The sequence below is a fragment of the Monodon monoceros genome, unplaced genomic scaffold (genome assembly GCF_005190385.1).
Source record: "Monodon monoceros isolate NGI ecotype Baffin Bay Population unplaced genomic scaffold, NGI_Narwhal_1 Super_Scaffold_3, whole genome shotgun sequence".
NCBI lineage: Eukaryota > Metazoa > Chordata > Mammalia > Artiodactyla > Monodontidae > Monodon > Monodon monoceros.
In genome coordinates, this window is record NW_021703780.1 from 66,081,271 (window position 1) to 66,203,349 (window position 122,079).

At 53.1% G+C, this 122,079-nt stretch overlaps 9 protein-coding genes and 1 long non-coding RNA gene across 21 annotated transcripts; 5 read left to right on the forward strand and 5 right to left on the reverse strand.

The window, feature by feature from the left end:
• Positions 1 to 7,785: 7,785 nt before the first annotated feature.
• LOC114907601 (IQ domain-containing protein F1-like) lies at positions 7,786 to 10,343 on the reverse strand. Its single transcript, XM_029243319.1, has 4 exons — positions 10,335 to 10,343; positions 9,153 to 9,290; positions 8,979 to 9,041; positions 7,786 to 8,232 (listed from the first exon to the last, which is right to left on the reverse strand). The coding sequence occupies exons 1-4, from the start codon at positions 10,341 to 10,343 to the stop codon at positions 7,786 to 7,788; spliced, it is 657 nt and encodes a 218-aa protein (XP_029099152.1).
• A 3,507-nt stretch (positions 10,344 to 13,850) lies between these two features.
• RRP9 (ribosomal RNA processing 9, U3 small nucleolar RNA binding protein) lies at positions 13,851 to 21,379 on the reverse strand. The gene is made up of 15 exons (XM_029244023.1): positions 21,227 to 21,379; positions 20,874 to 20,956; positions 18,212 to 18,321; positions 17,751 to 17,818; positions 17,626 to 17,667; positions 17,233 to 17,359; positions 16,474 to 16,598; positions 16,286 to 16,378; positions 15,790 to 15,890; positions 15,571 to 15,705; positions 15,416 to 15,478; positions 15,047 to 15,192; positions 14,886 to 14,965; positions 14,144 to 14,217; positions 13,851 to 14,020 (listed from the first exon to the last, which is right to left on the reverse strand). Exons 1-15 carry the CDS (start codon positions 21,311 to 21,313, stop codon positions 13,927 to 13,929), a joined length of 1,428 nt encoding a protein of 475 aa, XP_029099856.1. The 5' UTR covers positions 21,314 to 21,379; the 3' UTR covers positions 13,851 to 13,926.
• On the forward strand, positions 21,312 to 29,042 carry PARP3 (poly(ADP-ribose) polymerase family member 3). Its single transcript, XM_029243321.1, is given in 15 exon segments — positions 21,312 to 21,453; positions 21,624 to 21,739; positions 22,747 to 22,858; positions 22,861 to 22,928; positions 23,305 to 23,434; positions 23,674 to 23,811; positions 23,814 to 23,857; positions 24,031 to 24,063; positions 24,065 to 24,179; positions 24,480 to 24,706; positions 24,945 to 25,094; positions 25,304 to 25,390; positions 25,637 to 25,814; positions 27,008 to 27,163; positions 27,605 to 29,042. Coding segments are annotated over 15 exon segments (1,866 nt in total). The 3' UTR covers positions 27,775 to 29,042.
• Positions 29,043 to 30,904: 1,862 nt separating this feature from the next.
• GPR62 (G protein-coupled receptor 62) lies at positions 30,905 to 35,871 on the forward strand. The gene is made up of 2 exons (XM_029244026.1): positions 30,905 to 32,214; positions 34,045 to 35,871. The coding sequence occupies exon 2, from the start codon at positions 34,065 to 34,067 to the stop codon at positions 35,154 to 35,156; it is 1,092 nt and encodes a 363-aa protein (XP_029099859.1). The 5' UTR covers positions 30,905 to 32,214; positions 34,045 to 34,064; the 3' UTR covers positions 35,157 to 35,871.
• Positions 35,872 to 35,878: 7 nt separating this feature from the next.
• Positions 35,879 to 46,023, reverse strand: PCBP4 (poly(rC) binding protein 4). Of its 8 annotated transcripts, none has more exons than XM_029244019.1 (13): positions 45,867 to 46,023; positions 39,658 to 39,802; positions 39,440 to 39,463; positions 39,285 to 39,317; positions 38,940 to 39,056; positions 38,580 to 38,711; positions 38,297 to 38,425; positions 37,975 to 38,049; positions 37,781 to 37,825; positions 37,642 to 37,705; positions 37,465 to 37,517; positions 37,206 to 37,375; positions 35,879 to 36,771 (listed from the first exon to the last, which is right to left on the reverse strand). In XM_029244019.1, exons 2-13 carry the CDS (start codon positions 39,736 to 39,738, stop codon positions 36,483 to 36,485), a joined length of 1,212 nt encoding a protein of 403 aa, XP_029099852.1. In that variant the 5' UTR covers positions 39,739 to 39,802; positions 45,867 to 46,023; the 3' UTR covers positions 35,879 to 36,482. The 8 variants fall into 8 exon arrangements, with proteins under 8 accessions (XP_029099852.1, XP_029099855.1, XP_029099851.1 ...); XM_029244022.1 differs by having other exon boundaries at positions 35,884 to 36,574; XM_029244018.1 differs by having other exon boundaries at positions 35,884 to 36,771; positions 37,465 to 37,520.
• Positions 38,432 to 39,442, forward strand: LOC114907923. The gene is made up of 3 exons (XR_003796801.1): positions 38,432 to 38,543; positions 38,865 to 39,215; positions 39,324 to 39,442. It is a non-coding gene; the product is annotated as an uncharacterized LOC114907923 (long non-coding RNA).
• A 997-nt stretch (positions 46,024 to 47,020) lies between the features above and the next one.
• ABHD14B (abhydrolase domain containing 14B) lies at positions 47,021 to 51,537 on the reverse strand. 2 transcript variants are annotated; one of them, XM_029244028.1, is made up of 4 exons: positions 51,187 to 51,537; positions 50,027 to 50,262; positions 48,546 to 48,787; positions 47,021 to 48,189 (listed from the first exon to the last, which is right to left on the reverse strand). In XM_029244028.1, the coding sequence occupies exons 1-4, from the start codon at positions 51,468 to 51,470 to the stop codon at positions 48,010 to 48,012; spliced, it is 942 nt and encodes a 313-aa protein (XP_029099861.1). In that variant the 5' UTR covers positions 51,471 to 51,537; the 3' UTR covers positions 47,021 to 48,009. The 2 variants fall into 2 exon arrangements, with proteins under 2 accessions (XP_029099861.1, XP_029099860.1); XM_029244027.1 differs by having other exon boundaries at positions 47,998 to 48,787.
• A 1,986-nt stretch (positions 51,538 to 53,523) lies between these two features.
• On the forward strand, positions 53,524 to 57,160 carry ABHD14A (abhydrolase domain containing 14A). Of its 2 annotated transcripts, XM_029244031.1 has the most exons (5): positions 53,524 to 54,550; positions 54,743 to 54,954; positions 55,115 to 55,230; positions 56,356 to 56,591; positions 56,803 to 57,160. In XM_029244031.1, the coding sequence occupies exons 1-5, from the start codon at positions 54,512 to 54,514 to the stop codon at positions 56,983 to 56,985; spliced, it is 786 nt and encodes a 261-aa protein (XP_029099864.1). In that variant the 5' UTR covers positions 53,524 to 54,511; the 3' UTR covers positions 56,986 to 57,160. The 2 variants fall into 2 exon arrangements, with proteins under 2 accessions (XP_029099864.1, XP_029099863.1); XM_029244030.1 differs by having other exon boundaries at positions 53,524 to 54,954.
• On the forward strand, positions 56,368 to 64,145 carry ACY1 (aminoacylase 1). 2 transcript variants are annotated; one of them, XM_029244025.1, is made up of 15 exons: positions 56,368 to 56,591; positions 59,763 to 59,878; positions 60,550 to 60,614; positions 60,705 to 60,809; positions 61,158 to 61,252; positions 61,524 to 61,600; positions 61,686 to 61,775; positions 61,883 to 61,939; positions 62,283 to 62,356; positions 62,438 to 62,487; positions 62,608 to 62,752; positions 62,855 to 62,923; positions 63,531 to 63,610; positions 63,732 to 63,792; positions 63,875 to 64,145. In XM_029244025.1, the coding sequence occupies exons 2-15, from the start codon at positions 59,785 to 59,787 to the stop codon at positions 64,037 to 64,039; spliced, it is 1,227 nt and encodes a 408-aa protein (XP_029099858.1). In that variant the 5' UTR covers positions 56,368 to 56,591; positions 59,763 to 59,784; the 3' UTR covers positions 64,040 to 64,145. The 2 variants fall into 2 exon arrangements, with proteins under 2 accessions (XP_029099858.1, XP_029099857.1); XM_029244024.1 differs by lacking the exon at positions 56,368 to 56,591 and adding an exon at positions 57,409 to 59,352.
• Positions 64,146 to 64,783: 638 nt separating this feature from the next.
• Positions 64,784 to 66,974, reverse strand: RPL29 (ribosomal protein L29). 2 transcript variants are annotated; one of them, XM_029241632.1, is made up of 4 exons: positions 66,942 to 66,974; positions 66,479 to 66,523; positions 66,096 to 66,160; positions 64,784 to 65,290 (listed from the first exon to the last, which is right to left on the reverse strand). In XM_029241632.1, exons 2-4 carry the CDS (start codon positions 66,513 to 66,515, stop codon positions 64,907 to 64,909), a joined length of 486 nt encoding a protein of 161 aa, XP_029097465.1. In that variant the 5' UTR covers positions 66,516 to 66,523; positions 66,942 to 66,974; the 3' UTR covers positions 64,784 to 64,906. The 2 variants fall into 2 exon arrangements, with proteins under 2 accessions (XP_029097465.1, XP_029097463.1); XM_029241630.1 differs by having other exon boundaries at positions 66,479 to 66,589; positions 66,942 to 66,969.
• Positions 66,975 to 122,079: the final 55,105 nt, after the last annotated feature.

Consider the following 122,079-nt stretch of genomic DNA (forward strand, 5'->3'; position numbering starts at 1 on the left):
GGGGAAATAGTAGAGTACAATGCATGGGACAGTGAAGGTACAAGAAGCACCTGTTTGAAGATAAAGGTGTTTGGCCATGCCCCTGGGAGACCCACATCTGTTTAATGCCCCCATTAGTCTGGCTCCAGAGTCTAGTCCCTAGTCACCATTGTCCCTGCTGTCCCTGGTAATAATCATGGAGCGATGACATTCATCCCACTTCACAGATGAGGAAACTGAGGTGCAGAGATCTTACTTGGCTTAGTCTGGTCTCACAACAGATTAGGGAAGTTGCCAGGGACTGGCGTGTTGGTGGATGTGGTGACCCTAGGGGCAGGGAGGGTGCTGAGGCTTTGAATGTCACCAGGACCTGCTCGGACTGAAGCCAGTGGGAAGGGAGGAACCTCCCTGGGGGCTAAGGAACAGAGGGGTGACACCATCCAAGGGAATTTTTTGTGGGTATGCTGGCCAAGGAGCCTGAGGCGAGCATGATGGGGGTGCATCTCCTGGGGCTAGAATAAGGGACACAGGGAACAAAATACAAGCACCCCTCATGACCACTGTGGGTGACCCACAGAAGTACCAGCATTCTGGGGTCTCCCTATTCTTCCACCCCACCCCCACCATTCTCTGCCACCTCTACCAGAATTTCCCCCTAGAGGTTCTCAGTAGACCCCTTCAGGGAGGGGCGGAAAGAAGAAAGGAGGGGTCAGTGAGGGTGTCAATGGGATCAGCCCTCTGAATATGCTCCCAGCCCCAGAGCCTGCAGGGGAAGGAAAGCAGGTCTGCTGGGAGTGGCCTGTGCTAAGAGAGCCCTTCCCTATCAGCCCCTGCCTGGGTCATTTCTTTGGCCTCCACCCCCACACTACAGCTAGGTTACCCTTGAATGCAGGCCCCACCACAGCTGTCTTCCTGGCAGCCCCTAATGGAGTGACTTCGTAGGTCTGCACCCTGAGAAATCCCAAACCCCCTTATAGATCTCCACTATGGTCCTCATTGGATCCTACTGTAGTCACCTGTTCACTGATCAGCCTCTTCACTCACTGGTTCCTAGAGGACAGAGCCTGAGCCGCTTTCACATTTGTGACCCCAGAGGCTGCACAATATCAGGACATAGTAGGTTAAAAATAATTGTTCATTGAATGTGTAATAAATGGATGAATGAATGGACTCCACCCCTAGCCCACTCCTCTGGAGACCCAAAGGCCTCAGGGCCTGCAACCCTTCTCTCCATGACTAGGGACAGATCCTGCCATGCCCTGCCTTGTCCGCTCTGCTTGGGGTGCGCTGAAAATCCCCAGGTCTGAGATGAGGAGTCTAGAGCATTTTGGGGCTAGGAGAGAAGGGTAACACTGGGAAAACCTGGAAGAGAGAAAGGGAGAAAACTGGAGGCGGGCAGGGGGCACATGGGGACTTGGAGTCTGAGAGAGAAATGTAGAGAGAAGGGCAGAAGAAAGTGAGACAGAATGTCACTTTTCAGGTGATACCCAGTGGCAGCCCTGAATCCTCAGGCTCTCCCCACTAAACAGTCTTGTTGCTGCTCTCTTCTGTCCACGAATGTCCACTGTCCCTGTGAGGAGGTCCTGACAGGTGGATTCTGAGAATGAATACAAGACCCCTTAGTGGCCCAGCTTGGATTCTTGCTCCAGGGCTGTGGGTGGGATGGTTGCCCACAAAAGACTCTTCTTCTTCCTAGTGGTCCCCAGCCCAACTCTGACCTCACCATGGGCATTTAAGACCTGGAGCCACAACAGAACCCCTGGGTGTACCTCAATGAGAGAGAAGCCCTGGCCCAAGAGACACATTTGCTTTCACCCTGGGCCTCAGATCTGGGAGTTCTGTAGGGTCTCCATATTGCTTGTTTAGGGTATTGTGGGGTTGGGGAAGTTCAAGACTGGATAATCCTGTGTGGCTGGCATAATTCAACTCATAACACCAATGATAAGTCACTAGCTACAGGCTTCCCCTTAGGAAAGGACATGCCTTGGTCAAATCCCTTCCCTATGGCCAAAGGCAATTCCTAGTACGGGACATAGCAGTGACCCAGCAGTAGCCAGTATTCCCAGTAGCTGTGGGATGAGTCATCAGCTAAGAAGAGTGGATGTACTACGTCCACATATTCACTACAGCCCACCCCTTCACATCACTCACATATACTTGCTTCCCATAGCAAGTTTTTACCATTTAAAAATAGCTTCTTCAGGATTCATGTAGGTCTTTTCTCCTGGGAAAACTTAGAAGGGTCAGAGAGACAAACTTCAGTCCCTACTGCTACAGTTTATTTTGAGGCCATTACTCACACTCCTCTACCCCTTCGTCTACCACCCTTTCTAAATTCCTTTCACCTTTGACTAGCATTTCTGCTGGTCTAGGCAGTTTGCCTGAAGGGAAGCAGCAGTTCAGACCCTCATCCTTGAGGCACCTGGTTCTCTGGTTAGCATGTACTTCTCAAGCCATGTTTGTGTTCATCTACCATTATACCTGGGCAGCAAAGCAACAAAACATCTTCCAATGACTCACCCAAGCAGCACTCATAGTCTTCCCTGCTCCCATAGTGTAGCAGCAGGCCCTTCACCTTCTTCTCATGATATCAGGGTTAATTATCCCTGCCAGAGTGGTGACACCTTTCATCGCCTGCTTAACTCTTGGCAAAAGGAGTCTGAAGTGACCAGGTCACAGCTGTAGCTTTAAGTTTAATGGGACTCTTACAGTGATCCCTGATGTGTGCCTTCCAACTCTAGAAACTAGAACCTCCAGTGACATGGAGCCTGAAGGTGCAGGGACAGAAAGCACAAACACCCAAGCATATAACTAGAAGGGGTGGTCACAGGTGCAGTACCACTTCCACACATTGGTTCTGAGACACGTACATTGTACCTACTGGGGACTCAGAACCATGTAATGGACATTGATTTAGGGCTTGGGTTGGCAAACTACAGCCTGTGGGCTACACCCAGCCCACTGTTTTTGTACATCCTGTAAAGAATGGTTTTTACATTTTTCAGTGGTTGAAAAAACTCAAAATAATAATATTTCATGACACATGAAAATTATATAAAATTCAAATTTCAGTGTTCATAAATAAAATTTTATTGGAACACAGCCATGTTTATTTGTTGATATGTTGGCTATAGCCACATGTACACTACAATGACAGATTTGAATAGTTGTGACAGACTATATGTGGCACTCATCACTTCCCACTGCTGCTCAGCACACAATAAATTGCAGTGGTACAGTTATAACTGAATAGTGTTTTGGGTACCACACATATTGCTGTGCTGTGACTTATTTTTTATTACCAGTACATATCCATCATGTCAAAACAATGGAAAAAAGTGGACTTTAAGTATCGCACTTTTAAGAAAATGGCAAAGCATTGTGCTCATTATGCAATGACGCTATATAGCTGTGCTAAAAGAATACAATATTGGGACTTCCCTGGTGGTGCAGTGGTTAAGAATCTGCCTGCCAATGCAGGGGACATTTAAATTTAAAAAGGTTTAAATGGAGTATCTCATCACAGCAGAATTTCTCCACAAAAATAAGAAAAGTGAAAATGAGGCTGCAAGCAAAGTATGTTTCCAACTTGCTCATTTGTTAGCCAAGCAAGAAAAGATGTTTACTAATGATGAATTAATTAAATCAAGTTTAATTGCAGCTTCTGAAAAAAATGTGTCCAGAGAAAATAAATTTAACTGTTAGCCTTTCAATGAGAATAGCTGCTCCAAGAGTTGAAGACATTGGGGACAAAATCAAAAGTCAATTAAAGACAGGGCAAATGACTTCAAGTGGATTTCCTTGGCTCTTAATGAGTTGACAGATGTTACCAATACAGTTCAACTGTTGTTCATTGAAGGGGTAAATGCCAAGTTTGAAGACTGAAGAATTGAGTTCTATGAATAGTCTGCATGAAACAAATACAGTTGAGAGTATTTTTTAAAGTTGAGAAAACATTAATTCAGTACAACCTGAAGTGGAATCTGCTAAGATGTGATAAAAATGATAGTGGTGAAAATATGTGTGGAGCAGGGGGAAAAAAGGCTTAGTTGAACAAACTTACAAAGTTTATGAAAATATAAAGTGCTTAAAGCCTGTGTTTATTCATTGTATTATTCATCACTAGGTACTCTGTGGAAAATATTTTAATCTATCGTGTTACTGAACCAGTAATGTCAATGATAAATTTCACTTGCCACTTATTGACAACCATCATTGGTTCCATGAATTTTGATCAGAAATAGAAGCTGGGGCTTCCCTGGTGGTGCAGTGGTTGAGAGTCTGCTTGCCAATGCAGGGGACATGGGTTCGTGCCCCAGTCCAGGAAGATCCCACATGCCGCGGAGTGGCTGGGCCCGTGAGCCACGGCCGCTGAGCCTGCGCGTCCGGAGCCTATGCTCCGCAACGCCACAGCAGTGAGAGGCCTGCGTACAGCAAAAAAATAAAAAATAAATTAAGAAAAAGAAATAGAAGCTGAATATTCTGACTTATCAACCACACAGCAGTTCTATGTCTTAGCAGTGATAAAGTTTTATTGAGGACTTTTAAGCTCAGGGTCAAGATTGAAATTTTTCTGAGCAAGAAAAACTGCCTTAAACTACTATAATCAAACACTGAATGGCAGGGACTTCCCTGGTGGCGCAGTGGTTAGGAATCCGCCCGCCAATGCAGGGGAAACGGGTTCGAGCCCTGGTCTGGGAAGGTCCCACATGCCATGGAGCAGCTCAGCCCGTGCACCACAACTACTGAGCCCACGTGCCACAACTGCTGAAGCCTGCGCGCCTAGAGCCCGTGCTCCACAACAAGAGAAGCCACCGCAGTGAGAAGGCCGTGCACCACAACAAAGAGTAGCCCCCTGCTCGCCGCAATTAGAGAAAGCCCACGTGCAGCAACGAAGAACTAATGCAGCCAAAAATAAATAAAATTAAAAAAAAAAAACTGAATGGCATTGGAAATAAGCTTTTGCTGCAGTCTTCATGTTTTTTAATGAATTAAACCTGAAATTAATGAGCAAAGCAATGTTTTATGTGAAACTTATACTGAAGTAGAGTCATTTTGGCAAATTATTTTTTTAAGATTTTTTTTTATTAAAAAATTTTTAAATTTATTTATTTTTGGCTGCATTGGGTCTTCATTGCTGTGCTCGGGCTTTCTCTAGTTGCGGCGAGCAGGGGGCTACTCTTTGTTGCAGTGCACGGGCTTCTCACTGCAGTGTCTTCTCTTGTGGAGCACAGGGTTTGGGCGTGCAGGCTTCAGCAGTTGTGGCACGCGGGCTCAGCAGTTGTGGCGCACGGGCTGAGCTGCTCCACAGCATGTTAGATCTTCCCAGACCAGGGCTTGAACCCGTTTCCCCTGCATTGGCAGGCGGATTCCTAACTACTGCACCACCAAGGAAGCCCCTTGACAAATAATTTTAAATAAGTAATGTCAAGCTGCTTTATGCACTTCCTGAGCTGTCAAAAGTTAAAACAAGAAGCAAGATAACCATTCTCATGCAAATTTTCAGTGGATATATTCTCTGAGTTCAAACTAGAGTTCCAGCAGCAAGCAGTTTTCAGACTTCCATGTAAGTACAAGAGGAGTTTCCATATTTCTAAACTTTTTTATCTAAGCAATTGAGGAACAACCACCTGAACTTCAATTGGAAGTAATTGATCTGCAATGTAATGACATGCTTAAAGGCAAATATCAAGAAAAGAATCTCATAGGAGTCTACAAATATCTTCCAAGTGATGACTAGTCTCGATTATAATCTTATGCTCAGGAATTTATATCACTATTTGGCGGTGCCAGATATTTCACTTCATACCTATGTGAATGAAAAGACATTTTCAGAGATGACATATGTAAATTTTCATTACAGACAAGCATTAACAGATAAACATTTGCAATTGATTTTGATGGTAGGGAACACTAACTTTTGGTCTTCTTAATTGGGCTAAACATTATTTCCCTCCCACCCTGACGGCCAGTTTTTAAGGTTTGTGGGTGCGACCCCTCTTTCCTTGTTTTGTTGCTGAGGCTGAATTTTTATGCTACTTGACATTCACACTGAAAGATGATCATTAGCCCCACTTCACAGCTCAGGAAACTGGGGCTCTGAGAGGGAAAATGACATGTCTGCAGCCACAGAGCAGTGAGTGGGGAAGCCAGGGTTGGTGTGACCTAGCTTGGTCTGGCTGCAAAGTCCTTGCTCTTTACTCTGAGACACTGAACACAGTAGAGCGAAGCAAGGAGAGAGGAGATAGAAGTCCTTCAGAGCAAGAGCGAGAGACTAGGACCTGAGTGAGACAGGGCAGGACACAGAAGGACAAAGCAAGAAAGACAGAGCTCAAGCCCTAGAGCAAGACAGAGAGCTGGAGCATGAGATTTCTGGGCAATGTGACCTGAAGGACCAACTTGCCAGGGCAGAGGAGATGGAGCTGGGCTGGACATAGGGCTTCTGAGTTTGCAGGTTTAATGGCGAATAACCCAAGACCTTAGACCCCTCCCTCTGCAGGAAACCACGGAACAGCAGTGCCCAGATGGGCAAAAGGACAGCCTAACCTTGACCTCTTAACTGGCCCTTTATCATCACTTAGGCGCCAGTCTCACCCCAGGTGGCAGCTTTTCACAAGAAGGGACTGTCAGAGGTCTCAGCTCCACCTGGATCAATTCTTGCAGAGACTGGGGAGAGGGAGAGGCAGACACAACTGATGGCTTCTCAGCTCTAGGTCTGTGATAGCCTAGGGGATGACACTCACCAGAAGGTTTGGCTAGAAGTGGGTTGCCTTCTTTCCCCACCTCCACACCTGTGGAACTTCCCACACCAACCAGGTCTGGAGGGGAATGAGTCCTAGCCTGCATTCGGGATCAGAGATTGAGGGACAGAGTTTGAGGTAGGAGTGAGGACAGGGGCTATGCAGTCTAACCATTTTCAGTTTGGAGCTCAGACTCTGACTTGGAGGTCAAGTATGAAGATACAGCAGGGAGCTATTGGAGGTCACTGAAAGGATGTGACCGCCAGCTGTACTCACAAGCTAGACCCAGGCAATTAGATGCCCCTCACCCCCTCCCCTGTCCTTGGAATGTATGTTCTGCCTGCCATTCCCACAGTGGGAGGCATTTTCAGGGATTCAGCCTTGAGAGAGTAATGTGTTCTCGAGAACATCTGGGTGGTATATGTGGCTGAACCTCATTAAGGCCTCTATATAAACTTGCAAGCGTCTGGCAAGCAAGTACGGAGATCTACTTGTCTGTGGCCGCCCAAAACAAGTCTTGTAAATAAGTTCCCTTGCTTACTAAACCTGCCTCCTACTAATCTGGGGTAATCTGCCTCTTTCTTCGGTCTTTTCTTGCCCTCCATGTACAGGGGCCAGTTTACGAACCAAAAGGAGCCAGGATCAAGAGCTTGGGGTGGGTGTGCTCCTCTCAGCCATGGGGGTGGCTGGGAGATCACACCCAGAGCAACTAGACCTGGTGAGTGAATTCCTGGCAAAAGTGCTGCTGTGCGCAACAACCCCACCCCTGCCCCAGGCTTCCATTATACACAGCCTTAGGGAGAGGCACCATTTCCATAGACTGAACATGAGTGATGCTCCCTGAGTTGGCAGCATGGCAGATCTGTACCCCCAACTTTCCTACCTATGTCAGACGTTGCTAATCAATCACAGTCTCTGCTCAGTCTGGACAGTGGCTCAAAATCCTCCTCCTCAGACAACCCCTGCCATTTCCTCAGAGCTAGCATATGAGATGCTAACTATTTGCCATCATTGGCCCTGACCTCCTGGAGCTTATCAAGCAGAGAGAAGCTGGGGAAAGACCGCTTCACTGCTTTATTGGAAGGGGAATACACTCCGTCACAATGCAAGGCCCTGAGCCCAGCAAGATCTCGAGTTCGAGATGCAGCTGGTTAGCCGTGACTCTGTAGTGGCCCTTGATGAAACCCTGGGAAGCGCAGGAGTGGCATCTCCAGTAGGCCTGGATGATGCGGGCAGCGTTGAGCAAATGGCAGTAGCGCCAACAGATGCGCCACATGCGGACCCAGGACTGCAGCCTGACTGCCACCCACTCCTTCCGTGTAAAGTTCTCCAGAGCTGTCCGCTGCCTGTTCTCATGCAGCTTCACCAGCTTATGCCTCCACCAGCCCTGAATGATCCACACTCTGAGAGCCACGTGCAGCAGTGTGCTGCACACCAGGGTGCCCCGCCACCAGGCCTGGATCTTTACTACTTCTGGATTACTGATGGGAGGCCTGTTTTGGGTTCTTGGGATCTAACAAGAAAAAAGACGAGACATTTGGAGGATATTCCCCACCCACTTCAGCCCCAGGGTGTGCCAGGAAGGGATCCTGATGCCCTATCAACAATCACCCCTTCTTCTGAACCTCAAGAGCACTGGACAAGGCACTGGCTGGAACCAGAAGACCAGGTAGGTAGGTGTCCTTTCTTTGCCCCACTCTGGTTAATGGACATGGATACATCACATTGACCTCTGAATCTCAGAGCTCCCATCTGTAAAATGGTAGTATATCTGTCCTGGCTACCCAGTTTTACATGGGTCAAGTTGGCCAGCCTAGAGCAAGAATACCATGATCAAAGGGTTATCATAGTCCACCTGAGCCTGACCAGGATCCATGATCCGTCCCTTCAGACCCCACTCACCTACTGGAGAAGTGGCTTCCTCTTCTAATCCTGCTCTTTCATCCTTGACTGCAGCTCCAATCCACAACCTGCTCTCTTCCTCTGTGATAACATAGTATTAAAAGTTCCCACATCCCATAAAATTCTACCTCTCTTATCTCTTCCCCATCTTCACTTCTCTTGACTTTCAAACTTTAAATCTTAATTAGCAAGCAAACATACATGCACACGCTCAAACACACATACACACACACACACACACACACACACACACCATTGATTAAGCCCAGCTTCCCATATGTTGGCCATTCCATTCCACAAACACAACTGCCACATTCCCACCCCCAGCCCCGTGTCACCTGGGTGGGGGGATCATACTGCTCTGAGTCTCTTATTAGCATCATCTACTCCCTTTGTTGCAGCTATATTCTCTTGTTTAGCCTAGAAAAATATGGGGAAAGAGGACAGACAAGAATGAGTTTATTCCTGTTCTTAACTCTGGAACATACAAAAGACACTAGCCACAAGCATTAGGACACAAAGACCAGAGACATCCAAGTCCAGGCTCCTCCTGCCTCTGCCTTCTCTTAAGTTCGGTGATGGTGCTGGTGGTAAAGATTTCAAGATCAGCTCATTCTGCTGAGGCTCATTTTTGGTGTGTTCATGAATTGTTTTGGGCTGGTCCTTCTCCTGCAATCAGCAATTAGGGGAAAGGCAAGAGGGAGGCTGCTCTCCCTCCCTCTCCATTAAGTAACCCACACATCCCAGCGTACAGGGCTTCCCAGAGTATTCAGATGTCAGGGAGATCCCCTCATCCCGAGAGATTTATGGGGCCATCCCTAAAAAAGCCTAGTGTGTCAGTCTCTCTCTTACTCACCATTGGTCCCACATGGATTGGGTGTAGATGGTTCAAATCCCCTCAGGTCTGTGTTCCTCTAGTCATGGCATGGAGAGAAAGTGGGGGAGGGAGACCTATGATGTCATAAGGGCAGTTATGACTCAAGCACCAGGCTGGCTCCCGACAGTTAAGCCCCCTGCAAAGAAAAGACAGAAGTGCTGTCCATTCTTTTCTGCTGGAAATGGCCAAAGCCCTAGCTACAAAAGCAAGACACCAAAAATAGTGGCCCATTGATGTAAAGGTGTATAAAGGTAGTCATTGGTGATATCCCCAATTGGTAAAATTGGGCGTTGATTTAATGGTTTATAGTCCATTCAAACTATAGAATACAACATAACTGTTGAAAAATAATGAATTTGATCTATGTGTACTGATGAGAAGGTATACCCAAGATGTATTTGTAAGTGAAAAAGCTGAACATCATTATGATCCCATTGGATGGGATATAAAACCATCATTGGATGGGATGGTAAAAAACTGTCAATGTATATAATTATACACGTATGCTATAAACGCAGATAAAGAGGGAGAAAGGTATATAGACCAAACTGCTACCAATGATTACCTTAGAAGAGTTGAATTGCTGACCCATTCATACAATACCAGGGAAATCTGTGAGGCCCCCAGGACGAGCAGTACTGCTTTCCTTCCCCAGCAGGCTCTGGGGCTGGGAGCATATTCAGAGGGCTGATCCCATTGACACCCTCACTGACCCCTCCTTTCTTCTCTCCTTCCCACTCTTCCCTGAGGGGGTCTACTGAGAGCCTCTGGGGTGAAACTCTGGTAGAGGGTGAGAAGAATGGTGGAGAAGAACGGGGTTGGAGAAGGAGGCTCACCCCCATCATGCTCACCCCAGGCCACTTGCCCAGCACACCCTCAAAACCTTCGCTTGGATGATGTCACCCCTCTGCTCCTCAGCCCCTGGGGCAGCTCCTCCCTGCCCACTGGATTGAGTCTGAGCAGGTCCTGGTGGCATTCAAAGCCCCAGCACCCTCCCTGCCCCTAGGGTCACCACATTCACCAACACCCCAGTCTCTGGCCTCTTCCTGTCTGAGTCTGCCTCCATCTTGGGACCCAGCCCCCTCGTTTACCCAGGCTCCATATGTGGGATCTTTCCTGTGCCCTTAGAGCGCAGGGACTTTAATTTCTCCCTTCAGTCCTCAAATGCTCATGGATCCAATTATGAGGAGCATGTGTTTAGTGGCCATTCATATATCTTCTTTTATGAAGTATTGGTTTAAGCCTTTTGTCCACTTTTATTGGATTGTTTGTCTTTATTACTGAGTTCTAGAAGTTCTTATACTCGATATGAGTCCTTTGTCAGATACATGTATTGTAAATATTCTTTTCCTAGCCTGTGACTTTTTAAAATGCTGTCTTTTGATGAACAGATGGTTTTAATTTGGATGAAGTCCAGTCTATCAATATTTTATACTTAGCACTTTCTCTGTCCTAGGAAATCTTTGTCGACTCCAGGGTCACAAAATAATTCTCATGGGTTTTCTTCTAGAAGCTTTATATAGGTTTAGCCTTAGTTTTTGTTTAGGTCTGTGATCCATTTTGAATTAATTTTTTTTTTTTTTTGGCTATGATGTTAGATAGGGGTCAAGATTTTTTTTTCCAGTGAAAAATGTATTTCCTTTCTGCATTGAATTATCTTGGTACATTAAAAAAATCAATAGACTGTGTAAATGTGAGTCTATTTCTGGCTTCTCTATTCTGTATCATTGATCTGTTTGTCTGTTCTTACTCTAATACCACCTGTCCTGATTACTGTAACTTTATAGTTTTTCAAGACAGTAAGTCTTGAAATCAGATAATGTAAATCCTTCAACTTTGCACTTCTATATCAGGAATTCCCCAACTGCTCATACAGTTGATTTTTGTATATTGCCCTTGAATCTTTCAGTTTCGGGGGTGCTTTTTTTTTTTTTTTGGTACGTGGGCCTCTCACTGTTGTGGCCTCTCCCGTTGCGGAGCACAGGCTCTGGACGCTCAGGCTTAGCGGCCATGGGTCACGGGCCCAGCCGCTCCGCGGCATGTGGGATCTTCCCGGACCGGGGCACGAACCCGTGTCCCCTGCATCGGCAGGCGGACTCTCAACCACTGTGCCACCAGGGAAGCCCTCGGGGGTGCTTTTGATTTTTATTTATAAACAGCTTTGTTGGAATATAATTCACATGTCATACAATTCACCCCCTTAAAGTGCACAGTTCAATGTTTTTTAGTATATTCACAGATATTTGCACACAATACCATAGGTATCTTGCCTGCTTGCTAAATTTTCTTATTCCAGTAGTTTTCTCGGTAGATTGGGGGTGCCTGTATGCCAGTTGCGGGATCTGGAGGTGAGGTATCCTCAGTGGCTTGTGGTGGGCTTCCTGATGGGGTCCACAAAGTGGTTAGTAGGACCTGCATCCCTTTGATGTTTTGAACCCTACCTGCTGTTCTCTCAGTTCCTCCCCACCCCTCAGTCATGCTGCTCACCTCAGTGTTTTGAAAGGAGTAAGAAATGCACACCTCAGTGACCCCTGGGGCTGTGACTCTGAGAGGGTACCAAGGCCTCATGATGACCAGGGGGGTCTTCAGAGCACAGGAACAGGCAGAGATGGGGAGGGCCCCACCTAGTGTCTTTTGCGTGGTTCAGAGCTACGAACAGAGCTAAGAGCTTCTACAGTGGCTGCCCCTCACCCATCTAATTGTGGCCTTGAGTCCATCAGGAGAGAAGACAGGAGAGCACTTGAGACCACTGGAGTGTGAGGTGGGAGGTGTAATTCTGCACCTCAGAATCACATGGCTTCATATGTTATAAAACATATAGCAGTGAGCTCATTGCCTACTCAACTTCCCTACATCTACTAGACACTGCAAACTAAACTGCTGATCCTTCTCATCCTGCTTTCTCCACCTGGTCTTTCTCATCTTGGTAAATGTCACACTGTCTATGGTGCCACATTCATCTCATCCCACAATTAACAGATCAGCAAGATCTGTTGGCGTCACCTCCAAACACAACCCAACCATACCTCTGCCTCCCCACTTCTGCTGGCCCTCTCACACCACCATCACCTCTTACCTGCTATTTACTATAGCTTCCTAAGTGGATGCCCTTCTTCCCCCAAACATTTACTAATTAATTCTCCACAGAGCAGTGACTTGTTTTTTCTTTTTATTGTGAACCAGATCCTATTACTTTTCTGCTTTCAGCCCTCTCATGGCTTCCCATTGCTTGGGAGGAAGGAAGAGCCCAACTACAGCAGAAGTCTCAGCTGACCAAGGCTGAGACTAGAAGCCGTAAGAGGGATTATTTTCAGTTTCAATTCCAAAAGCATTTATTTTCAAACTTTCCTTTCTCCCTGGGAATGTGCTAATGGAAAAGGGGTTTGTGTATTAAGGGGCATTTCCGTGTTACTTGCAATATTATTCAAGAGGTATGTGTATGCTGTCGTTGAGCTCAATTTAAGGCGGGACAGAAGGAGTGAATTCTAGTAACATCCTCTGATCCACAACAGGGTTTTCAGGGGTTCAATCTGAACCTGACCCTTCTGGCCCCAGGAGAATGAAGGTAGGAGCAGGTCTGTCCAAGGGGGAGGCCTCATGAGCAGGGGAGCAGGAGGGAAGCCCTGTAGCTTCCTCCCCCAAGGGGACCACGCTGCCGCTTGAGAACCGTAGGCTCAGCTGTTGGGCCCAAGGCATTAAGGGAAAGTTCAGAGCCGATCCTTAACACACCTTGCTCATTTTCCATTGAAGAGGACACTTCCCTGCACTGCTGCCTCTCCAATCAGCCTCTCCACCTCCTCTTTACTTCACTCCATGGCAGAAGCTGAATTATCCAGTTGGTGGAATCAGGAGAACACATTAACCTGGCAGAGTCACTGCTGTGAGGAATCATGCAGCCTGGCTGTGACTTAGACCAAGGGCAGAGCTATTCCCACCTCTGACACTGTCCCCAAGCAGTGAGTAATGCAGGGTCCCACCTCCACCCGGACCCCCACCCCAAGGGCAGTCTAGCTCCTAAAGCTTCCTAACCTGGCCTGGGTGGTGCAGATCAGCCTGACTTGTAGGTCTGTCTTTCTTTCAGTCCTCAGACCCCACAGCCAGCCCTTACACACACTGAACAGCCACAGCTTCTTAGCTGAGGGATCAGCAGCTTCTGACCCCAACCAGCCCAGAGCAGTGGGTGGAAAGCTGGCCTAACAAAGTCGTAGAGGATACTCAGGGTCTAGGAGCCAGAAGCCAGCTGAGGGCTCCATCCCCAAATTCGCTGGAAAGGATAAAGCCCCCAGGCCTTTACTAAGCCATCCCCTGCCATCCCCCTGCCCTCCCCAGTCAAGAAGCTAGAGGAGACAAGGCCCAGAAGAGGAGGTTTTTAATACAAAGAAGGCAGGGGATGGCCTTGGAAGAACTTAAATACAGGGGATGAGAGAGTCAGGAGCCAGCAGTAGGGGGCCTGGGGGCCCTGTGGAGAGGGATGATGCAGACGGAGTTCCGGGCCTCTTTGATCCGCCACCACCGGCCAAGCCTGCAGGGGCGAGAGGAGCAGCTGAGGGCGGGCCCAGCCCCACCCGGTATCCACCCCATTCCCACCCAGCCACCCACCCTATGCCATTTGCCCCACCCGCACCCCTAGAGAAGTGCCTCATACCTGTGCTCCTGCCCTACCCCAGCCACCAGGAAGTCCCCAGCACTGGAGAACTTGAGGCTATTGATAAAGCCCACCTGAGAAGAGGGAGGGACAAGGCACTAAGATGTGAGAACAGATCCCTCACCACAGCCCCAGCATCACAGTCAAAAGGCCCAGCCTGGGTTAAATCCCTGCTCTGCGTCCTGCCACCTGGGCCAGCCCTCTACCCCTCAGGGCCTCAGCATCCACCTCTGTGAGATGGGGAAAGTAGAGCGCAGGCCTCGCAGAGAGTTTGTGGGGATGAAGGAGACGGTGTACACCAAGTAGGGCCTGGCTCCTGGTCCTGGCTCTGGAGACTCCATGACCATCACCATTGACCCAAGTCCTGAACTGTCACTAGAAGTCACTGACAGATCCTGCCACTCTGCCCTAGGTTGCACCAAGTCCACACACCCTAGCCTGGCATTCAGTCTGGCACCAGTCATGCAGAACCCATCACAGGGCCAGGCCCTCCATACCTTTGCCCACACTTCCCTACCTTGTACCCCAGTAACCAGGACAGGGCCTAGGACAAGGAGGGGAGTGGAGGCGGGGAAGGGAGAGGAAGAAGGGAGGGTTCCTGCAGGCCCTGTGCTAGGAGCTGGGGCTAGAAAGAGAAGTCATAGCTGGCCCTGCTCTGAGGAACCGCCGTTCTGGCAGGAAAACACTGTAACGGGCCTTGGGAGTGTGGTAAAGACAGGCTGGGTATTCAAGCCTCACTCACCAGGGGGATGTCGCAGAGAAGGTCAAGCTGCCGGAAGCCCTCCCCGCATTGCCAGAGCCGCACAGAGTTGCTGTGAGAGCCTGGGGGACAGGGAGACAGTGAGCACCCCCCTCACCAGCCCACCCTGAGATCCCCTCCTTTCTGCCACACAGGGCACCCACCTGTGGCCACGAGGTCTGTGTTGAGCAGGGCTGCCACCGATGACACCCAGAAGGGCTGCTCCAAGCCCAGCTCCCCCCGCAGCCCATGGGCCTCACGCTGCAGGGCAAGTGGCCGCTTCTTAGAGAGGCCCCACAAGGCTACAGAACTGTGGACAGGGAGCAGGGTCAGTGAGGGGGCCAGGGGCAGGGCAGAAGGGCCACACGGCAGGAAGGGACCAAGTGCACACCAGCCACAGGAAGCAGACAAGGTCCCCTGCACTCTTTGCCTCAATGTCCTCATCTATGGAAAGGGGTTACTACAGCTCCCGAGCAGGAGGATTCTACGTGGCAAGTCCAGGGGCAGTGGCAGTGGTAGAAGGCAGCTCTTACCCATCGTCTGCACCCGACACCATGTGCTCCTCGTTGATGAGCTGGATGCTGTCAATGGAGCCCCTGGAGAAAGGCACCATGAGGGGCGTGGCCCAACCTCACCCCCAGCCCATGCGGGTGGCCCCCTCAATGCCCGGTGCAGCAGGCCGCCTTACTGGTGGCCGTAGAAGACAAGCTGGGACTCCTCGGGGATCTTCCACACACGCACAGTCCCGTCCCGGCCCCCGGCAGTCACGCAGCACTCCCTGCTCAGAGCATCCAGTGCAGCCACAGCATCCTGGTGCCCGAAGCTGGAGAGGGGGACAGAGGGAGGATGGGGTCACCCGTGAACCTGCACGCACACATCCGCGTGCCCTCTGCCTACGCATACTCACAGCGTCTCCACATAGGAGTTCTCCGCCACATTCCACACCTTCACAGAGCGGTCGTGGGACGTGCTGTAGAGCTGGTGGGTGCCTCTGCGGAATGCCAGCCCCTAAGGGTGCATGGAAAGAGGGCAAAAGGAACCTGGACTACAGCAGGAGACAGAGGTCAGGCCCAGGGAGGACGTCCTGAAAAGCAGGTCACGTGGCACAGGAAGCCAGCCCCCATCAAGAGCGCTGTGGGGCTCTACGTGGAGCCAGGGGCACACTTGCCTGCCCTCAAGCAAGTACAGACTTCTCAGGCCTCCCTCTCCCTAGGCAAGCTCGACTCAGTCTCCCCCAGCTCTTCCCTGTTGCTTCACCCTGTTTCTGTCCTGTTCACCAAAGTGCAGGTTCCCTGAGGATGGGGACCCGCTGCCTCTTTCACACCATTCCCTGGATCCCAGTACCATGCCTGGCCCACTCGGGTGCTCGAGAAATGTCCACTAAAGGAGGCCCAGCTTCTCACCGACACGGCATCCCGGTGTCCCGTGAAGGTGTACAGGTGCTGGCAGCTCTGGGCCTCCCAAATGAGAATGAGCTTGCTGCGGTCACCCGAGGCCTATGGAGACAAGGGCAATGGCCATGGGCAATGGCCATGGGCACCCACCATGTGCCCACACCTCTCACCTACTCCCGGGGCCAATCCTGCCTTACCAGGTACTTGCCATCGGAGGAGATGGCCATGCAGAGGACGTGGCTACTATGGCCGGAGGGCTGCCCCTCAGCACCCTTCTTGGCTCGAGGGATCACATGAAGCTTCCGTCCACTTTCCACACTCCCTGACACCAAGGGGGAAGAGAGATGGTACTGGGACACAAGGCAGGACTGTCTGGCAACCCCCCTCAAGGGCAGCGTGGCACCATGGAAAAACTCCTGGCCTCAGGCCAGAAGATCTGGTTTAGCCACTGTGAGCCCCTGGACAAGTCACCTCAGTTTCCTCATCTGTTAAGTGGTGACAATAATCCCAAAGGGCAGCCATGAAGCCCGGAAGAAAAGGGACAGGGAAGTGCTTGGGACTGATGGTACGAGCTCTTCCTGTTACTACTATGGGTGGATGAGGACAGCCCTCAGTGGTCAAAGGCCAGGAACCCAGGAGGACCAGGAACTCAATCCCAGGACTGTGCAGAGCCTCAGCTGTCCTCTAGTCCAACTGCCCAACTGAAGCATCAACTCCCATTAAATCATCATCCTGCCTCCACTCCATCATCTCCAATGACATTGACAGGGAGCTCACAAGTCCCACTCCTGGGCAGAAGCTTCCACTGTCATCCAGAGAAAACCTCTTCGGAAGCAAACCTGTCTCCGGAAGCTTCCCCCGTCGGGTCTCAGTTTTCCCTGATTATTTCTTCCTCCCCAGACCAGCTGGCCCAGATGATCCCTCACGGCTGCACCCCCACCCAGGCACTCACTCACACTTAATAATGGTGCAGTCTTTGGCGGCAGAAAAGATGGCCAGGTCATCAGGGGTGATAACCAAACATGTGATGGACAGCTGGTGGCCCCGTAAGATTCGAATGTCAGCAGGGTCTGGGGCCTGGATCTAGGCAGGCAGGGACCGGGTCACTGCAACTGGGGGCAGGAAGGCCCCCCTCCACACACACACATGCCATCCTTTCCCACCACACTGCCCAGAAGGAAAACTGGACCCAGGGCTGCCAAGACCAGGCCATTACCTGACCCTGTCTGCCCAAGTGCCCACTATGTTCCAGAGCAAACACCCCACAGCCTGAGTCCCCAGTTGGGCCATCTGCCCACCAACCCAGGTGATTCCCTCCAATCTGACACCAAAGTACCCTGTCTGCTCACCTCCTTTGCCACTGACTTCTGCAGCCTGCCTCTCTGCTCGAGCTGCATGGAGAGGAGAGGGGTGAGATCCCAGGAGCAGGACCAGCCCCATCCCTTCCCTCCCACCACCCTCCCTCCACACTCACCACGTCCTCCTTCAGCCTCCCTGCTACCTGGTCCTCCTCAAATTCGCGGGCCTCAGCCTTCTCCTCCTCTGTGTAGGACAGACCAAGCCAAGTAAACCCAGGCCAACAACACCCCACTTTTCCCTTCCCATCCCCACCCACCACCTCAGTCCTGGGCCCTGAACATTTGGGCTGTGTCCCATGGAAGTTCAGGCCACCTCAGCCAAAGGGGAGGGAGGGCTGGATGGTCTCCTGCCCACCCCCTGCCTTTACTTATCAGATCAGTCTGAAGCCCCCTGAAGGCCTGGCCCACCCCAGAAGATCCATTAGAGCTCCTAGCCACCCTCCCACAGGGCCGCCAGCAGCAGCAGCCCCAGCAGCCCACCGGCTACCTGCATCAGTCACCCACCAGGTGGCTGGGGCCACAGCAGGCAGACTCAGGCATAGGCCCCGCCCCTCACCTGCCCAGTCCACAGGCTCACCTTGCTGCTTGAGCTGCTCAAGGTAGAGCTTGGCCAAGCGCAGCTTCTTCTCCTGTGCGGTCTCCTCCAGCTCCTCCGCCTCCTCCTCCTCATTCCTCCTGGGAACTAGGCTGTGAGCAGGAGGAACTAGGCTGTGAGCAGGAGGGCTCGGCCCGCTCCTCTGGCCACTAGGACTGCTCCTCGCTGCTTCCCCAGTCACTTGACACCCCCATCCCTGCCAGCCCTCATGGCCAATGGTCTCACACACAGAAAACTGAAAGATGTGACTTACGAAACTGAAAGGGCCCACTCAGGGCCCAACGTAAAGGTGAAAACAGACCCCAAACCCAAAGAGATCACTGGGAAATCTCTCAACTCTGGAGGGAAAGAGAAGGTTCTACAGGCTTCCAAGAAAAATCAGACCATATACAAAAGGTCAGGAATCAAAATGACTCCAGAAGCCTCAACAGCAACACTGAGAACAGAAAACAAAGGAGCTGCACGTACAAAATTCGGAATAAAACGCTAACCACTGGAATGGCATGCCAGTTAAACCATTAATGATAAATGAAGACATTATCAGATGTACAAGGTGCCACAAAAGTGGTCCTTTCTCCTTCTTTTAAGGATGGAGGATGTGCTCCCTGAACAAGAGAGTGAGCTAAGAATGGGGAAGGCACGGGAGACAGGAAACAGAAGATCCAACATGGAAAGCAGAAACGGTAGATCTCAGAACAACAACGACCCCCCAGACACAGGGGAGCAGCCAGCCCAGATCTGATGCAAGGAACCAAGAGGCAGACGTGTTGGGACTATCAACGCCCCATCCTCACTGCCAAGGCACCATCCTCTACCCTGAGGATGGAATTCCAGGTGAAGCTTAACTGGGCCTGGCTTGACCTTGTGCTAGTGAAGTCCCTGCTTTCCCCTCCATGCCCCTCACTCAAGATGAGTCCTACTTTGACTTGCTCCTGGGAGCTGGAGGTAAGTCATGGGAACTCAGAAGCAGAAAACCCAGGGCAGCCCGTTCCCTCTGATCAAGTGCCTGCAGATACCTAGTCCCTGTCAGGTAGCCCAGTTGTTTCCTAGACTCATCCATGACCTTGCCCACAACTTCCCCAGAAACGACCTTGGAAATTCTCAAGGAAGCCAAGGACTGACCATGCTCCTGAGACCGGTTAGTACCCAGTGCCCAGCAAGTCTTCAGCCAACAGGGTTGGTGCTGCCCTTCCCTCATACACCAGGGTCTTAACTTCTACTCAGTTTACCCAAAGAATCAATCTATTGTTTCGCGTTCACACATAGAAGACAGATCTCTAAAGAAAATCAAAGCAAGTATACAACCATTGTAATTCCACTCAAATAACATTCTGGAAAAGGCAAAATTCTAGGGACAGCAGTTACTGGTTGGAGGGGGGTGGGAATTGACTGCAAAGGAGCCATGGGGGATTTTGGTGGGTGGTAAAACCCTTCTATATCTTTACAGTGGTGGTAGTTACACGACTATATGCGACTGTCACAACTCACAGAACAGTACACTAAGAAAGGTAAAAACCTACTGTATGTAGGCTATACCTGAATCAGAAAAGGGAAAAGAAAAAAAAGAAGAAGAATAAGGAAGGAAACCAAAGAAATGATTAACTTAAGTCAGGAATGGCAGTTGGGGCTTCTAAGTTTCTACGAATGGTCTAGTTCTGGTGGGTGCACAGAGGTTCATCATTTCATCATTACTCTCTATGGTACAATTACATTTCATTAACTCTTCTGTAGCTAATACATTTCACAACACATTTTTAAAATATTTAAAAGTGCTTAGCACAGGGCCTGGCACACACCCACAGTAACCTTAAGACTACAAAAAGTATTATATTAAGTCTTTCTGTGAGCAGGTTAAGGCCAACATGTACTCAACTTTTAGAATTAGAATTTCTAAAGCCAACTCTTAAGGAAGGCACCGGGATTCTCTGATATGACAGCTTCCATGCCACAGGGTCAGGCCTGATACCTTGCTAGCCCCCTCTGAACTCTGCAACATACTCCACCCCCATCACCTGCAGAATGGAGGAGGTACGCAAAGCCCTCCACAGTCCAGATGCACCCACTGCCTACCCTCCCATCCTCTTCATCTCCCATCTAGCCCACTTAGCCCCCAGACTTTTCTCTGGTCCCTGAATGCCTTCCCTACCTCTCCATGAGGAACCCCTCCTCATCTCTCCAGGCCCCATTTAAACTCCCCTTCTCTGTTCCGACAACACGCAGCTCTAAGATACACATCCCACCACAACACATTCCGTCTTCACCTGCCTGCTCATCTCTGTTCTCTCAACAGTGAAACTAGTGCCCGGCACTCTCAATAACTGTGAAATTGTGGGAGAACAGAATGAAGAACTAGCAAGCATTTCTTGCATCCCTCTCCTCTTGCCTGGAGTTCAGCTCCCTGTCATGAAGGAAGGTCTCACTGGTCTCCCATTAGGACTGGGGGTCCACCCCACACAGAGACCCTGCCCCTGCAGCGAAGGAAATGATAGTTCTCAGGGTCAAAAAGTGGAGGAAAGAATCAAGATCTGAGGATCAAGGGCCAGAGTCCTGGGTTCTAGGCCCAGCTCTAGCCCCCGTCATTGAGTACTTCTATACACAATGGGCCCCAGTGTTCTTTTCTACTAGGTGGAAAAAAAGAGCTCACCTCTCAGTCTCCGAGTCGCTGGAGATCTCCTCATTCATTTTGCCGCCACCCTTGGACTTGCCCTTGTCCCCAGAAGAGTCGCCCTAGGAATTATATAATACTTTCTTTGGTCAGACGTCCCGACCACCCCGGCTCGACCAAGAGCCCCTTAGAGTCCCTCGAGAGTCACTGGGAAAGGCGGTAGCCCCCGGCTCAAGTGAAAGGCTTTTTCAGTATTTGGCGCGCGGAGAACGGGACGAAGCTGACTCCAGCTGGGGTCCCGGGGTCGAGGGGACCGGTGCCGGGGCCCCCGGATGGGGATAATGGTCCAGTAACATAGGATGGACCCCGGCCCGCCAAAGCGCCGTGCTCACCTTTCGCCGCAACTTGCCGGCCCCCGCACCAGCCCCGGCCCCCGAGGCCGGCTTTCCCCTTTTGCGAGCCGCCCCAGTCGCCGACATGTTGCCCACTGTGTGTGTTGCGGCGGCTCCTGGGGAACTCACGTGGCGGCTGAACCCGGGCCTTCCCACAAGACTCCAAGCCAAGATAGGCTCCCACCGCCCGGTGGGCCCCGCCTCCCACAGCTCCATTGGGCCCTTGGGTAGGTTCTGTCTCGCCCCCAAGCGCCCATAGGATAAATATCTGTGGCCCCGCCTCCTAGAACTCCTATAGGCTCCCGCGCCCGGCTCCAGTAGGAAGCAAGCCTCTCCCTGGCGCTTCCGACCAACGGCTGCGGCGCGTGCGCCCTGCCGCTGACTGACGTATGAAGAGGGGTCGGACCCCGACACCGTCTTTGTGTTTGCTCTCCTTGGACGTTGAGGGGCGCCAGAGACGCGGGATTCCTTTTCCTGGAAAGTGACTCCTCCCCGTCAGGGGCGGGGGCCAGGGTGAGAGAGTCTGACTCTAAATAACCAGGGCGGGGTAGAGGGATCCGGCAGCCCCCGGGAGAAGGCAATGCCCGCACCTGGGGCCAAGGTCACTGGACAACCGGTGGATACGTATTGCATGCCTCAGGCCAGATGAGCAGCTCTAAGGGCGCGTCAGTCCCCTGGGCCTTGGCTGTGTCCGGATCAAGTGTCCACCCATCCATGGGACAGGCTGCCTGCCCGCCTCGGCCTGCCCAGCCTCTGACTCACCAGACTGGTGGCCAAATAGCTGGAATCCTACCCACACCCACTTCTTCCCCTCTCCCCTAAGGCTTACGGGAGGTTGTTAGAACTAGGACTGCCTGGGAGTTACTGACCTGGTGGCCACCACCTCTCCCAGGTCCCTGCTTCTCTTAGGTGAGTGCCCTATGGCCTCTCCCACAGCCCTCCACAGGGCAGGGCAGGGCGGGTGTGACTGACCCTTGCCCTCTGGCAGTTCAATGCCACTGGTCTGGGACGGAGGCTGGCACCCCAGAACTCTTGAACCTGCTGGGAAGAGTTTCTGCGCTATTGGGTCCCAAGCTTTGGAGAGACAGATCTGGCCTTAGGAGTGCTAGCCCCCCGGGAGCCACTGCCCACTCTCCTCCATAGCTGGGGTGACTCAGCCCAGCAACCATGCCAGGTCCAAGTTAGCTGAGATGGGGGAGGAGCCCAGAAATGGGAGGGGGGAGATTCTCCTTTCACTTTCCCTTCAACCTCAGAACACACAAAAGAGCCATAGAGGGTGGAGAGCCCCTCTTCCTTGGCCAGACTGGGCAGACTGGACAGGGGCCTGGCCCTGGTGACTGGAGAAAGGGGTGTATCTGGGGTGCAGAGAGCCGGTTTTGGTCAGGGACCGGGAGTGGGGAAATGGAGGCAGAGGGAGGTCACCAAAGGGCAATCTCAGGGTGGGGCAAGTTAGTGCTGTGCCAGCCAGGTGGGACGGACGCAAAGGTCACGGATGCCTGAGGGCCCCCTCTGTGCCCTAGAACAGCCGTGGCCCAAAGCGCAAGCCCCAGGTACAGCATGAGGGTCCTGAGAAGAAGAAGGGGCGTCAGGGTGCGCAAGAGGAGGACAGTTTCCACTCCAATGCCGAGGCCCTCCACCCACAGAGAAGCGCATAGCCTAAGTGGACCCCCTGTGCCCACTCAGCTGCAACCCTGGGACCCAGGTAAGCTGTAGTCCCCAGCCAGTCCCAGTGCCTGCTCCCTCTTGGGTACAAATACACTCAGACCTCCTCCCCTCCCCCTTGGCTCTGGCCAAATAGCTCAAGGCTCCCAAGTAAACTGTGTTCTTCCAAGACCCCAAAGTTCAGGCAGGGCTATATTCCATCAGATCCAGGTGGGTCATGTCTGCTCTTCAGACCCCAGGACAGGCCCCTGAGCTTCTCAGTCTTCCCCCAACGACACTTAAGGCAGAGTTCCCAGACAGGGCCTCCTCTGACACCCCAGTGCAGTGTGATTCCTGTCAGTGTGCAGCCAGGTACCCCATCCCACCCGGGGGCAGCCGTAGCCAGCCTACCCTCCGCACACCCACTCTGGCCACAGGTGCATGAAGACTACGACTGTACCCTGAACCAGACCAACACTGGGAGCAACAACAACAAGTTCTACATCATCCAGCTGCTGGAAGAAGGTGACTGCTTTATCTGCTGGAACCGCTGGGGGCGCGTGGTGAGTACCACCCACCCACCCTGTGCCTACATCCTCCCCACCTCTCCCTGCTCAACACATGGCCCCTGCTTCCCGGGGTCCCCACAGCTTACTCAGGCCAAAAGGCCACAGCCTCTGACTGTGCCCTGCCCCACCTCTGACATCCAGGGGCGCTCGGCACAGGGCCTGCACAGTAGAGGCCAGCAAACATTTATGGTGGGCACTGTGGTAGGCACACCTCTGAAAGCTGTTGCTTGCCGGGAGAGGTGGGCCAGTCAAAACTCAGCCGCTTCATGTCACTGGAGGATGCACAGAAGGACTTTGAAAAGAAGTTTCGGGACAAGACCAAGAACAGCTGGGCAGAGCGGGACCACTTTGTGGCCCACCCCAGCAAGTATACACTTATGAAGTACAGAGAGAGGATGAGGCCCAGGAAGCCATGGTGAAGGTGAAGTGGCCAGAGAGGGAGGGTGGGCCTGGGCCAAGGGAAGGGACAGCCATTGCCCAGCTGTATACCCTCAGGCACAGGCCTTCCTCTCTGGCCTCGGTCTGGCCAGGCCCTGCTCTAGGTGCAGGTGCCCTGCCCAGCTGCTCCTGCCCACGTGGGCCCTCTACCCCTAGGTAGACGGAGGCCCAGTGAGGACCGTGGTTCGTGGTTCAGCAAGTGCAGCCCTGCTCCCTGGACGCAGCCACACAGAAGCTCATCACCAACATCTTCAGCAAGGACATGTTCAAGAATGCCATGGCTGGGCTTCCCTGGTGGCGCAGTGGTTGAGAGTCCGCCTGCCTATGCAGGGGACACAGGTTCGTGCCCTGGTCCAGGAAGATCCCACATGCCACGGAGCGGCTGGGCCCGTGAGCCATGGCCACTGAGCCTGCGCGTCCAGAGCCTGTGCCCCGCAACGGGAGAGGCCACAACAGTGAGAGGCCCGCGTATCGCAAAAAAAAAAAAAAAAAGAATGCCATGGCTATCATGAACCTGGGTGAGGGGGGAGGAGCCAGGAAGGGTAGCAGGGGTCTGGGGGTGGCAGAGCTGTGGGCCTGACTCCCCACTCTCCCCATCTCCCCAGATGTGAAGAAGATGCCCCTGGGGAAGTTGAGCAAGCAGCAGATTTCCCGGGGTTTGGAGGCCTTGGAGGCAGTGGAGGCGGCCCTGAAAGCCCCCGCAGATCGTGGTCTCAGCCTGGAGGAGCTGTCCTCCCACTTCTACACCATCATTCCCCACAACTTTGGCCGTAGCCAGCCCCCACCCATCAACTCCCCGGAACTTCTGCAGGCCAAGAAGGATATGCTGCTGGTGAGGGTTGGCAGGTTGCAGGCAGTGGGGTTACCAAACAGATAGATGGGGCAAGGGAGATGGGGGACAGATAGATTGACTGTGATGGGCAGGCCGAAGGACAGGGGAGGGGAAGGACAGACAGATAGATGGGGTGGGGCTGAATAAGGTGGGGTGGCCATGGTCCTATTTATGTGGGAGGGGGAGGGGAGGCCCAGGGTCAAGGGGACACACAAGCTGCCAGTGCCCATCCCCTTAGGTGCTGGCAGACATCGAGCTGGCCCAGACCCTGCAGGCAGCCCCCGAGGAGACAAAGAAAGTGGAGGAGGTGCCACACCCACTGGACCGAGATTACCAGCTCCTCAAGTGCCAGCTCCAGCTGCTGGACCCAAAGGCGCCTGAGTACAAGGTGGCCCGGTCCCCACAGAGGAGCCGAGCTAGCAGTGGGCACTGGCCCTCTGCCTGTCTGCCCTCCAGGTGCCCAGAAGAATCCCTTTCCTAGGGCCTTCTCTCGCTGTGTCTCCAGGGCCTGAGGAGAGCTCTGGGACTGCAGGGGACAAGTGGAGGTTAGTCCATACATTTCTTGCTCTTGGCACCCAGTTTTTTCTCTCCCTGCAGGTGATACATCCCTGCTTGGAAAAGACTGGCAGCAAGTACAGTTGCCCTGCACTTCAACATAGTTGGACAGTGAACCGAGAAGGGGAGGTGAGGAAGATTCCCTCCCCACCATCACTACCTTGTCCCTTAGGGAGATGACCTTGGCTTATCTTCCCTTTAGTGAGTTGGCTGAGAAACTCTGACCAGTTTCCACCAGGCCTAGGTCTTGTGCATGTGTGCATGAGTATGTGAGTGACTAGGGAACCCTTGGCCTTGGTCATACCCTCTGATGGCAGACAGAAACACCTGAGCTTGGGTGGCATGACTCTCCCGGTTCCCATCTCCCCCCCCTAGGGAGATCAGTTCCAGGCCCACGACAAGCTGGGTAATCGGAAGCTACTGTGACACGGCACCAACATGGCTGTGGTGGCCGCCATCCTCACCAGAGGGCTTCGCATCATGCCACATTCTGGTGGCCGTGTTGGCAAAGGCATCTACTTTGCCTCGGAGAACAGCAAGTCAGATGGCTATGGTGAGGTGTCCCTCAGAGCCAAGCCCTGAGTGGGTATGGGGACACTAAGGAGCATGGGGCCCATTACTTGTCCCACCTGCAGTGGATCCAGGAGAGGACCCCTCGGATAGTTACTGACTAGAGAGCTCTGTGGGGCATCCTGGGGGTTGGGGGACTCAAAGGAGGCATCTGTTGGTCAGCGACAGCTTCCTGGAGAAGGTGATGCAGATGGGATGAGTGTGCCAACCTGACCTGGGAGGGGGTGAAAGAGGAGCCTTCAAGGTAAAGCAGCCAGGGAGCGGCACAAAGCCTGGGAGGCTGCGGCAGGTCAGCACCTCCAGGCACAGCCTGATGACAAAGCTTAGAGCAAATGCCTAGTGTGGGTGTGGGGCTTGGGGGCCCAGGAGGATCAAGGGAGCCTTATTCAGAAAGTGATGGGGAGTACAGTTGAACGTGGCTGCAGCCGTTGGGAGGGTGGCAAAGGCCAGAGGCTGCAGGGAGGCTGTGTTCCCATCCAGGCCAAATGTGATGGGCCCCCAGCCCAGGGCAATGGAGGCGGAGGAGAGAATCCATGAGAGGAGTATGTGGGAGGTGGGATGGGCAGCATTGTGGGAAAGGGTCGAGGGTGTGTCTCTAATGACCCCCAAGTTTCTGTCCAGGGGTGTCCTCACTGAGGTGACCTGCCCCTACTGGCTTCTCAGCCCAGGTTGACCTCATTATTGGAGACCACTGCCCTCCACCACTCAAGAGACCAAGGTCGGAGGATTCATCCAAGTGCAGATGGAGCTGAAGGTTGCTCAAGGCCAAGGCGTCCACTAGGAGGGCAGAGGAGCCTAAGAAGAAGTGGAGGGTGGCCTCAGGAGAGCATTGCAAGGGGGTCTCAGGGTAGAAGGTCAAGGATGCCATGGCAAAATCAGCAGAGCAGGCCTGAAAAACCCCCACCCCAGATATGGTCACTGGAAGGCCATTACTGACCTTGGTGAGGGTGGCAGACGCCTGGACTCTGGGAGTTGAGCAATGGAGGAGAGAGGGAGGAGGGAGCACAGCCAGGACAAGGGGCCTGGAGAAATGGTTGGAGGAAGGATGGAAGAAAGATGGGTACTTTTCTGGGCCAGGGCAGCAAAGCCAAAGGAGATAACAATGCAGCAGAGAGGAGCCCAGGGAGTCAGGCAGAGAGCCGGTCTGCCTACCCTGAGCCTCCCTGTGTCCCCCAGTTACTGGCATGTCCTGCGGGGCCCATGACATTGGCTACATGTTCCTGGGTGAGGTGGCAGTGGGCAGAGAGTACCGCATCGCCGTCTATGAGCCCAGCTTGAAGCAGCCACCCCCTGGCTTCGACAGTGTCATTACCCGTGGCCACACAGAGCCTGGTGAGTCCCATGAAGCTGGACAGGCATAAGGATAGAGGTGAGGCTGAGATGGAGCACGATGCTTTCAGGGAGGAGGTGAGCAAGGAAGGGGCTTGTGAGGAAGGACGAAAAGAAGCAGGATTCTTCAATGCAGTCATTCACTTTATCATTCAACAAACATTCACTGATTCAACAAATCTTTCCTGGGCAGCCAGGAGAGCTTCAAAGAAGAGGTGTCATTGACTGAGCATTGAAAGATGAGCAGGCATTTCCCAGGCAGAGAAATGGGGGAGGAGATTCCAGGCAGAAGGCCCAGCCTATGCAGCGGTTTGGAGTTTGGCAAGGTGGGAATGAGTGGGCACTCCCTGTGGTAGAAGTAGAGAGCACAGGGGGTAGGACTTACCGGTAAAGCCAAGGACCAGTGATCCTTGGGTCATTCATGGCCCTTGCTGTGCCCTGCAGTTCCAACCCAGGACACCAAGCTAGAGCTGGATGGGCAGCGAGTGGTGGTGCCCCAGGGCCAGCCCATGCCCTGCCCAGAGTTCAGCAGCTCCAGCTTCTTCCAGAGCGAGTATCTCATCTACCAGGAGAGTCAGTGCCGCCTATGCTACCTGCTGGAGGTTCGCCTCTGAGCTGTCTGCCTGACCCGCCTCCCGTCCACCGCCAGGAGCTAGACCATCATCCTCAATCTTCCTCCCATCCCTGGTGGCCCCATATCACCCCTTCTTGCTCTCAAATCTCCCTCCTGTGTCCAGACAGTGATCCCCTCTCCCTCTAATCCTTGTTGGTCTTGGCATGGCTGTGGCCTCAGTCTCACCTCCTAAGGTGATGGGTGTGATGGATTGGCATTATTACTGGGACACGGATACAGCAGCCTATTCAAGCCTGTGTAGTTAGAGGGGCACAGGCTGAGAGTGGGCGGGTCCCACAACCACCCGGGCCATCCACCCTGGCCCAGACTGTCCATCCAAGAGAGGTGTGATCACCGAGGTGAGCTGAACTTCAGACATGCACAGGCAAGTGCACATTGTATTGGCTCACCCCCCTGACCTCTGCTTGTCTGTGCCAAAGCTGCACCAGGCCTGGGCCTCCTTGCTCTCCACAGTGACCCACCACACCACATAGCAGTTCCAGCCCCACTCCAGGGAGTGACCACTCACACGGAGGACGTGGGTTGTACACACACTCCCACCCACCCTGGTCAGTCTACATTGGTCACTGCAACGACTGGCCTCCTCTGATCATTGAGCCTCCAAAAGGGACCCTCCCCATCAACTCAGAACTGTTGGTCATGTGGGGACCCACCTGGTGATTCTGTCCTTTAGCCCAGACGTGGCCAGGCAAATCAAGCATTCCTTGTGTCTTGGCACCAAACACCCGTGTGTGTCTTCTATGTGAATATCATAAATGAATTGAGAATATCTGCAAGGGGTGCAGCTCTGCTGTCATGAAAGGAATGCTAGTTATCACCCCAGGCTACCCTGTCCACAAACAAGGGGTACAGATGCTAGACAGCAGGTCAGGGTCCAGTGCAGTGTCACACACCACATTTAGTTGTCATGTCTCTTTGGTCTCCTTTCATCTGAAACCATTCTTCAGCCTTTTTTTTTTTCCTTCATAACTTTGACACTCTTGACACTACTGAAGAGTACAGGCCAGTTGTTTTATAGACTGTCTCTCAGTTCGGGTTTGTCTGATGTTTTGCAGTGATTAGATTCAGGCATTGCAGTTTGGGCAGAAACATTACATGAATGCTGTGTCCTCGGTGCACTGTATCAGGAGGGACATGTCCCATTCTTGGTGATGTAAATTTGGTTGCTCAAGGTCGTGTCCACCAGGTTTCTCCACTGGGAAGTTCCCATTTCCCCCATTTTTAATTAATCAGTAATCTGTGGGGAAATATTTTGAGGTGTAAATGTTCCATTCCTCATCAACTTTCACCCACTAGCTTTAAAATCCAATGATGATTTTTACCTGAAATCGATGACTTGAATCGATTTTTGCTAAGATGGTTGCAAATGATAGTTAAATAATTTAATTCCATCATTTCTTCTATATTTATTAATAATAGCCCCCTTTGTTTATTATCAGTATGGATTTGTGGGTTCCTATTTTATGCAATGGGTTATAATCCATTACTGTTATTATTTTGATCCTCAAATTGTCCCAGCTTTGGCCAGCAGAAGGTCCTTTAAGCTGACTCCTGTGTCTACATCATTTTATGAGCACTTCCTTATGTTCTGGTATCACACGATGTTCCAGGCTCATCTTGCACAAACCTAGAATCAGCCATTTCTCCAAGGAGCCCTGGTTCCCTAGAGCAGGAAATGGTATTTAGAATCCAAGATCTGGGCAGTAGGTATGCTCTTTGGTACTGGGTGTCATTGCTTTTCAGTCCCAGTAGCAAAGAGGGCTAGGAAATATGTATATGTAAATAAACACATCTATCTGTGTCTGTTTCTCCAATTCCAATCCAACACCATATGGTCTTTCCATTCTTCCCCATATCCATAATTTTACTCCCTTCTCCAACTGTCAGAACTTTGGTTCTCATCAACATCAGTATATTTACTTATTTGCTCAATCCCACACAAAAAGCAGTTTCAGAATTGCTACACCCAATACCATTGTGAAAAACAAACTTTCTAATTAGAGCTCAAGATTTACTGAATCAGTCAAGATTATCTTTTTGTCTTTAGACTGAGGGTCAATGGTCAAAGCAACAATTTGAACACAGGTTCAAATGTTACTTGGATTAGTTATTTATTTCCCTTCAGTGTGGTTATACTATTCATTTGAAATGCTGGTAGGTTCATTTGCTTCTATTTATATTCACTTTTAGGGTTTTTCTCATCTTTGTTGATTTATTTTTTTCAACATGTAGAGCATTAACATGGTCCTCAAAAGTCCAATCTATCCAAATCTATGCTCAGAAGAGTGTCCTCACTCCATGCCCACCCACCTGCTGTAGTTTCTGGTTTATCCTTCCTGCATTTCTTTGGAAAAAAACCAAAAAACAAAAACAGACGAACTACAAAGTGTTTTGTGTGTGTGTGGGTTTTTTTTTTTTGGCCGTGCGGCATGCAGGATCTTCCCCAGCCAGGGATCAAACCCGCACCCCCTGCAGTGGAAGCATGTAGTCTTAACCACTGGACCGCCAGGGAGGTCGCAAAGTGTTTTTTTTGTTTTTAATAAATTTATTTATTTTATTTATTTATTTTTGGCTGCATTGGGTCTTCATTGCTGCACGCGGGCTTTCTTTAGTTGCGGTGAGCGGGGGCTACTTTTCGTTGTGGTGAGCGGGCTTCTCATTGCGGTGGCTTCTCTTGTTGTGGAGCATGGGCTCTAGGCGCGCGGGCTTCGGTAGTTATGGCACACAGGCTAGTTGTGGTGTGCGGACTCAGTAGTTGTGGCACATGGGCTTAGTTGCTCCACAGCATGTGGGATCTTCCCGGACCAGGGCTTGAACCCATATCCCCTGCAATGGCAGGCGGATTCTCAACCACTGCACCACCAGAGAAGCCCTTGTTTTGTTTTTAATTTATTTATTTATTTATTTTTGGCTGCATTGGGTCTTTGTTGCTGCGCGCAGGCTTTCTCTAGTTGCAGCGAGTGGGGGCTACTCTTCGTTGCAGCATGCATGCCCCTCACTGTGGTGGCTTCTCTTGTTGCGAAGTATGGGCTCTAGGCGCGCGGGCTTCAGTAGTTGTGGCATGCGGGGTCAGTAGTTAGTTGCTGTGGCTCATGGGCTCTAGAGTGCAGGCTCAGTATTTGTGGGCGCATGGGCTTTGTTGCTTCACGGCATGTGGGATCTTCCCAGACCAGGGCTCGAACCCGTGTCCCCTGCATTGGCAGTCAGATTCCTAACCACTGCACCACCAGGGAAGTCCCTCCCAAAGTGTTTTAATTGCTAATTTAGTTGAATGATTTTGCAGGGAGCATGCACTCTCCAACCCACCATAGTCCCCATCCCTCCCTATTGCCTTCCCCAGTCCCCTGTTCTCATTTGCTTTCCCACCTGGCCCTGCTGAGCCCTCCCCAGACCTTGGTGGCTTGGAGGCTGCCCCAGGCCTGCAGGCCTAACTGGGCAGTGAGAAAGCCAATGCTCTCTCCTTCTTCTGAACCAAGACCTCAAGAATCCAGCTTCACCTCCTGGAGGCAAATGCCCACATTCAAGTTGTGGTCAAGTACAGGAAGTGGTGCCTGTGTGGACAGAACTTAGGAAGCAGGCGACCTGGTTTCCAGGTATAACTTGGCTGTGTAATCCAGAACACATTCCTTCCCTCTCTGAGCACCAGTTTTCTCATCTGAATAATAGAGAATTGGACCGGGGCCCTTCGAATTCCAGCAACAGGTGACTCAAATCCAGAGGTTCATGCCCTGTTGTCTGCCACCCAGATCTGTGCTGATGCGGACTGCGTGCCTATGAGGGGTTCTAGGGACACAGGCACAAGCAAGACACAGACAAGGTCCCTGCTCTCAAGGGGCTTGCATTCTAATAAAACAGGATCTAAACAAGTATGTGCATAGATATGAAATACAATATCAGGTAAGAAAAGTACCAGGAAGAAAAATAAAGCAGGGTTAAAGGAGTAGTGATGGGAAAGTGGAAAAATTTTAGAAAAGATGGTTATTGAAGGCAGAGACCTGAATTAGGTGAGGAAGCAAGCCATGGAGAGATCTGGGGCAAGGGTGTTCTGACAGAGGAAACAGCACATGCAAAGATCCTGAGGTGGAAACCAGTTTGACATGTGGGAGGACAAGCATGAAGACTGTACGGCTGGAAGTATGGGAGGCAAGGAGGAGGCAGGTGAGGTCAGAGAGGTGGGGAGAAGGCCATCTCAGCAAAGAGGAGGTGAGATTCTATTTTGATGATGGGAAGTTCTTGGAAGGATGAGTGCAGGATCATGACCTGATCTCATTTGTCTTTAGAGGGATCCACTTCAGCCAGCTGTGTAGAGAGTGGATCTATGGTGTCAGTCAAGATCCAATCAACAAAAGAGAAATCACTCTATGTATTCCAGACAAGAGGAATTTGATACAGGGAAGGAATTGAACTACCAAAGGGGCTGGTAAGTCAACCCTGGGATTAGCAACAGCAGGAAGTTGCTACCACTCTTAGGCTGGAAGAATGATGGTATTCCAATGCCCAGAGGCCAGGGTCACCCAGCAGGCACCAGAACCCCAGAGGGTACTGCCTGAGGGGAGCCAGGGCTATGGAGAGAGAATGTCCTCCACAGAGGCAGATCCAGAGGTAGATCCAGGCTGAGCATGAAAGGGAAAATACCCTGGCTTCTTCCCTCCTGCCACCCTCCAGCCTTCTGCTGGTAACTTCCATTGGCTGAATTTACCCAAAAACCAAATGACAAAGGAGCCTGAGAAATCAGTTTCTTAGAAGGCAGAGCAGTGCTGTGGAAGATGGGAATGGATCTAAGGGCAAACAGACAAATGACCAGCACAAGGTGCAGAAGCGGAGGCCAGGACGGATCTGAAATGGTCCAGGTGAGGGGTGATAGTGGCTGGGAGCATGGTAGTGGTGGTGAGAAATGGCTGGATTCAGACACATTGATGGATTGGATGTGGTGCGTGGAGGAAAGGGAGGTGTCAATGGAAACTTCTGAGATGGCATTTACTAAGGGGGGAAGACTCTGTGGAGCAGATTGGGGTGGGGGGTCATAAGTCAAGTCCTGTTTTGGGGCATAGGACTTTTGAGATGCCCAGTTGACCCTGTACTGGGGGTGATGTTGAAGAGACAGCTGGAAACCCAAGACTGGGGTTCAAGGGAGAGGAAGGAGCTTCAGACACAAAGGCAAGCCATCAGGGTATACATGGGGTTTTGCCATGGGACTGGGTGACACCACCTGGGGGGCATATGCCCCATTGGAGTCACATGGCTTTCCCTGAGCCAATACCTTGGTGGTGGGGGGTGCAACACACTGACTGGCCAGGACTGGGTTTCATGCCTAGTAAGGAATGTGATATGAAAGGTGAGGGTCTTGCTCACCCAAACCACATGTCCTGACTTGCGGAGAGGTGGCTTCCTAAAGAAAACTCAGAGTGTGCTTAGCAGAAGGGGACTTGTTTCCTAACAGCAAAAACAAAACAAAACAAACAGCAGTTGCTCCCTAAGGGTTCCTCTCATTAATTCCACAGTGTCTTGAAGCACCTATTCTGTGCCAAGCTAATACCAGCTAAGCAACCTACTATGTGCCAAGTCCTGTGCTTTTCCCCTCACTTTACCTAGAGAACTAGCCCTCCTGAGGACCAGAGGGTACCTAGGGGTCTCCCAGCTCCAGCTTTTGTCTCACTGGAGACAAAACTCACTCACTCAGTTTCCCCTCAGTACAAAGGCTGAATGATCCGATTAACCCCACTGATGGGGATGGCAGAAGACAGCAGATGTGGGGGGCGGCACTTCCCACCCCTGGAAAAGGCAGAATAGGATGTGGCTGACTCCAAAGCCCACACTCTAATGTCCTGAGTCTCACTCCAGCCTGTGCCTGCTCTGGGCCCCCCTCCCGAAGCACCCACAGCACTTCCACAGCACAGCCTTCAGCCTCCAGCTGGCAGCTGCTAGGACCCAGGGGGCCGGTGCCAGGCCCTGCCCCTCCCTTGCCAGCTCTGTGTATCTCCAAAGGGCAGCATCAAAGTGACAGCCAGTACCATCTCCAGCAGGGGCTGAGTTGCTGGGGTGGAGGAGAGAACCACAGTCCCAGCCTTGCACACTTCCATGGGGCCGGTCAAGCCCCCAAGAGAATGGCAGCCTGGGTGTCTGAGCCAGCACCTGGGCAGCCTGTGAGGTGAGAGGCTAGAGGAGCAACGGACGGGTGATGGGAATGGGGCCGGGGGTGGCGAGGGGCAGGCGGGGGAAGCTCCATTTCGCTCTCTGCATCCCATCACAGGGTGAAGCCTGAGCGCTCGAATGGCCAACGCCACAGGGCTGAACGCACCAGAAGTCGCAGCCTCGATGGGGTTGATCCTGGCGGCTGTCGTGGAGGCGGCAGCACTGCTGGGCAACGGCGCACTGCTGGTTGTGGTGCTGCGCACGCCGGGACTACGCGACGCGCTCTACCTCGTGCACCTGTGCGTAGTGGACCTGCTGGCTGCCGGCTCCATCATGCCGCTGGGCCTGCTGGCCGCTCCGCCGCCGGGGCTGGGCCGCGTGCGCCTGGGCCCCGCGCCCTGCCGCGCGGCACGCTTCCTCTCGGCGGCGCTGCTGCCCGCCTGTACGCTCGGCGTGGCGGCGCTCGGCCTGGCGCGCTACCGCCTCATAGTGCACCCGCTGCGGCCCGGCGCGCGGCCTCCGCCCACCCTCGTGCTCACCGCCGTGTGGGCGGCGGCGGGGCTGCTGGGCGCGCTCTCCTTGCTCGGGCCGCCGCCCGCACCGCCCCCTGCCCCGGCTCGCTGCTCTGTCCTGGCAGGGGGCCTCGAGCCCTTCCGGCCGCTCTGGGCGCTGCTGGCCTTCGCGCTGCCCGCCCTCCTGCTGCTCGGAGCGTACGGCGGCATCTTCCTCGTGGCGCGCCGCGCTGCCCTGCGGCCCCCGCGGCCCGCGCGCGGGTCCCGGCCGCGCTCCGACTCTCTGGACAGCCGCCTCTCCATTTTGCCGCCCCTTCGGCCTCGCCCGCCCTGGGGCAAAGCAGCCCTGGCCCCGGCGCTGGCCGTGGGCCAGTTCGCAGCCTGCTGGCTGCCTTACGGCTGTGCGTGCTTAGCGCCCGCTGCCCAGGCCGCCGCGGCCGAGGCGGCCGTCACCTGGGTAGCCTACTCGGCCTTCGCAGCTCACCCCTTCCTGTACGGCCTGCTGCAGCGCCCTGTACGCCGGACGCTGGGCCGTCTCGCCCGACGAGCGCTACGCCGGCCCCCGCGGGCCTGCACTTCGCGGGCCTGGCACCCGCGGGCCCTCCTGCAGCACCTCCATAGACCTCCAGAGGGCCCTGTCCTAGGCCCTTCTGAGGCACCAGAACAAGCCCGGGATTTGGCAGGAAGGGAGAGCCTGAGCATGCCAGAGGCCACGTGAGAGATGTCTCCCAAGGTGAGCCGGGACTGGAGAAAGCAGGGTGGTATCACAAAGGGCCCATCCAGCCTCCAGCACAGCTTATGGCAGGTAGCCTGCCTGCACTTCGGGCTCTGGAATGGGAGAAAGGGAACCTGCAGCCAAGTGAGGCCCAGAGGCTTCTGGGAGCTAGGAATCCTGAGTTCTGGGCCCAACTCTGCATGGCCTTGTACACAGACCTACCCTTCACTAGGTATCAGTTTTCCCATCTGTACCCTGGACCATCTCTAAGGGCTCCTCCAGCTTGGGTGATCAGGACACTCATGGATGATCCCCAGGCCAAGGAAGAAGCAGAGGTGGGCAGGATCACAGAGGCCCCTAATGGCTCACAGCCAAAGGGAATGGGCCAAGTAGGGCAGGGTCTGGGTTACAGCCACAGCAGGAGGAACCAGTGAAGGGACATTCAGAAAGACCTCCTGCACATCTGCACCAAGGAGAGGCTGGACAAAACTACTGGAACTCCTCCATCAGCTTCTAAAAATGCCCAGAAAACAACTGGATCGCTTTGGTGCCAGAGGCAGGAGGCTGGACAACATGACCCCCCAAAGAGCCCTGAAGCCCCAGAACTGGCATGTGGAAGGGGCGAGGCCCAGCTGGGGCTGATGGAGTCACAGATGGGGGTCCTCTGGGGTCTCAGCTACACCCGTTTTCTGGAGGTTTTGCCAATACCCACAGTGTTTCACAGCTTCCTGGTCTCTCAGAATATTTATTCAAAAACAGGAATTGAAAAAACTGTACAGAGTGTCTGCTGCTGAGAACTCGGCCCCTGCCCCCATGCCACTCCCCCAGCTGCCTGGCAGTGCCCCCTCTTCGGGCTGCCCTCTGCCAAGCCCAGCCAGTCCATTCCAGTCAAAAGGGTATCAGTGGAAGCAGCAGGAATCTGCAGGGAGGTGGGGAGAGAAGCATGGCCCCCAGCCGCCCCCAGGCCTCCCCCCTGATCCCCACAGGGGGACAGGAGGCAGGGAAGCCCTGAGGGATGGGGAGTGCATGAGTGACCCCCGCAAAGTGGGGGCACTTAGGATGCTCCCTGCATCCAAGCACAGAGCTAGAGGGGATCAAGACCCCTACCCTGGGGCTGCTGCAGCTCCCAGAACCCTGGGCCAAAAACAGCCCCCACTCCGAGAGCAGGAACTCCCACAGACCGGGGCAGGGTCGGGGGGTGCATCCATGCGTCTGGGCATTAGCGGCGTTTGGGACCCCCCCCCCGGGGTGGAGTCTCCTTGGGCAGATAGTGGAGGCAGCCCCCTGCCGGCAGTCCTGCCTGCTCCCGTGCCTGTGCCTCAGCTGGCCTCAGTAGGGGGAGAATTTCTGCCGCTCAGCTTTCTTGCTCCCATTGGCCGCTGCCATCTTGGCAGTGTAGGCCGCCAAGCCCGGCGGTGGCCCTGGGGAGGCAGGTGGTAGAGCCAAGAAGGGTACAGGCTTGAGGCCGATGAAGTTGGAGAGGGAGATGGCATAGGGCGTGCCCAGCAGGCCTGGGGGAGCGGTGGGCAGGGCCGTCAGGGGTGGCGAGAAGGGGGCAGGCAGGTCTGTGGGGGCCGAGCCGGGTGTCCCCCCAGAGGTAGACTTGGCCGTTTCTAGACTGGAAAGAGTGATAGAGAGGGAAGGTGAAGGGGAAGGTCGGGGGTGAGAAAGGAGGCAATGAGGGCAAATATAAGGGGTGAGATTAGATGAAAAATAGAGAGGACTTGAGAACAATGACCTGGGGTGGGTGTGTTTGAGGAGATGATGGGAAAGGTTGGAAGAGCGCGGACGGGAAGAAAGGACAAGTAAATATAGCATTGGGTAAGGGGAGAAATGGGGAGGCCGAAGACCCAGGGAAAAGAGACAGGGTTGGAGAAACAGGACATGGGGGACAGATGTATGGGGAAGATGGGGCAACACTGAACAAGTGTGGCAAGATTAGGGGAGGCAGAGGACAGGCCCAGGAGAAGGGAGGTCAGCTCTCCCCACCCAACCTGTGCCTTTCTCAGGCACAAAAGTCCCATGACCTGTGATACCCCACCCCACACTCACCAGGCAGTGATGAGGTACTGGGCCAGGGCGATGGACACTGGTGAACCAGTGATGGTCACGTGCCGCTCACCAGCGCCCTCTGCTTGGTTCCCGATCTTGATATGTGCCCCTGACATCTGACGGATCTCACTGATCTTGCTGCCCTGGCGCCCAATCACGCAGCCAATCAGCTGGAGAGAGGGTGGAATTCAACCCTAGGTGAGGCCCAGACGCCCCAGGCCCCCCTACCCACCCTCAAACTACCCCATCCCGTGCTCACGTCGTTGGGAACCAAGAACTCCTGTGAGCTGGTCTGTGTGCCAGGATCCAGTCCTGCTGGGGGGAGAAGAGGGATTGGGCGTGAGTCTGGACCTTTGCTGCCTCCCCATGTCCTTTCCAGAGGGGCTACCTGGCCCCTTGGGATCTGCCCCTGCTTCCTTCTGCAGGGACTGCTCACCTGGCACCATGCTGGGTGAGGCGAAGGGGACTGCGTGGCCCGAGAGCTGCTGGAGCTTGGTGACCTGTGCCAAGAAGAGGGGTCAGGAGTCAGAGGAGGCTCAGTTCGGGAAGGGGTGCCTTGGGCTGCGGTCACTCACCTCAGCTGAGGTCACAGCCCCATACTGACCCTGGACGGAGAAGCCCTGTGGGGACAAAGTGGGTAAAAGGGGGTTACTGTGATCAGGGCAGTTTGGCCAGAGTCACCCCTCCCCACCTCTCCCTGGACCCCCAATTCCTTCTTCCATCCCCTTCCCCAGTAACACATCCCACCCCTCCTGCTGTTCCCCCTCACCTGGTTGGTGGAGAGAAGGACAGTACCTAAGGAGAGGCTTGGATGATATGGGATAGTGGCTCCTTTGGGTGGGGACTGGAAGGCACAAAAGGGGAGGCTCTATCAGGACCTTCTCAGGCCCCCCCTGACCTCTCCAAGGGCCCTGTGTTCTCAAGGCCCTCTCTATAACCCCCAGGTAAATGCAAGCCGACATCCTGGAGCTTCTCACATCCATCCCTGCAGCCCCACTCTATCCCCACCTGGTGTCACGTGGGACTTGAGGGCCTGACAAGGCAGGCCCAGGGCCCATCCCCTGCCCTCTCTCCCTGCCCCAGGGCAGCACCTCCAGGATGACAGCACAGATCTGGCGCACACACAAGATGATGGCATCAGGCACCCCAGAGACGGTGACAGCACGCTCTGTGGAGTTGGGGAGCAGGTCCCCTGCCACCTGCACCTGGGCACCTGTAGTCTGCAAGCAGAGAACGGGGGCCACTTTCAGCTACTCCCATAACCCAGAGCATGCCTAGGCTCGGAGCTCCCCACAGGACAGGAAGCTGTAAGCCCAGGTCTCCCCTCGAAACTGAAGGGTAAGACTCTCTTGGGGTGGTACCCCTTCCCCTCACCTCTCGGATCTCCTTGATCTTGGTGCCAGCCTTCCCAATCAGCGAGCCACACTGGCTTGCAGGGATGACAAGGCGCAGGGTCACTGGAGGTCTGGAGACATTCCCCCCGTTTGCAGGAGCAGCGCAGAGGTCCTGGGCAGGAAGACTGGGTTGGCCGTGCATGCCCCTACTGCTCCCCCTCCCCTGGAGCACCTTCTTGCTGGGGGATGAAGGAGGGAAGCCTGCCCGCGTCCCACTCCAATGAGAGAACCCTGCCCTCAGCTTGGCCTTCTGTCCCACCCGTAGCCACTCTGTGGAGTCAGAGTCCTGTTCCTCCCGGGGAACCACCTGTGGCCCGCAGCCCCTCAGACAGCCACAGACCTCATCCAGCTTGAAGGCAATCATGGAGACTGCATGGAAGACGGCTGCTGTAGATCCGGTGATGGTGGTGATGCGCTCAGGGCAGGAGCCCTCAGAGATGGTGATCCGGGCGCTGCTCTGTGGGTGCAGGACAAGCGCCAGGCAACGGGGCTCCTTCTCTGCTTCCTGGCCAAGAACTTGCCTGCCCCTCCACTCACCAGGCCCCAGCCAAGGCTGGAAACGGCCACCTTCTAGGGGCACTCACTGGTCATCCCAGATGGTGGATTCAGGGACAAGGTGAGGCAGGCATCTCCCCTCCCCTCCAAACCAGGTGCCCTGGGCTCCTCTCCCAAACTCCGTCCTCACCTGTTCCCGGATTCGCTTTACAGTCTCTCCTTTCTGCAGGAGACAAAATAGGAGGCAAAATAGAGAATGGCTCTTAGGCCAAGCAGCCGTTGATTCCTTTCCTGGACTGAGGTCTCAGGTTGAAGGGGACATACAGAACAGAACGAGGTACCTACCTTCCCAATTATGCTGCCCACTTCCTGCAAACAAGACAAGAGTGGAGTCAGCAGGGTACCAATACCCCAGGCCCAGCGCTTGCCCCTACTTCAGGCAGGGGCTCTGCAGGAGACAGGATACCCAAGATCAAACTCCCTCCCGGAGGACCAGGTCTTGCCTCGCCTTGCACTTTGCCCCCTCCTGAGCCACAGCGAAGCACTCCCCCACAAGCACTTACTTTCCCGTGCATCAGCATCCGCAGTGTGAGGGTGATGCTGAGCTCTGGCTCCTCCTCCAGCCCCGCGTCTGAGCCGCTCATCCTGTCAGGCGGGGCTGGGGCCGAGGCCGCCTGGGAGTGCGTCCACGCTGTGGCCTGGCCGGCTCTGCGGGGGGCAGTGGGAGATGGGTTAGAGAAGAGCTCAGCTTTCTTTCAGGTCCCTTGCCCTTACATGGGAACCCCAGAGCCAAGCTAGATAAACTTCCAGAGCAGAGAGACAGCGTGGACCACAAGTTTCAAGTGTCACATTGACCAGTTTGCTGTGTGCAGCTCACTAGCTGTGTAAGCCTGGCTGACATATTTAACCCTTCTGAGCCTCAGCTTCCCATCTGTAAGAAGGGGATACCCAATCCAGTCCCCAGAGTTATGAGAATTAAAATGAGATAGGTGCATATGTGATAGGCACCCAGTTTCCACAAGTATCCTTCCCTTCCCCTCGTACGTCAGGAGAATTAACTATGGGAGTCCAGAGAGGGAGCCTCCTACCTGACCTCTTGGAAGAGGGGACCCTTGTCGATTGGCCCTTGAAGGTTGGGTTAAAATCGAAACGTTACTTCAAATGGGAGGCACTTGCGTCCAGGGACCAGAGCCCCTGCTGGCTAGAGCCTGGAGGAGCAGCTGGAGAGGGAGCTGGAGCAGCCACGGGAGCCATGGGAGGTCTTGAAAGGTGGGCAGAAGTGAAGGTAGTGAGGCTCCAGGAAGGTGGGCTGCATCTGTCCACTAGAAGTCACTAAAGCAGAGGCTCCTGCGGACAGCTGTGAGCGAGGTTCATTCAGCACTGGGGGTGGGGGTGGCGGTGGGGTCTGGGGACCAGCCGTGTGCACGGTGGTTTTCTGAGCCCTCTCCTATGTGCTGAGGAGGTTAGAAGTGTCCGGGCTGGCCGTGTTCCCAGCTTGGAGCACTTTCTACTGTACCAGAAACAAATCACTTGGACTCTTGAGTCTCAGTGTTGTCACCCGTAAAATGGAGGGACTGCTTCCCCCTTGGAACTGGGTGATGGGTAAGAAAGGGATTGGGGGGCTGGGGAATGTCAAGGCCGTTAACTGATGGAAGAAGGAGGAGCTGGAGATTAGCTGCTGGGATTAGCCCAGCCGCCAGCCCTCCCCACCCGACCCCTTTTCATGCCCCAACTTAATCCTGAACCTTAATCCTGCTTGGAAATCCCTCTCCTCCAGCGGCTGTCTCCCGCCCACCAAGGCTCTGCCTTGATGGGAAGCTCACTGGGGAACCAGAACCCGAGCAGGAAAACAGGGAGGGGACCAACTGGTGCCAAGTCTGAGCCAAGAACAAGCCCTAACCCTATGAATTCCTACTGCCTGGGAAGGGTGGGGGGGATGAGTGTGCTGAGCTCGAGCACCCCAGAGACCCCTGGGCACCTTCCTCCTCAGCCCCCTGCCCTATCCTGACTCGAGGGTCAAGGGTGTGGAGCTCTGTTCAGTGCCCTCTTCAGAACCCCCCTTGCTAGCCTGAGCGTGGGCATGGAGGAGGTGGGGTGGGGCTCCCAGCCTGGCTGTCTCTGGAAGCCACTGTATGGCCTGAGATCTTTATTTCTTCATCTGTACCATGGGGGTGACAACCCTGACTCCCCAAACACCCAGTAACTGTTGCCTCCCCAGCACCTGCTCCTCCCTCCGCTTGAGTTCTGTCCATCGGCTCTCCAGAGGTCAGAGGTCAACAGTGGATGCAGGGCCTGTGCTCTGTGAGCATCCTGGCCAGACTCATGCTGGCTGCCCTTGCTAACATTCCCCCAGCTGCCGGCAGTTCCCCCAGCAAAGCACTCGTGATGACGTGCTCATTTTCTGTTGCCCTGGCCAGCCCGGGAGCCCCTTAGAGCAGGAGCCAAGGCTGCCACCCTCTCCTTGTGTTCCCAGAGCCAGGCCGGAGAAGTTACTTAGAACACGCTGGTTATCTGAACAGATGAATTCACCAAACAGAAGGGGAGCCTGGTGCCTAGAGAGGGTCTGTAACCTGCCCAAGGTCACAGAGAGGTGGGGCCTGGTAGGACTAGCAGGGCCCTGCCTGCTAGTGTGAGGGCCCGTCTGCTTCCTCTGTCTGGCTGTCCTGTCTGGGTCTGTCTGTCCTCTTCCAGGGGGGACAGGGGCAGCTCTTCAAAGGTGGGGAGCAGGCTTTAGTAGTCTCTCAGACCCCTGCTTGGTTGGTAGACATGGGTTGTGTTTGGAAAGGACTGTACTTGTCCAGAGCCACATCTTAAGCTCCGGAACTTTCTGGGGCTCAGGGACCTCTTTGGGGTGGTAACCAATGGGAGACCCGACATTGTCCCCATACCATTTGCACATCAACTTTTGTGGGCAAAGGCTCCTGGGAAAATAGGGCAGAAGGGTTGGGATGTGGCCAGAACTAGGGCTCCTGCCCTGAAAAAGATACCTGGGTTTACAGCAGAGCCCCACTGCCCCAAATTCAATGGGTGACCTTGGCCAGGCCTGCACCTGACCTAGACCTCAGTTTACCTACCTGTGCTATGTGTGTGTGTGTTTGCAGGAAGGGGGTAGGGGAGGGGAGTGGCTGGTCTCTCTGTGTCCTTCCTGTTTTGATAGACCCTCAAGGTCTTTCTTCTCTTTAGGGGAGAACAAGGGGTCTTGATACAGGTCTCTCTAATTATTCTCCTAGGAGCCCTAAGGACAAGCAGCCCTACTAGGCATATTGGCTCCCCTTCTACCCTTACAGGGGCTCTAGGGAGTTACTTGCTGCTCCAGCTTGGTGGGCCCTAGGTCCCTGCTGGGCCACCCACATGGCAGCCACGCGTCATGCCACACTGACCTCCAGCTCACCTCTGGGGGTACCCAGCCCCCTCTGGTCAGCAGGGCTCCCTGGCAGGACATACCAAGCTCAGACCAGGCCTCTGACCTCGGGCGTTCCCTTCTTCTCCCCAGACCCCCTCCCCAGATCCAGTGCCCACTCCTTCTGTCTCTGGCTTCCTGCCACTCAGGCTGGAGGGGGCGTGGGGGGGGGTGACAGCTGTGTAAGCAATGGTGGCTGCCCCTTCCTGCCCCTCCCCCCCAGCTGTCTCTCTCTCTCTCATGACAGCTGCCCAATCAAAGGGCTGGGGGCTTAGCCAGCTCCCCCCCACACACAGGGATCAAGTGTCCACCCTGGCTTTGTTCTGGAGCAAGAACAATCCGGGGGAGGGGAAGGCTCCTGGGGCCAAGCAACTCAAGTGGACTGGCCCGCCCCTTGGGGGATTCCCTTGGCTCTAATAGCTAGAGTGTCTGGACCAACTAGGGCTTGTAGACCCACCTGGGCTGGGAAGAGAGAGAAGGGTCCAGTCTCCAAGTTCATTCCCCACCTTACATCCCCCAACGGTCCCCAACCTAACAGCCTCCTTCTATTCCTCTCCAAAAGCAGCCATGCTGGCCACACCCAGTGATGCTGGAGAATGGCTAAGGGCATCAGGCGAAGCAGGGCATGGTGGGGATGGGGTGGGGGGAGTGGACCCTGGGGCCGGAGGGGATCAGCACTGAGGGATCCTGACTCCCCTGCCCATTTCTCTGGGCATGCTCACCCTTTCTGATTAACTAGGCCTCCAGAAGAATTGCCCCAGCATCCTTGGATCCATATGCCCAGCCTCTCAGCCTTACAGCCTCCCAGGATGGCCATTCATACCTACTTTATGGGAGAGTTGGGGGAGGAGGGGCCTGGAGGGGAGCAGCCTGGGGTCTATGAGCTCCAGCCTCTGGTTCCTTGACCTAGAACTGTCCTGTAGACTCAGTACTAGGCAGAGACGGGAAGCTCTTACAAGCTGGCTGGTGCCAGAAATGCTACAGCCTCCTTAGAGCATCATTAGGCAACCCCTCAAGAGTCCTCACAGCCAAGGGAAACCAAGGCAGGCCCAGGCCCAGACTGGAGTCCAGGAGAAAGGGTGCAACTTCATGGTACAGCCCCATGCACTGGTACACATCCCCTCACTGTCTCACCCAAATTGAGAAAGGTCTCTAGCTTCCATTCTCCATGCTAGAGACTGGGTCACTCTGCTGCTCAACAGCCATCCTTGGCTCCCCAATGCCCAATGAATAAAGCCTGATCTCCATAGATGGGCACTCAAGGCCCTTCATGATCTGGTCTCTGCCAACTTCTCTTGTCTCATCTCTACCCCATCCCCCACACACACCAGACTGCAAAACACGCCTAGCACCACCAGGCCTCTGGGCCTTTGCCCAGGCTGATCCTAGCTTGAAATGCCCATCCTCCCCACTCTGTCCAAATCCTTCTCAGATGCTGCCTCCTCTGTGAAGCCCTCCCCAACCTTCCAAGTCAGATGTTATCACTCAGGCCTCTCTGCCCCTCCAAGATGCCTACAACTCAAAGAAGCCCCATTTGGGCATTTCTGAGCCTGCCTTTCCACTACACAGAGTTCCAGGAGGGCAGAAGCTCCTCCAGGAGGGCAGGAGCCAGTACCAGGCTCAGTGTGCAGGGAGAAGAAAGGGCTCACAGGGCCCAGAGGCATTAGAGACCAGCGATGGGGCTAAGAATCCCAGAGAAGCAGTGACAGTGGGGTGAGAAGACCCAGGGCTCAGGGGACCAGCCCCATGCGAGAGTCAGGATCTGCCTGGGCAGGGTTCCCAGTTCCCATTCCTTAGCACCCCCAGCCCCTGATCCTGCTGTGTCTCTGGGTCTAGGGGCTCCCCAGGCATTATCACTGGGGTGGGGGATTTGCACTTTGAGACTTCTGGAGGCCCTGAGTGGGTTTCCCCATGGCGAAGGGGGGCTGAAGGAAGAACTGTGGTGTGGCATAGGTTTCACAAAATTGGGCTCGGACTGTCATAGCTGGAAGGGCCTCATCAGAGGGGAACCTGAGGCCCAGAGAGGAAGGGGCTTGTCTGTAAGGCTACATGAGAATGAGAGGCAACTGGCAGAGCTGGCAGAATCCCAGGGTCCACCTGTGCAGCTCAGAGCTCTTTCCTCAAGAGGTCAGCGCCACTAGGCAATGGGGATGGAGGCTGGAGGGGGGCAGTGATGGGAGTAGGGAGGGTGGGCAGAGCCTGTCTGGGGACACAGGGCGGGGCAAAGCCAGCCTCCCTGTGGCCTGGGCCTGCCAGGGTGTGTGGGCCGCCTGCTCCCAGCCCCCCACCCTGAGCATGCAAGAAGAACAATCCCCTTGTGTTTGGGCAGCCTGAGCCTGCATGCTGATGAAGGCTGGGGGGTGGGGGCTGGGATGGGGGCGCCTTGGAGGTTGAGGGGGTTCCAGGGCCCGGAGGGGCTAGGGGACCTTCAGATGGGAAAAGGATAGGGTCCCAGGTGCTGGCTCTGGAGCAGTGAGGGTAACCCCAGGAAAGAGTGAAGGCTGCAGTTGAGGTTTAAGGTCCTGGGGAGTCACCGGGGGTCTAAAAACTCTTTGTAGGAGAAGAGGAACCCCTGGAGACACATGCTCTATTGGTCCAGCGTGAAGGTGATCATCCTGCGCTTGGTGGGAACTAAGAGCCCACATTCTGGAAGGAGGGAATGCACCTGGCCCTGGGTGCATCCCCTTGAAGACCACTCCCCAGGGTGCTGGAGTCGGGCGGGGCACTGGGTGCTACAGGTCCCAAGATGGCGGGCCTGGGATAGGGGACTGAGGAGGCGGGCACCTCCCTCTCCTGGTGAAGCAGGCTCCAGGGCCAGGCTGAAGTGACTAGCCAGAGCCCCCGCACCTCCCAGGACTCCAGCTAAGAAGCTAGGTCAGAGCTGAGGGGCTAGAGAGCCACAGGGCACAAGGGACCACTCCGAGCCCCCAACTGTCATTTCCACACACCCCTGGCCTGGAGGTCTGTGTCTGGCGCCCTCAAGGACTGCAGAGAATGGGAAGGGGTGTGTGCTGAGCCAGGAACTGCAGGGGAATGGCAGATGGGGACAGAGATGGAGCAGAACCAGAACCCAGGGCAGGAGGTCGAGAGAAGAGCAGGTCCAAAGGACAGAAACAGCAGGTGGAATGAGGGCCTCAAATCTGGGGTCTCAGGTCCAGGAAGCCCCTCCCTGGTACTGGGGGCTCCTCTAGCAGACCAGCGCCCCCCACCTGTGCAGGCCTGGGCCCGTGTGGGACAGGGAACGTGTTCCTCGCAGTCTCCCAGTCTCCCAAACGCGCGACCCCAGCCTGTGGACTCAGGCGCGGGCTCCCCGTCCCTGGCCGAACCCCCAAACTTCGCGGCCCGCGGTGCCCCGCCCGGCCCGCGCCCTACCTCGCTGGGGCTGTCCTGCGGCGGTGGCGGCGCGGCGGCTGGGCCGCTCAGTCCCACATTGTCCCCGGGAGAGGCGGCCGCTCACAACTGCGAGTGACATCAGCTGCGAACAATGAGGGGTTTGACAGGCGCGGAGCCCGGCCGGCCCGGAGCCCGGCTCCGCGCCCCCCCCCACCCCCGGCCCGCCCGGCCCCTCCCCGCCCCCTCCCCGGATCCGATTACAGCGCGGCGGGCCCGCCCCAGCCGCCCCAGTGCCGCAGCCGCCCGCCCCGCCCCGCGCGCCGCGGTGCGCCCCGAGCGGCGGCCGCTTCCGGGAGGGCTGGGGCGACCCTACCCGGGCGGCTCCTCCAGCCCCCGGGAGTGGGGGGCGAGGGGGTTGGTCCGGCCTGAAGCGCGGTCCCAGCCACGGTCCTTCCCGCGCCACCCGCGCCTGCGCCCCGCTCCCAGTCCCTTCGCTATCGGCCAGCCGGTCCTTCCGTCCCGGGCCGCCCGCCCGGTGACTCTGCCGAGCCCTCTGCACCCCCATCTCAGCCTCGGCCCCGCCACCAGCGCCCGCGCTGCCCCGCTCCGGCTCGGGTCCCTCGGAGCTCAAGTTTCGACGCTCCGCCGGGTTGGGTTCCCGGCGCTCCTCGCTTCTGCGCCATCCATCCCCGCGCGGGGTTCTCGCCCACCAAGCCCCGCACCCCTCAGCCACCCCCAGCTTCCGCGAGGCCAAGCCCTCGTCCGTCCAGGACAGGTTACCGGACCAGCTGGAGGAGGCGCCTGTGAGCGGTGTGACCCTGTGCACCCGCCCCGTGATTCTCCCAGAGCTACCCCCAGAATTCCTTTTTGGGCTAGGGTCGCGAGGGACGCGGCGCAGTTGAGTACTCGACTAGGGAAGGGGTAAGAGTAGGGGGAGGAGCTGGGCGGTTCCCAAGCTCCCGCTTTCCCGCACCGCACCCTCGGCTGCCGCGCCCCCTGGGGCGCAAATCTACCTCCCCCTCTCCTCCGTAATCGGCTCAGCCTGGTCCCACTGACCTCCACCTCCCCCTACAGCTGAGTCTCTTGGCACCTGGGTGTGTGGGGGTGGGGAGGGGAATCCAATCTCCCTTCCCCTCCATCTGGCCCGGTGGACAAAGGGCAGGGGGACCATCTGGTCCCGCCAGGGTGGGGGAGGGGCCTGCAGTGGCGGTCCCAGGGGGCGGGGGAGGGGCGGCGCTCTGGAGACAGCGAGAGCCTGCGGGGTCTAATTGCATCACTGTATTTCACAGACCTCCAATCTCTGTCTCCCCACCCCCCAAAACTCAGAGCAGGAAACTAGCTTGGCTGAGAAGACCCAGGCCTAATAACCTGGGGAGCTGTGGAGCACCCAGAAGAAAGTGGAAAAGCTGGGAGATCTGAGGGTCGAAGTGATGGCCCTTCCCTTTTGTGGGCATTTCTGATCTGGGGGCCAGCTGCAACCTGTGGGTGAGTGAAGTTCAAAGCTGGCCACACCCTAAGCCTGGTAGAGGGTCTCCTGCAAGGGCTGGCCTCATGGTGTCCCCACCTTCCCAGCCATGGGGTGCTGAATGGTTGGGGAGGGCAGCATGTGCCTGTGCAAGTGCTTGTGTGGGGACAGAGTATGTGTGTGTGTGCCTGTGCATGCAATGCAAAGCTGCTGTGAGAGTGTGCGTATCAGCCCAGAGTTGCATGTACCTGTGTGGTTGCCCCCAAGTGAAGGATCATATTTGGGAACATAGATGACTGTAATGTGTATGCATGCATGTGGGCATGTATGTATTTGTGGCCCAGGAGGTGAAGGCAGGGGGTGTTTGTGCCCAGCAGGGCAGCCAAAGGAGGAGCTGGGAGGTGGGGGGAGGCTGGGCAGAGCAGAGGAAGGAATGCAAGCCGAGCAGGAAAGCCTATAGGAGAAGCTCATCTAATGGATTACCCTCCACCAGATTATGTCCCTTGATTCCTGAATTTTTTTCTCTTGATTTCACCTCTTCAGTCTGTCACTGCAAGAGAAAGAAGAGAAAAAGACAGACCCTAAAAGAACTCAGATGGAAAGACACACCTGTTGGATGTGCAGGATGAGCAGGAGCCCACGAAGGGAAGGAGAGAGAATGAGTGAGAGAGAGCCCAAGGCAGGCAAGTGGCCCACCCCCGTCAGCAGGGCTGTGCCTCATGCTAGCTCCTGCAGGAAATCCAGCAGCCCTGTATGCCACTCCTTGGGTTTGTCAAGGTAACAGGGGTGCCCCGCCCCCTCCATGACTAACACCCGGTGGTTGGGCAGCTGCTTCAGGTGCTCAAAGCTGGTCTGACCCATGGGGTCCTGGTCTCCATATACGATAAGAACTGAGGTCTAGAGAAAGCAAAGGGAGGCAGAGTCAACAGGGACCTGCCCCACCAGCCCCAGCCTCCTAGAGATCAATTCCAGCCCTCCCCATCACTTTGGTCTCTCCCTGGGGTCACTGCAAATGACAGAGAGAGACAAGTTGGCCCAGTGCAGGGATGGTTTGGAGAGGTATGAATTTGTGTATGCCCCAGCACACAGTTTAGCACAGGGCTTGCCACAGTAATCTTCTGCCTAGTACACCAAAAGGGCAGAGTTTGGTGGTTCAACTCCTCCCGGAAGCTACCCCTTTGGTTACCCAGTACCCAGGGATGGACTGTTCCTTGCTCCTGGCAGGGACATCTCAGCCTCCCACATAGGGGTACCTTCACTCTGGCATAGTCGGCAGCATTGATTTTGTCAGTGCAGATGGGGGCCACTGGCACATAGCCCCGGATCTGGGAGCCTGGGGCCACGAGGAAGGGCAGGGAGTACATGCCACTCAACGATGGGCTGATCACGACTGGGGCGCCCATATCCAAGGCATCCACCACAGTTGCCAGAAAGCTGCTGGGGACCAGCTCCCCAACAGGGGCAGGGGCTGTTGCTTCCTTGGATCGCCCCAGACCTGCAGGGATTCAGGTGTGGGAGAGACAAAGGTGGTGAGTAGGAAAACAGGGGAGAGAGGGTCCCTTCCTCCAGGAAGCCCTCCTAGGTCAACCTCTGTGCCAGGTTCCTGCAACAGGCAGTGTTGCATGCTGTAGTTATTCCTACAGCAACCTAGGTCTGTCATATCTGTAGCAAGCATAAGGCATTTCCTTCCATGTTTGTGCCCATCTCCCCCAGTACAGCATCCTCAAAGAATCAGGCTCTGAAGCCCAGCTTGGCCAGATCCAAGTCCCAATTGTCCACTATAGATTATGTTAGCTTGGGAAAGTCCCCTCAGCCCTCACTCTACTGTTCAGTTTCCCCATCTGTTAAAAGGAGGTAACAAAAGTGTTTGCCATTTGAGATTGTTGTGAAAATTGATTTAACTGCTTCAAGGCACCTGTCCCAGGGCTGGCAGGGTAGATGCCTCCAGGACAGTGGATGAGAGACTGGCTCTGCACACATCCCTCCCCTCCAATTAGTCAGTCCCTACCTTCTGCAGGATTAGTTCAAGGCCTTGGCCTTGAAGCTCAGCCCAATCCACTGTCAGAACCAATCCTGTCCCAGCCTGGAGGCCCGCCCTTGGGCACTGAGACCATACCAGCCATGGCCAGTGAGGGGAGCAGGTTGGCCATGCTGCCACCTTCACACTTGGCACCATGGGCTGGGGCCCGCCAGTTGAGGTTATGACTGGCAGTCTTGTGCTGCTCCTCCCTCCCTCAGGACCTAAATTAGGGCTTTGTATGTGGGATCATGACTGGGGGCTTAGCCACCCCCAAAGGTGCCAGGGGACTCAGTGTCACTCCTCAGGGCTTCCAACAGAGCCTGTGGTTTCGGCTCTTTCAAAATATTTTACTTCCAATCGACTGAGCACCGATTATTATGTGTTAGGTACTGGCCACATACTCACATGGATAATCTCATTCCATTCTCATTAGAGCCAAACCCCAGAATGAGTGTGGTTATCTCCCATTACAGATGAGGAAACAGAAGCAGAGACACTGAGACATTGCCCCGGGCAACACAGTTAGAAGCAGCTGGGCAGTGTCCAGACCACACCCGGCTGGACTAGAGAAGCTCAAAGGCCCTTGTAGTGTGCACTGCGCCCTGTCTAGCTCAGGAGTCAGCCTGGCTAGGTCCTCCCAGTCCCCCAGCCCCCAGCCCTGGGTCCCCAGTGAGGCTCCCACAACCCCTGTCCAGAAGCCTTCCCTGGAGTTACCTGGCAGGTCAATGGCCACAGCCCAGTAGCCAGCCTGGGCCAGCCTGTGCAGCGTGCCCAGGTTCTGCCAGGTCTCGGAGGAGAAGCGTATGCCATGCAACAGCAGCACGGAGAAGCGGGTGGCCTGCCCACTGCCCGGGTGAGCCTCTCGGAAAAAGAGGCTCTGGCCCTGCACCTGGATGGTGCCCTCGTGCTGCTCCACGCCCGCCATACCTCCTGCTGTGCTGGTGAAGCACCTGTGGTTCAAGGCCAGGCTGATGAGAAGCCACAGAACACCTTGCCCAGGTGGAGCAGGGAGGCTGCCACAGACAGGGCAGGGGTCCCTCCTGGAGCATCAAGGAGGCTCCCAAAACTCTAGGAACATGCTTTGGGGTGAGGAAGACATAGGTGTTATTTCTGCATCTGCCACTACCTAATTGCCTTGGTTTCCTCATCTGAAATATGGGACATTAAAGCCTATCTCAAGAATTTATGAGTTAAAAAAAAAAAAGAATTGATAATTGATGGTGCCTGCCTTTGGAAAGAACTTAATACATGGGTCTGCCATTACAATTATTGTTCCCATTGTTATTATCCTTTTCTACGAATGGGGATAATACAATAGTACTAGCTCCTAGGTGGTTGATAGGATTAAACGAGGCCAGGCATGTAAAACACTCGCCAGTGCCTAGCACATAGTAAGCATAGTAAATGGATCAACAGCAGTCAACAGTAAGTAGCTGACTCTTTTGCTTTTCAACATTTTCCTCTTCCAGGCACTGTTATAGGTCGTAGGTTGGCATCGCAGGCCGAAGAGGATAGGGGTTAGAGTAAAAAAATCTGTTTTCCGGAGCCGGAAACCGGAGCGCTGAGCAGGGAAAGGCTTCGAAGTTCCGGCCGGCGAGGGAAGCGAGGTGCTCAGCGCGCTGCCCGCTGGGGCCCAACGCACTGACGCCGCGGCCAGGGGCGCGGTCACCGGCGCCGCCACCGCTCGCTGTGTCCCCTCCGAGGACCTCGGTTGTGGATCGCAGGGTCTGGTAGGGTGCATGCAGAGGGGGTGGGGGCAGACCCGAGGAAGGGGGCCTGGGGAACAGAGATGGGCAGAGGAGAAACTTGGGGTAGGTGGGGGTGGGTTGTAATTGGAGAGGGGAAGAGAGGGTTGGGGGGCGCAGGGCAGGTACCTGGGGAGCTGCGTGGGCTCTCGCAAATAGGAGGCAGGCGAGGGCAGGCGGCGACTGGGGCCCGGGGCGGGGAAGCAGGGATGTGGCCCGCCGGAGGGCGTGGGCCGGGCCGTGCTCCGGGGCGCCCGCTTGTGGCCACAAGCCGTCCCAGGGCCGACGGGTGCTGCTAGACCCATCCTTCTTCTCACAGCTGTCTCAGTTTCCCCACGCCCCTCGGCCCCACGTGCCCCAAGCACCGGACAGGGTCCGGCCCCGAGACCCTCAGCGACCTGCTCCACATGCATATGGTGTGGCTTGAGAAGGAGGGTTCCTTTGGGGTCTCATCCTTCCTGTTCCCTCCCCCTTCCTCCCCACCCCCTCATCCCCAGCCTGGGCTGCCCAAACCCAGAGTCGTCTGTCTGGCAGTGGCTGAGGCCCGACAGGTTTGAATGCGAAGCTCTGCCAATGCCCAGCCATGATCGTTTTCCCAACGCCTCCGAGCCTATTTCCTTGCCTGTAGAATGGCTGTGATGTTGCCTACCTCACAGAGTGCTAATAAGGAGTGAATGCTGCGTGTTCCGTGCAGCCTCCCTTTTCCAGGTCTGCCCACACAGGCCAGGGACAGATCAGATGTTGGTCGCATGTCACCAACCAGGATAGGTGACATATAGAGACATAGGAGCCTAGAGGCCACCCCGGGCCCTGACCGAGTGCTCGAGCGCGTGTGTATTTGCAGGGGTCAGGGAAGTGGATGGCCGGAGACCTGGGGCTGCTGCATAACAATACTAATATCTGGCAGTTACACAGCGAGGCTTCCGCGCCAGACACTGTTCTAAGGCTTGACCTATCCCTCAGTCCTTAAGACAGGCCTCTGTGGTGGTGACAACCCTATGTGGTCCTTAAGACAACCCTTATCCTTAACCCTGCTTACGGACCAGAGACTGAGCAAGGGTGGAGACGTGCTGGTGGGAAGAAATCGACTGTCCCTCCCCCGGCTTTCAGAACAAAAACAATCCGGAAAATCTGAACGGGGGGACGGGGGCGCCGAGCCTCTGTGCTTTGGGGTGCCGTCCCCAGTGCCCCCTCCAGTTCGGCTACTAGGCGTGGACCCGAGACCGCGGACTGCGCAGGCGCGCGGAGGCTCGCAGCCGCCCGCAGAGAGGCGGAGGCTGAGGTAGCGCCAACGTCTAAGGGCTGTTTGGCGCTGGTTGCACCTGAGCGGAGCCCGCCCCACGGTGGCAGACCCGGTCATCGCTGTCGGCCCGGTGAGTGTCCCCGGGGAGTGAGGCCAGCAGGGTGCCCGGGGGCGGGCCATCCTTGCCCCGCCCCTTGCCCCCGGAGCCCTGGGACAGAGTCCTGCTGGGAGAGGCCCGCGCTGGGGCAGCGAGTATGTTTGTGTTCGTGTGTCAAGTGTGCGCGCCCGCGCGTTTGTCAGCGTGTGTTCTTGGGGGTCTGGGTGTACGTGTATGTGTGTGTGGTGTATCGGTGTTTCTGTGTGCCTGTGTTGGGGGGTTATGTCAGCCTGTCTGCCCGCTTGTGTCTGTATGTCTACTGTGTGAATTTCTGTGTGCGTGATTTTAAGGGTGTATATCTACCTGTGTGTCTGTGTGTGTATTTCTGAGGGTCTGTGTTTGGGTGTCCGTCTTTCTGCCTGTGCCTGTGTATTTCTTGTGTGCGTGTGTAGTTCTGGGGTTGTGTGTATGACTGAGTGCTTGAAATATGAGGGTCTGCATATGGTTTTGAAAGCGTGTGTGTGTCTACCTGTCCCTCTGCCTTCCTGATAGCTGAATGTGTGCGTGACTTTGAGGGTGTTTCAAGGTATCGATTGTGCAGAGGCCCGTGCGTGTGCAAGGAGGCTGCCTGTACGTGCAGGGAATAGCTTGTACAAAGGAAAAGCGTTTGGGGACAAGAGTTTGTGTGCACGTCTGTACACCTGTGTGTCATTGTCGACGCGTATGCCAAGGACCTAACGCGGGTACAGCGCCTCCCTCCCCTCCCCTCATATCTGTAGCGTACTGTGGTCTAGTGCGCCAGCTGCCTGGGTTGCCATAGCAACGGCTGAAGTCCCGTCCCTCCCTACCAGGAGAGGTGCCCCAGGGCACCAGGCCCACCAGAGGAGAGGTTCAGCGCGGATGCTCTGCCTGGTGGGAACCTAGGCTGCCTCGCGTTGCAGGCTTGCGTCCGAGGCTGGTCGTGGTCAGAAAGAAGAGAGGAGCGTGCTTTTCCTCCACTCAGCATCTGGTCCTCCATCAGCCCCAGAGGGGCTGCCACTGCCCAGTCACCACCTGACCCTTGAGCCTGGGGGTGGGGGCTTGGGAAACAAGCCTTCTCGTTCTGGGAGGGGTGGGGGGGTGGGGGGATCCGAGGTGATTCCCCAGCCCTGAACTCCAGCCAGCGCCCAGCCGACACTCAATAAAGACCTGTTTACTGGAATCTGGGAACAAGGCAGGCCTGCTCACCCTAGACCCAAGAAATGATAAGACAGCTCCTGGTCAGGTCCACTGTATTACCGAAATCTCACAGGAGTCTTGGGAGGGCAGCTGCCAGGTTATCCTCCCCATTTTACTGACAAGGCACACAGCCAGGAATTGGTAGAGCAGAGTCTCAAAGGCAGGGCTAACTGCTCTGTCTGGGTCCTGGATACTGAGGTCCGTTTTCTGGGCTGGCAAAGGACTCAGACTAGAGCAGTCCATGAAGCAGGTCATTTGGCGTGAAGCTGGGGGGTGGGAGGCATTTGTCTCTCCAGCCTCCATGGCTCCCTTTCCACTTCTAGATGTGCCATGCTTCTCCCTAGCCGCATACCTCCTCATGCCTAGGCATTTCCTCCATAAAGGATAGTCTCCATGAGCTCTCTTCCCACTTAATATCAGCTGGGGTAGAGCATTAAATATTCCCATCAGTGGTAAAACACATTCTGATTTTAGCATTATTATATGCAGTGTGATAAAAAGAACCATTTCAAAACATGCCCTCAGTGGGACATCGCTTTACTCTTTGATGTCTTTCACCTTTGATGACTCTCAGCACTCTGTCCACGAGTTCATCCGTCACCTCACAGCCTTGGTTTCCTCCTTGGCAAACTTGAGTGTGGCCTGGTGGTTAGGAGCCCAGCGCTGGGCTCAAGTCCCAGTTCCCCTGCTTGCTACTCTGCGCTTTGGGTAAGAGAATTTACCTCTCTGAGCTTCAGTTTCCTCATCTATAAGAGACCTATAATACCTGCTCCCTAGTGTTTTTGTGTGGGTTCATGAGTCGTTACAGGTGAAGGGCCAAGCACAGGGCCTGGCTATCATAAGCACTTGATGAATGGAAGTGGTTTTAGCTGGCACAAGGATGATGGTGGCCACTGATGCCAAGAGGACATCTCAGATGCTCCTCACGCTTTAGGGTATCTGAGCCCTTGCCCTGGCATGTGGAGTAGTTGGGTGTGAACCCTCAGATCCTTGCCTGGAGCAGAGGAGAGGGCAAGGGCTGAGCTTTTCCTCTGCTGGGCACTCCTGGGTGGGATTTGAGAATGGGGTCCAGGGGACCTTGCAGGGGCTCAGCCCTACCCTCTTCTCCCTCTCCTCTCCTCCTCCAGACTGTGGTACAGACCTCCATGACCCGGTCCCAGGTCACCCTGCTGGGCCTGGGCCTGCTGTTCATGCTGCTACTGTATGTGGGGCTGCCAGGACCCCCTGAGCAGACCTCCTGGCTCTGGGGAGACCCCAATGTCACAATCCTGGCTGGTCTCACCCCTGGCAGCTCCCCCATTTTTTACCGCGAGGTGCTCCCACTTCACCAGGCCCACAGGTGGGTGCTGACCCCAGGGTGTAGTGGAAGGACTAGGTCCGCGGGGAGTCCCTGTGTGGGTCCCCCAGCTCAGCTCAAAGTACTCAGGGCCTGGGAGGGCAGTGGGAGAAGCCTGGGAAGAAAGAACCCCCAGAACACACACTCCCCTGTGTGCCCACAGGGTGGATGTGGTACTGCTCCACGGAAAGGCCTTTAACTCCCGGACATGGGAGCAGCTGGGCACACTGCAGCTGCTGGCACAGAGGGGCTACCGGGCCGTGGCCCTTGACCTTCCAGGTGAGAGCCCCCACCCCTGGGTCTAAGGAGGTAACGTGCAGCAGGGACATGGGGACAGCATGCCAGAGGGGAGAACTGGAGGGATAGGAAAGCCCTAAGTTGTGGCTGGGGAGCATCTGGACCCCAGTGTCTGAACAAGCAGTGGCAAGTCACAACACAAAGTGTCAACACGAAAAGCTCTGTGTTTTTTATTTTCTACCTTGAAAACTACAGTGTGGATTGTTGCATGTCACAGAGCAGTTAGCAACATGACCTGCCTCACAAGCGATTGCATGGGGAGATCTCACTGTCCTTTTTATGACAAACTAGGTAGCTTTTTGTTTTTTCAGCTGTACAAATGATTTTTGCTATTATTCTTGTCATTAAAAAATCAACCAAGAGTGATGCCCTCAGAGACCCATGCCATGTTTCTCTCCCTCTCACTTCTCTAAGCAGTTTGAGGGTGCCAGGCCCTCTTTGGGCGTTTCCATGCCTAGAGATACAGGGTTGTTTGGTGGGGGCTGTAAACATGACTGGTGTCCTGCCAGCTTAGTGAATCTATCTGCAGCCTAGTTTTCTTCTCCTCTACCATGTCTCATGGGTCATGCCAGGCACTGTGACCCTCCCTCTCCATAGTGTGTGCCATCAGAGGGATGAACAGGTTTTATCTGGCCACTCCTCGACTGGTGGCTGTGTAGCCTGCTTTAGAGTTTTCAGTGTCAGTTGAAATGCTCAAGTAAGGAAGCTGAAGCGTCTTTGGACATGCTTCTTTGAGCATGTGGGCAATAATTTCTGTAGGGTAGCCATCAAGGCCAGTTGATGGGTCGAAGGACACACATTTAAAGTTTTTGGACGAATATTATCTTACCCTCCAAAAATGCTGTGTGGATTTACCCTCCAGTCATGTACAAAAGTGTCCACATCTTCCTTAACACTGTGTATTATCAGTCTTTTTAGTTTTGCCAACATGATGAATGAAAGATGGTTTTCTAGCAGCCCTATCACAGTACAAAAGTAACGTCTAGGAAGTTCGGGGTAGCAGATGCTATATGCCACTGCCCCCCATCTCTTTCCCTCACTCTGGTGGGCAGGAAGTCCTGACCTCCTTCCCAGCCTCCCTCAGCTGGTGCCTTCTGCTGTTCCCAGGTTTTGGGAACTCGGCACCTTCGAAGGAGGCAAGCACAGAGGCAGGGCGGGCACAGCTCTTGGAGCGAGTGCTGCAGGACCTAGAGGTGCAGAATGTCGTGCTGGTGAGCCCTTCACTGAGTGGCTGCTATGCCCTGCCCTTCCTGATGCAAGGCCACCACCAGCTGCATGGATTCGTGCCCATTGCACCTGCGTCCACCCAGAACTACACCCAAGAACAATTCCAGGCCGTGAAGGTACTGGGAGGAGGGTCTCCAAAAGTCCTGGCTTCCTGTCCCTGGCTCAAGTCATGGGGGAAAGGCCTCAGATCTTACTTGGAGGACACATGGCCCCATCCTTGATCTGGATGGGAGAGATGGGGTGTATAGGGAAGATTTCCTAAGGAGGTGGCTTGAGGGCCAGTCCCCATCAGGCCCCAGGATCACAGCCCCTTGCCTTGCCCTGCAGACCCCGACTCTCATCCTGTATGGGGAGCTGGACCGCGTCCTGGCTTGGGAGTCACTGCGGCAGCTCCGCCACCTGCCTAACCACTCTGTGGTGAAGCTGCGCGATGCAGGCCATGCCTGCTACCTCCACAAACCACAAGACTTCCACCTCGTCCTTCTTGCCTTCCTTGACCATCTGCCTTGAGCTCACCCACTGTCCAGGCCCCAGGCCTGGCCTGAGCTTGGAGGATCTGGACCAGTCTCCACCAGGGAGGCAGCCCCTGGGGTTGGAGGGTAGAGACCAGAGGGCCAGGCCCAGTCAGGACCTCTCATTTCATCTCAGAGGCACAATAAAAGAAAGCATTTTTGTTATGCCTAGGGAGTGACAGGTTCTGTTTCCTGGCGTTAATGCAGGTGGGGTTAGAGTTGGAGGCAAGTCTGGGACTGCTTTGGGACTGAGAGCTGGAGGGATTGCTCCAGAAGCCTGGGAAGGCTAAGGACATGCGCTACTTACTAGATGGCTGCTGAGTGGCTACTCTGACTCAGTTTCCTCATCTGTAAAATGGGCATGATGGTAACACCTAGCTCAGAAAGTGGTTTTAGGATTGAGTCTGGTTAAGCAGAGCACTTGGCCATACTGGGCTGGCGACGTGGGAGTGTCATGGAGAGGGGGTGTTACTACTGCTGAATGACCACTGGGATTGGTGGGAAATCCAGGGTCTAGCGGCTGAGTTGAGTGAGTCAGGAATAGAGGACCTATGGCCGAAGGGAGCAAGATTTGTAAAGATGGGGTGGAGAATGTGGTTTAATAAGTAACACAGTAGTGGGAGGAGGGAAATTTCCCCCTCTACCCCTCTTGAGTTCTTGGCTGGACTAACAATAAAATTGACACAAAACAGATTAATAGGAGAAAAAGAAATTTTAATCATGTGCAAGGAGGTCTCGTAGAAATGGGACCTAAGAAGTGGCCAGAGCAGGCAGCTTTTATACTTTTTAGACAAAGAATAAATTTGTGAGGACTTGACAGGACAAAGAAGCATATTTTGGCTGCTCAATTAGTAAAGAATCTAAACAGAGTGGGCTTGGGGGTAGTAAATTAAAGAATTAACAAGGTTTGTTCATACAGGCTTCTCAGCCTGAATTCCCTATCTCCGGAAATCAGAGTGTCCTACCTCCAGATGCAGGGAGTGTACCTTTTGTATAGAGATTTATTGTTTTCAGGGAGACAGAAAGGAGGGTCAGAATGTCTCTTTTGCATTGGACATTTCTCAAGTGACTTTAATTCAAAATAATCAACATGCCAGAGGCACATTTTGGGATGGCCTGCCCTGGTCCCCAACAATAGCCTGCTTGCCCCTGGGAATCTGTGGGTCAGCAGTCTGACTTAAACCTCACGAGGGTTGGATGGACCCTACCCTACCCTGCCAGCCTGCCTCCTCTGTGCCCAGAGGTTGAAGTCTTCAACCCCACCCCTCCCCAAGCTGATTCAGCCCCTGGAACTGAGGGCAGAACTGGCTGAGAGTACAAAGGACAGCCGGACACACAAATGGGCAGCTACAACTGTGTGCAGCCTGTGGGTGGCCAGTGGGACACCTGTGCCTCTTTATCTTCCCTCTCCAGTGGCTGCAGAAGAGCCAGGGAGCCTGGCACAGGGTCAGCCAAGAAGGTGCCACACGTATGCTTTTGTGCAGTTTCCCACCTCTCATTCTGTCATACAGCGTCACGATTACATCCTCTCATCGTGCCATCCTCTGTCACACCCAACCACCATCTCACTCACATTGTCATACACACAGTCACCCACTGATACACAGATTTGCCTACACAGTGGTGCGATCACATATGCGCCCATCCGTTCATTTATCCTTCATTCCTGGCACGCTGTCCGTCTGTTCTGTCCCCTGCCAGGGACAGAATCCTGCGGGTACATGGACCAGCATCTTGGAGCTCACAGATATTAACCAATAACCTCTCCACACAGGGAGCATTGAGGCAGTCAGGGAGGCCGCCCCTGAGGAGCTGAGGCGTGAGGAGGGGAGAAGTCCAAGACTCGCGGGAGGGGGTGGTGGAGCAGGCCGGGGCCAGACCCAGCAGGACTTTTCAAAGCTGTACTCTGAGAGCGAGGGGGCGCTCAAGGGGGCAGCTGCGAAGTTTCCGGTCAGTGCCCGCCTTCCTCCCTTCTGGCCCAATCGGGAGGTTGCGGGAGGTGGGGCCCACTGCCCAGGGCCAAGGGCGGGGCCTGAGGGGGCGGGGCCAGCCTGTAGCTCGCTATCGGCTGCAGGGCGGAGCCGGCGGCGGAGGCAGCTGCCCCGGGGTGGGCCCCTGAATCCCAGCCTCATGTAAGTGGCGGAGGCTGGAACCACTGGCTGGCGGAGACGCCCACGGTCACTGGGCCTTAGAGATTGGGACGGCCCTGATTCGCAGTCTTCGGTCCCGCCCTGCGGGGTCCGGCCACGTGGTGGGCGGACCGCGGCAGTTCTGATCCGGAGACCTCGCAGGACCTGGAGTCCCGCCCACAGTCCAGGGCGGACGCCGAGAGGGGAACGCGGGCCCGAGACCAACAGAGAGTGAGGTGGGGGGCCGTGGAGAGGGGTAGAGGGATCTAGGGCTCCCTGACCTGAAATCCGGGCAACTGGGAGAATTTTTTTGAGGAGGGCGGGGGGAGTCAATGTCTGGTTTCAAACGTGGCTCAGCTACTTTCTAGGTGTCTCTGAATCTGTCTTAGCTTTTTCCTCTGTAATGTGGGCTTTCAGAGGCACGAACTTCATGGGGTTCCTTGGGGGATTAAATAAGGAAATGTGTTGAAAGTGGCCAGCACAGCGCCTGAAACAGAATGGGGCCTCTGTAACTGGGGGCTCCGAAACAAGGTATTCTCTCCCTGCGGGGCGGCCGGGGAACCGCCCTGGGGAGGGACTGCGTGTAAATGGAGCCCACCAGCCGCAGCGGCGGGGAGGGGTAGGTAGCCACTCGCTTTGCCCCTAGCTCACCACGGCAGGGCAGCGCCATGGCCAGCAAGCGTCGTGAGGGCGAGCACCCATCCGTGACGCTCTTCCGTCAGTACCTGCGCATCCGCACCGTCCAACCCGAGCCCGACTACGGTGAGAACGCGGCGGTTCCAGGAGGACCTGTGGTGGGGCATCAGGGGCGGGGACTGTGCTCTAAACCAGGCGCCAACCCCTGTCACCCAGCTGAGCCTAATCTTCTGCCTCAAATGGCGCCTCCATTCCTCTAAGCCGTTCCCTAGGTCAGCAGACAGCTCAGCACCCCATCCAGGCTGTGCTGCTCCAAAAGTTACAACTGGCAGTTAAATAGGGAACAACTTCACCTACTCTCCAGCACTTGGGGTTGGGGAAGGGAAGAAGAGGCCCCCGGAAGCCTACTGGGGCTGAACAAGGGCCACAGACCTTCGGGGAATCAGGCTTGGTGGCTGGGAACTGTGTACTGGGGTCCAATCCAAATCCCTGCTCTGTGATTTACCAGCTGGGAAACAGTGGGTGAGCCTTATGTCTCCGCGCCAGTTTCCCCATCATTAAGGAAGGTAACAATGACACCTGCTTCTCACTCTGGACTTCCCACCTGGCCTTCTACAAAGGGTCACTGGCCAAAAATGTCTTCTTCCTTGGGGACAGCGATGCAGATGTCTCTGACGGATGTGGAATTGTGTTGAGGCTGGGGTCTGCTCCCTTCTCTGGATGTACCCCCATCTCTGCCTGGGCCCGTGGGAGGTGTGGGGAGGCAGAAGCAGCAGCAAGGCTGTCTGTGTTCCCAGGGGCTGCCGTGGCCTTCCTTGAGGAGAGAGCCTGCCAACTGGGCCTGGGCTGTCAGAAAGTGGAGGTGAGCCTGTGGCCCTGCATGGGTAGGGGAGGTAGGCCTGGGGCAGCTCCTCACCGTGCACTGACGACCCCTCCTCCTGGCCCTCTCCAGGTGGCAGCTGGCCGTGTGGTGACTGTGCTGACCTGGCCAGGCACCAACCCCAGACTCTCTTCCCTCTTGCTCAACTCCCACACCGATGTGGTGCCTGTCTTCAAGGTGCGGGGGGTGTAGGGAGTGGAACACCCTTGGGGACAAAGATGGTACAGATCCCCCATTCGACTGCAGGGGTCCCACGATGCTGGTCCTGGCACTGATTCGACCTCATAGAGCATTACTCCACTCAATCAAGCAGCCTCTGCCCAGTAGCTATTCCATGCCAGGGGTGGGGTATGCCAGAGGCGGGGTTGGTGGTGGGAGGCAGAGATGAGGGATGGCTGTCAGCTGCCCTCTTCAGCCCTATGTGGGCTCCTAGGGCACCTGCTCCCTGGGCAGGGCCACAGTTGAGCAGAGTGGATTAACGACTACATTTGGTGCTTGGGTCCCTCTTCCTGCCCCTGCCCTCAGGAACATTGGAGTCATGACCCCTTTGAAGCCTTCAAGGATGCTGACGGCTACATCTATGGCAGGGGTGCCCAGGACATGAAGTGTGTCAGCATCCAGTGAGTGTCCTTCATTCCCAGTTTCCCCACTGGCCCGTTGGATTGACCCAGGACCCAGGTGTGCTTGGAGAACATCAAGGCCAAGGAACATCTTGACCCCTTACCTTGGGCGGGAATTCCCGCTATGACCATTGCATGGATGGGGAGACAGGGACAGAGACTTTCTGGAGTCACCTGCTAGGCTGTGGCAGAGCACGGCCCAAGGCTGCAGCCTGCCTGCTCTGATGGCTCCCCCCCAGCACCTGGCTTACACCCTCTTACTGCCCCTCAGGTATCTGGAGGCTGTGAGGAGGCTGAAGGTTGAGGGCCACCATTTCCCCAGAACCATCCACATGACCTTTGTGCCAGGTAGGAGTGACTCGAGGAGGGGCACCTTCAGGGGTGGGGAGAGTGTTGGGGCACCCCCTATCTCACATTCCTGCTTCTTTTACAGATGAGGAGATTGGGGGTCACCAAGGCATGGAGCTGTTTGTGAAGCGGCCCGAGTTCCAGGCCCTGAGGGCTGGCTTCGCCCTGGATGAGGGTGAGCAGGGTGGCAGGACCCTGACTGGCCAGCAGGAGATAGGGAGGCTGCTAGTGGGGGCTGGGCCGCTCCACCCTCTCAGGCCTGGACAACCTTTTCCTCCTCAGGCCTGGCCAACCCCACTGACGCCTTCACTGTCTTTTACAGTGAGCGGAGCCCCTGGTGTGAGTATGCACTTGGACGTTGGGGGTCACTGTGCAGATGGGAGACTGGGCCAGAAGGGGCAGGGGCCCGCCAAGGGTTCCACAGCAAGTTGGGGCCTGAGTAGGCCTTGAACCCAGGGCCTCTGCCTCCCAGCCCCTTCCTACCTGGGCATCTCTTTCCTGAGCTTCTGAAGGGAGGCCCTAACCATGGGCAGAAACCAGCTCTACACTGTGCATTCTGAGGCGGGCAGAGACCTGGCAGAGGAGCCTGGAATGAGGGGAAGACCCCGGGCCCATCCCAGGGCTGGTTGCTTTTCCAGCCTCTCCCATACTGAAGACACCCCCTTCCCCCTGCGTCTCCCAGGGGTGCAGGTCACAAGCACCGGGAAGCCAGGCCACGGCTCACGATTCATTGAGGACACGGCAGCAGAGAAGCTGGTGTGTGGCATACGGGGAGGGAGTTTGGGAGTTCCCGAGGCTGTCCTGGGGCCACTCTCACATCTAACCTCACTCTCCTAGCACAAGGTTGTGAGCTCCATCCTGGCTTTTCGGGAGGAGGAGAGGCAGAGGTGAGGCAGCCTGGGAAAGGGCACGGGGCTCTGGGAGGCTACGCAGGAGAGGAGGGGGGCTGAGCCCCCTTTTTATCTGTTCTTCCCCCTTGCTGCTGCTGCCCCTGCCCCCCACCACAGGCTCCAGTCAGACCCTCAACTGAAGCAGGGGGCCGTAACCTCCGTGAACCTGACTAAGCTAGAGGGTGGTGTAGCCTATAATGTGGTACCTGCCACTATGAGCGCCAGCTTTGACTTCCGCGTGGCACCAGATGTGGACCTGAAGGTGCCATCTCCACCTGGGTTTGGAGGAGGGAGCCTGGGTCCTCAGCCCTGTCCTAGAGGCTCAGGGAGAGCCTGAGGGGTCAACTCATCTCCCTTCTCACAGGCTTTCGAGGAGCAGCTGCAGGGCTGGTGCCAGGCAGCTGGCGAAGGGGTCACCTTCGAGTTTGCTCAGGTGTGGACTGGGGAACCTACAACAGGGGAGTTGTAGGAGCTGGGGAGGCTGGGCTTGCCGCATGTGTCACTGCAGGAGTGTACGTTTGGTGTGCCTGCATACATCCTGGCTTTAGCTGTGAGAGACATGTTTTGTTCACCAACAAGCGTTAGTTGTGTAGGCCACTGTTGGGTGCTGGGGAATACTAGGGAGTGAAATTAGACAAGTTTTTGCCCTCATAGTCTTTACACAATGAAGGGAGGAATAGACATGAATCAAAAAATTATGTATTACTTTTATGTAAGTGTGAAAACATGTGGTCCAGGAAAGGGTGGGACCTCATAACTGTGAACCTGTAACTGGAGTATTTGACCAGTCTGAGGGGTCTGGGAGTGCCATCTTGAGGAAGGGGCACTTAGGAAGGATCTGAGGATGGACAGGAAGTGGAGGGCACAGAAGGTCCCAGACCTGTGACCTTTGAGAGACTGAAAGAGGGCCTGTTGCTGGACTGGCCAGCTGGATGTCTGAGTAGGTGGGTGTGTGCCCCGTGCCAGGCGCAGCCTACCCTATGAAGAATAGGGCAAGATGCCCAGGCCTTGTCCTGATCCTGCCATCCTTCTCCCCACAGAAATGGACAGAGCCCCGAGTGACATCTACTGATGATTCAGACCCCTGGTGGGCAGCTTTTAGTGGGGTCTGCAAGGACATGTGAGCACACTGGCCAGCCCCCCCTCCCCTTCCCTCCCTCCCACCTTCCTTTGCTCCTTCAACCGTTCCCTTGCCCTCTCCCCTCTCTGCCTCCACATTCACCAGGTTCTTCCCTCTACAGGAACCTCACCCTGGAGCCGGAGATCTTCCCCGCTGCCACAGACAGCCGCTATCTTCGCGCGGTGAGCTGCTTGCAGTAGGGTGGGCAGTGGAATGGTCCTGGGTGCTGGCCTTCCCCCTAACGGCTCCTGTTGCCCCCTGCAGGTGGGGGTCCCAGCTCTGGGCTTCTCACCCATGAACCACACACCCGTGCTGCTCCACGACCACGATGAACGGCTGCATGAGGCCATGTTCCTCCGCGGGATCGACATATACACTCGGCTGCTGCCTGCCCTGGCCAGCGTGCCCACCCTGCCCAGCGAAAGCTGAGCCCCGCGCTCTCCAACCTCCACCCCGATCAGTGCCAAGGACCCTTCTTCCCCCCTGCCCAATAATAAAGTCTGTGTGGACAGGGACCACTTCTGAAGTACTAACAGCAAGGATGTTCACGGAGCAGGGTTTCAAAGATAATAGTAACACCTACATCAGAGATGAGAGATCATACACCATGGGTCACACCTGTTGCCCCAGCATTAACAACAACTCTTTGAGCCTCCCCAGTGCCCAGAGTTGGACTACAGATGAAGATCTAGTGTGACCAGGAACAGTGCTTCATTGGCTGTTCTGAGGGCTAAGACTGCTGGTGAAGCACCTGATCCAGGGGGCAAAGAATACAGCACAGTCATGCAAGTAAGGCAGTGCCACCATTGCTTGGCCTCCCAGGAGCCCTAGAACTTGGGGGACTGTACAACTCAGAGCAGTGAATGCTGGCCAGGCACGCTAGGAACCTAGAACTCCCCAGGCCAGAGTGCAGAATTCTTATGGGTCCTCCCTTTTCTTCTGGGTAAGTTTTAAGACCTGACAGGGATGTTTGGGGTTTTTCTCTGTCCTCACCAGCCTGCCCAGTCCAGCAAGCTATGTGCCCCAGTGTCCCTAAGGCACCCAACCACTCCTCATTTACTAGGTCCCCTTCTGGCACTCCAAGGCCCTATTTCCCCTGACTCCCACCCACACCCTGCCATCCAAGGAAGGCTAAACTCTTTTCCCACACAAAATGTAGGCACCGACCCCACGTGACTGAAAGATCCTGCCTCAGGTTTATTTGTACAAATAGCACAGGAGGACACCAGCCCCATGCAGACAGCAGCCCAGGGGTCACACCAGTCCTTCTGTCCTCACATTGGCAGACAAAGGTCTCTACTCTGGAGCCTTTGTGGGGGCCTGGGCACCTTTGGGAGCTGGAGCCGGAGCTGGAGCCGCAGCCGGAGCCGCAGCGGCACCTGCAGCCTTCGCCTTGGTTTGAGCCTTGGCCTGGGACTTTGGCCGGCAGAGCCTGAGACCCTTGGCGATGCGGGCACGAGCACGTTTCCCGAGCCTGGGGTGAGCAATGTAGGCAAGTCGACTGAGCTTGCGGCTGCCGCCCGTTGGGATCCTGGGCTTGACCTCCTTGGGCTTTACGAGAGTCTTGATAGCCTCAGCACGTGCACTTACGGCCTTGGCGTTGTTGGCCTGCATCTTCTTCAGGCCCCTCTTGTTGTGCTTCTTGGCAAAACGCATGTTCCTCAGGAACTTGGGGTCCACCTGGAAGACAAAAAATGTACAGGTGGCTGTTAAGTGCAGCATGTAGGGGCCCCCAAGCCACCCATGGTGCCCCTCTCCACAGCAGCACCCACGAGACTATCAGGCGCCAGCCGAGTCCTGCTGGGAGCTGAGACAGCCTCAAGTCAACCGTAAATGCAGAAATATCTGGCCCTTAGAGCCCAATAGAGCTCAGAAAGGAAGAACAAATTCCTACAGCAGGATTTTGGTTGAGTTTTTCCTGAAACCCCCTCACGGACACCCCACCCCCTCACCCTTAAAAGGTGCCAAATACTAAGGTTAGTACAACAGATTCACAGCAAACAAGGCAGAATAAGGACCAACGGAGGGAAGGGAAAGGGGTGGGGAGAGACCAACAGTACAGTGGAGTAGCAAAGTGGAGACAAGACTTAGTTGTGCTCAGACCCCACAGCCTCAGACTTCTCGGCTAATCCTTAGAGCTCCCTAGCACAGGAAGGGAAGCTGGCTCCTCCATGCCTAGTACTGCATCAGATCAAGGTCATATGGGTGGTCAAAGTGGAATGGAAGGCTCACAAGGTACTGGGTACACAGGCAAGACCACCCCTTCCCTTGAAAAGCTCTGAGTGAGCAAGGGAGATGATCAGACAAACTGCTCTCAGGAGGCAGGTTACAACTCGGGCCAGTAAAGGCCAAGTAAAGCTTTATTACAGGTCTGGCACAGCATGAAGTGCAGGCAAAACGAAGTACAGTTAAGCTACATGAAAGACCCTGACCATGCAACTGGAGCCAAACACACACTTTTTTCTGATTCGGCGCACACACTCACCCCCTTAAGAGATTCATATCGTTGTGATCGGGGTTTCTTGATGCCATTTCTGTGCCATTTTCGGGCTGTGGGGAAAAAAGGAATTAGACCAAAAAAGAGATTTCCTCTAGTAAGACCACCATCACAGCTGCAAGCCCGGGAGAACCATAATTTCTCCTTACTCGGGATCCGTCTAAGAAGCCCCTTACCACTGAATGCAAAGCACTGTGGGTTATCCCAAGCGGATCCCTGGCTTCTAAATCTACAGCCCCATAGGTAATGCTGGCTGAAAGTAAAATCAGCCCCAGGCCCACTGTAGGAATGTGCCTCCTTTCCCTGCCCAGTATCCCTAATCTTTGCCAGGGTCTGGGGCATTAGATGAAGGCTGGGCCAGGGGAACTTACACTGGTTGTGCGTGGTGTGGTTCTTGGACTTGGCCATGTCTGCAACTGGAGGACGAGAGTGGAGATCAGAGCTGGGGGCTCGCGGGGCCGGGCCTACCTCTTCGCCTTGATCTAGAAGAACGTTAGGCCAGAAGCCTGAATGAGGCTTCAGCACAGATGCCTTGCATTTGCGCCCTCCACCAGCCCGGATTCATTCTGCACGACCCAACGCCAGTCTCCCCTTCCCAAACTCAGGTAATGGTGCCTCGAAACTAGCCCCCCAGCCGCAAGGCTGCGCTCTCCCCCCAAATCCGAATTCTCCCCCTCCCATCCATCCATTGAGAACCCACGAGCAACGTCCCCGCCCCGCGGCTTCCGCTCCCCACAGCCAGGCAGCCGGTCTCCCCGTCCTCCCTAAGGCCACGCACCCCGCCGCCGTCCGGGAGTCACGGATGGCTCCGGATACCGCGCGGCTAGCACTCACCGGGGCCCGCAGATCCCGAAACGCCTGGGACCGGAAGAGGAAGAGGAACGCCGTGGTGCATCACGGGAAATCGGCTTGTCGCGGCAGGAAGGGACTACTGGAAAAGCTTCCCCCAGCGCCGTGAAGATAGGTTCCTAAGCCCGGAGGACACAAGCCAGATGGGAAGGTGGTGCTACGGGCCTGGCCTCGCTCCTTCAGGTTTACCGACCCCTCTCCTTTCTCCTCATATTCCTCCTGACTTGGGTCCCAGGTCTCATTAAAGGTCTTGAAGGCGAAGGGAGTCATTGAGGAATACATGTTAGGCAGGGGGTAACAGGAGATTCGTGTTCCTAAAAAAGTATTTCTGGCTACTGCGCGGAAAATGGACTGTAGCGGGCAGAGGAGGGAGAGCCGTCAGGAGTCTGGTGCAGGAGGGGACAGGATGGTGCCTGGAGCTGAGTGGGGGCACGGGGGATGGATAGGAGTGGGTAAGGAAAGAGGGTAGACTGGGCTTGGGACGCAGAAGATTGGCGAGAGCAAGAAGGCCTGTGTAGCCCCTAAGTTTTTGGCTTGAACAAGTGCGTGAAGATGGTGCTTTTTACAGAAATGGGGAAGATTGGGGGAGGGACAGGGGTCTTGTTGCTTTATTTTGAGGGGGCCAGTGATCCAGATGTTTCTTTTTATTTTTTTAAGATTTTTTTTGATGTGGACCATTTTTAAGGTCTTTATTGAATTTGTTACAATATCTTTTATGTTTTGGTTATTTGGTCACCAGGCATGGTGGGATCTTAGCTCCCCCACCAGGGATGGAACCTGCACCCCCCTCCAGCCCCCCACCCCCCCACATGGGAAGGCGAAGTCCTAACATCAGGGAAGCCTCCAGATGTTTCTTTTTAGATGCATTAAATGTGATATGCCTGTTGTCATCCAAAATAAGTAAATGTTGCCTCCTAATAACTCTATTGCCTTCCCCACCTCTTACCCCTATAGTTCATTTCCACACAGCAGTGGGGCCTGAGGGCACTTTTTAAGATACAAATCAGATCTTGTCACTTAAAGTCTGCAAGGACTTCACCTTGCATTAAAGATAAACTCTTTACCTCCCCTAATCTTGGCAATGCTTTCCTCATCCTTCACTTTTCTCCACACCCATGGACTTCTTTCTTTCCTGCCAAGCACAAATACCTGTTCCTGCTTCAGGGCCTTTACACTTGCTATCCCCTCCACCTGTACCACGTTTTCCCTGCTCTTTGGATAGCGTGCTTGCTTGGAGAAGCCTCCCTGGCCTGCCCTATCTAAAACAGAGACCCTCTGCCCCATCTCCCCAGTTACTCTGCATCCTCTCATCCTGTTTGCTTCCTTCATAGAACTTTCCCACACTCTACGTTTTCTATTTACTTGTATATGTGTTCATTGGTTCAAGCACCAAGAGTTCAGAACTGGTTTGGTCACCTTCATTTTCCCATTGCCTGACACAGCACTTGATGTAGAACAGGAACTTGAGAAACACCTACTGAATGGACGTTCCTTGGCAGGCAGGTTCACGGACTGACCGAAGCATTTTGCAGAGAGTTGGGGAGTGAAAGGGAAAGGAGGATGTGGAGGCAGGACACACAGGTGACTCCTTACTGAAGCATTCCTGAGGAGAGGGAGAGAAATGTGGCAGGTGTGAGTTAGGAGAATCAAGAGCAGGCTCAGATGCTCAAGGGGTAACCTAGTGCCAACAAAGAAACAATTGAACACGGGTTCGTGCCCCGGTCCGGGAGGATCCCACATGCCGCGGAGCGGCTGGGCCCGTGAGCCGTGGCCACTGGGCCCGCGCGTCCGGAGCCTGTGCTCCGCAATGGGAGAGGCCGCAGCAGTGAGAGGCCCGTGTACCGCAGAAAAAAAAAAAAAAAAGAAACAATTGAGGCCAGAAAGGTGTCTCTGCAGGAGCAAAGTCCTTGAGGGGTGCTGAGAACAGGTGGAGGAGCTGGTAGGCAGAGGTGGGGACTGTAGGAGGTGGGCGTGGCACGAGGCCCCAGGGTATATGGGAGAGGTGGCGCTGGAAGTTTGGATAAAGAGGAGAAGGCTTTTTGTTCTGGGGTTTTTTTTTTGGCCATGCCACATGGCTTATGGGATCTTAGTTCCGTGATCAGGGATTGAACCCACACCCTCGGCAGTGAAAGCGCAGAGTCCTAACCACTAGACCACCAGAGAATTCCCAGGGGAGAAAGTTTGACTGCCACACCTTGAGAAAGGGAAGCAAATGTTAGGGGTCGGCAAAAAAGGCTGTGACAGCTTTAAAGGAACCAGGCTGCCCCATTGTGTGGCCTTCCAACTAAGCAGTAGCTCTCACAGATCCTAAAAAGTGAGCAATGACATGTGCTGAGGACTTGGTGTTACCAGGTTGTTTTGACAGTGGCAGAGTAAGCAACGAGCAGAGAGCCATAGTCCGACAGGGAGGCAGATCCAGAGATGATGGCCATGCAGTACTGTTGGAGCTGCTATAGGGATAGGCCCAGGGTGAAATCCCAGCTGTCAGAAGGGAGGAGGTAGTGACAAGAATGAGGAGCTTTGGCTGTGACCTGAGGGGACCATTTGGGGGGCTAAAGGGAACCATGATCTGGAGCCATTGGCCTGCCATGCTTTTCATTTTTTTCTTCTTTTAATTAATTAATTTGTTTATTTATTTATTTTTGGCTGCATTGGGTCTTCGTTGCTGCGCACGGGCTTTCCCTAGTTGTGGTGAGCAGGGGCTACTCTTCGTTTCAGTGTGCGGGCTTCTCAGGACTTCTCATTGCGGTGGCGTCTCTTGTTGCGGAGCACGGGTTCTAGGCGTGCGGGCTTCAGTAGTTGTGGCTCGTGGGCTCTAGAGCGCAGGCTCAGCAGTTGTGGTACACGGGCTTTGTTGCCCCATGGCATGTGGGATCTTCCTGGACCAGGGCTCGAACCCATGTCCCCTGCATTGGCAGGCGGATTCTTAACCACTGAGGCACCAGGGAAAGATGGTAGCGCCAGCCATATGTATAAAGAGATAGTTTTCCTACTTTCCTTCCTTTCTTTCTCTCTCCTTCTGTCCTTTCTCCCTTCCTTTCTTCCTTCCTCCCTCTTTCTTCCTCCCTTCCTTCCTTTCTTCCTCTATTTCTCTCTTTCTTTCTTCCCTCCCTCTCCTCTCTCCTCCTCCTTTTCACTCTCTCTTGCTCCTCTCCCAATCTCTCTCTCTTTTTCTCTTCATAAATGTGTAAAGAGCTTATACAAGCTCTTCTGTAACTTGATTTTATTCATTCAGTAGTAACTCATGGACATCTTTCCCTTTTCATAAAAATCTTTTGTAATCCTATTTTATTTTACACATTTAAAAATCTTATTCTGAGGAGATGTCAGTAAACATCACCAGATGTCAAAGGAGTTTCTAACACAAAAAAGGTAAAGAACTTAGCCCTTCCTCCAGGGCTTCCTCCAGCCCTTCCTCCTCACCCTCTGTGTGTCAGCAGTTCTTGCCCCATCTCTGTCTGTGCAGAGGCCTGGGTCCACTTGCTGACCTCTGTGGCATAGCCTTGGGCAGAACTACTACCTGGACTCAGCAGAACGTCTATCACCCAGGCCCCTTGTAAATGCCTTGGGCATAAGACACAGAGAGATGTGAGGCCTCGGTGACCAGACGGACCTTAGACTCGGCGGGGCTGGATGTGATCCGCCTGAGCCATGTGGCCTGCAGTGGTATTGTCTTGTCCAGGCCTTGTCTAGAGCTACAGCCCAACTCACAGCTCGAGTAGGATCCACTGGGGCTTACTCATTGAAATTATAGGGTCAGAGATATCTGGGGTGATTTTTTTCTGTGCCTGGCACAGTGCCAAGTACATGTGGGGACCTGATAAATGTTTGAGGAATTAAATGTATGTACTTCACCAATCCAGGCAGATGGCAGAATCAGGAGGCAAGAGGTCAGTCGGCCTGGAGCGATTTCACAGAGACAAAAGTCAGCTTTTCTACTTGGTCCAGATCTCTGCTCTCTAAGCCTCAGTTCTGAGTGTAACCTGCAGATGAAAATAGTAATTGTCTTGTGGGGTTAAACCAGATAATTTTTTTTTAATTGAAGTATAATTGATTTACAATCTTGCATTAATTTCTCATGTACAGCAAAGTGATTCATGTATATATATTCTTTTTCATATTCTTCATATGGTTAATTACAGGAAATTGAATATAGTTCCCTGTGCTATATAGTAGAACCCTGTTGTTTATCTATTTTATTTATTTATTTATTTATTTATTTATTTTGTGGTACGCGGGCCTCTCACCGCTGTGGCCTCTCCCGTTGCGGAGCACAGGCTCCGGACGCCCAGGCTCAGCGGCCATGGCTCACGGGCCCAGCCGCTCCGCAGCATGTGGGATCTTCCCCGACCGGGGCACGAACCCGTGTCCCCTGCATCGGCAGGCGGACTCCCAACCGCTGCGCCACCAGGGAAGCCCTATCTGTTTTATATATAGTAGTTTGTATCTGCTAATCCCAAACTCCTAATTTATCCCTCCCCCACCCTTTCCCTTTGGTAACCATAAGTTTGCCTTCTGTGTCTGTGAGTCTGTTTCTGTTTCATAAATAAGCTCATTTGTGTCATATTTTAGATTCCACATATAAGTGATCTCATAGGTGATTTCTCTTTATGACTTGCTTCACTTAGGATGATAATCTCTAGGTCCATCTATATTGCTGCAGATGGCATTATTTCATTCGTTTTATGGCTGAGTAGTATTCCACTGTGTGTATTCCATATATATGCGCACGCACACACACACACATGCACGCGCACGCACACACACACACACACACACACCACATCTTCTTCATCCATTCATCTGTCAATGGACATTTAGGTTGCTTCCATGTCTTAGCTATTGTAAATAGTGCTGCTATGAACACTGGGGTGCATGTATCTTTTTGAATTAGAGTTTTCTCCAGATATATGCCCAGGAGTAGGATTGCTGGGTCATATGGTAACTATATTTTTCATTTTTTAAGGAACCTCCCTACTGTTTTCCATAGTGGCTGCACCAATTTACATTCCCGCCAACAGTGCAGAAGTGTTCATTTTTCTCCACATCCTTTCCCGCATTTATTATTTGTAGACTTTTTTTTTTTTTTGTAGACTTTTTGGTGATGGCCATTCTGACCAGTGTGAGGTGGTACCTCATGGTTTTGATTTGCATTTCTCTAATAATTGGCAATGTTGAGCATCTTTTCATGTGCCTGTTGGCATCTGTATGTCTTTTTTGGAGAAATGTCTAGGTCTTCTGCCCTTTTTTTTTTTTTTTTTTTTTTTGCGGTACGCCGGCCTCTCACTGTTGTGGCGTCTCCCGTTGCGGAGCACAGACTCTGGACGCGCAGGCTCAGCGGCAATGGCTCACGGGCCCAGCTGCTCCGCGGCATGTGGGATCTTCCCAGACCGGGGCACGAACCCGTGTCCCCTGCATCGGCAGGCGGACTGTCAACCACTGCGCCACCAGGGAAGCACCTTCTGACCATTTTTGATTGGGTTGTTTTGTTTTGCTTTGTTTGATATTGAGTTGTATGAACTGTGTGTATATTTTGGAAATGAATCCCTTGTCAGTTGCATTGTTTGCAAATATTTTCTCCCAATCCGTAGGTTGTCTTTTCATTTTGTTTATGGTTTCCTTTACTGTGCAAAAGTTTATGTTTGATTAGGTCCCATTTGTTTACTTTTGCTTTTATTTCTATTGCCTTGGGAGACCGACCTAATAAAACATTGCTGCAATTTACGTCAGAGAATATTTTGCCTATGTTCCTTTCTAGGAGTTTTATAGTATCATGTTTTATATTTAAGTCTTTAAGCCATTTGGAGTTTATTTTTGTGTATAGTATGAGGGTGTGTTCTAACTTCATTCATTTACATGGGGTGTCCCACTTTCCCACCACCACTTGCTGAAGAGACTGTCTTTTCTCCATCGCATATTCTTGCCTCCTTTGTTGAAGATTAATTGATCATAGGTGTATGGGTTTATTTCTGGGCACTCTATTTGTTCCATTGATCCATATATCTGTTTTTGTGCTGATACCACTCTGTTTTGATTACTGTAGCTTTGTAGTATTGTCTGAGGTCTGGAAGGGTTTTGCCTTCAGCTTTGTTCTCTTTCCTGAGGATTGCTTTGGCAATTCTCAGTGTTGTATGATTCCATGTACATTTTAGGATTATTTGTTCTTGTTCTGTGGAAAATGGCATGGGAAATATGATAGGGATCACATTAAATCTGTAGATTGCTTTGGGTAGTGTGGCTGCTTTAACAATATTAATTTCTCCAATCCAAGAAAATGGGATAGCTCTCCATTTCTTTGAATCGTCTTCAATTTCCTTTATCAGGTAAACCAGATAATTTGAGTAAAGCACTGAACACTGTGCTGGGTATATATTAGGTGTTCAATCATTGTTCGTCCCAGCCATGCTGTTCCCCACAACGGCTCTGGGGAGGCAGAAACGGCTTAGGGGAAATGTCAGTATCAAGTGAATGCTAAAAATGAGCACAGGGGGCTTCCTTGGTGGCGCAGTGGTTGGGAGTCCACCTGCCGATGCAGGGGACACGGGTTCGTGCCCTGGTCTGGGAGGATCCCACATGCCGCGGAGCAGCTGGGCCCATGGGCCATGGCCGCTGGGCCTGTGCGTCCGGAGCCTGTGCTCCGCGCCGGGAGAGGCCACGGCAGTGAGAGGCCCGTGTACCGCAAAAAAAATAAAATGAGCACAGGATCCAAAGAAGGGCCAGGATGGAAGGACATGACAGTCCTTAGGGGTGCTGGGGTCCCCTCAGTCCTGAAGTTCCAGAGGACAGGGACTACCAGTGTGCCCAGATAGGAGCAACCAGAGTGGCTTATCAGAAGCAGGATGTTTTACCTGTGGGAGAGAAGACTGGGGGTCAGAGAGGAGGCCCCTAAGCACCGGGTTAAGCTTTGGATCTGCTTAGAAATTCCTGTGAGAGGCCACTTGGTTCTTGTGGCCCCAGAGGGCAGAGCTATGATTGAGGGAGGCAAATACCATGGGCAAGGGTCATTTTTGCAGTCAGATTTTCTTCCAAACCGTGGGCTGCTCCCAGAGGTAGTAAGCTCTCAGATACGAGGAATTCCTGGGGATGGAGGTTGAAATATGGGATGGAGGGTTTGAAAATACAACTCTCAAGTTCACTTTCCTCCAAAAGTCTGGGATTCGTAGCTCCTGGGAGAAGGAAAGGTGGCGGGCAGCTTGCAATGCCAGGCTGGGGTCCAGGATCTGTCGGGAAGAGAGAAGACAGGTCCCGCAGAGGCTTGGGGGTGCAGCGCATTCCTCCAGTCACTGGGGACACCTTCATAGCCCCAGGCCACTGATTTTCCCTCTGGGGGGCTCCTGGCCCAGAAGTGATGTGTCTCCACTGGGGAATGTGAGCTTGTCTTCCACATGGGGGCAGCACAGGACCGCAGATGGAGTGGGGCCACCGCAGGCCACCTGGAGCTCCCCTCCTTTGGGAAGAAGTCCTTTGAGCCTCCCAGACCTCTCACACCCCTGCTTCTGGCATCCATTCCCCACCCCCCCACAAGCCCCTGTCTGCCCATTCTTGACAGTTTCTCTGGGTAGGTTGTCTCCCCTGGCTTCAAGCTCCTGGTAGTGGTGGTATAGGGTGTCTTTCCCCAGAGAGGGAACAGGGCAGAGAAAGTGGAGCCTGTGGGTATCCCTGGGCACAGCCCCTGCTGGTCCACATCAGAGTTCCTAGAGGCTATGTCTGTTGGGGGTTAAAGGAACAGGTTGTTTTTTTTTTAATTAATTTATTTAATTTGGTTTCTTTTTGGCTGTGTTGGGTCTTCATTGCTGCACACAGGCTTTCTCCAGTTGCGGGGAGCGGGGGCTACTCTGCATTGTGGTGTGCGGGCTTCTCATTGCGGTGGCTTCTCTTGTTGCAGAGCATGGACTTTAGAGTGCAGGCTCGGTAGTTGTGGTGCACGGGCTTAGTTGTTCCGCGGCATGTGGGATCTTCCCCGACGAGGGATCGAACCCATGTCCCCTGCATTGGCAGGTGGATTCTTAACCACTGCGCCACCAGGGAAGCCCAAGGAACGGGTTTTGACATCAGACTGACTCGGATTCAAATTCCTTCCTCCTTCCCTCCCTCTCTCCCTTCCTCCCTCCCTCCCTGCATCGGGTCTTAGTTGCTGCACGTGGGATCTTCATTGAGGTACGTGGGATCTTTTGTTGTGGTGCACGGGCTCTTCATTGCGGCGCTGCGCTTCTCTCTAGTTGTGGCATGCGGGTTTTTCTTTCTAGTTGTGGCACGTGGGCTCCAGGGCGCATGGGCTCTGTAGTTTGTGGCACGTGGGGTCTCTTGTTGAGGTGCACAGGCTCAGTACTTGTGGTGCACGGGCTTAGTTGCCCTGTGGCATGTGGGATCTTAGTTCCCTGACCAGGGATCGAACCCGCATCCCCTGCGTTGGAAGGCAGATTCTTTACCACTGGACCACCAGGGAAGTCCCTCGGGTTCAAATTCTGACCACTGCTCACCAGTGGAGTGACTTCATCTCTCTGAGCCTCTGTCTCTTCGCTTGTGACAGTGGAGGGAGTGCCGAGCAGGCAGGAAGCCTCCTGGGGCCTGGCTGAGCATTCCCGAGACCACACAGCAGCATTGGGAGCTGGCAGGGTTCCCATCACCCTATTTCACAGATGGGGAGATGGAGTCCTCGGGCATGACTTGCTAGAGGTCCCACAGCCAAATGGAGAGTTACTGTGGTCCAGATGCCCCCCAGGACCAGAGGAGCATGGGATGGTGTGTGCCCAGTGAGGTCATGGAGGAAGCCCTGTGACACTGACCGGTGACCTGGAAGAAGCCCTGGCCTCTATGGCCAACAGATGCCCAGAGTGGGGGAGGGTCCGTTGTGCTGGCTCTGCCTCTGCTCAGACTCACTGGGCCCTCCCAGAACACGCCTAGAAAGGAGGGGATTTTGGTGTTGGTGGCAGTGTCCCTGGGAGGAGGGCAGGCTCCTGCCAGTTTTGGGTGGGGCTGGGGTCTGTGAGCCTCAGGCAGGCAGGGACTGGCCAGGCTTGAAGGAGGGGGTGCTCAGCAGTACAGAGGACTGACCTGCCAGGAAGGGAGGGATGGAGTAGGTGGGCAGGAGAGGGGGCTGGACAGAGCAGGGCTGCACCTCTAAGGGGCTCCCCCAGCTCTCACCCCTGCTTCCAAGGTGAAAAAAGAGCATGTGGAAAAGAACAATGAAACTGAGGATTGGGAGGCACCCCCTCTCTTCCCCCCAGCAGCCTCCAGTAGAGCCAGCAGTGTCACTGCCATGGCAACCACAGCCCCTCCAGCTTCCCTTTCTCCTTTAGCCCCATCCTGCTTGGATGCCCCTATGGCCTGTGTGTGCCTTCCTAGCCCAGGGAAAGAGAGGCTGGGGGTAGGGGAGGGCTCCTTTCTCAGCCCCCGTTATGGCCCAGGGGCTGGATCCCAGGACCACACCTGCCTCAGGATCAGGTGGAAGATTCTTTAAGTGTGGGAGAGGGAAGGGTGTAGTAGCTTTTGCAATAATTATTCTGAATGAACAAGGCGGCTATCACCTCCCTAAGGTTTCAAACCCCCAACTCTCAAAGTCCCTATTCTCTCCCAGGACACAGAGGCTGCAACCCAGGAGCCCCTGGCAGAGTTGAGAAAACCAGCATTGGGGCAGGGGCCTTGAAGATCATCTGGTTCCCGTCTCCAAGCCTATAGGTGGGGAAGCTGAGGTCTGGAGAGGAGCAGGGACTTGCCCAAAGCACACAGAGAGTATGTGGCAAAGTCAGGCAGGGAACCAGGGTGGTCAGACCAGGGGGGTTTGGGGCAGGCAGTGAAGGCCAGGAGGGCTGTGTCCCACAGTGGGGGGCCAGGTCTGGGGAAGGCTCTGGGCCTGCCCTTGCCTGCTCCTCATTTAGTGCTTCAGTAAACCCCCTCCCAGCCTCAGTGCATAATGGACTGAGTGAGAGGGAGGAGGCCTGGCCCTGTTTAGGGAGGAACAAGGGACACCAAAAAGAGCAGAAAGGAGCTGGGGATCTGAAGAGGGGCACAGTCAGGAGAGCTAGGGACCCTAAAGGTCCCATTGAGTGCCCCTGAGCGAGAAGGGCTTGTGGCCCTAGACTACAGGCTTTGGCCCAAGCACCGCCCTTTCTAAGCTGTGGGTGCCTGGGCAAATCACCCAGATTCCCCGTGTCTCACTCTCACTCACTCACTCTCCTGCTGCCCCCGCCCCATGTAAAATGGGGTCAGCCACACAGGCTGGGGGGAGAGTCTCTGTGATGGAGCAAACAAACAGAAAGGATGATTCCTGGCTCCACTTAGGAGATCGGTGGATGGGCCCTGTGAGGCTCTGAGCTCGATACCCTTATGTCTGCTGGGTCAGGGCTACTGCCACAGTCACCTGGAGCATCTATTATGTGCAGAGCCTGAGGGGCTGGGACAGGAGGAAGCTGTGGGCACAGGACCCCAAGATGTAGAACAGAGAGGGGTCCATCTAGGCAGGAGCCTCTGGGGTTTGGAAGAGGGACTCTGCAGCCTTCCTGGGAGAGGAGGGATGCTGCTGGGGCTCAAACGCAGGTCGTGTAAGGTCAGGGAGAGGTGGGAGGGGCTGAGCGGGCACAAGCTGGCATTTGCTCCCTATGACTCCCTGGCACCGGACTCCCTGAGCTGTCACTGCACCCCCAAAGCCCCAGAGGCCTGGCCCACAGTGGGTTTCCTCACCTTCCAGCACACAGTCCTAAATCCAGGGCCTGGGCAGGAAAGGGGCATCCTGCTAGGGCCGGGAGCCAGGAGCTGTGCATCAGCTGTCGCCCGTGCTCGCCACACCCGCAGAGTGGCTTCTCTTCTTAATCCCGTGTTGCTGCGAGGAAACAGAAAGGTAAAGTGTCTTGCCCAGGGTCACCCAGCTCTTTCTCCTCTGTCAAGGCCACTCCTGGAAGCTCTTCTGGGCTTGGATGCTGCCTGAGACGCACACTGATGACAGCTTGGGAAAAGGAGGGCCACGGCCTAGTTGAGAAGCGCGCGTCTGAGAGAGTGTGCTGTGGCATCCACAGCAGGTGGGAACCCCGTACAGCATTGCCAGTCCTTCCTTTCTGTGTCCTCCCACACCTGTTCATTAGTTGGTCGTCACATTCTCAGGCCTCACGGTCTGTCCACTGGTAAAGGTTGGAGGGCATGACCTAGATGCTGCCTTGACACTTAGCAGCTGGGTGACCTTGAGCAAACACTCTGTCCTCCTGTGGCTCTGTGACCTCCCTTTGAGATGGGGATGAGGGCACCACCTACTACACTAGGGGTTGTGGGGAGGCTCCAGGGACCCTTTCGTGCCAAGTGCTTACGGGGCCTGGCCCACGGTCTCTGTTCCTCTTTTTTGTTTTTGTTTTGTTTTGCCACACCACGCGGCACGTGGGATCCTAGTTACCCAACCAGGGATTGAAGGCGCACCCCCTGTAGTGGGAGCGTGGAGTCTTAACCACTGGACCGCCAGGGAAGTCCCTCTCTGTCCCATTTGATAGCCCCTCTGGGACAAGGCTTGAATCAGCCAGAAGGCCAGGCAAGTGATAAAGGGGTCCCTCCGTGACCCCCAAATTCCCCTGGAAACACGTAGGCTGCCCACCCCCAAGGCACCCCGCCCAGAGCGGGATGGGAGAGTAGGGATGGCTCCCCCGACGCCCTCTTCACCACCCGCGGGGATGACGGAGATGGGGCCAGGAGAGGGCGGGCTGAGGACAGCTGCTGAGTGGTGGCAGTGAGGGGCATGTGGGGGACCCCGGCCACCCCTAACAACCGGGTCCCAGCACGGGGAGCCCGCAGGTGAGAGACCCAGGGTCCTCGCTCTGTCTCAGAGCTGGCCCGCCTGCCTGGCACGAGCCCTCCAAGCACTGGTTTTAATCTATCTTTTTTTGCAAGCAGCTCCTGGAGGTGCGGGGGCGGTTTCCCCTTGACTCGAGTCTCTAGGAGGATGCGGCTTGGCTAAAAATAACTCGAATTACTGTGCTCCCGCCCGGAGGCCGGAGGAGGGGCTTGGGGGGGGGCGAGGGGGCTGTGGGGGCGGGAGCCCGGAGGGAATGTTGCAGCAGCAGTGGGGAGGGGGTTCCCTGAAAGGAGCTGGAGAAACGCGGGTATTGGCAGGTGGGAAGGGGTGCAGGACATTCAAGGGAATGGCCCTTTCTCACCCACTTCTCTCCAGGGAGGCCAGTGCTTCTGGAGAAGAGCTGGGGGTGAAGGCTGGCCCTGATCCCTGGCCCCACACCATGGAGGGGGCCAGCCTTGCTGGGTGGTAGCAGTGGGCTCCTTCCAGCAGGAAGTCTGTGTTTGGAGGAGACCGCCCCGCTTCAGCTCAGCCCTGTTGAATGCAAGCAGTGACAGCAGGGGGCGCAGATCTGGGCTCCTGGTCCCCAACTCTCCTTCCCTGCGGCCTGACACTGAGCCCCAAATCCTCATCCAAAAATGGTGCGACTGCAAAATTAAGCACCTGACTCCTGGGCACTCCAAGGCCTCCTCTCCCAGCCCCACCTGCTCCTTCTGTCTGGAGAGGCAGCATTAGGCTCCCTGTCACACCCTTGGTATAGGGCTGAGAGAGCCCATCGTGTGACCACCCCTCAGAGCAGGGTGGAGGCTGTGTCAGGGTCTGGGAGGCCCTAAGCCAGGCAGGATCTGGGGTCCTCCACACAAAGGGGGGCTGGTCAAGGAAGGTGGGGACTCCAGGTGCCCATGGGATGGGGGAGGTAATGGTGGGGCCCAGACAGGAGGCTGGGGACAGGCTGCACGATGGGCTGCTGGCCCTGGTGGCCTTCTGGTGGTGCCCTCTCTGCCATCCCCAGCTTCACACCACAGGGCTGAGACAGTGCAAGAAGGAGCACAAGAGGCTCAGTGGCAGGGCATGGATCATGTGGTGGAGAGGGGACAGCATGGCTGCCCTTTGCACACACACAGACCCCGCAGAGGCAGTGGGAAATGCACTGGAGGGGGGCCAATCAGCCCTGCAGCAGGGAATGGGCTGGGACATACAGGTCCCTGGGTAGGGGCCCTCCATGCGCCATGCCTCAGCTTCCTCATCCTTAGGGGTGGCCATGGGATGCCTTGGAAAGCGCCTTAGATGGAGAGCAGAAGAAGCCGAAGCAGGAGTAGGGAAAAGGGCAATAGCAACGAAGTCAGCTACCCCTGCCCGCCACTGAGCACTCACGGGGCTCCCTGTGAGGGCAGTCCTAAGATTACCCCCACTTTACACATGAGGAAACTGAGGCTCAGAAAGAAGAATTGACTCACCCAAGGTTGTAGAGCTTGTGCAAGATGAACTGGGCCTTTGAACCCAGGACCATCCGACTACACAGTCTGTTTCTCCATTTCATCTTGAACATGGAGCCAGATGTACTTATGAGGTTGACTCAAGGTGGGGTGCACGGGTATTCATCCAGATATGAGATACATAGAGTCGCTTCAGCTGGACCCCTACCCAGACCTACCCATTCCCTGCCCCTCCAGGGTTGGCTCGGGTCACAGGGAGCCTCGTTCTGGGGCACCAGTGTGCCTGGGAAGTACCTGTGTGTGCAGGGGGGTCGGGGAGAAGAGGGAGTGTGTAGTCTGCCGGGATGGGAACAAGACAAGTGATAACAATAATGATAATAAAATCCCCCCAAAATAATGATGTTTTTAGCAGCACTGTTCCTGAGGAGAAACTAAGAGCAACACAAACATCCAGTAAGAGAAATCAACCACAGCTCCCACAGCAGCAGGGGTGAGTCCTAAACCATAACGTAGAATGAAGAACACAAATTGCAAGAAACTACGTTCAGTTCAAAGCCATTTTTATAAAGTCCCCCACCAGAGTAAAACTACACAATACTGTTTTAGGCATTCATATGTGGATGATAAAGCTCTTACAAAAGAGCAGAAGTGATAAACCAAGATTCTTGGTACACTGGGGGAGGCAGGAGTTGGGTAGGGGTGGCACACACAGGGAGATTCCACCAATGAACGTCTGTTACTGGCCCACGGGGTGCCAGGCGCTATTTGTGGTGCTGGGGGCGGGGCATGCGGGTACAAGCAAGACAGACGTGAACCCCAGGCCTCATGGCCCTTACAGTCTCACGAGACACACTTCCTTCCTGTTCTTGTGCTGTGGAATAGGTCACCAGTGTCCATTATGTTATTATGTATTGTCACAGATATTCCTTTACATTAATCAAATACTGTATTTAAAGAGATAAATAAGGAATAAACACAAATGTAATTGACCTCCCCCTTAAAAAAATCCCACCCAAGTTGGTGAGCTCTGGAGGCTGAACTCCTCTCCCTGCCTCCTCTCATTGATACTCCATCACATTGATCCAGGAGTCCCAACCCCTGGGCCCCATCCCCCCTCCAATCTCCAGTTGCAGCTGAATGTCCCACAAGGTTATTCCCTCAGGCAAAGGTAAAAATGGCTTGGAGTGCAAGATTGGTAGACAGGGCAGGGTACTCAACCTCTGGGAGAGCCAGAGCCAGCTGGGGAGATAAAATGCAATGGAGGGAGGTGCAGAGCCTGGGAAAGATCCCTCCTCTTTCTGGCCCAGGGCTCTTGCACAACATTAGTAGAGGTGGAGGGTGCAGTAGGTGGGAAGTAACAGGTCTGCTCTGTCTCAAGCTCTTCATCTTCACCTGGGGGGCTCCGTCTGCCATCCGTCTGTCCATCCATCCAGCCAACTATACACCATATAATGGACATAGGTGACCTACCACACAACACAAGACCAGGAACAAAATGTGCCTTGTGAGACTGTAAGCTGCATGAGGCCTGGGGTTCATGTCTGTCTCGCTTGTGCCTACATCCCTGCCCCCCATCCCAGCTCCCCTGCACAGCCCTCCTGGGGCAGGGCCAGTCTAGCCACCCTCACCCGATGGCCTGGTACATGGTAGATACTTGCTGAGGGGTACCCGGCCTCACTGTCACTGCTTTCAGCAAAAGCAGAAAAGGATGCACCTCCAGGCCCTCACATGTGCTGTTCCCTCTGCCTGGAACAGTGCACCCTCCAACCTGGCTCAGCCTAAAGGTCATCACCTCTGGGAGGCCTTCCAGGACCACCCCAGCCAGGCCAAGCCCCTCTCTCCACACCTCCCCCAACACCACAATCTGTATCATGGTCATGCTTTGTCTAGGTCCATCTCTCCTTCTGAGTGGGGGGACTCCAAGGTCAGGCCCAGGTCCCCCAGCATCCCCTGGGCTGGGCCAGGGAGGGCTCTCAGCTTCATCTTCTCGGCCATTCTTACACCTGAATACAGTCTGGCATTTTTTCCCTGGAGGAGCCAGGCCCAAGGGGGAGGCCAGCCACTTCATCAGCCCCCGCACCTCTTGGACTCCACTTTCTAGGTCTTTGCCCCTCCCCCAGCAGTCCACCCATCTTCCACCCTGAGGGCTACCGGGGCTCCACACATCCATCTCTTCTCTTCTAGAGCTGCCCTCGGCAGGAGAGAGAGTGGTGGGAAGTATCCAGGGCTGGGAAAATGGGGCTACAGGAAGATCCCTGGGAGAACCCTCCCCCCCAGCTCTCTATGTTCACAGCCTGTGAGGGATGCAGGGTGGGGGATGGGAGAGATGGCAGTGGCTGGTCATCAGTCCAAATCCAGGTCACTCCCAGCCTGCTCAGCAGCTGTCGATAATTAGGGGCCAGCAGGACATGGGCAGGTGGGTGGCAGGAGACCTAATTGTCTGACTTTTCAGGTAATTAACGGGAGGCTGTCTGGTCTGTCCCCGCGGGGCCCAGCATCCGCCACCCCATCCCCTGGGCAGCCCCAGCCGCCTAATGAGGCCAATTATTGAGTGGTGCCCGGGCCCTCATTAGTCACCTGGAAGGGTCATGTGGGAATGGCACCGGGGGCGGGGCTCAGCCAGCCATGGTGGAGGCTGGGAGCCCCCAGCGATCGGGATGCAGGATGTGCTGCCTGTAGGTCTCTGCAGCTGCACACTGAAGGTAGCCCACCCACACTTGGGACCTCACTTCTTGCCTCTGCTGTCAGGGCAGCAGCTTTAGGTCAAATCCTCTCCCTGCCATTTCCCAGCTGTGTGGCCGTGGGAGTGTCACTCCCCCTCTCCTACCCTCTGTTTCCTGAATCAGAGATGATGGATGTAAAACGCCTGGGGCACAGTGGGTTCCCAGTGCACAGGTGCTCACCTTCTCCCCACGGGGCCAACTCCTTTCCTTCACTCTTGAGGAAATGTTGGCCCAGAGTGGGTAGGGCCTAAAGTCACCGGTGTGTCCAAAGCCCACTCTGCAGGGCCTGGGCACCAGGGAGGGCAGCAGGATGCTGAGGGATGGCCCTCTGGGATTCGCCCAAGGGACCTCAACAGCAGGGCAGGGGAGTCCTGGGAGGAGTCATAGAGGCGATCTGGCCAAGGAGAGGGGGCACCCAAGAGCAGCTGGACTTTCCGGACACCTGAGCAGAGTGGCGATGGGGAAGCAGGAAATCTCCAGGAAATGCGGGGCTTTGGAGATCATGATGGAGCTGGAGGCCCTCCACTCCCTGAATGCTCCAGGACACTCAGGAAAAGCCCACAGGCATGTGACGGTGCCACAGCCTGCTGTCCAAGGCAGGGATCCATTCTTTCTTGGTTGGTCCACACCAATCTTGGCCCAGGAGATCACTGTGCCTTCAGATGTTGAGTGTTTTTGGCTTCTGTGGCTTCTTTGTTTTAAGAATTCTGTGACCTAATTCCATGCTGACAAATTCCATGCTGTTCTGGCTCCTATAATCGTCAGCTAATGCTACTTTTGGTCCTCCTGCCAGCCCAGAATCTTGGTCAAGGGTTTCCAAACTGTGTCCCCCAGGAGCCCTAGGGTGGGAGCAGAAGGGGGGGGCTACTGACCCTCCAGTTGGAACAGCTGGACTTTGATCTTTTTTTTTTTTCTTTTTTGCGGTACGCGGGCCCCTCACTGCTGTGGCCTCTCCCATTGCAGAGCACAGGCTCCGGACACGCAGGCTCAGCGGCCATGGCTCACGGGCCCAGCCGCTCCGCGGCATGTGGGATCTTCCCGGACCGGGGCACGAACCCATGTCCCCTGCATCGGCAGGCGGACTCTCAACCACTGTGCCACCAGGGAAGCCCTGGACTTTGATCTTTGATAAAATATTAATAGCTGCTCCTTCATGAGCTCTTGCCGTGTACCAGGCATGCACCAGGCCTCTGCCTCAGCAATTGCATTTGTCCTCAAATCCCACGAGGAAAGTAGCATCACGTCCCCATTTTACAGATCAGGCTGCTGACACTGTTGGAGGCTGAGGCTAAGTGGCATGCTCCAGGGCTCACAGCCTGTGGGAAGGAGAGCCGGGACTTGGACCCAGTTTCCACTCTGAGCTGCTGTGAATATGGGTTTTGTGGCTAAAAAGAAAACTAGGTGCAGGAGTTTGAGGGGAGTCCCATTTATCATAATTTGTTTCCTCCAGAGCCGAGTGTGTGGGTGCGCCTGCCTCTCTGCCCCAGAAGAGCGTGGCCTCAGCCCCAGGTCGCCCAGGGCCTCTACGCCCCACCACGTGGTGTCTGTGTGCACGAGGGCCCATGTGCCCATCTGTTTCCCTTCCCTCTGCTGTGGGCTCTGCTTCCCCGTGGTCCAAACAACAAGATCCAGCCCAGAAACAGCATATGTTTCCAGCCTCTGCTAGTCCAAGTCATAAATCGCCTGGTGTGATGTGCTCCTTGTGTCAGCTTGTTTCAAAACTCAGGGTGGAGGTGGCTGAATGAGTGTGAGGAGAATGCAGGGCCTCCTCCAGGCTGAGAAGCTGAGAGCTGGGAGCCGGGGTGAGTCCAGGACTGAGGCTCAGGAAGGGAGACAGGGACTAGGCCTGGAGCTGGCTTGGGGGCTCAGCCTGGGGCGGGAACCAGCAGGTAGTGGCCTGGATTCAAGCTGGGCCTAAGGGCTGAGACTTAAATGGGAGCTGAGGTCAGAGATCAAAGGGTTGGGCTTCTTGTCCAATGGTCAGAGATCCAGACTTGACTTGGAGTCAGGGGTCAGAGGGCAGGGGCTATTGCTCAGAACTTGATGGGGATGGAGAGCTAAGCTCAGTTTGGGGTGAAGGTCAGGCCTCAGGGTGAGGTAGGGTTAGAGGTTAGAGGTCAGAATCAGTCCAGTGCTGAAGGCCATAGCTAACTGAGAAGGAGGTCCCCAAAGACTCAGAAGTCTGCCTGCTCTATCCTGGAAGTGACGTGTGCCAGGACCGGTGACAGAGGGATGCCTGTGATAAATAAGACGGGGCTTCCAGGGATTGACCATGAGTTTGAAAAGGACTGGGCACAGATCTTATGTCCAAAGCCACTAGAGCAAGGCTGGGGGCCTGGCCTCCAGTCCCAGCTCCCTGCCCTCAGGATGGGAGCCTTGGTTGCTTATCTCTGAAACGTGGATGATCACAGCACCTGCCTCCATGTTGATCATGCTCCATCCATGTTGCTGATTTCTACCCTCAAGACTGTGTGCCCTGGAGTGGGGGTAGATGAGTTAACACAGTGAGGGTGAGTGGTCGAGGCAGGTATGTGAGATGCTTCTGTGGCATGGGGGGCGGGGGGTCTCAGGAGAGGAACTGTGCCAAGGCCTTAGGTCCCCAGTCACCACCCAGGGCTCTGTCACTCCCAGGCTGCCCTAGAGAGGTGACCCTGCAGCCAGTTCAGGCCTCAGCTGCCCCCCTGAGCCGTGTGTAAGCAGCACCGTCCCGGGCATTTTTTCCAGGCCTCCATTCTGCCAGCTAGGTTTTCCCACCTCTTCTCCGTTCTCGGCCCAGCATGGCCAGAGATCTGGGGACAAGCCCACACAGCCGCCAGTTGGGGAGCTAGGATGGAGGAGGCAAAAGCAGGAATGAGAGGCCAGCAGGCAGAGAAGGGTGCCAAGGAGGAAGCCTTATCACAGGCCTCTCTGTTCTCATCTCCCACAAGGCCTGGTCACGAACCAGCCTCAGCTGTTGACCCGCCGCTGGGGTCCTGACCCCAGAGGTCTCCCCCTCCCCACAGGGGAGCACAGGGAGATTCAACAAGGGGGGAACCAGGCATGTGTGAGGGTGTGGGGGCTGGAGGGAGATGAGAGAACCCCTGGGGGACAGGAATGGTGGAGAGCCAGCAGAGGACATGTGGACAACAAGAGGGCTGCCCTGCCTGCCCAGGATGCAAGGCCTCCAGGGTTTGGCTATGAAAGTCCCAGTCACCTCCTCCAGCTGAGCTATTAATACCCAGCTAAGACCCACGCACCCTTGCTGGGAGGACGCCGAGTTCCTTGGGGGCTAAAAACGGTCTGCAGTGGGGGTGGGCCCGGTGTCCTCCCTCTCTGCCTGTCAGAGGAGCTGGGGCCAAAGTCCATGCTGGCCTGGAAGGGGGCCAGAGCCAGGGTCGGGGTACAGAGAGTGACTGAACCCTGGGGTGGCCTGAGGATTCCAGGCGGAAGCAGGAAGGCACTCAGCCAGTCCAGTCCCCATTGCTCAGAGACCTGAGGGTGGCCCGGGGGCCTGCCAGTGGTCCCACCCAGGAGACCCACCTGGCTTTCTGGCTCCTTGCCCCACCTAGGCCTTCGCCTTCCCCCCAGGCCTCAGCTTGGTCTGCCCCAGGCTGCAGTGGGGCTAGCTGCTGAGGGCTGCCTGCCTGTCTTCTGCCCAGAGGGGCCTAGAAGGGAAAGGAAGCTCCAGGGAGGGGACAGGTTCGGAGCCTCTAGTGGGATCCGGGCCACCTAAAGCAGAGCCATTCACGTTCATTCATTGAGCTTCATGTGTGAAATTTCAATTATTCATAGCATCCTCTCAGGAGGGAGTTACTAGGTGAAGAAACTGAGGCTTGGTCATCTCCTCAGAGCCTGAGCTGGCTAGACCTGGTTTGTCAGACTCCAGACCCTACCTTGTGTTGCCTCCCGTTATGTCATTGCAAAAGGAGATTTCTTGGTTTGTCCTGGGGATCCATGAAACAGGTATTTCCATCAAAAGGCCCTGATCACTGTAGTGTCCCAGGCCCACCAGAGTGGCCACACCAAGAATGAGAGGCCTGCATGGGCACCTTTCTCCTGCATTGGTGAACCCCCCTCACAGGGATCGTCAGCCACTTCTTCCCTCATTCCTGGGGCTCAAGGACACATCCTGGGAGCCTGTGCTAGTCTTCTGGGCTCGAGGTCACCCAAGGCCACCTGCTCCGTGCTGTGTCCCCTCCCTTCCCATGATAGATGCTCCAGGATCCAGACACCGACCCCAGAAGAGCACAGATTTGGCCAGGAGAGTCCAGACGAGAAAGTGGTTGAGAGGTGTCAGCCCCGGAGGCCCCCTGAGCCGGAAATCCCGACAGCTGCCTGGCTTATGGGTCCTGGGCACTGGGCCCTGACCCAGGGCAGGCAGCAGCCGTGTCAGGTGTCCAAAGGAGTTGGGGGAGGTTATGGCTGGAGCCAAGCCTGTCTGCCTGTGGTTAGTGAGGCTGTTGACACCTCCTGGGCTGCCAAGGCAGAGCGACGCCAAGGGGCTGGGGGAGGGGTCCTCACTTAGCCTGGAGGGTCTGAGGGGAGAGACAGGCCCTGACTTGAGGGTCTGGGGAAGGAAGCACAGTCCTGTCCTAAGCTGAGAGAGACCTGGCCCTGCCTGAGAAATCTGAGGAGGGGGACAGACCCCTAGCTTTGGGGGCTGGTAGAGGGGGTATATTTCCAAATGGCCGGTGGGGAGTAAGGTGTGGGGGGTTGTCCCAGCCTGACAGCAGGACAGCAGGGAAGGCTGCCCGTATCCTGGGTTCAGGGGGAAGCTCTGAATCTGCCGGCCTCCATTCCTGGCTGGGAGGCACGTGCCTCTGCAGGACAAGCAGGAGGCCTCTGGCCTCAGGCTGACCACACAAACAGCCCCAGGGTTTCACTTCCCCGGGAGAAAAGGAGAGGCCTAACCTTGCCTGGATTTTCCTTAACCCCCCTGGAGAGGGTCTTTGCCTCTGCGCTGGTGGTGATGGGGGGACAGACTAGCGTCAGAGAGCCCGTTCCAGGGGAGCCCTCCCAGGATGGGCCCCCCTGCTCATTTGATCCATGCACCTCAGCTCTCCTGATGCCCAGGTGCCCCCCCCCCCGGAGCCACCTCCCCAAGCAGTCTTCCTGGATTGATAGAGGTGAGGAGGCACTAAACTTCCAACTCCCACGCCAGGCTGGAGTGTCCATGGCTACCCCATCTTCTTGGGGCCCCTGCCAGCCGAGCCTGACCTCATGAGGCTTTGGGCCTCCATCTCTCTTCTCTCACTTTCCTTTCAACATACCCTCCCTCCTGGCTCCCTCCTAGACCTCCAGGCCTCTGGTTCTCTGGCTGAACCAGTGCCTTGGCCACACCAGGTCTGGGGTCCTCTCCCATCTCAGCTGTCCCTGCTGCTCAATCTGGGGCTCAGTCCCCTGCCCTGTGTCTCTGTCTCTTCTCTCTGGGTTTATCTTTGTTCTCTGGGCTCTGACTCAGACCTGACTCTGTCTCTCTGTTTTAGTCTCCATCTCTGCCCCTCTCTCTATATCTGTCTGGCTCCCTGACCCAGTCTCAAATGCCTCAGTCTTTCTGTCACTGTTGCTCTAGGACCCGGTCCTGGCAGTGTCTCCTCTCCCCACCTGGCCAGGGCACCTGCTCAGACATCTGCTCTGCTGTCTGCTCGCTGGGCCCCACGAAGAGCTCAGACAACACTTGTGGTCCCAACTCTGGCCCAGTTCCAGGGGAACTGCTGTGATTCCCAGAAGGTGGGTGAGGGAGAGACAGGCCAGAGGGCCATGTGCTTGCCTGTCTCTTGAGGGGCTAATGGCCCTAGGCTTTCCTCTGCTCAGGCCACGGCTACCAGTGCCACAGGCTTCACATTTTACCCCACCACTGACGGCTGTGGGACTCCGGGCAGGTTCTGAGCTCGTGCCCCCTTCTCCATAGTGGGGCCAGTAGGGCCGACTTCAGCAGGTGTCAGAGGATGGAATGTCAGCGCACTTGGCGGGCACTTGGCACAGTGCCCAGCATGTAGTAGTGCTCCATAGAGTCCCCATGACTGTTACTGTGACTGTAATTCCCCAAGGTCCCCGGAGTCATGATAGGCACAGTGGGGGATGGGCTGAGCTTCTGCTGTTTGAGGTGTCCCATGTCCACCTGCGTCCCATACCCATCTCTTCCTCTGTTGGACAAAAGACCTCTCGCTATACCTGGGGCCTTCCTGTCCTCAGATTCTGTCTGAATTGCACACTGGTGCTCACCAAATTAATTACTGCTGGCTTGGGGATATATTTTTTTAAGAAGACATTTTTCCAGGGGGAAAAACACGCAGGAGCTATAATTAGTTGGGAAGAGGAAAGAGGTGCGGAGCGTGTGAATCATCAGCCCCAGTGATAGACGGTGAGAGGCTGAGCAGAAGTTTCGGGAGAAGCTGCTGGAGTGTGGGTGAGTTGGGGATGGGGTGCTGCCCCCAGGCAGGCCGGGGTCGTCAAACAGCAGGCATGTTCAGGGATGGGGACTTTATCTGTCACCATGAAGTCTATGCCCTCCCCCCCAAGGCTCTGTCACCCATCACCCTCTCAAGGTCCCAGCTTCTCAGCTCCCCTGCACACCCTGCCTGCCCTGACTGTCCCTAGGGCTTTTGTCCACCTTATCCCAAGGCCAGTGCCAGTCCCTGCTGGCATGTACCTGGGCAGAGAGCCTTGCAGCTTGAATGAGGAGAGAAACTGTGGAGGGTTTGAGGTGCAGGGATTGTAGACCATCTAGACCAGCTTCTCATTCATTCACTCACGTGTTCATCGAATACTGAAATGCTGCTGTGTGCCTGGTCCACAGACAGGCAAGCCAAGGACCAGAGAAGTGCCACTCCAAGACCACACAGCTGTGAGTGGAGCAGCCTCTCTGCCTGTCCTGTTATACCAACTCTGCTGAGCCAGACCCTGGGCAGGGCTCTGGGCCACCAAGGGGACCACGACCAGGCCCCACCCTAACTGAGCCCATATTCTGATGGGGGAGGCAATCAGGCACCTATAGGGCAGAACGCCCAGTGCTGTGAAGTGGGAAGCACAGCGCTGTGGAAGCTCGGAAGTGGATCTTGATCCAGCCTGGTGGTCAGACAGGGCCTCACAGGGGATGAGGTGAACAGTGTTCTGAGGCTGGAAACAGCATGATGGCCCATCATGCTGGAGGGATGTTAAGTGATTCTGTGGCAGGGCTCAGGCAGCATCAGGAGTGGGGGATTGCTGGGGACTGTGGCTTCTGGGCCAAGTGATCACAGTGTCCATTTCCCCAGTGTTTCTCCTGAGCAGCTGTCTGGGGCGCTCTGAGGCCCTCGTCCTTGGGGACTCTCCGTTGGTTCTTTTTGACGTCTGGGGCCCACTGACCCAAGGTAACCCCTGTCTGGGCAGTCAGTGGCTAAGGGGACTGGACCCCAGGTTTCTCCCTCTCTCCCTCTCCTCTGGCTGGGGGCTGGCTACCCAATGGTCTAGGGGTCTCTGCCCAGGCCTCAGGGGCTATGCGGGAGCAGCGTGGCCTGTGCCTGAGAGCTGAGGAGAGGACACTTCCTCCCCTGGGAGAGCATGGCATCATTCAGCACACAGAGTGCTCCCTTCTAACCCCAGACCAAATTAGCCTTCCAAATTACAGGCTGCATGTCCTCCAAATTGGGGACTGGGTGGGAGAACAGAGGCCCAGCTCTCCTTCCTGCTTCCTGCTCACAGAGGGCTCTCGGCCCATCCCTAAATAACAGGACCATGTTAGGAAAGAATTCTGGGCACACACACCCTCCCACCCCAGGGTGCAGGGATCCCCAGGTCCCAGACCTGCATTCAGGCTCAGGGCAAGGCTTTGCCCTCCTGGGGTTTGACGGTGAGCTTGGAACCGGAACATTCAGTCAAGGCCAGCTTAGGGTTCTGAGGGCATTTTGAGGATCATTCATTTATTCATCAAACACCTACTGGGCACATTCTCTGTGCCAGGCATTGTGCTGGGCCTTGAGACACTGAGTGGCAATGGAGGTGACAGACATGTGACCAGGAAGGTACATGTCAGAATGAGCAGGCCTGTGGCAGGGGGTGTACAAGTGGCCCTGGGAACCCTTGATGAGGTCAGGGAGACCTTCCTGGAGGAAGGGGTATATAAGATGAGTCCCAAAGGATGCATGTGTCCTTAGCCAGGGGAAGAGAGTTCATGGAGGAAAGAATATCCAGTGCAAAGGCCAGGAGCAGAGAGTGAGGGAGGGGCATTAAGAAGTGGGTGGAGGCACTGGTTGGTTCAGATCCAGGGGCCTTGTCAGCTATGCTGGGGGATTGGATTTCATCAGAAGTACAAGGGAAGAGGAGGCCTGTGATCCCAGGAGTGGAGGAGGATGGGTGTGTGTATGTGTGTGTTCAGAAGCACAGTTGGACCATGGCCCCACCCCGAGGGCTCCTGGTAGGTATGAAGGGATGTGGGGGCAGAGGAGGGGGTCCTGGACCTCCCACATTGGCCTCCCTCCCACCCCCACCCCTTCCAGACAGCTTCGGGCCTTTGAAGAAACAATCCAGTTTACCACAAGGAAAACACGAGAGCCTGATGGTATTTCTTTGTGTCCTGAAATTAAGGTGCCTTCCTGTGTTTTCGCTAATTGGTTTGGAACTCTTCATGTTTTTGTTTTAGAAGAAAATTATTATGGATGTTGAGAATAAATGCGATCATTGTGTGGTGCTGAGAGCAGAGAATGAAAGGAAAACACCTCCTGAGCTCGCCCACTCTTGTGTCACAGAAGAGGCAAGTGAGGTGGGGAGGAGAGACTTTGAGGCCACACAGCCACAGTGATGGTCCCCCAGGAGCAGGAAGGGGTGGCTTTTGGGGCACGGTGGAGAGAGGATGCTTGTTGGGGGGTTCTTACAGCAGGGTGGAGAGAGGACCTGCGAGTTCCTCCAGCTCTGGTCTTGCTTGCACACCTCCCGGGATGGAGAAATCACTGCTTCCTGTCTGCGTCTGGTGCACTGGCCCAGCTGTAGCTGGTGAGCAGTTTTCCCTGAGTAGGCAGTGCTGCTCCCCTCCAGTCTCGCCCAAGGTTCTCTGCATCCCAATCTCTACCCCACCCAGGATCTCTGGTCTTCGCTTCAGCTGCCTGAGGTGAGGCTGGGGCCAGGGTGGTCTCTGTAGGTGGGACCCTGGGCTGCAGGCTGCACGGCACTGGATCTGATCTGGCCCCGGTAGATGGTGCCTGCACTTCTGAGCCTGATGGCTGGGAGGGCTTCCGGGCTGGAGCTTCCCCGGCTGGCAGCCAGCGTGGGAGCGTGAGGAAAGGCACGAAGTCTGCTTCCTGGATGCACGGCCTGTTGTCCAGCACATCCTGCAGGGCCCAGCCCTACTCAGCTGAGGACACAAGCTAGTGGGTAGAGTCAGGCCTGACAGACAGTTCCATGGGCAGCACTGGGCAGACAGGTGGGGCACCAGGTCAGTGCACGCCCTCACTCAGCAGGCTTCTGTTTAGCCCCTGCTATATGTCTGGCCCTGTGACAGCCACTGGGCCCTCAGAAATGAATTAGACACAGACCCGCCCCTGCCCCCGAGAGCCTGTGGTCTGGACAGGCACAGAGGAGACAACAGAGCGCAGTAAAAAACCTGTATCCCCGGCCGTACCAGCAAAATCAGCTCCAGACTTTGGGGAGTGAAATCCTACATAACCCACTTCTACCCAGAAGCTAGAAAGGGACCTCTAGAATTCACCTCTGGCCTCCTGTTCCTTCTGCTTGACCTGCCATGGCTCCCTTTTGCTGGCCCCCAGAGCGCCTGTGTACTCTGGTCCAGCCTCTCCCTGGAGCTCAACTCCCTCCTCCACTCAGCTGCAGAACACTCAGGGTTTAATGGTCTCTCTGGCCATCTGGCCTTTGTCCAGGTTGTTCTCTCTGCCTGGAAAATGTCCCCTTCCTTTACACTTGCTAATGCCTACTCACTCTTCAGAGTCAGCTTCCAGCCCTCTCCACGGGTAGCTTTCCCGGCCTCTAGATCGTGACAGCCCCCTGGTACCTGTCCCTGTAGAGCCCCCTACACTGCTCCTCAGAGCATTCATGGTACTTGTGATCAGGTCTTTTAATTGTGTGGTTATTCCACTGGGGACGCAGGATCCAGAGCAGGCCAGGTTTCTCTTGGCCACTGCTGGATCCTGTCGTCTCACCCCAGAGGAGCCCAGAGGATGCGCTTAGTCAATATATGTTGAATGATGAGTAACATGTAAAACTCACATGTTTTTCTATTAATAGAAAGTTAAGTTCAGGCACAAACATCACAAAAATCTAGTAAGATTTAAATGCATGTTCATACCCACACGCTGAGAATGTTGCAAAGAGGTTACACTGCCCCCTAAAATGTAATTACCCCCGCGCCTGACCCCAAAGTCACTGGCAGTGGCTGGTTCAGGGCAGTCCTGAAGTTAACAGCAATAGCAGTGACACTGGCCGTGTGTTGGGAGCCACCTCAGCACTAAATAAGCGCAGATTTTTTTTTTCAATGAAACATCATATTTGGATGCAAAAACCTAGAGTATCAAAGATTCATGTGGAGCCAAGATTCATTCATCAACAGACATTTCTTCAGAGCCAAGGGTTGGCTGAGCATTGAGGATCTGGTTGTGGACAGACGGCCTGCCTTTGCCGTATCGGCGTCAGGCTGAAGCCAGGAGGAAAAGCGCAATCAATGGACCTGACCTTTGGCCCTGGACCAAAGGGAAGGAAAGACATTTCCTCCTGTGGGATGTACAGTCTCTGAGCACATCTCTGTCAGCAAAGAGGCACAGCCTGACCCTGTCCTGCGGGGCCCTGGAGATTCCATTTTTTCTGGTGGGGGCCTGGGCCGGTCACACCCCCTCCCTGGGACAGTGTTGAAGCAGCTGTCAGAACTGGGATGCGCCAAAGAACCCTGCAGAGACAGGCTCACCACCTTCCCTGCTCATGCTACCTCTTCCACGGGATGCCACTCCACAGCCTGTGCATGGGATCCAGCCCGCAGCCAGTGTCTGCCAGCAGTCACATTAGGGTCATGTACAGGTCAAAGCAGCCCCTCTCTGCTGCCAGGTCATGGTTGGGGTGTCCCGCTGTGTATGTGCATGTCAGGTATGGGGCATGCAGGGGCTGAGGGTCTCTGGGAGAAAACGGTGAACGCCTTGTGAGAAGAGGGCCTTGCCTTCCCCTCAAAATCCCCAAGACCCGGCCTTTCTCCTGCTTCAGACCAGAGTCCCCAAGGGCCTTAACCAGACAGACAACCGGCAGTGAGACAGCCAGCCTCCCTGGGACCAGAGCCCCCATTCCACCTGGCAAGACTCTTGGGTCAGCGGCCTGGGATCTTCGGCCACCATGGTGCTGACGTGCTGAGGCCCAAGTCCTCACCGGGCTGTGCCCTGCCCAATATAGAGGGCTCTGAAGGACACAGACAGTTCTTCCTGTGTCAGGGCAGTGGGGCCATTTATCACGGAGATAAGCATTAGCCAGAGGGCAGAGTTGGCGGAAGGAGCTGTCTGGAGGAGATAATCTAGGGTCACTCAGAGGGCATGGAAGAGCCATGTCCCCACTCCACCCCCTGCCACCCAGACCCCGCCCCTATGCTTGCTGGCCAAGACATCTGGCTGTCTCACCTCATGGAAAAACCTGATGCCCTCCGGGGACAAGGAGCTGGGCTATGGTTGGGAGTGGGGTGTGTTTCCTCTTCATGTTCCGTGCCATGGCAGGGCCCCTGTGATTCTGCCTCGCCTCTTCACAGATGGGGAAACAGGCCTGAGGGAGTGGGCTTTGAACTGCTCTTGTCAGAGGGAGCGAACATGGGGTCCTGACCCTGCCCTCGGCCTCCTGCACGGGGTAGGAGGGGAAATCCACGTGGTGCTGTGTCACTGGGCACTTCCTATGTCCCAGGTGTTGCCTGCATGGCCTGTGTCCTGTCCCCTCTACCCTGGGGACCAGGCATTGCCTTGTCCTCCTTTTCCAGAGGGAGGCAATGCACAGAGAGGTGAGGGTACCAGCCCATGGCCGAACCGCTGGGAAGTGGCCCAAGTAGGATTTGAACGTGGGTTTCAGAGCTGCATCCAGAGCACTGTCTGCTTTGGATGCCTGGCAGAGGCCAGAACAAACCCACTAGATGGAGGACAGCTCTGGGATCCCTCTGCCCAGCTAAAAGCTGATACCCCAGACTGTCAGAACCCCCCAGGCCGCTCTGCTCACCCCACTTCCCTACCTTGGCACTCAGTGGGGCTCAATAAATATTTCTTAACAAATTAATAAGTCAAAAATGAGCAAACACAGTATAAATCATGACATTTCCCCTCTACGAGTCCCTGGAGCTGGTCAGTCCCTCTCTGGGGGCTGTACACACTGGTTTTGGTATCTCCCTGCCAGGGACACATCTGCCCACCACCTACTGGCTCCTCACGGTGGTCCCATCAGAAAAGACGGTGCCACCTTTGGGAGCAGAGAGAAGAACCCAGACCTTGGACTGTAGAGGATGGGAGTAGGGGGAGGAAGGAGCGAGGAGACCCCTCTCCTGGGCTGGGAGCCGCACTTGTCATTACCCCATGGTGGACACTTTTGCAGCCCTGCAGCCCTCACCATCGGGGTCACTAAGTGTTGGTGTGTTCAGGGTGCTGCAGGGACCAGGGCTGGTCTGGGGGATGAACCCTGGATCTCCTTTCTCTGCCCCAATGTCCAGGGCAGTAGATTTGACCCAGAACCAGCCAGAGGCTTTTCTGGAAAGTCTTTGCTATGTGAAGGGTAGGAGGGGGCACCCTGGGAGTCTTGGAATTCATCTGGCAGGCCTGGGGGCCTGGGTGGCTTTTGAGAGCCTTTCTGCCCATGACCACCTTCGTGGGTTCTGGGTACTATTTAGCCTGAGACATGCTGGGCAGGGAGAGGGGTCTGGATTGTGCGGGGAAGGGTCGCAGGGCCTGGGGAAGGAGCCAGTGAGCATGAACAGTTGTGCAGAAAGGAGCCCAGCCCCCGGGGCCTGTGTTGGGGGGTGGGGGGCAGGAGGACAGACAGGCACAGCTGTGTCAGACCCACCACTACAACCCCCTGGGAGCCCCCCACACCTGAAGGGGCCCTTCCTTGGATTTGGTTGGGGGCATTGGAACCTCAGGTGTGGAAGGGTTTTTTTTTTTTTTCGGTGTGCGGGCCTCTCACTGCTGTGGCCTCTCCCGTTGCGGAGCACAGGCTCTGGACACGCAGGCTCAGCAGCCATGGCTCACGGGCCCAGCCGCTCCGCGGCATGTGGGATCTTCCCGGACCGGGGCACGAACCCGTGTCCCCTGCATCGGCAGGCGGACTCCCAACCACTGCACCACCAGGGAAGCCCTGGAAGGGTTTTTAATCCTCGGACACTGGGTCATCTCATGTCAACCCGGGGAAGTTACAGACAGACCTCCAATCCTCAGGAGATAAGCTGAACTGACTTGTGAACGGGCTGCCTCTGAACCAGTGCAGAGCAGCCCTGGGCAGCCTCCCCCAGAAAAGTCCCCACTCTGGTGGTTGGGAGGGGCATTGCCAGCAGCAGGACCCCACACTGAGTTGGTCCAGCCCCTCGGGGGACAGAACAGGCACACGACAATAATAGCAACCATAAAAGAAACCCAAGGAGCACAGCTCTTGCTGTGCCCCAGACAAGGCTGAGCTTGTCTTCCTGGCCACTCTCCCATTGCATTTAATTCTCATGACCCTATGAGGTGTACACAAGTATTATTCCCCGTTTTACAGACTAGGAGCCAAGGCCCAGAGTCATGGAGCGTCAATAATCCTAATGGCACATGTGCACAATGCTCACAAAGGGACCTCAACACACTCCCAGGGTATGTCCTGCTGCTCATAAGCATCCTTCTAGCAAGGGCATCTGTGACAGCAGAATCCTTAATGGGGGTGTCACTGGGTGAAATGCCCACTGATCGAGTCTGTGTACAGGACCCCAGTGAGGTGGACATGGAAGCTGGTGTGGAAGGTGGACCAAGCCTATGGTTGAGGGAAGGTCATTGCTGCTGGTACATATCGATCCCATTTGTGTAACACACGTGTTACAGATATAAAACCTGGGGCGGTGCTGGGGCAGATGGGGCACCCTAGTACACACATGCTGGAGGACACCCACACAGAGCCCAAGGACCACACCTCCCGTACCTCAGCATCCAGCACCCGCACAGAGCTGATCATGGAGGACCTGCCAGGGCACTCTCGTTCTCCCTCCTTCTCTCTCCACCTGGGCCTCTCTGCCCACCTGGCTGGGAATAAAGCACTGGAGGTGGGCTGGGCCCAGATCCCGGGTGCAGAGTCCTGGCTGGGCCTCCAGGCCTGGTCCCTACTTCTCCCTCTCTTCCTCTCTGCTTCTCTCTTACTTGCTCCTGTCTCCCTCTCAGTGTTCTGAAGAGTCCTCCTCAGTGGCAGCAGATACGCAGGTGACACGTCCTGCTGCCTCAGTCACACACAATGCCTCTCCTCCTGCTCCAGGGACTCACGCTGTTTCTGGGCATCAGTCTGGGCTCAGGCTGACCTATGGTGGCTACAGCCTCACTCGAGCAGTGCTCCCAGCCTGGCTTGGGCTGCACTTAAGCTGGGCAGAATAAAGAAGCTGCTGGCCTCCATGTCCCTGCCCACCCCTCCCCTGCAGAATCCCTGGGCCCAGTAGAGTCATGGGAGGATGGAGGCTTCTGGGACCAGTGGCAGCCCCCAGGGCGGGTGTGGTGCCAGAGGACAGAGAGGGTGTGAGGATGGAGGGCTGAAATGGAGGATGGGGTGAAGTGGGGGCAGGGCTGCACCCTTACAGGCAGGCCTCCCAAGGGTAGGTCTGTTCTTCCTCATCACTGCCTCTAGCCCAGTGCCTGCCTGGCTGTTCCCTGTGGCCCTAGGACACTGAGGGGCAGGAAGCTAGGCAGCTTCTGGTGCAGACTTTCCGTGGTCTTGGGCCAGTCAGGGTACCAAGCCAGGCTCAGTTTCCCCATCTGTTATATGGGGCAAGGTGAGGGGAAGGTACAGGCCTAGGCATGCCCACCAGGTACCAGGAAGACAACTACCAACGACTGTAGGGTATCCACACAGGCCCTTCTTGTCTATGCCTCCCGCCCCCATAGTCATCCTTTCGCTTAAGTACCGTTGCTCTCCCCGGCTTCCATGTGGACACCCACCCAAGGCCACACAGACAGAGAATGCTGGTGTCAGGATTTGAACTGGTTGCCTCTCTTAGGCAACCTGCTGTCTGAGCGGAGCAAGAGGATGCCAGACACTGACGCAGGATCGGGGCTGCCTGATCCCTGCACTGGCCAGAGGAGGCACCACAAATCCCACCTGCACATCCACCCAGCCCACCCTGCTCAGAGCTGTTCTGTGCATCTTAGCTTGACGAGGTGTGGGGAATTCATCAACCGCCCACAGAGCCCGCTGAGAGCTGGCTGAGTCCAGCCACCTCCCTGTCGCAGCAGCAGCCCCCAAAGCCTGAGGCTTAATCCCCCAGGCATGTCCTGCCCTTCAGCTTTCCCAGGCTGTGTTGCCCTTCTGCCCCTCTTCTCTAGTTGAAGCTGGTCACCTCACCCAAGTCTTCCTCCTGGAAGCTCTCCCCGACTCCCCATCCTTCAGTACGTCTAGATTCCGTTCCCATGCCCAGAATTCCACCTCCTAACGTACAGGAGCCTCTCAGGTGCCTGGTGCCAGGCCTGGTGAGGCTCCAGATGCTGGCCAGCCAAGGGACCAAGGGACCCCTCAGTGAGAGGAGCAGAAGGGCGGGAGTCAGGAGACCACTGTGGGCCTTCTCTGAGCCTTAATGCAGGACACTTGCCCAGCAGGGTTTGCGGAAGAGAAGGCCTAGGAGGACCGACAACTTCTCTCCAACCTGCACATCGGAGCTGGCCGGGCTCCCAGGGAAGTCTCAGAGCGTGAATGGACTCCTTGCCCCACCCCGCAGCAAGCAGAGAAACAGCCAACACCGGGGAACCTCCTCCTGGGCGGCCTCCATGCTTAACCCTGCAGTTTCCACCTACAGAACAAGCACCAACTCCAGCCTGGAGACCCCAAGCCAAGGGCCAACCTTGCCCTCTGCCCTGCGCTGCCCATCTAAATCTCTGAGGTACTGGTCTGACATTCTCCATTTTCCCAATGAGGAATCTGGGGCTTTGCAGGGTTAGTAACATGCCCAAGGTCACACAGCTGTAGGTGGCAGAGCTGGGGCTCAACCCCGGGCTGTCCTGCACCTGCAGGCGTAACTCCACTATGATGACCTGCTCAGCCCACACACGGAGGGCATCTGCAGCCCTCAGCCAGAGGCAGCCTGTTTTGCACAGGGTTTTCTTTTTCTTTTTAAATTTTTTTATTAAAAGAAAATTTTTATTGAAGTATAGTTGATTTACAATGTTGTGTTAGTTTCAGATGTACAGCAAAGTGATTCAGTTATACATATATGTATTCTTTTTTTAATTTATTTTTTATTTTTGGCTGTGTTGGGTCTTCGTTGCTGCATGCAGGCTTTCTCTAGTTGCGGCAAGCAGGCTTCTCATTGTGGTGGCTTGTCTTGTTGCGGAATACGGGCTCTAGGCTCATAGGCTTCAGTAGTTGTAGCATGCAGGCTCAATAGTTGTGGCTCACGGGCTCTAGAGCACAGGCTCAGTAGTTGTGGCTCACGGGCTTAGCTGCTCCGCGGCATGTGGGATCTTCCTGGACCAGGGTTTGAACCCATGTCCCCTGCATTGGCAGGCAGATTCTTAACCACTGAGCCACCAGGGAAGCCTTACATGTATATATTCTTTGTCATATTCTTTTCTCTCATGATTAATTACAGGATATTGAATATAGTTCCCTGTGCTATACAGTAAGACCTTATTGTTTATCTATTTTATATGTAATAGTTTGTATCTGCTAATCCCGAACTCCTAATTTATCCCTTTCCCACCCCCTTTCCCTTTTGGTAACCATAAATGTGTTTTCTTTGTCTGTGAATCTGTTTCTCTTCTGTAAATAAATTCATTTGTGCCATATTTTAGATTGTGCATATGTGTGATATATGATATTTGTCTTTCTCTGACTTATTCACTTACTATGATCATCTCTGGGTCCATCCATGTTGCTGCAGATGGCATTATTTCATTCTTTTTTATAACTGAGTACTATTCCATTGTATATATTGCACGGGGTTTTCTGTGCTGCAACTCAGGATGTCTGAGCCCACAGGACACCGCACCCATCTGCGTGGATATGTGTAGCCCTCCAGAGTGGGCTCTGAGCCCAGGCAGGTGAGCTGGGCTCTGTAGGAGGCTCCCTGCCCCCAGCACCACTCTCCCAGGTCTAGCAGGATCAGGTGGCCACAGCTGAATTCACTCCCCATCTCTCTGGGCAGGTGGAGGAGGTGGTCTCTGCGGTGGAGGAGGCGCTTCAGCGGCACGTGATGCGCCGAGAGGTGTGCCCAGCCTGGCGTGGAGCAGGGTAGGTGCTGGATAAGTGGATTCTGCTCCTCCGCTTTGGAGTTCCGGGAACATCCAGAGGCTACAGCAGAGGCTGCGGGGCAAAGCCAGTGCCAAGGCTGCAGGGCTGGAAGAGGCCAGAGCAGGTACCCCCGCACCGGCTGCAGCACCAACAGGAGGGGCAGGTGTGTGAGTGCCTCAGGGACCCCCACCTGGCCTACGCCCTGCTCCTGGGCCTCTGAGGGCTGCCTCCCCACTGCCTGCAGGATCACAGCTCAGCTTCCTGGCTCAGCGCCTTTTCCTCCTGGTAAGTCTGTTTCGTGTCCCAAAAGACAGGGAGAAAAATCCCTTCCCGTGAGGCTGATATAAGGTGATGTGTGCCTAGAACAGAGCCGGCACACGGGAGGGCAAATCCCTGTAGTTTCCTCTTCCCTCACTCCGTTGGCCTGTGAGCTCCTGGGAGGCGGGTAAACATCCCAATGTGGCCCCTGGTGCGGACGGATTAATTACCGAATCGCTGCATTGTACTCATTGCCGAGCAGCTTGTGTTTGTGTCTCTTGGACTCACACGGAACACACAGGCCAGAAGTTCCACTTGCCTCCTGTTGGAAAAACAAAGGTTTGCAGGCAGCAGGGCCTGGAGGCGGGGGAGGGACAAATGGCCCCCTGAGGGCCTGTGGAGCCCTGACCTTCCCAGGGCCTAGACAGGTGTGTCCATGCATCCCAGGCTAATGCTGTACTGAGGCTGGGGAATATGAGGGGGACCCCATTAAATGGGTCCCTATGTGCTGTCCAGTGCCTGCTAGGCTGTCCTGGAGAAGGACCTCAGCCTCATGCCTTCCCAGAGACTCTTAGAATTTAGCAGGGAGTGGTAAACCAGCGCTGGGGAGAGAGCCTATCCCTGCCCCAGCCCTAATCAAGATCCACGGGGAGGGCAGAGGCGTCTAATTGTTTCAGGAGAGGGAAATGTCACATCCTGGGACCCACAGGAGTCCTTAGGACAGACCACTGCCAAGTGAGGGTCCTTGGCTTCTTGCTGGAAAGAATTCAAGAACGAACCAGAGAAAAGCAAAGGCGGGTTTATTTAGCAGGATACACACTCCATAGGTAGAATGTGGACCCTCTGGGAAAGTGAGAGCAGGCCCCGGGCATGGGGTTGTAGGTTTTTATGGGCTAAGTAATTTCATACGCTAACGAGTGGGACGAATATTCTTGCTATTTCAGAGAAGGGGGGGATTTTCCAGGAATTGGGCCACTGTTCACTTTTTGACCTTTTCCAGTTGTCTCAGAACTATCACAGCGTAAGGGGGAGTGATCTTGAGTATTACGATGACGTTATAATGAGCTAGAGGTCAATGACCAGACTATTCTCGAAGCCAACATGGTTTCAGCTGGTTCTATTCGGACTTAATTGCATCCCAACAGCTGTGCCCCCTCTTCACTTATCTAGCGTTTGTGTTCTGCCCCTTTCCCTCCTGTCTCATTCCCCCATCAGAAATTTTACTTCCATATTCTTATGGGAAGCAGAAAGGCGACGGTCTGTCTTCTTTGGCTGCTTCAGGGCTGAGTAGGGGCATTGACCTTGCCTGTCAGGGAGTAGAAATTTCTGGATGCCTAGTGTAGGGATCCCAGGGGCAGGACAGCTTCTTGTTTTAAGTCATAGGGCGGTATGGGCTGGAATCCTTGCCTAACCATCATTTTTTTTTTTGGCTGCGCCATGCGCGGCTTGTAGACTCTTAGTTCCCCAATCAGGGATCGAACCCAGGCCCTCAGCAGTGAGAGCACAAAGTCCTAACCACTGGATCACCAGGGAATTCCCCTAACCATCATTTTGATGTGGAATTGTTGAAACCTGGAAGACATGAACTTTACCAAGAGGTGAAAGAGGCAGAGTCCAAATAGGAGGAGGAGTATGGCTGTTACTCAGGGTCCAAGTAAGGCTAGGGAGGGCACTCTTAATGGTGGACCAGATGGCATTAGGGTATGACCCCTGGTTGTAGCGGTGTAACCATGTTGCTTGTTCATAAATCTTTTTGATGTCCATCTCAATCTGGCCTGAATTACTGACATAGGTGCAGCAGGTTTTGTTTATGACTGCACAAACGCCACCCTGCTCATCCAGCAAGTAATCCAAGGCCAATCTATTGTCCATAACCACATTGGCCACTGAGTTTAAAGAAGTTGAAAGTCTGTTTAGGGCATTTCCAGTGGTCAGGGCTGGGTTCTCTAAAGTGTTGGTTAGGTTTTCTAGGGTTACCTCATGGTAGGCAAAGCCTCCCATGGAGTTGCCAATCCCCCTGCCAGTCCTATTCTTGCCAATATTAATCCGATGGCCCTCCTGGGACAATTTTGAGTGTTATTATGTATTGTGACAGTGAATGGGACCAAATGTCCTAATGTACAGGCTCCCTCATGCCACACATTATATAAGGATAAGCATTTACATAGGGGCCGAATTACCCTGGGGTGCCCTTGTCTTTGGGCCCTCATTCTGGGGAGTGCCACGTATCCAGGCGTATCTTGAAGGTGCAATAAGAGATCTGCGAACAGAAGAATTTAGCAAGGAAGCAGCCATCCAGATCCATGGAAGAGAAAAGTTAATGAACACAATGTGGGGACAAGGGCCCATTTGTATATTCAAAACAGTTCAGTCCAGGAGTATTCCATGACCTTGGCTTAGGTGAGATGGTGTAGTAAGAAGGGTTTAACCCACAGTTTCCATAGAGCCTGACAACTTCTAGCCCAGTTTTTAGTCCATTCCATCCCTATCCTGTAGGCACCTGGGGTCTGGGCTTCATTATAAGCACAGAGTGTGGAGGCATTCATGGGAATGCTGTTTGGGTCCAGGTTCCAAAACGCTGTGGTGATATTACCCTCTGGTGCCCAGGGATTGTTCCAAAGAGGCTCACCATAGCCAAGAGAACCATTAGAGGTGTAGTGACATTGGAAGCTTGACTGGTTTTCTGGATAACAAAAGTAGCCATGATTAAAGGGAAAGTTATGTCACCTTTTTAAAAAGAGTTAAAACGTAGGCAAGGTATCGGGCCTGATGGGGGTATCACCCATCACGCTCGTATCAGCTGTGGGGGTGGTTTCCATGTGTTTGAATTGGTAAAGCTCTTGTATTTACCTATTTGTACCTGTAACGACTGTTGTAAGCCAGGGTTTTTATGGCAAGCCCAACAATTAACTAGTTTTTCTCCCAGGGCAACTATTTTAGATATGTTTACTAAAGCATGCTTTTCCCATTCCGAGCTGCGACCTTCGTCAGAAGTCCTACTAGTATGATGGCTTTTGACATCATATTACCGTATGTTTTCTTTCAGACCTAGCAGGGGCAAAGAAGATGTTTACCAGGGGGAGGGGGTTCTGAAAAGCGGCAGAATAAGAGCGTGATAGTCAGAAACACAAGGATGACTAGGCCAACCCACCTCAGCCACGTGAAGTCACTTATCTGTTCTTGGAAAGGTATCTGAGGTCTTCCATGGGCTCACAGGAGTAGGTCTCTTCTGGCTCCTGTTGGGACTTATAAGATACAGGTTTTGTTCTAGACAGATGAACCCAATTAGTAACTCCCTATAGCTTGACAGCAGTTGGGGTACTTAGTAACACTTGATATGGTCCCTTCCATTTTGGTTGTATCTGGTCCTCAGGGGACCCTTCCTTCCAAGTTTTTAGTAGGACAAAGTGCCCTGACTGGATGGAGACCGCGACCTTTCCTTTGTGGGGGTGGGCAGAGCTTTGTTTCCATACACTTGGAGGACCTTTTGAACTTGGCTCAAGCTAACAGTGTGGGAAACCCATTTGTGGGTTTCCTCATCAAACAAGATATCTGAAGTCAAAAAGGGCCTCCCAGTGGTCCTTCCCTGGCAGTCCAGTGGTGAAGTTAGTGGTTCGGCTGTTACTGCTGAGGGCCTGGGTTCAATCCCTGGTCTGGGAACTAAGATCCCACAAGCTGTGCGGCATGACCGAAAAAAAAGGTGGGGGGCTTCCCATAGGTCTCAAATGGGCTAAGTTTTAAAATTCTCTTTGGGGCCATCCTGGTCCATAGAAGGGCTACAGGCAGGACAGAGATCCAGGTTTCTGAAGTCTCTTGGCATAGCTTAGCAAGTGTTTTTTGGGGTTTTTTTTTTTTGCAAGCATTCTTTTAGAGCATGATTTTCTTTTTCTACTTTGCCTAAGGATTAGGGCCTCCAGGAAGACTGGAGTTGGTAGTGAATACCTAGAGCTGAGGAAGGCTGTTGGGTCACCTTGGCAGTGAAAGAAGGTCCGTTATCACTGTAAGCTTTGGGGTAACCCGAATCTTGGAATTATCTCTTTAAGCAGAAATTTGGATACTCCTATTGCCTTTTCAGTCCTAGTAGGGAAAGCTTCTATCAACCCTGTAAAGGTGTCTATGAATGCCAATAGGTGTTTCCATCCCCTACGTGGGAGCATTTGGGTCAAGTCCATTTGCCAATTTTCTCCTGGATAGGTTCCCCGATGTTGTATGGGCCAAGTTAGCGGTGGAGGTATGGGGTGGCTTCCTAGGGCATGGCGGGCACAAAGCTTGCAAGCCCTGGTGACATTTTTAACAGTTTGGGATGGTCCCTTGCCCAGGAACAACAGAGTAGCTAGTTTGAATAGGGAGTCCACCCTAAGTGAAAGGACTCGTGGAAGTACTTAGTTATTTTCCATTGCTCAGCCCCGGGAATGAGAAGCTTGTTTTCTTTTGTCAGCCACCTTGAGAGGTCTCTTTCCAGTCCCCTATGTTTAGGCCACTCAAGTTCTTCAGGTGTATAAGATGGCGCTGTTGGGAAGGGGGTGCTGTCAGGCCTGAGAGCTGCAGCTTGTAGGACCAGCTGTTCTTGGGCGGCAGTCTTAGCGGGCTTTTTGGCCAGGGTGTTTCCCCTTGTAAGGCAGGTGTTGCCCCTTTGGTGACACCTGCAACCTCCTTTGGAAGCTGGAACGCTTCTAGGAGTTCTAGAATTTCTGCCTGTTGTTTTATAGTGGATCCTTTGACTGTTAGTAATCCCCTTTCTTTCCATATGGCAACCTGGGCATGTAGCACAAAGAATCCATACTTGGAATCAGTATGTATATTGATTCTTTTTTTAAAAAAATAAATTTATTATTTATTTTTGGCTGAGTTGGGTCTTTGTTGCTGCACGCGGGCTTTCTCTAGTTGCGGCGAGTGGGGGCTACTCTTCGTTGTGGTGCACGGGCTTCTCATTGCGGTGGCTTCTCTTGTTGCGGAGCACGGGCTCTAGGCACGTGGGCTTCAGTAGTTGTGGCTCGCAGGCTCTAGAGCGTAGACTCAATGGTTGTGGCACACGGGCTTAGTTGCTCCGCAGCATGTGGGATCTTCCCGGACCAGGGCTCGAACCCGTGTCCCATTCATTGGTAGGCGGATTCTTAACCACTGCGCCACCAGGGAAGCCCTGTATTTTTTTTTTTCCCCCGTTGCGGAGCACAGGCTCCGGATGCGCAGGCTCAGCAACCATGGCTCACGGGCCTAGTTGCTCCGCGGCATGTGGGATCTTCCCGGATCAGGGCATGAACCCATGTCCCCTGCATCGGCAGGCAGACTCTCAACCACTGCGCCACCAGGGAAGCCTAAGCCCTGTATATTGATTCTTAATTCCTTTCCTAGTTGGAGTGCTCTGGTCAAGGCGATCAACTCAGCCTTTTGGGTGGAAGTGTGAGAGGGTAGAGCTCCAGACTCAACAATTGTCTACAGGCTGACTCTGGCATAACCTGCCGGCCTTAACCCTTCATGTATAAAGCTGCCTCCATCGGTAAACCATTGTTTTTATTTTTTAATTAAGTAATTCATAAAGTGATTATTATTTAATTATTTAATTTTTATTTTATAGTGGAGTATAGTTGATTTACAATGTTGTGTTAATTTCAGGTATACAGCATAGTGATTCAGTTATACATATACCTATTCTTTTTCAAATTCTTTTCCCATTTAGGTTATTACAGAATATTGAGTAGAGTTTTCAGTGCTATAGAGTAGGTCCTTGTTGGTTTTTTTTTTTTTTAATTTTAAATATAGTAGTGTGGATATGTCAATCCCAAACTCCCAATTTATCCCTCCCCCGCAACTTTCCCCTTTGGTAACCATAAGTTTGTTTTCTGTCAGTCTGTTTCTGTTTTGTAAATAAGTTCATTTGAATCTTATTTTTTTAAGATTCTGCATTATAAGCAATATCATGTGATATTTGTCTTTCCCTGTCTGACTTACTTCACTAAGTATGCTCCAGGTCCATCCATGTTGCTGTGAATGGCATTATTTCATCCTTTTTAATGGCTGAGTAATACTGCATTGTATATATGTATCCCATCTTCTTTATCTTTTCAACTGTTGATGGATATTTTGGTAGTTTCCATGTCTTGCCTATTGTAAACAGCGCTGCAATGAACATTGGGATGTATGTATCCCTTTGGACCATGGTTTTCTCCATAGTTTTAGTTTTATAAGGAACCTCCACACTGTTCTCCACAGTGGCTGTACCAATTTACATTCCCACCAACATTGTAGGAGGGTTCCCTTTTCTCCACACCCTCTCCAGCATTTATTGTTTGTAGGCTTTTTGATGATGCCCATTTGCATTGGTGTGAGGTGATATCTCATTGTAGTTTTTTAAAATTTATTTATTATTTATTTTTGGTTGCACTGGGTCTTTGTTGCTGTGCGCAGGCTTTCTCTAGTTGTGGTGAGCAGGGGCTACTCTTCGTTGTGGTGCGTGGGCTTCTCACTGCAGTGGCTTCTCTTGTTGTGGAGCACGGGCTCTAGGGCTCAATAGTTGTGGCTCGCGGGCTCTAGAGCGCAGGCTCAGTAGTTGTGATGCACAGGCTTAGTTGCTCCAAGGCACGTGGGGTCTTCCCGGACCAGGGCTCAAACCCGTATCCCCTGCATTGGCAGGCGGGTTCTTAACCACTGCGCCACCAGGGAAGCCCTCATTGTAGTTTTGATTTGTATTTCTCTAATAATTAGTGATGTTGAGCATCATTTCACGTGCCTCTTGGCTATCTGTATGTATTCTTTGGAGAAATGTCTATATAGGTCTTCTGCCCATTTTTTGATTGGGTTGTTTTGTTTTTGTTTTTGGTGTTTTTCGGCTGCACCTTGCGGCATGAGGAACTTCCCCAACCAGGGATTAAACCCACGCACTCTGCAGTGGAAGCACAGAGTCTTAACCACTGGAGCAGGGAAGCATGTTCGTCTGTTTGATATTGAGTTATATGAGCTGTTTGTAAATTTTGGAGATTAATCCCCTGTCAGTCGCATCATTTGCAAATGTTTTCTCCAGTTCTTTGGGTTGTCTTTTCGTTTTGTTTATGGTTTCCTTTGCTGTGCGAAAGCTTTTGAGTTTAACTGGATCCCATTTGTTTGTTTTCATTTACATTACTGTAGGAGATGGATTGAAAGTTTAGTTTTGAGTTTATTTTTGTGTATGGTGTTAAAGAATGTTCTAATTTCATTCTTTTACATGTAGCTGTACCATTTATTGGAGAAACTGTCATTTCTCCATTGTATAGTCTTGCCTCCTTTATCATAGATTAATTGACCATAGGTGTGGGGGTTATTTCTGGGGTTTCTATCCTGTTCCATTGATCTATATTTCTGTTTTTGTTTCTGTACTGTATTTTTTTTATGACTGTAGCTTTATAGTATAGTCTGAATTCAGGTAGCCTGATTCCTCCAGCTCTGTTTTTCTTTCTCAAGATTGCTTTGGCTATTTATCTCTCAGCTATATAGAGGAGAAAGCGTTTTTCTAAGTTCGGGAGACCTAACACAGGAGTGCTTCCTAATTTTTGTTTTAGAGCCAGTAACGCCCGTTGGCAATTTTCATCCCAGTTGAGGGGTTTGTGGTCACCTCCTTTTAGGGCCTTAAAAAGAGGCTTTTCTGTGAGGCTGAATCTAGGTATCCAGATCCTGCAAAATCCTGCCATCCCCAGAAAGTCCCTCAGTTGCCTCTTAGGGTGGGGGTGGTTGGAGGGTTACAATGGCTTCCTTTTGGTCTTGGGCAAAGGCCCTCATCCCATGGGTGAGCACATTTCCCAGGTACTTAACCTGTTGGGTGGAAATCTGGGCCTTGTGAGGAGAGACTCAATATCCTTGTTCCCCTAGGAAATTGAGGACCTGAGTGGTATCTTTATCTGAATCTTCCCTAGTGGGACTGGAAATTAGGAGGTTGTCCACATTCTGTAGGAGAGACCCATTAACCAACTGTAATTCTCTTAACTCCTTTGCTAATGCGTTTCTGAACAGGTGGGGGCTATCCCTGGAGCCTTGGGGCAGCACAGTCCAAGTTAGCTGGGAAGTGTTACATGTGTCTGGATCTGTCCACTCAAAGGCAAAGAAATATTGGGAGTCTGGGTGCAGGGGAATGCAAAAGAAGGCATCTTTCAGGTCTAGCACTGTAAGCTAGTTTGCATTTTCTGGAACCTGGGCAGTACAGTGTGTGGATTAGGGACTATTGAGTGAACTGGGACCACTGCCTCATTAACTGCCCTCAGGTCTTGAACAAACTTGTATTCTCCACTTTGCTTTTTTATGGGCAGAATGGGGGGATTACACAGAGATTGGCAGGATCATAACAGCCCATATTTTAAGAAATTGGTTATTAAAGGCTGCATACCTCACTGGGCCTTGGGCCTCAAGGGATACTGTTTTTTCCATGGGTCATCAGCATTGGGTTTCAGTGAAACCTGAACTAGGGGCACATTATTAGCTCTGCCAGGAACCTCAGTGTCCCAGACAGAGGGGTTTACTGGAGAAAAAATATGGGGTGGAGGGGAGACCTTCTCTGATGGTGACTGAGGCAGGTTCCTATGACGAAGAACAATCATTTCTCCTGATGGGTGCCTTCTCTGAGGAGGTCTCCAAACTGAACTATTGTCTGGAATTTAGTGAGCAACTCCCTTCCCAATAAGGGGATGGGGCACTCAGGCATCAGCAGGAACTGGTGTGCAAAGGTAACATTTCCTAGTAAGCAGCTGAGCGGGGGGCGGTGTGAATCACTTGGCTTTGGGCCGTCCATCGATCCCCGTTAATATACAGGATTGGGAGGACAAGGGTCCAGGGAAATTAGTCATCACAGAGTAGGTGGATCTAATAAAAAAAATACCTTTCCCACCTGCCATGTCAAGGGTTACCCAAGTCTCCTCCGGGGAAATGACCAGATGACCTTTGGGAGGCAGGGAGAGTCCTGGGCCCTGTCAGTCTTCAGTCCTCTTGGCCAGCATCAGTTTGGGAGCCCCGAGTCCCCTTCGGGACTGGGGACAGCCTTGCTTCCGATGGCCCTCTGGTTTGCATGTCAGGCAGGGTCCTGGTGGATTTTTCCCATACAGGGGGTATTCGTCCTTCCAGTGGCCCTCCTGGCTGCATTTAAAACGGGTCCATTCCCGACAGAGAGGGGCTCTGATCCAGATTTTCTAGATCCTGCCCCTGCCATGGGCTTTCACAAGGGGGAGGGGGAGGATAACCACGAGGTGGTGTGGGGACTAGAGCTGCCACCAAGAGTTGTGCCTTTCGTTGTTGTCCTGAATCCTCCTTGCCTCCTCAACCCTATCTCTATTGTTAAATACTCCAAAGGCCAAGTCCATGAGCTGATTCATGGGGGTTTGGTGTCCCATGGCTGCCTTCTGTAATTTTCTCCTAATGTCTGGGGCAGATTGAATGATAAAATGGGTATTTACTGGGACTTGCCCTTCAGGGGTGTCAGGATTAATATTGGTATACTTTTTTTTTATCAATATCTTTTTTTATTGAACGATAGTTGATTTATAATGTGTTAATTTCTGCTGAACAGAGTGATTCACTTATACACATATATACATTCTTTTTTAAAATATTGTTTTCCATTATGGCTTATCATAGGATATTGAATATAGTTCTCTGTGCTATACAGTAGGACCTTGCTGTTTATCCATTTTGTATATAAAAGCTTGCATCTGCTAATTCTAACCTCCCACTCCATCCCTCCCCCAACCCCCTCCCCCTTGGCAACCACCAATCTGTTCTCTATGTCCATGATTCTGTTTCTGTTTCATAAATAGGTTCATTTGTATCATATTTTATTTTTAATATTTTAATAAAGTTTATTTGATTTCATAATTAAATTTTGCTTAGTGAAAATCAATTTTAAGGTTAATTTATTTTAATTTCTTAATTAAAGTATAGCTGATTTACAATGTTGTGCTAATTTCTGCTGTACAGCAAAGTGATTAAGTTATACATATATATATACACATTCTTTTTTTTTTCTTTTTTTATAGTCTTTTCCATTATGGATTATCCCAGGAGATTTGATATAGTTCCCTGTGCTATACCATAGGACCTTGTTGTTTATCCATTATAAATGTAATAGTTTGCATCTACTAACCCCAAACTCCCAGTCCATCCCTTTCCATCCCCCACCCCTTGGCAACCACAACTCTGATCTCTATGTCTGTGAGTCTGTTTCTCTTTTATAGATAGGTTCATTTGTGCCATATTTTAGATTCGACATATAAGTGATATCATATGGTACTTGTCTTTCTCTTTCTGACTTACTTAGTATGATCTCTAGTTGTGTCCATGTTGCTGCACGTGGCATTATTTCATTCTTTTTTATGGCTGAGTAGTATTCTGTTGTATATATGTACTACATCTTCTTTATCCATTCATCTGTTGATGGCCATTTAGGTTGTTTCCATGTCTTGGCTGTTGTTGAACAGTGCTGCTATGAAAATAGGGGTGCTTGTATCTTTTTGAATTCTAGTTTTGTCTGGATGTATACCCAGGAGTGGGATTGCTGGATCATATGGTAATTCTATTTTTAGTTTTCTTAGGAACCTCTGTACTGTTTTCCATAGGAGCTGCACCAACTTACATTCCCACCAACCGTGTAGGAGGGTGCCCTTTTCTCCACACCCTCTCCAGCATTTGTTACTTGTAGACTTTTTAATGATGGCCATTCTGACCAGTGTGAGGTGGTAACTAATTGTAGTTTTGATTCACATTTCTCTAATAATTAGTGATGTTGAGCATCTTTTCATGTGCCTATTGGCCACCTGTATTTTGTCTTTGGAGAAATATCTATTTAGGTCTTCTCATTTTTTTAAAATTATTTTATTTATTTATTTTTTATTTTTGGCTGTGTTGGATCTTCTTTGCTGCCCACAGGCTTTCTCTAGTTGTGGCGAGTGGGGGCTACTCTTTGTTGCGATGTGTGGGCTTCTCATTGCGGTGGCTTCTCTTGTTGCAGAGCACGGGCTCTAGGCACGTGGGCTTCAGTAGTTGTGGCATGCAGGCTCAGTAGTTGTGGCTCACAGGCTCTAGAGTGCAGGCTCAGTAGTTGTGGCACACGGACTTAGTTGCTCCACGGCATGTGGGATCTTCCCAGACCAGGACTCAAACCCATGTCCCCTGCATTGGCAGGCGTATTCTTAATCATTGCGCCACCAGGGAAGCCTGGTCTTCTGCTAATTTTTTGATTAGGTTGTTTGTTTTTTGTTTTGTTGTTGTTGTTGAGTTGTATGAGCTGCTGATATATTTTGGAAATTAAGCCCTTGTCCGTCATATCATTTGCAAATATTTTCTTCCATTCCATAGGTTGTCTTTTCGTTTTATCTATGGCTTCCTTTGCTGTGCAAAAGCTTGTAAGTTTGATTAGGTCCCATTTGTTTTTATTTTTATTGCCTTGGGAGACTGACCTAAGAGAACACTGGTACGATTTATGTCAGAATGTTTTGCCTCTGCTCTCTTCTAGGAGTTTTGTGGTGTCATGTCTTATGTCTAAGTCTTTAAGCCATTTTGAGTTTATTTTTGTGCATGGTATGAGAGTGTGTTCTAACTTCATTGATTTACATGTGGCTGTCTGACTTTCCCAGCACCACCAGTTGAAGAGACTCTTTTCCATTGTATATTCTTGCCTCCTTTGTTGAAGATTAATTGACCATAGGTGTGTGGGTTTATTTCTGGGCCCTTTATTCTGTTCCATTGATCTGTATGTCTGTTTTTGTACCAATACCACACTGTTGGGGCTTCCCTGGTGGTGCAGTGGTTAAGAATCCGCCTGCCAATGCAGGGGACACTGGTTGGAGCCCTGGTCCGGGAAGATCCCACGTGCCGCGGAGCAACTAAGCCCATGTGCCATGACTACTGAGCCTGCACTCTAGAGCCCGCGAGCCACAATTGCGGAGCCCTGTGCCACAACTACTGAAACCCGCGCACCTAGAGCCTGTGCTCCCAACAAGAGAAGCCACCACAATGAGAAGCCTGCGCACCACAACGAAGAGTAACCCCCACTCGCCGCAACCAGAGAAAAGCCCGCATGCAGCAACAAAGACCCAACACAGCCAAAAAATAATAAAATAAATTTAAAAAACACACTGTTTTGATTACTGTAGTTTTGTAGTATCGTCTGAAGTCTGGTTTTTTTTCCCCTCAGGATTTGTTTTTTTTTCCTCAGGATTGCTGTGGCAATTCTGGGTCTTTTATGGTTCCATGTAAATTTTTGGATTATTTGTTCTAGTTCTGTGAAAAATGTCATGGGTAATTTGATAGGGATCACATTCAATCTGTAGATTGCTTTGGTTAGTATTGCCGTTTAACAATATTAAATCTTCCAATCCAAGAGCATGGGATATCTTTCCATTTCTTTGAGTCCTCTTTAATTTCCTTTATTAATGTTTTATAGTTCTCAGCATATAAGTCTTTCATCTCCTGGGTCAGATTATTCCTAGGTTTGTTTTTCCTTTTTTGGTGCAATTTTATTTTTATTTTTTATTGGAGTATAATTGCTTTACACTGCTGTGTCAGTTTATGCTGTACAGCAAAGTGAATCAGCCATACGTATACATATATCCCCTCTTTTTTGGATTTCTTTGCCATTTAGGTCACCACAGAGCACCGAGTAGAGTTCCTTGTGCTATACAGTAGGTTCTCATTAGTTATCTGCTTTATACATAGTAGTGTATATATGTCAATCCCAATCTCCCAATTAATCCCACCACCACCCCTGCCCCCTTGCTATCCATACATTTGTATCCAGATGTAGAGGCGTCTGTGTCTCTATTTCTGCTTTGCAAATAAGATCATCTATACCATTTTTCTAGATTCCACATATATGCGTTAATATACGATATTTGTTTTTCTCTTTCTGACTTACTTCACTCTGTATGACAGTCCCTAGGTCCATCCATGTCTCTGCAAATGACACAATTTCGTTTCTTTTTATGTCTGAGTAATATTCCATTGTATATATGTATCATGTCTTCTTTATCCATTCCTCTCTTAATGGACATTTAGGTTGTTTCCATGTCCTGGGTATTGTAAATAGTGCTGCAGTGAACATTGGGGCACATGTGTCTTTTTGAGTTATGGTTTTCTCTGGGTATATGCCCAGGAGTGGGATTGCTGGGTCACAGGGTAGTCCTATTTTTAGTTTTTTAAGGAACCTCCATACTGTCCTCCATTGTGGCTATATCAATTTACATTCCCACCAACAGTGTAAGAGGGTTCCCTCTTCTCCACACCCTCTCCAGCATTTATTGTTTGTAGATTTCTCGATGATGGCCATTCTGACCAGTGTGAGGTGATACCTCATTGAAGTTTCGATTTGCATTTCTCTAATAATTAGTGATGTTGAGCATCTTTTCATGTGTTTGTTAGCCGTCTGTATGTCTTCTTTGGAGAATGTCTGTTTAGGTATTCTGCCCATTTTTTGATTGGGTTGTTTGATACTGAGCTGCATGAGCTGTTTGTATGTTTTGGAGATTAATTCTTTGTCAGTTGGTTTGTTTGCAAATATTTTCTCCCATTCTGAGGGTTGTCTTTTTGTCTCATTTATGGTTTCCTTTGCTGTGCAAAAGCTTTTAAGTTTAATTAGGTCCCATTTGTTTATTTTTATTTTCATTACTGTAGGAGGTGGGTCAAAAAAAATCTTGCTGTGATTTATGTCAAAGAGTGTTCTGCCTATATTCTCTATGAGTTTTATAATATCTGGCCTTACATTTAGGTCTTTAATCCATTTTGAGGTTTTTTTTGTGTATGGTTTTAGGGAGTGTTCTAATTTCATTGTTTTACATGTAGCTGTCCATGGTGCAATTTTATGCTAGGCTTTTTTTTTTTTTTGCGGTATGCAGGCCTCTCACTGTTGTGGCCTCTCCCGTTGTGGAGCACAGACTCCAGACGCACAAGCTCAGCGGCCATGGCTCATGGGCCCAACCACTCTGTGGCATGTGGGATCTTCCCAGACTGGGGTATGAACCCGTGTCCCCTGCATCGGCTGGCGGACTCTCAACCACTGCGCCACCAGAGAAGCCCCATGGTGCAATTTTAAAAGATACTGTTTTTTTACATTCCCTGTCTGATATTTCATTGTTAGTGTAAAGAAATGCAACCAATTTCTGAATGTTAATCTTGTATCTTGCTACTTTGCTGAATTCATTTATTAGATCTAGTAGTTTTAGTTTGGAATTCTTAGGATTTTCTATATATAGTATCATGTTATCTGCATCTGGTGACAATTTTACCTCTTCCTTTCCAATTTGGTTGCCTTTTATTTCTTTTTCTTGTCTGATTGCTGTGGCTAGGGCTTCCAACACTATGTTGAATAGAAGTGGTGAGAGTGGACATCCTTGTCTTTTTTTTTTTTAATATTTATTCATTTATTTATTTGGTGGCACCAGGTCTTAGTTGCAGCTCACAGGCTCCTTAGTTGCAGCAGGTGGGCTCCTTAGTTGTGGCTTGCCAGCTCCTTAGTTGCGGCTCACCAGCTCCTTAGTTGCGGCATGCGAACTCTTAGTTGTGGCATGCATGTGAGATCTAGTTCCCTGACCAGGGATCGAACCTGGGCCCCCTGCGTTGGGAGTGCAGAGTCTTAACCACTGTGCCACCAGGAAAGTTCTGGACATCCTTGTCTTGTTCCAGATTTTAGTGGGAAGGCTTTCAGCTTTTCACCATTGACTATTATTTTGGCTGTGGGTTTGTCAGAAATGGCTTTTATTATGTTGAGATGTGTTCCCTCTATACCCACTTTGGTAAGAGTTTTTATCACGAATGAATGTTGAATTTTGTCAGATGCTTTTTCTGCATCTATTGAGATGATCATGTGGTTTTTTACTTTTCTGTTGTTAATGTGGTATATTACATTGATTGATTTGTGTATGTTGAACTATCCTTGTAAACTTGGGATGAATCCCACCTGGTCATGGTGTATGATCTTTATTATGTGTTGTTGGATTCAGTTTGCTGATATTTTGTTGAGAACTTTTGCATCTATAGTCATCAAAGATTTGGCCTGTAATTTTCTTTTTTGGTGGTGTCTTTGTCTGGTTTTGGTATCAGGATGATAGTGCCTTCATAGAATGTCTTGGGGAGTGTTCCCTCCTTTTCAGTCTCTTGGAAGAGTTTGAGAAGAATCAGTATAAGTTCTTCTTTGTATGTTTGGTAGAATTCACTTGTGAAGCCGTCTGGTCCTGGACTTTTGTTTGTAGGGAATTTTTTTTTTTTAACTGCAGATTCTATTTCACTTCTAGTGATTAGTCTGTTCAAATTATCTATTCTTGATTCAGGTTTGGTTGGCTGTATGTTTCTAGAAAGTTGTCAATTTCTTCTAAGTTGTCAAATTTGTTGGCATATAAAATTGTTCATAGTATTCTCATGGATCTTTTTTTAAGGTAAGTTTTTTTGCTTGTCTTTATGGAAGTGAGGTTAGTTCTTTTTAATGTTTTATTTCTTTTATTTTTGGCTGCGTTGCCGTGCATGGGCTTTCTTCTAGTGGTGAGCGGGGGCTGCTCTTTGTTGTGGTGCGCAGGCTTCTCATTGCAGTGGCTTCTCTTGTTGCGGAGCACGGGCTCCAGGCACACGGGCTTCAGTAGTTGTGGCATGCAGGCTCAGTAGTTGTGGCTTGCAGGCTCTAGAGCACAGGCTCAGTAGTTGTGGTGCACGGGCTTAGTGGCTCTGTGGCATGTGGGATCTTTCCGGACTGGGGCAAAACCCATGTCCCCTGCATTGGCAGACAGGTTCTTAACCACTGCACCACCAAGGAAGCCCCTCTCTTAGGTTTTTTTGTATTTCTGTGGTATCGGTTGAGGTTTCTCTTTTTGTTTCTTATTTTGTTTACTTGGGTTCTCTCTCTTTTCTTATTCATGAGCCTGGCCAGAGGTTTGTCAATTTTGTTTACCCTTTCAAAGAAGCAGCTCTTGGTTTTACTGATTTTTTTCTACTGTTTTTTTTTTTTTTGCGGTACGCAGGCCTCTCACCGTTGTGGCCTCTCCCGTTGCGGAGCACAGACTCCAGACGCACAAGCTCAGCGGCCATGGCTCATGGGCCCAGCCACTCTGCAGCATGTGGGATCTTCCCGGACTGGGGTATGAACCCGTGTCCCCTGCATCGGCAGGCGGACTCGCAACCACTGTGCCACCAGGGAAGCCCTCTACTGTTTTTTAATCTCTGTTTTATTTATTTCCTCCCTGATCTTTATTATTTCCTTCCTTCTGCTGACTTTAGGTTTTGTTTCTTCTTTTTCTAATTCTTTTATGTGATAGGTTGTTTATTTGACATTTTTCTTGTTTCTTGGGGTTTTATTTGAGGAAGGCCTGTATCACTATGAACTTCCCTCTAAGAACTGCTTTTGCTGCATTGCATAGATTTTGTATGGTTGTGGGGGTTTTTTAAGATTTTTTTTTAATGTGGACCATATTTAAAGTCTTTATTGAATTTGTTACAGTATTGCTTCTTTTTTTTTTTTTTTTTTAAACCAGTACACGGGCCTCTCACTGCTGTGGCCTCTCCCACTGCGGAGCACAGGCTCCGGACGTGCAGGCTCAGCAGCCACGGCTCACAGGCCCAGCCGCTCCGTCGCATGTGGGATCTTCCCGGACCAGGGCATGAACCCGTATCCCTGCATTGGCAGGCGTACTCTCAACCACTGCACCACGAGGGAAGCCTGCTTCTTTTTTTTATGTTTTGGTTTTTTGGCTATGAGGCATGTGGGGTATTAGCTCCTCAACCAGGGATCAAACCTGCACCCCTTGCATTGGAAGGCGAAGTCTTAACCACTGGACCACCAGGGAAGTCGCTGTATGGTTGTGTTTTCATTGTCATTTGTCTCAAGGTATTTTTTAATTTCCTTTATTTCCTCGTTGACCCATTGGTTTGTAGTAGCATGTTGTTTAGTCTACATGTAATCATTTTTTTCTCATTTCTTTTCCTGTGGTTGATTTCTAGTTTCATGCCTTTGTGATCAGGGAAGATGCTTGAAATAATTTCTATACTTTTAAATTTGTTGAGGTTAATTTTATGCCCCAGTATGTGGTCAATCCTAGAGAATGTTCCGTGTGCACTTGAAAAGAATGTGTATTCTGTTTTCGTTTTTGTTTTTTTTTTGGATGTAATGTCCTGAAAATATCAATTAATTCTAACTGTTCTATTGTATTATTTAGGATGTCTGTTGCCTTTTGATTTTCTGTCTAGAAGATCTGCCCATTAATGTGAGTGGGATGTTAGTCTCCTACTATTATTGTATTCCCATTGATTTCTCCTTTTATGTCTGTTAGTATTTGTTTTATGTGTTCCGGTGCTCCTATATTAGGTGCATATATGTTGATGAGAGTAAAATCCTCTTCTTGTATTAATCCTTTTTTCATTATATAGTGTCCTTCTTTATCATTCTTTATAGCCTTTGCTTTAAAGTCTGTTTTGTCTGATATGAGTATTGCAACTCCTGCTTTCTTGTCATTTCCGTTTGCATGAAATATCTTTTTCCATCCCCTCACTTTCAGTCTATGTGTGTCATTTGCCCTAAGGTGGGTCTCTTGTAGGTAGCATATTGTAGGCTCTTGTTTTTTTATCCAGTCTGACACTCTATGTCTTTTGATGGGAGCATTCAGTCCATTGACCTTTAAGGTAATTATTGATACCTATGTATTTATTGCCATTTTAAACCTTGTTTTCCATTTGATTCTGTTTCTGGGTTGTTCCTTTCTTTTTCTTTTTCTTTCCTTTCTTTTTTTTTTTTTGTGGTACGCGGGCCTCTCACTGTTGTGGCCTCTCCCATTGCAGAGCACAGGCTGTGGATGTGCAGGCTCAGCGGCCATGGCTCACGGGCCCAGCTGCTCCACGGCATGTGGGATCTTCCCGGACCGGACTGGGGCACGAACCCGTGTCCCGGACATGAACCCGTGTCCCCTGCATTGACAGGTGGACTCTCAGCCATTGTGCCACCAGGGAAGCCCCATTCTTTTTCTTTTTGTGGTTTGATGATTTCCTTTTATTCTATGCTTGTGTTCTCTTCTTTTTGGTTTTTGTGAATCTATTGTATGTTTTTGATTTGTGGTTTCCCTGTTTTTCAGGTATGTTAGTCCCTTCCTATATCTGCTTGCTTTAGACCGAGTCATATAGGCTCAAACACATTTAAAAAAAAAAAATCTGCATTTTCTTACTCTCCTTCCCCAAATTTTATGATTTAGATGTCCTTTTTTACATCTTCATGTTTATCCTTTTGCTGTTCCTTGTGTTTATCATCACTTTCACAAATAGGTTGTTTTTATTTTTTCTTTTTGATCTACGTACTGGCTAATTTAAGTGATTTATTTTCCGATTGTGATTTCCTTCTTCCTATATTTTCCTGCTTCTCTATTTAGAGAAGACCTTTCAATATTTCTTTTAGGAAAGGTTTAGTATTGCTGTATTCTTTTACTTTTTGCTTTTCTGAGAAATTCTTTATTTCTCCTCCTATTCTAAATGATAATCTTGCTGGGTAGAATATTCCAGGTTCCAGATTTTTCCCTTTCAAGACTTTGAATATATTTTGCCACTCCTGCAGTGTTTGTGTAGAGAAATCAGCTGATAGCCTTATGGGGGTTCCCTTGTAATTAACTCTTTATTTTTCTCTTGCTGCCTTTAGAATCCTCTCTTTAACTTTTGCCATTTTTATTATCATATGTCTTGGTGTAGGTCTGTTAGGGTTCATCTTGTTTGGGACCCTCTGTTCTTCCTGTATCTAGATATCTGTGTCCTTCTTTAGGTTTGGGAAGTTTTCAGCCATAACTTCTTCAAATACATTTTCAATCCCCTTTTCTCTCTTCTCCTTCTGGAATCCCTGTCATGCATAGATTGGCATGCTTTATATTATCCCATAGGTCTCTTATATTGCTTTCATTTTTTTGATTTGGCTTTCTGTCTGCTGTTTTGATTAGGTAATTTCCATTATTCTATCTTCCAGGTCATTTATTCTTTCTTCTGCAGTATTCATTCTGCTATTCATTGCCTTTAACTCAGCTTTCTCCGAGTTAAAGGCAAATGAATTTTCTAATTTTTCTTGGTTCCTCCTTATAGCTTCTAGTCCCTTTTTACAGTAATCTGCATTTCTATCGATAGCCTTTCTTAATTCCTTCAGTATTTTCATTACCTCCTTTTTGAACTTGATGTCTATTAGACTGAAGAGGTCTGTTTCATTGTTCCTTCAGGGGAATCTCTTGGTCTTTTAACTGGGGGTGGTTCATTTGCCTCTTCATTTTGCTTATATTTCTCTTACTCTGTGAGTTTAGGAGAAACAATTATCTACTGTAGTCTTGGAGGGCTATTTTATGCAGGAGCATCCCTGTGTAAAATGTGTGGGTTTAATATCTTTTTGGCCCGAGGGCTGTTGTTGGTTTGGATGCCTGCCGTCTCTTTCCTCGGTATGTGCTGGCTGTTATCCCCTTGGTAGTGGGTGTGCAGGTGCGTGGCCTGAACACGCTCCTGGAAGGCAGGGGCAGCTGTTGGTGCCCAGTTCCTGGACCCTCGGCAGCAGGAGCAGTCTGCACCTGCCTCTGGAGCTCGAGACGGCAGTGGACACTTACACCCACCCCTGGAGCATGTGTAGGTGGTGTTCTGCTGCCTGAGAGCGCACACGGAGAAAGAAGCTCCTATGGCAGTCCCGCCCCTCTTCTCGTGCACCTCCCAACAATAGCACCTTCCCTCTCTGGTGGGCCCAGGCTTCTTCCCATACTCCCTCAGTTGTGGTGACCACACCCTAGTCCCCTCAGGCTGTCTCTGCACAGCCAACCCCAGCTCTGTCCCCGGGGTCTGACCTTGGAAGTCTGAGCCTCAGCACGCAGCCCCTGACCACCACAATGCAAGCGTCTGAGGCTGGGGAGTAGACTTCCCAGTGTGTGGAAACCTTTCTTCTTTCACAGCACCCTCCCAGGGATGCAGGACCTGTCCCAATTCCTTTCTTTCTCTCTTTTTTTTTCTTTTGCCCTACCCAGTTACATAGAGAGTTTCTTGCCCTTAGGTCTTCTGCCAGCGTTCAGTACATGTTCTTTGAGAATCGTTCCACATGTAGATGTATTTTTGATGTATTTGTGGGAGAAGGTGAGCTCCACATCCTACTCCTCCGCCATCTTGATCCAATCTTTTGTCATATTTTAGATTCCACATATAAGTGTTACCATATGGTATTTGTCTTTCTCTTTCTGACCTATATCACTTAGTATGATAATCTCTAGTTGCATCCATGTTGCTGCAAATGGCATTATTTCATTCTTTTTTATGGCTGAGTAGTATTCTGTTGTGTATATATACCACATCTTCTTTATCCATTCATCTGTTGATGGCCATTTAGGTTGTTTCCATGTCTTGGCTATTGTGAATAGTGCTGCTATGAACACAGGCATGTATGTATCTTTTTGAATTATAGTTTTATCTGGATATATGCCCAGAAGTGGGATTGCTGGATCATACGGTAATTCTATTTTTAGGGGTTTTTTTGCCCCCTGCAGTGGAAGTAGGGAGTCCTAATCACTGGACCACCAGGGAAATCCCTATTTTTAATTTTCTGAGGAACCTCCATACTGTTTTCCACAGTGGCTGCACCAACTTACATTCCCAACAACAGTGTAGGAGGGTTCCCTTTTCTCCACACCTTCTCCAGCATTTGTTATTTGTAGACTTTTAAAAAGTATTTATTTATTTATTTGGTAATGTCAGGTCTCAGTTGCGGCATGCAGGATCTTCAGGTGCAGCAGGCAAACTCCCAGTTGTGGAATGTGGGATCTAGTTCCCCGACCAGGGATTGAACCCAGGCCCCCCACACTGGGAGCATGGAGTCCTAGCCACTGGACCACCAGGGAAATCACCTTTGTAGATTTTTCTTTTTTTAATCAGAGGTACCCATGTTATTCATTTTTTTAAAAATTTATTTTGGTTGCTTCGAGACTTAGCTGCAGCACATGGGATCTTCGTTGTGGAATGTGGCATCTTTCATTGTGGCGTGTGGGCTCTTCATTGCAGCACATGGGCTTCTCTAGTTGTGTGTGGGCTCAGTAGTTGTGGCACGCAGGCTTAGTTGCCCTGTGGCATGTGGGATTTTAGTTCCCCGACCAGGGATCGAACCTGCATCCCCTGCACTAGAAGGCAGGTTTTTTTTTTTTTTTTGGCGGTACGCGGGCCTCTCACTGCTTTGGCCTCTCCCGTTGCGGAGCACAGGCTCCGGACGCGCAGGCTCAGCAGCTATGGCTCACGGGCCCAGCCGCTCCACAGCATGTGGGATCTTCCCGGACCGGGGCATGAACCCATGTCCCCTGCATCGGCTGGTGGACTCTCAACCACTTCATCACCAGGGAAGCCCCTGGAAGGCAGATTCTTAACCACTGGACCATCAGGGAAGTCCCCTGTAGACTTTTTTTTTAAATTAATTAATCATTTATTTATTTATTTATTTTTGGTGTGTTGGGTCTTCATTGCTATGCACGGGCTTTCTCTACTCTTCATTGCAGTGTGCGCACTTCTCACTGTGGTGGCCTCTCCTGTTGCAGAGTATGGGCTCCAGGTGCGCGGACCTCAGTCATCGTGGTGCATGGGCTCAGTAGTAGTGGCTAATGGGCTCT

Bases quoted from the DNA above. Each gene is read 5' to 3' on its own strand.
- LOC114907601 (XM_029243319.1), bottom strand. The intron at 9,042-9,152 runs GTCTCTGGTCTT...ATATTTTTCTAG, and splicing joins GGAGGAGCCTGGACTTGGAT to GCTAAACAAGAGAATATAGC. The intron at 8,233-8,978 runs GTATGATCCCCC...TTTTCTTGTTAG, and splicing joins CTAATAAGAGACTCAGAGCA to ATCCCAAGAACCCAAAACAG.
- RRP9 (XM_029244023.1), bottom strand. From the start codon at position 21,313: ATGTCGGCGACTGGGGCGGCTCGCAAAAGGGGAAAGCCGGCCTCGGGG. The intron at 18,322-20,873 runs GTGAGCTCTTTT...TCCTGCTCACAG, and splicing joins AGCGACTCGGAGACTGAGAG to CCTAGTTCCCAGGAGGAATG. The intron at 14,021-14,143 runs GTATGAGGCACT...TCGCCCCTGCAG, and splicing joins GGGGTAGGGCAGGAGCACAG to GCTTGGCCGGTGGTGGCGGA.
- GPR62 (XM_029244026.1), top strand. From the start codon at position 34,065: ATGGCCAACGCCACAGGGCTGAACGCACCAGAAGTCGCAGCCTCGATG.
- PCBP4 (XM_029244015.1), bottom strand. From the start codon at position 39,738: ATGAGCGGCTCAGACGCGGGGCTGGAGGAGGAGCCAGAGCTCAGCATC. The intron at 38,426-38,579 runs GTGAGGGGAAGG...CTCTGCTTGCAG, and splicing joins AGATCAAGGAGATCCGAGAG to ACTACAGGTGCCCAGGTGCA. The intron at 37,376-37,464 runs GTGAGCACGGGA...CCCTCTCTCCAG, and splicing joins AGTTCTTGGTTCCCAACGAC to CTGATTGGCTGCGTGATTGG.
- ABHD14B (XM_029244027.1), bottom strand. From the start codon at position 51,470: ATGCATGTGGAGCAGGTCGCTGAGGGTCTCGGGGCCGGACCCTGTCCG. The intron at 50,263-51,186 runs GTACCTGCCCTG...CTTGAACCACAG, and splicing joins GAGCCCACGCAGCTCCCCAG to GTGCTTCACCAGCACAGCAG. The intron at 48,788-50,026 runs GTAACTCCAGGG...GAATCCCTGCAG, and splicing joins TGTGGCCATTGACCTGCCAG to GTCTGGGGCGATCCAAGGAA.
- ABHD14A (XM_029244030.1), top strand. From the start codon at position 54,677: ATGGGGTCCAGGGGACCTTGCAGGGGCTCAGCCCTACCCTCTTCTCCC. The intron at 54,955-55,114 runs GTGGGTGCTGAC...GTGTGCCCACAG, and splicing joins CCACTTCACCAGGCCCACAG to GGTGGATGTGGTACTGCTCC. The intron at 56,592-56,802 runs GTACTGGGAGGA...CTTGCCCTGCAG, and splicing joins AACAATTCCAGGCCGTGAAG to ACCCCGACTCTCATCCTGTA.
- ACY1 (XM_029244025.1), top strand. From the start codon at position 59,785: ATGGCCAGCAAGCGTCGTGAGGGCGAGCACCCATCCGTGACGCTCTTC. The intron at 61,940-62,282 runs GTGAGTATGCAC...TGCGTCTCCCAG, and splicing joins CAGTGAGCGGAGCCCCTGGT to GGGTGCAGGTCACAAGCACC. The intron at 62,924-63,530 runs GTGTGGACTGGG...TTCTCCCCACAG, and splicing joins TCACCTTCGAGTTTGCTCAG to AAATGGACAGAGCCCCGAGT.
- RPL29 (XM_029241632.1), bottom strand. From the start codon at position 66,515: ATGGCCAAGTCCAAGAACCACACCACGCACAACCAGT. The intron at 66,161-66,478 runs GTAAGTTCCCCT...TTTTCCCCACAG, and splicing joins CCACACCACGCACAACCAGT to CCCGAAAATGGCACAGAAAT. The intron at 65,291-66,095 runs GTGAGTGTGTGC...TTTGTCTTCCAG, and splicing joins GATATGAATCTCTTAAGGGG to GTGGACCCCAAGTTCCTGAG.